This window comes from Oncorhynchus masou, chromosome 2, assembly GCF_036934945.1.
Source record: "Oncorhynchus masou masou isolate Uvic2021 chromosome 2, UVic_Omas_1.1, whole genome shotgun sequence".
Lineage (NCBI taxonomy): Eukaryota > Metazoa > Chordata > Actinopteri > Salmoniformes > Salmonidae > Oncorhynchus > Oncorhynchus masou.
The window spans coordinates 35745734-35884603 of NC_088213.1; the positions used below are offsets into that span (position 1 = coordinate 35745734).

Consider the following 138870-nt stretch of genomic DNA (forward strand, 5'->3'; position numbering starts at 1 on the left):
GTTGTTCAGTATACATCAAACAACATCCACTGCGCACACACCTGTTCGCTAAACTATGTGGAGATATGGGATCAGAGCATTACAGGGTTCTATTTCACACGAGGCTTGGTGGTTGAACTTTTTTCTTTGCATTGAGAGAGGAACAATTGTCATTCACAACAACAAAAAACAGACTTGGTTGACTTTATGTGTAATGAAAAGAAAATGTGTCTCCTTGCCTATGTAACAGACATATTTGGGAAACTGACCAAACTGAACGCAAGCATGCAGGGGAAATACAAAAACCTTCTACAGATGAGTGACCAAATCAGTGGATTCAGAGGAAAGAATTATTATTGGAGAGAGAGTCTTTCAAACACAAACCATGCCCCCTTCCCTTCGCTGTGCATGTGTCTAACAGAAAACAGCATCAGTAAGTGTCCCACATGAGTGATGACTGCTCACCTCCAATGCTTGGAAGAGCACTTTCTGACCTACTTCCTAATCCGTTTGACTGTGATTCTGGCTCAGTTGACATGCCGGTGTGAAATCTAACAGCTGATCGAGCTGTCGTGACCGAATGCATTCACGGTCACTGAGGAGGAGTTTTGGTTTCCGACTCAAAGGGAATAATACCCTGCCGTCTCCCTCTGAGCATTAATGCCGCGTTCAAAACAACTGGGAACTCGGAAATCTCTGACTTCCGACTTCAGTGCATTCAAGGCAACTGGGAATTCGGGGGAAAAAACCGAGCTCCAACTGGGAAAAATAATTTTGAACGGTCATCCAACTCAGAATTCGAACTCGGGAACTCGGGCCTCTTTCTTGAGGTCCGATTTTCCGACCTGAACATCACTGACGTGATGATTCGGCCTCGTATTTTTCAGAGTTCCCAGTTGTTTTGAAACCACCGTCAGTGCTCTCGTCTGCATTATAACCAAATATTGATCCAGGTTGGATGTGACAGCAGATATGAGGTGCGCACCGTCGACCACGCCCCCTGACTTTGAGAAGCTCCGACACAACATTCATTAAGCACACCCATCTCATTAGTGGTGGTGAGATAAGATACATTATGTCAGACTAATTTGCAATTGATTGTCATAGCCCCACATTATGTATGTGTCTTCTCAACTCACCATCAATCAGAACTACTGTTGAATGCTTTTCAAAGCCCCAAATAAAAAAGTAAACATTGGCTGTTAATAGCATAATTATTGTCACATGGTTGGGATTGCGAACATTTTCAGATATCAAAATGGGGTCGTGGGCTCAGAATGTTTGGGAACCCCTGATCTAGCATGAGTTATAATAGAGCCAAGGAAGAGGACACGTACCATGTAGTTTGAGCCATCCAGTTTACGCCATGTCCAGATGGGAAAGGGGTAGCCCACAGACTTACAGTACAACAGAGCACTCTGCCCCTCGTTCTTATTATCACTGCGCTTGTGGCCCGTGATCTCAGGTGCCGCTAAAACAAGGGGAAAAGGGAGTGAAATGCATTTGAATAAAAATTCTAACATTTTATGCAAGACGTTCTATGTTTGTGTCAAAGTCGTTCCTCATCGGCTTCTCTTAATAACAAGACATCAGATGATATAGTCAAGTCTGTCAGCACCCATTTTGATTATGGTAACTCACATTAAGATGTACATGAAAGTGATGGTAAATTAAGAAAGGATTTGGGGAATTGTCCCGTGATTTAGCTGTGAAGCACTGACTTCCCCGAAGAGGGACTTACACTGGAATCAATGCTTTATCACAACAGTGATCGAGGCAGGGACACATTTAGCTGCTTTATTCAATTTCCAAGTTTATTTAAAAGGTAGAGCTCATGGTTTGCTGTGGCTTACTTCCAAGTATGCCCTTTGAAGGTGTAGGCCTACATATCTTGCAGAGTTGCAGTTCATAGTCAACAAGTGACAGACTTTCTCAAAGGTGAGATTCGCCAACCCAGCGACACCCTGGGTTTTCAGACAGAATCCTCTGTTTAACTCAGCTCTGGAGCCGGGAGACAACTGCCACAGCCTTTTGCTAATCCTTGAAATTACGGTAATTCCTTCCATGCAATTAAGCAGGATCAGGGGAGAGGCTGGCCTGGTGCTGCAGCGTTTTCTGCAGCGCGGCAGCGGCCGTTGTCATGGAGGATGATTGAGCAGCAGTGGCTTGAGCTCAAAGTGACATCATCCTTCCTACTGTAACTATGGTGCACACGTGCTCGCTGGCTAGTGGGGGAGGGGCCACGTTTATCTCTGTCTTCGTTATCCCCAGCTCACTTCCACTGTGACTGACTGACAGCATGGAGACTGACTGCCCTCTGAGTGGTGCCAAAACAGGCAGAAATCTTCCATTTCACACCCCCAACAGCTTGTGTGATTACTGATCCACAGTGCTGCTGTGTGGATGTGACTGTCTGCCTGTGTGTCAGAAATATATAGAGAAAGAGACAACTTCTGGTGGTCTATCTGGAAGAGGCAATTAGGCAGTCCCATTTCTATTTACTGTTTTTGATACCTCCCATCTCTCCACTGAATTTAAAGAGCATTTGAGCTCAAATGTGATGATCGTGTGGAGTGGAACTAACAAAGTTGAATTATTTTACAGAGAAAGCATAGAGCCCCGAGTTGATTATCCCTTGCATACCATGGCTATAATTTAACACATTTACTGCTAGAAATGTGTTAATTTGCAGGTAGAAATGTGTTCAACATCCACTGGAGCAGCTTGCAAGTTTACTAACCAAATATTCAGTCCTTACTATTGTAAAAATTGAATGAAACGATGCCAATAATGTTTTCAATTCGACTTTTGCTTTCAAAAGCAGCTCAAACACTATAGCCATTGAATTCTACCGTGCAAATATACTGTACTTTATAGAGAAATAATGCATGCTCTAAAATGCCCTTCAAGCCAATCAGAAACAAGTATTCAACAATGTCATGGTATAAATAATTATATGACACATTATCCTGTGGGCCTGTACTGTGCGTTTGACAAAAAATAGGAATTTGAAAGAAATCTAGATCTGCAAAATTCATAATTGATTTGATTCAATCAACAGGGCATGTGGAATTATCTCTTTAAAAAATGCGTAGATAGCACACAACAAAATCGGATATATAAAAATACGAATGATAATTGGGATGCGCAAAATATGCATGCTCAGGACAGCAGCTTACTGTATCATCGTGGACAACAAAGTCCTGCCATTACAAATGGCTGGGAGCGGATTCTGAACCTTAATCCCACACCACCATCACACAAGCCTCCATCTGTTGCCTTGCTCTGAGCTGAGAGCTGGAGAGATGGGAGCGCCAAGGACACTGCAGCTGGGGGGAGCTCAGAGCTCGGCTGCCAGGAGCAGAGAGCACACAGGCTCGGCCCCTCTACCATGCTTAATGTATGGGACCTGGTGGTACGACCGAGTATGGGTTTAATGGTATGGGGCAAGACTAATTGGATGCAGTTGGTCACAACTATCATGTATTTCTACTTAGAATGATCATTCGCTGTAGCTTTTATTGAGTCTATTCCTCAATCGGTCCTTAACTGTAATAATTAACAGGAAAGCCTGCAAATGTATCTAAATCTATCTCAAAAATGATTGTCGTGCCAATGCTTCCTCCAAACCAAGATATTAGCATCCAAAATACGACTAACAGCGTCTGTCAACAATTCAGTTAATACTCCCAGACAGTAAACAATAATGTTAAGAGGCAGTGCTGCCATGGTGTTTGTATGTCCAGGAAACGGTGTGTTGTACAGGCTCTAACAGCCAGGGGCAGCAAGCCTCCCTGCCTGCCTGCCTACCTCCCTTCACACGGCCCTCGGGTCAGGACACTGAGGTTTGATTGGAGATGAGGGCTGTCATCTCAGGCTGGAGGAAGCTGCAGAGCTGCAGAGCATACACGGTCATCACACGCGTTACGCAACCAACCAACCACGCAGGCAGCTAGTGCTGAATACAGCCAGGCAGGCATAACAGTCAATGGCAAGCTCACTATGCACAACCATAGCAATGTCACAACAAATTGGCTTAACACTGTACGTGCAGGCAAGCTTCTCTAGAACAGGGTTTTGCAAGTCCTTTCTCACCCAGAGTAAAATACCTTATTCCACTTGAAGGGTGAGCTGTCAACTTCTATCTCGCTATGGTTTTATTTTTTCTATAAGCGTCTTCCACATCAGTGAATGATCCTAACAATTATGAATATGTGCTTTCAAATGTGAAACAATGTTATCCAACATATACGGTGCAGAATAAGCCACATTATTTGACACATTATCACTAATTATCGTCAGTTACCCTTAAAAATATAACAAATGCAACACAAATACGATACCCTTGGTCCTGTGCCAATTATATGGTGCAATATCTTAATAATAATCTGAGGAATAAGTCAAGTAAATCCCTGTTGACCAGTGTGTCTACAGAGGAGACAGTAGCCTGAAGGAAGTCTGTGTGAACCGAGTGTACAGAGAGAGCAGAGAAGACAAGACTCTGTCCCTCCCTTCAGCTGGCCTGTCCTGCCTTGTCCTCTCAATGAGTGGCAGCAGCCTCCAGAGACCAGCCTGTCAACACCAAAACACATCACCGGACCAACATCTCAACAACGTCTGTCACTGGAAGGGGATCTGTTCACAGGAAGTAGCTCTAGATTGTGTTATCCATCAGATCCCACATTGGAGAACTGTGTCTCTCTCTTAGGTATCGCAGAGGGTCAAATGAAAGTGACAGTATTGATGAATTATAAAAATCAACAGAGTATCTGTCATTTGTTTATAACGTGAGTGAGATCAGGTGGTCGGAGAGTCTTACCTTTTACCTCAATAGTGGCGTTGGCGTTGGGAGCCATTTCAAACGTGTAAACGCACATGTACTCCCCTGCGTCGTCTGACCTTGGTTTCTTGATTCTGCAACAAACCACAAAATATCAGTTACTCCATAACTTGAGCTCAGTCAAAAATAACATTTTCTCTAATTCTGTTGTCTATCACTGTGCATCACCCAATGATGCATGTTGCGTGGAAGTCCTTAGCGTACATTGTTAGCACCGTGCTGTGTTTTAGGCAGCCAGGAGAGAGGAGAGGTTAGGACGGGGCTGTCTGTTCTGGGGTCAGCCATTAATAGAGTACTGAAATGTAATGTGACAGGAAAGGAGCTGCCCAGTGATCTCCTCATGTAGCCGTCCGCGCCTGGCTGGGGAGAGTCTGGGAGATGTCTATGGGGGTGTTGTGCAGTACAGGGGCTGGTTGTCTGCTCTAAGCTCAGGGGCTGCTCTGATGGCTATGCCTTGAAAGGGATGGAGCTGCCCAACAACTGTTTTCACTAAAGGACTTGGCAACATGGCTCATATTTCCATCTCAGGGTGATTGGTCTTAGTGTTGATAGTCTGTGTGACAATTAGAAAGGCTTTGTTGAATGCTCTAGTAAGAGAACTACAGAATAAGTAAGGACTCACATGTACTCTGTGTTCTTCTGCTCGTTCCGTGTGTCTGCGATCTCCACTCCATTCTTCATCCAGAAGCTCTCTTGTTGGCCTTCGTGGGCGTTGGTCAGGCTACACTGCAGGGTGACAGGGGGCCCTTTGGTCTCCGAGGGTAGGATGATCTGATCGGACGCATTGATCTTGGGCTCTGAAACACGCAGAGAGACAGCAACCCCTTATCATTGAACTGGGGCTCAACACTATAGCAGAGCTGTAACTGTACTGACTGTTCCCCACACACAGACTGAGTGGGGGACATGCGTGGGTGTTGGGGCTGGAACAGAAGACAACAAAAACACAAATACATAAAGAAACACACATGGAGCGGCAGGAAAATACCTGCAACACTAAACCCTGTATCAGTCTTTGGTTCTGTTGTTACCGTACAATAGATGGGCTTAAATAAAACTCACTTAAAATATTCTCACAAAATGAAGTCTGTAAAATTAGAATGATGATTAGTCTCAGGCCTAGTACCTCTTGTTCCCGCGCCCATTTTGGGATGATAGATAATCATAATGACACTACATTTACATTTTAGCAGCCGCTTTTATCCAGAGCAATTTACAGGTGCAAATAAGGCACATTGACAGATTTCTCAACTCGTCGTTTTAGGGATTTGGGTTACTGGCCCAACACGCTTACCTGCTAGACTACCTGGAGTTGTGGAAGTAATGATCTTTAAGGTGATGACCAGCACCAAAGCATCTTTGGTTTGGAACCACTGCCACTTGATAACTTCCTGAACCTGACTGTATTATTATTATGCCTAATTCATACAGTAGCACTCAATTTGATATTGACAGCAACAAGGTTCTTTAAACAGTACAAATTGATTCAGGAAGGCACTTGGATACAAAAAGAGTGATGTAACCTTGAAATTATCATGAGATTATACAAATATGAGGTTGAATGTATAAAGGAAATTTGAACAACATACATTTTTAAATGTTCAATCACTGACTTCCAAATAACTGCTGTCCTGTCATTCAAACCAAAGCAAGGAAATGAATAAGGTTTAATCCTCAGCAAACGTATAGGGTGGAAGAAAAAAACAATAGCTAAACAGAAGAGGACAAAGTATATAATTGTGGCAAACAAAGATGAGCTGAACAACAGCTTGACTACTGCTGCACTACACTATAACAACCACTAGCTCTTTACTAGTATAATCATTTAGTGTATTTGTTAACAGAGCAGCCAACCCAAGGGTCCATTTCTCAAGGACATAGAGGGAGGCTCAAGCAGGATGTGTCATCAGAGAGCGCAGGCAGGCAGCCTTGGGTAGTGAGGGAGCTTCCTCACTACCTCCCTCCCCCACGCCGGGCCAGCTTTGGCAACCACGCAACCCTGGTCTAGAGGAGGGAGGAGAAGGGGGAGGAGCATAATAATCTTCCTATTGGCTGCTACTACAAACCTCCTAGTGGAGGAGGGTAGGGGAAGTCTCTGGGCTCTGGCTCGTGACTTATATTAGCATTCATGGCAGCACCTACTCCTGCAGTTCTGTATACCCAATAGCTATAGGGAAATCTCTCACTATTGCTCTCCTCTTTCTTTCCCCTCTCTCTATCTCTCACTCTATTGCTCTCCCCCCCCCCCTCTCTCTCTCTCTCTCTCTCTTTCTGTCACTCTATTGCTCTCTCTCCCCCTCCTGCCCTTTCCCTCTCTCTCACTCTATGGCTCTCTCCCTCTATTGCTCTGTCGCTCTCTCTCTCTGTCTCCCCTCCTCTCTCTCTGCTTCAGAACCCCTATACAGGCCTCTCAGCCCACATAGTGTGGCATCCTGGGAATATACACAGACTACACAGAAATAGTTATTTCAAGAAATTTGCATTAGGCAATAAAAGCACATTGTTTTCCATGGGAGGTTTCCTCAGCTCAGAAGAAGGTCATTTGTAGGACACCTGCTCAAAAAGAGAATGAATCAGTGATGTCATGCACAGCACACAGGCACTGACCACGTGGCCACCTCTGTGTCTAGGATTGTAAAAGCATCATTACATTGACACTGTTACCCACTCATAACAGTGTAGTACATTTTATTCCATTATGACCCGCATACAGTCCTAGAGGATTGTGCCAGTAATGTCTATTTCTTGCTGACAGAAGGAGGATGTTTGCCCACATGATTGGTATGTTGAGCCAACCCCCCCCCCCCCTGCAATAAACAGAGCAGCTATCAGCTAGAACACAACACAGGTTGGGAAGGGATCTAAACCAAATCACACTGAGGCCTGTATAGATGAGTTAATTTAGTGCAATTAAATACACTGTTGATTCAATTGTAACCTAAACTAAGGAGTTTATTACAAATGTAGTAACAATATTAAGTTAATTTTAAAAAACATCCTTGACTTTGTGCGTAGACCTTGAGATTCATTCCAATCACAAATTAAAGGGTTAAAACAAGACTAGCACATATTTGAAAACATGCCCGAAGAACTATACATTACCGTCTCCTTTGGTTCAGTGTGTATAGCCTGTTGTATACATGTTATATACACATATTATTACGAGTCTATAACAAGAACGTTGGCACTCAGTAATGACAGAATATATTGGATGACAAAAGGTCTGACTCAATTATTGGAACACGTACAGATCCTTTTGGAATGAATGTGTCTTTTTAAATAAGAAAACGTTGGATTGACCAATTTCATGTTAGCTTGATGACGGACACATTTCTACCACCAGTAAACTCAGATATCTACAGTCGGCCGACTGTACACGTCTCAAGCCAGCTGGCGGAGTGTAGTATAATGGGTGTGAGATTAGGAGTGTGCACATGCAACCCTTGCAGTCAGACAGTAGTCCAACAGCACGGTAAACACGGTGTACAACAGACAGTTCAGTAGCTAATGCTCAGGAGATGAAGGAGCTGACTCCTGTAGTAAAACTCTAAGAGTTTCTGGCTGCATGGCTGTGACTAACAACATTCCACATCTCTCTGTGCTCCAAAGGGCTGGGCACTCACTGCATCATGCGCTCATTTAAAGGGTCCAGTTGACAGTGTGTTTGAATGTTTGTATGCAATACAGCAGAGAGGGTAGAGGATATAATGTCATTACTGATTCATGCTCAAACACTTAATAATGGCTGAGTAGGTAGAAGGTCATACAGTACACAGGTGAGTGCAGAGAGTCTGTCTGCTGCAGCAATGAAACCAGCTCTCTCAAATCTAGAAAGGAAAAAAATACATTTCAGAAAATCACTGTGTCCTTTATTGGATTCGGGTGAGTCATGAGTTTAAAACAAGGTCACGCTTTACACCTGGACAGCTCCCTCCTTGTCTTCTTACGTCCCATCTACCCCTTCCCCACTAAAATAAGCGGCATAGCTTCAAAGCGCTGCGATGCCTAGGCTACATGGTGCAGACAGGGCAGAATTACACCGGGCTTTGAAGTGAATAAAACAACCCACGCAACGCAACAGAAAAACACACATCACAAAAGAAATACTGAAATAAATGGATGAAATTAGGATTTTTTTTGAGAATAGGGAAAGAAACGAGACAACTGTCAAAGGACACATGGGACAGAGGAGAGGGCCAGGACGGCCAGGATGGGCTGTATGTGGAGAAGGAGAGGTTGGTGTGGGAGGAAAGCGGGAGTAGGTGGACAGAGACTGGGGAGGTTTCTGGGTTTGTGGTGATCTACAACAAAACACTCAGGGCTTTGGGAGAGGCAGGAAATCTACAGAATTCTGAGAATTGTGTCAAGATAGAAGATGGAGCCGAAGAACATGGGTGACGTTTTACATTCTCCCAACCAATTGTGCTATTTTGTTCGTTTTTTTTGCATTTTGTGTAACTTATTTTTGAGCTTACTTTGTACATAATTTTGCTGCTACCGCCTCTTATGACCGAAAAATAACTTCTGGACATCAGAACAGCGATTACTCACCACGGACTGGAAGAAACCTTTTCCTTTAACGAGTTTCACAAGAAGAATATACTGCTTTCACTGGAACAGGCCCATATCCCTGTAATTTGCTTGAAGAAAAGACGCAGGAAAAGGGGCCGCAGATCGGGCTGCCTTCAGAGAATCCGCTGGCAAGAGAGTAAACTCCCACTGCCATCCGTTCTTCTTGCTATCATTGGAAAATGCAATTGATGACCTACGATTAAGATTATCCTACCAACGGGACATTAAAAACTGTAATATCTTATGTTTCACCGAGACGTGGCTGAACGATGATACAGATTATATAGACCTGGTAGGGTTTTCCATGCACCGGCATAACAGATAAGCTACGTCTGTTAAGACGAGGGGTAGGGGTGTGTGTCTATTTGTCAATAACAGCTGGTGTGCAATGTCAGCTGGTGCAGCTGTATTAAAAAACTCTTGAGGTATTGCTCGCCTGAGGTAGAGTACCTTATGATAAGCTGTAGACCACACTATCTACCAAGAGAGTTCTCATCTATATTATTCGTAGCCGTCTATTTACCACCACAGATCAAAGCTGGCACTAAGACCTCTATAAGTCCATAAGCAAACAAGAAAATGCTCACCCAGAAGCGGTGCTCCTAGTGTCCGGAGACTTTAATGCAGGCAAACTTAAATCAGTTTTACCAAATTTTTACCAGTATGTCACGTGTACAACCAGAGGGAAAAAAATCCTAGACCACCTGTACTCCACACACAGAGATGCATACAAAGCATTCCCCCGCCCTCCATTTGACCATATTTCTCCTCTTGATTCCTGCTTACAAGCAAAAACTAAAGCAGGAAGTACCAGTGACTCGCTCTATACGGAAGTGGTCAGATGACGCGGATGCTACACTACAGGACTGTTTTGCTAGCACAGACTGGAATATGTTTTGGGATTCATCCAATGGCATTGAGGAGTATACCACCTCAGTCATCGACTTCATCAATAAGTGCATCGACGACGTTGTCCCCACAGTGACCGTACGTACATATCCCAACCAGAAGCCATGGATTACAGGCAACATCTGCATTGAGCTAAAGGCTAGAGCTTCCACTTTCATGGAGGGAGAGACTAATCCGGACGCTTATAAGAAATCCCGCTATGCCCTCAGACAAACAGGAAAAGTGTCAATACAGGATTAAAATTGAATCCTACTACACCGACTCTGACGCTCGTCGGATGTAGCAGGGCTTGAAAACTATTACGGACTACAAAGGGAAACCCAGTCACGAGCTGCCCAGTGGCGCGAGCCTATCAGACGAGCTAAATGCCTTTTATGCTTGCTTCAAGGCAATCAACACTGAAGCATGCACGAGAGCACCATCTGTTCTAAATGACTGTGTGTTAACGAAGGAGGTCAGAGAACTGGCAGTGTGGTACCAGGACAACAACCTCTCCCTCAATGTGAGCTAGACAAAGGAGCTGATTGTGGACTACAGGAAAAGGCGGGCCGAACAGGCCCCCATTTAACATCGACGGGGCTGTAGTGGAGCGGGTCGAGAGTTTCAAGTTCCTTGGTGTCTACATCACCAATGAACTATCATGGTCCTGACACTGGTGAAGAGGGCACGGCAAAACCATTTCCTCTTCAGGAGACTGACAAAAATTGGCATGGGTCCCCAGATCCTCAAAAGGTTTTACAGCTGCACCGTCGAGAGCATCCTGACCAGTTGAGTCGCTGCATGGTATGGTAACTGCTCTAGATCTGACCGTAAGGCGCTACAGCGGGTAGTGCTTATGGCCCAGTACATCACTGGACCGCAAACTTCCTGCCATCCAGGACCTATATAATAGGCAGTGTCAGAGGAAAGCCCATAAAATTGTCAGAGACTCCAGTCACCCAAGTTATAGACTATTTTCTCTGCTACCGCATGGCAAGCGGTACCGGAGGGCCAAGTCTAGGACCAAGGGGCTCCTCAACAGCTTCTACCCCCAAACCATAAGAACAATTAATCAAATCGCCACCGGACTATTTACATTTGCCCCTTCCCCTCCCTTTTGTACACTGCTGCTATTCGTTGTTTATTATCTATGCAGTCACTTCACCCCTACCTACATGTACAAATTACCTCAACTAACCTGTACCCTCGCATACTGACTCGGTACCGGTATCCCCTGTATATAGCCTCGTTATTGTTATTTTTATTGTATTACTTTTTTTTTTTTTTTTTTACTTTAGTCTATTTGGTAAATATTTTCTTAACTCTTTTTGAACTGCACTGTTGGTTAAGGGCTTATAAGTAAGCATTTCACGGTAAGATCTACACTTGTTGTAATCGGCGCATGCGACAAATAAAGTTTGATTTGAATCCTCAAATTCTGCAGGGGGAGGAGGGAACAAATAGGAGCTATCAACATAATAGAACAAAAACACAAAAGGCAGTACTTCTCGGAGAATATAAAATACAATGTCTTCCAATTTCTAATACAGAAATAAAACAAAGACAAGTCTTTGAAATTAACAAATAACAAGGTGGTGGTTGGTGTTTTGTTTTATTTCTGTCTTTGCCAGGGACAGCTGTGGTGGAGATGTGAACTCAGTTTTTTTTAACGGAGTGGGGTGGTGGGACAGGCAGGGGATTGTTAGTTTGTTCACCAGCTAGGTACTACAGTACATAGACCACTCACTCTGCAGCACCGAAATGGTGGCCTGGGCTCGGATCCAGGTGATGGCGGGGTTTTGGCGCAGGTCGTTGCGCCGCGGGTCGTTGCTGGCCCGGCACTCGTAGGTCCCGGAGTCCTCCAGCGTGAGGCGCGTGATGCCCAGCACGCTCACCCCGTTGTTGCCGTAGGCCGTGTTGATGGACACGCGGCGCTTGCGGGCGCCGTCCCACAGCTGCTTGAAGGAGTCGACGCGGTTGATCTCGGCGTACCACCACTGGATCTCAGGGGTGGGGTTACCGACCACATCGCAGTACAGCTCAAAGGTGTCCAGCGTGAGCTTAGTCTCAGACATTGGCGACTTCACAAACCCAGCTGGAGAGGAAAAGTGTATTGGGGAGGAGGGGAGGGGGTGGAAGAAGGGTTAGAGTGGAAGTGGGAGGGGATGGAGAGACCAGGGGATGGAGGTAGGAGCAAATCAAACAGGGATCAGTTGGAAACAAAAGAAGAGGATGATTAAAGGCAAATCAAGAAAAAAGCAAGCTACAAAGCTTAAAGTGGGTGGTTGAGTATAAGAAAGACAGTTTATAAAATAGTAAGAGATTTGTGTGAATGAGAAACAGGTTAATGGCCCCTGAAACCCAATGTATACATTATCCAATGTTACTCTATTATCCCAGAACCAATCATGGCCACACGACCTTCAGCTGAGGTCACAGCCAACCAATCACAGTCTCTGTTATCAACCTCCTGTGGGATCTCACCAGGGTTTAGGATGATTTTCATTTCCTACAGTACTCAAATGGCTGAAAATAAATATCTGTGCTTTCCATTATGGTCAGAATAATCAAAATATTTATTTTTTGCAGTGGAATTCAGCAGAGTTATATATTTTCTGTGTAAACAAACAAATAAAATGGATTTACAGTGCAAAACATGTTGACTACTCACACCATTGTGAAATGTATAAAGATGTGAAACTACTAACGTAGAACGTAGCAAACTGACATGCAGTAGAACATATTATGGACAACTTAGTCAAAACATGTTTCTTCATCTAATCAATAAGTTCTGTTTTCTTCCTATCTGTCAACCTTTACATGGCATGCAGAGATTACAAACCACATAAATAGATTCAATATAATATCTGACAGTCACTGAAACACACAGAACTACACCCCTGTGAGTTTCTGAACAGATATTGCATAAAAGGAAGCCTTTGCTTTCTTGTACCTCTTTGATGTTAGATTGAAATGGCAACTGATTACAAAGCTCTCTGTTTACCAAGGTGTTTAGTTGGTTTGCCACATTAAGGAAACTCATGTTGCGTGATGTGACAGTTATGTCAAAGGGCACTGCTTGAGCCGATGGAAAGTCATGTGACTACTTGTACACTGGCTGAGTATAATTTCCGTCAATCCCTATGAAGCCACGATGAGAACCTTATGTACAGGCCATTTTGAGTGCTTTATTTTGGTCAAAGAACTGAAATAGGAAACTACTCTAACAGCCAATCTGGTTCGGAACATTACTGACTCAGTCAGAAATCATAAAGATGTTGAAACACATCGAAGCTGAAACAGCAGACGTTGCATGTGCTTTGAACCCCGTGCCTGATGGCTATTACTGTAGTTATTTATTCTTCTACAGCAAGACAAATATTCTGTCTGTTTTCAATCTGATTGTATATGTCAAAATGCTGGAGTTAGTAACCTTGACAGACAACCGGGGAACAGTGGGTTAACTGCCTTGTTCAGGGGCAGAATGACAGATTTTTAACTTGTCAGCTCAGGGATTTGATCCAGCAACCTTTCGGTTACTGGCCCAACACTCTAACCACTAGGCTACCTGCCACCCATCTTCAGGTTAGGGACAGGAGAGAAGCCCTCTTCATATTCCTCAGGCCCTTTAAAGCTTAAGAGGTCATCCATCCTGTGGTTCACTATCAGCTGGACTTAAAAGTCACAGAATCATCTTCACTGTGTGTGTGTGTGCGTACGCCATTCTCATTACATGAATCATACTACCGCTACACAGCAGTGGTCAGCCCCTACAACCATATGCCAGCATTCTAGCACAGACCTAATGCACTCATCAGCTGTGCCTTAGGGTTCCTGTTGCAAGGCCATTCTAGCACAGACCTAATGCACTCATCAGCTGTGCCTTAGGGTTCCTGTTGCAAGGCCATTCTAGCACAGACCTAATGCACTCATCAGCTGTGCCTTAGGGTTCCTGTTGCAAGGCCATTCTAGCACAGACCTAATGCACTCATCAGCTGTGCCTTAGGGTTCCTGTTGCAAGGCCATTCTAGCACAGAGCCAAGGCACTCATCAATCTAAAGCCAAATCACCTGGGCTGTGCCTTAGGGTTCCTGTTGCAAGGCCTAGGTTGACTGCCGGTTCTACGCCATGTGTCCTCAGATGAATCATAGAAAAGGACGCCACACCCTAACCCTAACTCTGACTATGCTGAAGACGAGAGAGCCTGGAAGAGATAGCAGAGCAGGTGGTCTCTCTGTGGTGCTAGAGTCGTGTGTCTTACTACAACAGATTACAGGCCCTCCAAGAAGAGCCCAACCTACCTGCTCAACAGTAATGTACTGTATCATCAGCACATGAGCAGATAAGCTGCCTAGTGTGGGGAGGTTACTAGCTGCCTAGTGGGGGGAGGTTACTAGCTGCCTAGTGGGGGGAGGTTACTAGCGGGGGAGGTTAATAGCTGCCTACTGGGGGAGTTTACTAGCTGCCTAGTAGGTGGAGGTTACTAGCTGCCTCGTGGGGGAGTTTACTAGTGGGGGAAGGATACTAGTGGGGGCGGTTACTAGCTGCCTTGTGGGGGAGATTACTAGTGGGGGAGGTTACTAGCTGCCTAGTGGGGGAGGTTACTAGTGGGGGAGGTTACCAGCTGCCTAGTGGGTGGAGGTTAATAGCTGCCTAGTTGGGGGGAGATTACTAGTGGGGGAGGTTACTAGCTGCCTAGTGGGGGAGATTACTAGTGGGGGAGTTTACTAGCTGCCTAGTGGGGGTAGGTTACTAGCTGCCTCGTGGGGGGAAGATACTAGTGGGGGGAGGTTACTAGCTGCCTAGTGGGGGAGGTTACTAGTGGGGGAGGTTACCAGCTGCCTAGTGGGTGGAGGTTAATAGCTGCCTAGTTGGGGGGAGATTACTAGTGGGGGGAGGTTACTAGCTGCCTAGTGGGGGGAGATTACTAGTGGGGGGAGGTTACTAGCTGCCTAGTGGGGGGGGGGGGTTACTAGTGGGGAGAGGTTACTAGCTGCCAAGTGGGCGGAGGTTACTTTCTGCCTAGTGGGTGGAGGTTACTAGCTGCCTAGTGGGGGGAGGTTACTAGTGTGGGGAGGTTACTACCTGTCTAGTGGGGGAGGTTACTAGTGTGGGGAGGTTACTAGCTGCCTAGTGGGGGAAGTTACTAGTGTGGGGAGGTTACTAGGCGCCTACGCATAGCTGTCAGTACTGGGTTAAAATGAGCTGTGCCTAACATTTCATTATTGCAATTTAACCTCGATACTTTGCATTTTGGTTTTGGGCAAATAATGTACTGTGCTGTATCAGTTTGTAACCAAGAGACTGAGTTTATATTGTAGGCTATAATTTTCCATTTTAGGTCAAACACCACTATGTTTCCACAGCTAGAGACAATATATTCTGTACACAACTGAAGCCAAATACTCTTTGGTCTGGTCCACCCAGAGCAAGATATTCCAGAGACGGAACAATACATGGATGGGGATCATACCGTACCATACCCTGGCAGCAACAGTTAGAAGTGAGTCACAGGCAGCTGTAAATAATAAGGCAATAGGAAAAGGGTAAATGATTTGGCTGTGGACATGATCCAGCCTGGCTTGATTTACACAGACCAGAGCCTAAACAGACCTTGTGCCATCTTGCCTGAAGCCCAGATACATGCAGAGTAATTAGTGATTGTGTCTTTCTCCTGAAACATCTGGGACCATCTAGCTTAAGCCTCCACCCCCCCATCATCACAGAGGGTAAAGCCCAGCCTGGACGCCCACTGACTCTGCTCAGGCTGCCTCTGAACTAAAGCATCCGCTGAGATCAAAGAACTGGACCGGCCTCTCATCCTCAACTCTTTTGGAGGGCAACAGAAAGTGAAGAGGACAAGGAGGTTTTCATAGAAGAGAGTAGCCTGTAATGTTGCTAAAGGGATACTACCACAATTACATAGGTGATCTGAATGAAATGATACCATAATAAGGAGGGATTCATATACAGCACAGTAAGTCACAAGCATCCATTAATCTCTGTTTATTCTGCGAGGCACTTCATTATAATGTTATATAGCATCATATAGAGTATACTGTGGTGAATAGATCCCCTCTGAGTCTGTGTGGTGGCCCATCACACATGTGCTTGGCCAACTGAGTGAGTTGGGGAGCTCTCTTCCCTGAGGACTGCAGAGCACACATCACCAGGCAGGCAGGCAGTGGCTCTGAGTCAACCGCCTGTAACCTGCCTCCCAGTCCCACAACACAGACAGACCACAGTTAGATAACCCCAAGGGCCACTGCACTGGCTACGTGCAGGGCATTTATTTATGTTTGGGAATGGAGATATGAGTGTCACCTCTGTGTACTGGTGTTTTTCCTATTTTGTTGGCTTACAACCTGGAATTAAAATTATTTTTGTGGGGTTTGTATCATTTGATTTACACAACATGCCTACCACTTTGAAGATGCAAAATATTTTTTAATGTAAAACAAACAAGAAATAAGACAAGAAAACTTGAGCGTGCATAACTATTCACCCCCCTAAGTCAATACTTTGTAGAGACACCTTTTGCAGCAATTACAGCTCCAAGTCTCTTGGGGTATGTCTCTATAAGCTTGGCACATCTAGCCACTGGGATTTTTGCCCATTCTTCAAGACAAACTGCTCCAGCTCCTTCAAGTTGGATGGGTTCCGCTGGTGTACAGCAATCTTTAAGTCACACCACAGATTCTCAGTTGGATTGAGGTCTGGGCTTTGACTAGGCCATTCCAAGACATTTAAATGTTTCCCCTTAAACCACTTGACTGTTGCTTTAGCAGTATGCTTAGGGTCATTGTCCTGCTGGAAGGTGAACCTCTGTCCCAGTCTCAAATCTCTGGAAGACTGAAACAGGTTTCCCTCAAGAATTTCCCTGTATTTAGCGCCATCCATCGTTCCTTCAATTCTGACCAGTTTCCCAGTCCCTGCCGATGAAAAACATCCCCACAGCATGATGCTGCCACCACCATGCTTCACTGTGGGGATGGTATTCTCGGGGTGATGAGAGGTGTTGGGTGTGCGCCAGACATAGCGTTTTCCTTGATGGCCAAAAAGCTAAATTTTAGTCTCATTTGACCAGAGTACCTTCTTCCATATGTTTGGGGAGTCTGCCTTTTGGCAAACACCAAACGTGTTTGCTTATTTTTTTCTTTAAGCTTTTTTCTGTCCACTCTTCCGTAAAGCCTAGCTCTGTGGATTGTACGGTTTAAAAAGTGGTCCTATGGACAGATACTCCAATCTACGCTGTGGCTCTTTGCAGCTCCTTCAGGGTTATTTTTGGTCTCTTTGTTCCGCTCTGATTAATGCCCTCCATGCCTGGTCCGTGAGTTTTGGTGGTCGGCCCTCGCTTGGCAGGTTTATTGTGGTGCCATATTCTTTCAATTTTATTTTATAATGGATTTAATGGTGCTCCGTGGGATGTTCAAAGTTTTGGATCTTTTTTTATAATCCAACCCTGACCTGTACTTCTCCACAACTTTGTCCCTGACCTGTTTGGAGAGCTCCTTGGTCTTCATGGTGCCGCTTGCTTGGTGGTGTTGCAGTTTCTGGGGCCTTTCAGAACAGGTGTGTGTATATATTCTGAGATAATGTGACAGATCATGTGACACTTAGATTGCACACAGGTTGACTTTATTTAACTAATTATGTGACGTTTGAAGGTAATTTGTTGCACCAGATTTCAGGGCTTCATAGCAAAGGGGGTGAATACATATGCACACACCACTTTTCCATTATTTTATTTTAGTTTTAGAAACAAGTTATTTTTATTCATTTCACTTCACCAATTTCAAATTCACAGGTTGTAATGCAACAAAATAGGACAAACGCAGAGGGGGATGAATACTTTTGCAAGGCACTGTAGCTGTAGTATCAGTGTGCTGTGGTGTGATGCTCCATTGTCTTAGCCCGTATATCTGACTTTTGTAGGTGTGCCAACTAAGCTGGCTTCCAGCATCTGGTTAAGAGGTGTTACACTTGGCCGATTGCCCAAGGTTTCACAAAGCCTCCTGCTCTGACAGTTGTAAATAAGTCACTGCTGTGGGTTGAAGGATGATGTATTTATTTCCGAGCTGCTCTTAACACATCGATGGGTGGGCGGGTATAGATTTCCTCATTTGTTTGAACAAATCAACAATAAACCTTGATGCTTGCATGGATTAGAGTGGTGTTGTGGATAAATGGCAGTTAGCAACAGCAGCTGAGATGAGAGGGAGGAGGTGACCTCTGCCATCTTACTGTAACTACTCAGGGACAGCCATTCAGGTCATAGAGGGGAGCCACAGCTTTCATGAGAGTTAAATCCCCCCACCCCCCATCCCCGGCTGAAATGGGCTTATCCCCATCAACCAGCAAACATTGCTCCCCAATTAACCCTTTCATAGGTCAAGATGACAGACAACCCAGGCCCTCTGTCACTGTGCAAAGCTAGCATGGTTAAGATACCACAGGACGAGCTGACACTCATCCATGTCACCATAACTGTTTGTGACAATGACTATCAAATGAGGTGTTTTCTTCGCTGGACACACTGTGACAACACATATTGTAACCACAAACAAATCTCCCAGAACGAATATTCCACACAACCACATATCAACATTAAGTCTCCATTTTGTTTAAAATCCCCTCTAGCATCTTCCATTTGGGTGTCATCATCAGTAGCTGCAGTATGTCTGGTGTGTACTGTGTTGGAGGCTGTGGGGTGCCTGATGTTGTTGCCATCGGTGCAGTATGTATCATGTTTCACAGTGGGCTAGTGTGACTCAGTGGAAGAACTGGCTTACGTCCCACAGCACATTTTCCGGTCTCACAGATGTGTCCTCTGCTACTCAGAACATGGACTTACAATTAATTACCTCACAATTACCAAGCTACTCTGTACCTTGCAGTTACATTGATTGAATCCCTTATTAATTGTAAGAGAGATGCCATTTTTGATTTACTTTTATAATGTTGCCTGGCCCTGATTCAGGGGATTTGATCATGAAACGTGTTTAGTGATAGAAACTTTGACTGTGTCGATAAACTGTCTGTCTGTTGCTTTGAGCCACACAAACCTACTAATACTGTGCTACATGAAGAAATAATGAGAGGTCGTAGCTCTATCTTATAGAAAAATAACAGATGCATTTAGAGCAGCATTGAGTTGATGCTTGACTTGGTTCATGATTCTATTGGTAACTCACATCAAAGGAATTCACATTGTGGTCTGTATTCTATGTCAACTCAAAAATAAGATATTCTACACACAAATGTCCTGACCTTGATTACGGCTGTTGTGGCTGTTCAATTGTTCATTAAGGGGAGATTATCCATGGTGCATTGCCATAAGCAGCATCTTCAGGTTAAGGACAGGAGAGAACCCCTCTTCATATTCGTCATGCATAAAAGAACGAGGCCCTTTAAGAGCTTAAATGGTTCACATGCATCTAGTGAGTCTTCAGAGAGCCAAGCAGCTGTGCACAGGGATGCTTCTATCCATTAAGAGTTAATGGACTCACTTTCGCAAAAGGATGTTAAAGCCACAGTTCTCTGTGCTCATGGTGCTGTGTCTCCCCTCTATAAATAGCGACTGGCAGCAGAATGGCCCAATGCTATTTTACAGTCCTCCAGGTATCGGTTGCTGAATCTCAGCCATCTATGGTTGGTCAGGCTCCCCAAGCATATAGAGGTATAATAGTCTCAGCTCAGCTCCCTCCTCTGCTTCACAGATACTGTACTGTGATTAAATGCCGTGCCCTTATAATTACACTTCTTTACACGCCATTGCCCCGAATCTGAAATATTGCAGAGGAAATCAAACGTGACATAGTGAAGCCTGCCACGTTACATCACTCACACTAAATCCAGACTGTGAAATATCAATTCATTTGTTTGGAGGATGTACCCATATTTGTGCGACCAAATAGCATCAGTATACCATCCATTAAAATATGATTACTGTGTTTATATAACAGCCTCATAAATGTGTTTTACAGTATCTACGTTCAGAACTGTATCTCACTCGTGTCTAAAATCCAATATCACTTTAATACCCTGTAATACAATACAGCAGTAGGCTAATAAAGAAAGGAGTTCTGCTTCTTCTTCTTCACCGGTTACAGTGAGGCTCAGAAAGACAGAGTGACAAGGTAGCACCAGTCGGTCTCCCACAGCCCCCGGGAGTCTCAGCAGAGCAGCAGAGCCCATGGTGGAGGGAGCCCTGTGTGTCGCTATGAGACCCAGGGAGTGGACACTAACACTGGGCAAAGACTGGAATGCCTTCACGTGGACTTTACCAAACAATAGAGGGCGTAGATCTGACTTTGTGGATGGGGACCATCAAAGCGTGTCCTCATACACACATAATTCATCCATCAGATCAATTAATGAATGTACACTGAGTGTACAAAACATTAGGAACTCCTGCTCTTTCCATGACAGACTGACCAGGTGAATCCAGGTGAAGCCTATGATCCCTTATTGATGTTACTTGTTATATACACTTCAATCAGTGTAGATGAAGGGGCGGAGACAGATTAAAGAAGGATTTTTAAGCTTTGAGACATTTGAGACATGGATTGTCTGTGTGCCATTCAGAGGGTGAATGGGCAAGACAAAATATTTAAGTGCCTTTGAACAGGGAATGGTATTAGGTTCCAGGTGCACCGGTTTGAGTGTCCAATAACTGCAACGCTACTGGGATTTTTACGCTCAATAATTTCCCGTGTGTCCACCACCCAAAGGACATCCAGCCAACTTGACACAACTGTGTGAAAAATTGGTGTCAACATGGGCCAGCATCCCTGTGGAAAAATGTCAAACCTTGTAGAGTCCATACCCCAACGAATTGAGGCTGTTCTGAGGGCAAAAGGGGGTGCAACTCAATATTATGAAGGCATTCCTAATGTTTGGTACACTCATTGTACACTAGTAGTAAGCAGGGTTGGTGTCAATTCCATTTCAACAAAGTAAATTCAAGATTGAAACTGAAATACAATTTTTTTTCTCATAGAGAAGCATAAAATAGAATTAAAATTAGATTTGGAATTTCAGTTTACTTCCTAAATTGACTGAATTTAAATGGAATTGACACCAACCCTGGTAGTGGATTTCTCTAGTCTGCTTTGAGTGACTATTTTATTAGGCAGGTCAGTTAAGAACAAATTCTTATTTTCAATGATGGCCTAGGAACAGTGGGTTAACTGCCTTGTTCTGGGGCAGAACGACAGATTTTTATCTTGTCAGCTTGGGGATTTGATCTTGCAACCTTCCGGTTACAAGTCCAACTATTGCTGTACAATTTCATATTACAATCTTTCTGTATTCACAGTGCTAACAGTTCTTTAGCAGACACTCTTATCCAGAGTGACTTACATTTGTGCATTCATCTTAAAATAATTAGGTGAAACAACAACATATCACAATCGTAGCAAGTAGACTTTCCCTCAACAAAGTAGTTATCACACAAATGCAGTGCTTGCAGGAATAGACTAGTGGATTTTTATTAGCATTCTATAGGCCTATAACACGATCCAAAATTGCAAGTTTCGTCATTGAAACAATTATTGTCATAAAATATACCAATAGCTAGTAGTAGCTCAGCTCTGAGAACATGTGTTTGTGTAGAGGCTGTGTCTGATTGGTGTGCCCCCTCTGGGTGGCAGAAGTGATTCACTGGGATTGGCCATCCATCAGGGGCATGTCAGGGAAGGCAACCCTTAGCACGCAATGATGAGGAGGCTCACACATCCTTCATGTCAAGCAAATGATGCCTCCCTCAATCCTGCCCCTTGTGACTGTGTGTTCATCAAAGACTGAAAGACATAAACTTGGATGGCCCATAGAGAGACAATTGAAATCAACAAAATATTGAAACAAATTGGTGATAATCATTTGAAAGGTTATCCATCATATTGCGGGACAAGATATTATAACCTTCAAACATGTAGGCTGCACACAGATAGTGTAAATGTGTTTTGTTGGAACTTGTGTATATGTGTTGAGGTTATCAACACTCTGCTTTGAGCCAACAGTGGGATTCAGAAGCCTCAATTATGTAATAGAATGTCAACTCCACTGACACACAGAGAGAAACCAATGGGTCTAAATATTTCCAGGAAACAAAAGATGCTGTTTTACAATAAGGCAGATTGTATTTTGAGGGCAGAACACGAGTAATGACCTTTCCAAATATCAACACTGTCACTAAAAATGATATCAATGACAATGGTTGCCTATTAATTCACATGAGATGTAGAAGTGACACACACACACACACACAGGCACACACACACACACACATACCAGTGGAACGTTGACCTCTTTAATATGAAAGCCCGATGATTTGTTTGTTGTGTTTTAGCCAGAGAGAGACTATGGGCTTAACAGTCGTGAATCGTGCAGACTGTTTGGCAGGTTCTTCAACAGTCCAGTCCATTACGCTAGGAATGCATTACGCTGCTCTTCTTCACAACATAACAATACTTACATCCCAAACACTAAATATGCTACGATCAAAGAGTGTCAACAATCTGTGCATTCAGCAACCTATTTATCAATGAAGACAAATCATTCAAACCCAGCTGACTTCGCGGAGACTAAATAATTCCAATGTATCCATCAAATAATAATAATACAATACTAACACCAAACAGAACGATATAGCTAATATAGCTTATATTAGGAAACACCAAGCAAACACAACGATGCTCTGGTTTGCAGTAACATATTTTGCTCTGGTTTTCAATAGCATATTTATCTCGTTTCAATCCATTTTCTTAATCTGTACAAGTGAGAATCGTGTGCGTAAGGAAATGGTCTAAAAAAATATGAGCCCCCTAAATACTGTGAACAGAGTTATGTAAACACATGTGTTCGAAATAAACACTTTATTGCGATGCGTAAATGCGCCCATGCCCCTCATATTCGACATTGTGTAAAATGACAGACGCCCCCTTCCTCAAATCGTATTAAAATACATGTTCTCGAGTCACAGTAGTCTCCTAATTGGAACAATTAGCAAAACACTGTGTCTGACTGCGATTGTGTACAGTCTCGTGCATGGTCACATCTTCATCCTTACCGTTTTGAGCCGAGACGTAATGCAGCACCAAGTTTCCAAAAAGGACCACAGCCAACATTACAGCATTGGGCTGCATTCTTGGGGTTCGATGAGAGGACGAGGCAGGGACGAGACAAGGCGATTGTGGGAGATGAGATATTGATCGCGGGAATTATAGATCTGGTCTAAAAGTGCATAGCAGAGGGGATGCGGAGTTCTTTAGAATGATCTACGAAGGCTATAAAGGTAAGGTCCTCCTGAAAATAACGAAATGAAGGCAGCAAGGAATGGTCCAGGACAGGCCGATAGCTCCGTCAGGGATGCCGATGTAGTAGGGCCATAAACGGAGCCTCCTTCGTCGGATTGCGGAGGAGGTCTTTCGATGTCAGTGCGAGCGTCCACCGTTGTAGTTCCGAAGGATCAGAGATGCGCAGACCGATGCGCATTGGCGATCATAGAAACGAGGAGCCCAAAATAAAAGTGTACATTTTAAAAACAGTCATTCTGAACATGCGCGAATTATTGCCTATATCAATTTGATTACCTTTGCACATTTATTGAGTCAATCGTTTTTATTGACAGACAGTCTATGGACATATGGAATTTTAGCATCGAAATGTGGCGCAGGAAAGCTTGATCGCAAGACGCACATCCACAAACGCGAGCGCGGAAACACACACGCGCACACAGAGAAAGAAAGTGGCCACTTTCGGTGGTTTATCTCTAAGTAGACCTCTTGACCAATTACAATTATAGAGACACGCATAATTGCTATAATTGCAAGGAATTCAGGTAAATCATGCCTGAGGGTAAATAATTATAGGCTGTGGTTTAATCTTCCCAAATACCATGCCCCATCATAATACTGTAAATACATAGGAAACAGGTCACTGGGTGGTAACAACCCTGCCATAAACCACACATAGCAGCTAATTTCACCAGAAGACATAACCCAGGACACAGTGAACCCTGGTTACTGTACTGGACTGGACTGGACTGTGAATCAATCAGACTGACCCTAACTAACATGGCCTCCCATTAATCCCTGTATTCCAGAGCTGTGCAGTGGTGTTACATGGGCGACATCTAGTGGTTCATTATAGAAGCCAGAATTCAACTGAATCATACTGGGTATATTGTGTTGTGTGAACATTAGCAGTGGGTAAATAAATATAATGAATGGGTATATATTAATGATTTATTTTGTAAACAAGTGGAAAACACACTATGATAAATGAAAGGCCAGACTATGGCAACCCATTCAGTCAGTGTGTATACCGTACACATGTAATATCTATTTGAGGGACACTTTTTTAAGTAGTACTGTCCACAATCTGATTCTGTGGCCAAATATATCTGAGAAATTGATTCCAACTGCTGCCGCACAACAGTATCCACCGGCCATTGCACTGTGAGTATTTGTGTGCTAGAAGAAGTATTGTAAATGGCTCGTCTTCTCACCCAATGGCAGAACAAACTGGACTTCCCTCCACTTTACTCTCCACCCTCTAGTTTATCTGTGGAAGAGTACGTTTAAAATGTAACCCCATCTGAAACCCCCCACTGGCCAATCAGCTAGGGAAAGGTCAGAGCCGATGACACACCCTCCTTTGTTCAAAACCAATGAGAGAGGAAGTGGGGCATTTTGCCCGAGGGAAAAACTTACCCCTAGAACTGTTAATCACGCATCACTTAACTGTTGCCAATGTGTTCACAACGGTACACCCTCTGTTGGGCTTTTTACCTCTACTACTCTCATTTCTTGGTATATTTAGTATGGATAGTAGACAACAATGGCTTACCAGACTGAAAAATGAACTTAGCAACAGTCCTCTGGTCTCAAATGTGGCTTTTGGATTTATCCTCATGGGACTAGAGAAGCTGGTGGAGCTGGAGTTTGAGTGTCCTTGCAATCCTAAATGGAACGGAGTGTTTTCATCTGCCTTCTTCATCATTCCTGCTGTCATGGCCTTCACGTTGATGCTGATCATTCAAGGATGCAGGTGCGATACGTGGTGCCAGAAGACTGTGTCTTTTTCCAGTTTTGTCCCTGCAATCGTCTGGCTGATCTTGTTGTTCCTCGATGGCCAGTACTTTGCTTGTGCAATGACAGACTGGAAGGGCAGATTTGTCATAGTTGATAAAGCAGCACCGCAGAAATGGTGTGAGCCAACTAGTGAGGGAGATGTCACACCGCAAGAACTAATGCTCCGCTCGCAGCAGCTATTTGTTGTGTCTCAGGTGAGTCTCATTTCATGCATATCACATGCATACTACATTGTTACATGCATATGTTTCATTATATGAGGTGGAATGAGGAGCTCGGGGCCATGTGTATCAAACGATTCAAAGAGGGAGAGCTGATCTAGAATCAGGTTCCCCCGTCCATGTAATCTTATTCATTAAGATCTAAAAGGCTAAACTGATCCTAAGTCAGCACTCCTACTTGGAAACACTTGATACATATGGCCCCTAGCTCCTTATGTTACTGCACAGCTCTCACCTGTTACAAATCACTCTACCTATGTGGAGTGACGGAGTTGTGGGTTATCAATGACAAAGATGTCTAGTCTATGCATTGCAGTCACATTTAGGATGTTATTCACCTTATTCAATCTTTATTTCTGCCCCCTGATGTATCAGGTTCTAGGTATATTTCTTCTCATAATCATCTGTGTGGGACTCATAGTGTATGTTATCAGAGAGAGCTGCCATCAGGAGTCTGAGATGCAGGATGCAGACGTAGCGGAGCTCACCGTGCTCAGGATGAGCTCTCTGAGAACCAGGACAACGTGAGAGGACAGGCTCCTCCACCCCACCCATCCTCTCACCTGGCTGGCCTGCCCGCTGAGGCAGCTCTCAGATGGTTCTGATGGCTCTGAGGCCCTTGCCATAGCCCATGCCTTGTGTAGAGACTTTGTAAATTACCTGAATTGACAGCTTTGTTTGAAAGTACTCTTTCTATTTGTAAATAAGGATTTATTTGGGGGGGGATTTCTTTTACCATTTTTGGGATTTACCTTTTGCATTTTCAATGACCCCATCATTCAGAGAGTGGGTGCATTTCATGAAACTAATGACAGAAATGCCCACAAACGGTTGCATGCGGCACCCATGGAATGTATATGAGAGCAACATACGTGTAAACCATGAACATAGGTGTAAACCATGAACATAGGTGTAAACCATGAACATAGGTGTAAACCATGAACATAGGTGTATACCATGAACATAGGTGTAAACCATGAACATAGGTGTAAACCATGAACATAGGTGTAAACCATGAACATAGGTGTATACCATGAACATAGGTGTAAACCATGAACATAGGTGTAAACCATGAACATAGGTGTATACCATGAACATAGGTGTAAACCATGAACATATAGGTGTAATACCATGAACATAGGTGTATACCATGAACATAGGTGTAAACCATGAACATAGGTGTAAACCATGAACATAGGTGTATACCATGAACATAGGTGTAAACCATGAACATAGGTGTAAACCATGAACATATACCATGATACATAGGTGTAAACCATGAACATAGGTGTAAACCATGAACATAGGTGTATACCATGAACATAGGTGTAAACCATGAACATAGGTGTAAACCATGAACATAGGTGTATACCATGAACATAGGTGTAAACCATGAACATAGGTGTAAACCATGAACATAGGTGTATACCATGAACATAGGTGTAAACCATGAACATAGGTGTAAACCATGAACATAAACCATGAACATAGGTGTATACCATGAACATAGGTGTAAACCATGAACATAGGTGTATACCATGAACATAGGTGTATACCATGAACATAGGTGTAAACCATGAACATAGGTGTAAACCATGAACATAGGTGTAAACCATGAACATAGGTGTATACCATGAACATAGGTGTATACCATGAACATAGGTGTAAACCATGAACATAGGTGTATACCATGAACATAGGTGTATACCATGAACATAGGTGTAAACCATGAACATAGGTGTAAACCATGAACATAGGTGTATACCATGAACATAGGTGTAAACATGAACATGTAAACATAGGTGTAAACCATGAACATAGGTGTAAACCATGAACATAGGTGTATACCATGAACATAGGTGTAAACCATGAACATAGGTGTATACCATGAACATAGGTAAACCATGAACATAAACCATGAACATAGGTGTATACCATGAACATAGGTGTATACCATGAACATAGGTGTAAACCATGAACATAGGTGTAAACCATGAACATAGGTGTATACCATGAACATAGGTGTATACCATGAACATAGGTGTAAACCATGAACATAGGTGTATACCATGAACATAGGTGTAAACCATGTGCAGGCTTTTCTTTCATTATCATCAACCGCATTTGGCCCAGCAACAGTGGGGATCCACTTACACACTGTCATGTCATGGACCTTCCTTCAATGAAATATACGTTTATACAGTCATACAGTCAATTTTATACTAACTGGTTGAGCCAGTTTTAATTTGTTGCTTCATGATGTCAGTACCTCATGTATATTTTCTACTTAAGACATTTTGACTAATTTCAGACCCAGTTCTAGGTCTAATAGAATGTACAGTACCAGTCAAAAGTTTGGACACACCTATTCATTCCATGGTTTTTCTTAATTTTTAATATTTTCTACATTGTAAAATAATAGTGAAGATTTCAAAAATATTTGACCAAGAAGGAGAGTAATGGAGTGCTACATCAGATGGCCTGGCCTCCACAATCACCCGACCTCAACCCAATTGAGATGGTTTGGGATAAGTTGGACCGCAGAGTGAAGCAAAAGCAGCTAACAAGTGCTTAGCATATGTGGGAACTCCTTCAAGACGGTTGGAAAAGCATTCGAGGTGAAGCTGATTGAGAGAATGACAAGAGTTTGCAAAGCTGTCATCAAGGCAAAGGGTGGCTACTTTGAAGAATCTAAAATATATTTTGATTTGTTTAACACTTTTTGGTTACTACATGATTTCATATCTGTTATTTCATAGTTTTGATGTATTTGCTGTTATTCTAAAATGTAGGAAATAGTTTTAAAAAATAAGAAAAACCCTTGACTGAGTAGGTGTATCCAAAATTGTGTCTGGTACTGTATCTGACGGCCATTTTGCAGCTGGCCTGGGCTACGCTGCACTTCACTTCCTATGGTTCCCATTCTGGCCATCTGCAGGTATATACTAAAGGACTGGTCTTTACCCTGGCTGGGAGGTGTACCTCTCTGGACTGGCTTTCTCATTCTGTTGTGAGGCCCATCCCATCACTCCCAGACCACTGACTTCCAGGCTCAAACCTAGGCCCAGCTAAACTACATACAGTAGTTGACATTATTCAGAGAAAGGGGATATCTCTCATACTAAGCAGAATATGTACATGTAGCACTGTTGAAAAGGAGTCGTGTTATGTGTCGTCTCATGTGTAACACTGGATATTAGGTTTAACCAGGGACAAATTAAAATGTAACAACTGGTCTGTCTGTACAATGCATTTGTTATAACATAAATTATTTATTTAATGAAAAAAGCTCAGGCTTTTGTACAGTTCTGTAACACATGCAGAATACAATATTGACTATTACTATCAAAACAGAAGTTATGCCATAATTTACATGATGAAATATAATACATGTGAAATGTTTTTGGCTGCAGATGTAATAAAACAACGCTATTATCCATCACTGTCAAGTAGGCAACTATCCATTATGCTAAGAAGTGGTATCAATCTCTCTTGCCAGTAAATAATGTATTTACATTTTTTCTTTCTCAATGAAATTTGTATTTTATTTTATTGTATTTCACCTTTATTTAACCAAGTAGGCTAGTTAAGAACAAGTTCTCATTTACAACTGCGACCTGCCCAAGATAAAGCAAAGCAATTCGACACATACAACAACACATGGAATTAACAAACATACAGTCAATAATACAGTGGGAAAAGTCTATATACAGCGTGTGCAAATGAGGTAGGATAAGGGAGGTAAGGCAATAAATAGGCCATGGTGGCGAAGTAATTACAATATAGCAATTAAACACTGGAATGGTAGATGTGCAGAAGATTAATGTGCAAGTAGAGATACTGGTGTGAAAAGGAGCAAGATAAATAAATACAGTATGGGGATGGGGTAGTTGGATGGGCTATTTACAGATGGGCTATGTACAGGTGCAGTGATCTGTGAGCTGCTCTGACAGCTGGTGCTTAAAGCTAGTGAGGGAGATATGAGTCTCCAGCTTCAGTGATTTTTGAAGTTCGTTCCAGTCATTGGAAGCAGAGAACTGGAAGGAAAGGCAGCCAAAGTAAGAATTGGCTTTGAGGGTGACCAGTGAGATATACAGTGCCTTGCGAAAGTATTCGGCCCCCTTGAACTTTGCGACCTTTGCCACATTTCAGGCTTCAAACATAAAGATATAAAACTGTATTTTTTGTGAAGAATCAACAACAATTGGGACACAATCATGAAGTGGAACGACATTTATTGGATATTTCAAACTTTTTTAACAAATCAAAAACTGAAAAATTGGGCGTGCAAAATTATTCAGCCCCTTTACTTTCAGTGCAGCAAACTCTCTCCAGAAGTTCAGTGAGGATCTCTGAATGATCCAATGTTGACCTAAATAACTAATGATGATAAATACAATCCACCTGTGTGTAATCAAGTCTCCATATAAATGCACCTGCACTGTGATAGTCTCAGAAGTCCGTTAAAAGCGCAGAGAGCATCATGAAGAACAAGGAACACACCAGGCAGGTCCGAGATACTGTTGTGAAGAAGTTTAAAGCCGGATTTGGATACAAAAAGATTTCCCAAGCTTTAAACATCCCAAGGAGCACTGTGCAAGCGATAATATTGAAATGGAAGGAGTATCAGGCCACTGCAAATCTACCAAGACCTGGCCGTCCCTCTAAACTTTCAGCTCATATAAGGAGAAGACTGATCAGAGATGCAGCCAAGAGGCCCATGATCACTCTGGATGAACTGCAGAGATCTACAACTGAGGTGGGAGACTGTCCATAGGACAACAATCAGTCGTATATTGCACAAATCTGGCCTTTATGGAAGTGGCAAGAAGAAAGCCATTTCTTAAAGATATCCATAAAAAGTGTTGTTTAAAGTTTGCCACAAGCCACCTGGGAGACACACCAAACATGTGGAAGAAGGTGCTCTGGTCAGATGAAACCAAAATTGAACCTTTTGGCAACAATGCAAAACGTTATGTTTGGCGTAAAAGCAACACAGCTCATCACCCTGAACACACCATACCCACTGTCAAACATGGTGGTGGCAGCATCATGGTTTGGGCCTGCTTTTCTTCAGCAGGGACAGGGAAGATGGTTAAAATTGATGGGAAGATGGATGGAGCCAAATACAGGACCATTCTGGAAGAAAACCTGATGGAGTCTGCAAAAGACCTGAGACTGGGACGGAGATTTGTCTTCCAACAAGACAATGATCCAAAACATAAAGCAAAATCTACAATGGAATGGTTAAAAAATAAACATATCCAGGTGTTAGAATGGCCAAGTCAAAGTCCAGACCTGAATCCAATCGAGAATCTGTGGAAAGAACTGAAAACTGCTGTTCACAAATGCTCTCCATCCAACCTCACTGAGCTCGAGCTGTTTTGCAAGGAGGAATGGGAAAAAATTCAGTCTCTCGATGTGCAAAACTGATAGAGACATACCCCAAGCGACTTACAGCTGTAATCGCAGCAAAAGGTGGCGCTACAAAGTATTAACTTAAGGGGGCTGAATAATTTTGCACGCCCAATTTTTCAGTTTTTGATTTGTTAAAAAAGTTTGAAATATCCAATAAATGTTGTTTCACTTCATGATTGTGTCCCACTTGTTGTTGATTCTTCACAAAAAATACAGTTTTAGATCTTTATGTTTGAAGCCTGAAATGTGGCAAAAGGTCGCAAAGTTCAAGGGGGCCGAATACTTTCGCAAGGCACTGTACCTGCTGGAGTGTGTGCTACGGCTGCGTGCTGCTATGGTGACCAGTGAGCTGAGATACGCCGGGGCTTTACCTAGCAGAGACTTGTACATGACCTGGAGTCAGTGGGTTTGGTGTTGAGTATGAAGCGAGGGCCAGCCAACGAGAGTACACAGGTCGCAGTGGTGGGTAGTATATGGGGCTATGGTGACAAAACGGATGGCACTGTGAGAGACTGCATCCAATTTGTTGCGTAGAGTGTTGGAGACTAGTTTGTAAATGACATCGCCGAAGTCAAGGATCGGTAGGCGTAGAGGTGTCGTCTGCGTAGAGGTGGATCAGAGAATCACCAGCAGTAAGAGCGACATCATTGATGTATACAGAGAAGAGAGTTGGCCAGAGAATTTAACCCTGTGGCACCCCCATAGAGACTGCCAGATGTCCGGACAACAGGCCCTCCGATTTGACACATTGAACTCTATCAGAGAAGTAGTTGGTGAACCAGGCGAGGTAATCATTTGAGAAACCAAGGCTGTTGAGTCTGCCGATAACAATGTGGAGATTGACATAGTCGAAAGCCTTGGCCAGGTCAAGGAATACAGCTGCACAGTAATGTCTCTTATCGATGGCGGTTATGATATCGTTTAGGACCTTGAGCGTGGCTGAGGTGCACCCATGACCAGCTCTGAAACCAGATTGCATAGCGGAGAAGGTACGGTGGGATTCGAAATGGTAGGTAATCTGTTTGTTAACTTGGCTTTCGAAGACCTTAGAAAGGCAGGGTAGGATAGATATAGGTCTGTAGCAGTTTGGTTCTAGAGTGTCTCCCCCTTTGAAGAGAGGGATGACTGCGGCAGCTTTCCAATCTTTGGGAATCTCAGACGATACGAAAGAAAGAGGTTGAACAGGTTAGTAATAGGGGTTGCAATAATTTCGGCAGGTGATTTTATAAAGAGAGGGTCCAGATTGTCTAGCCCGGCTAATTTGTAGGGGTCCAGATTTTGCAGCTCTTTCAGAACATCAGCTATCTGGACTTGGGTGAAGGAGAAATGGGGGAGGCTTGGGCGAGTTGCTGTGGGGGGTGCAGGGCTGTTGACCGGAGTAGGGGTAGCCAGGTGGAAAGCATGGCCAGCCATAAAAAAATGCTTATTGAAATTCTCAATTATGGTGGATTTATCAGTGGTGACAGTGTTTCCTAGCCTCGGTGCAGTGGGCAGCTGGGAGGAGGTGCTCTTATTCTCCATGGACTTTACAGTGTCCCAGAACTTTTTTGAGTTTGTGCTACAGGATGCAAATTTCTGCTTGAAAAAGCTAGCCTTAGCTTTCCTAACTGCCTGTGTATATTGGTTCCTAACTTCCCTGAAAAGTTGCATATCACGGGGGCTATTCGATGCTAATGCAGAATGCCACAGGGTGTTTTTTTGCTGGTCAAGGGAAGTCAGGTCTGGAGAGAACCAAGGGCTATCTATATCTGTTCCTGGTTCTAAATTTTTTAATGGGGCATGCTTATTTAAGATGGTGAGGAAGGCACTTTTAAAGAATAACCAGGAATCTTCTACTGACGGGATGAGGTCAATATACTTCCAGGAAACCCGGGCCAGGTCGATTAGAAAGGTCTGCTCACTGAAGTGTTTTAGGGAGCATTTGACAGTGATGAGGGGTGGTCGTTTGACTGCAGACCCATTACGGATGCAGGCAATGAGGCAGTGATTGCTGAGATTGGTTGAAAACAGCAGAGGTGTATTTGGGGTGCAAGTTGGTTAGGATGATATTTATGAGGGTGCCTGTGTTTACGGACTTGGGGTTGTACCTGGTGGGTTCATTGATCATTTGTGTGAGATTGAGGGCATCAAGCTTAGATTGTAGGATGACCGGGGTGTTAAGTATGTCCCAGTTTAGGTCACCTAGCAGCACAAACTCTGAAGATAGATGGGGGGCAATCAATTCACATATGGTGTCCAGGGCACAGCTGGGGGCAGAGGGTGGTCTATAGCAAGCGGCAACAGTGAGAGACTTGTTTCTGGAAAGGTGGATTTTTAAAAGTAGAAGCTCGAATTGTTTGGGTAGTAAGACAGAACTCTGCAGGCTATCTCTGCAGTAGATTGCAACACCGCCCCCTTTGGCAGTTCTATTTTGTTGGAAAATTTTATAGTTAGGGATGGAAATTTCAGGGTCTTTGGTGGTCTTCCTAAGCCAGGATTCAGACATGGCTAGGACCTCTGGGTTGGCAGAGTGTGTTAAAGCAGTGAATAAAACAGACTTAGGGAGGAGGCTTCTAATGTTAACGTGCATGAAACCAAGGCTTTTACGGTTACAGAAGTCAACAAATGAGAGCACCTGGGGAATCGGTGTGGAGCTAGGCACTGCAGGGCCTGTATTAACCTCTACATCACCAGAGGAACAGAGGAGGAGTAGGATAAGGGTACAGCTCAAGGCTATAAGAACTGGTCGTCTAGTACGTTTGGAACAGAGAGTAAAAGGAGCAGGTTTCTGGGCGCAATAGAATAGATTCAAGGCATAATGTACAGACAAAGGTATGGTAGGATGTGAGTACATTGGAGGTAAACCTAGGCATTGAGTAATGATGGGAGAGATATTGTCTCTAGAGACGTTTAAATCAGGTGATATCACCGCATATGTGGGAGGTAGAACTAAATGGTTGGTTAAGGCATATTCAGCAGGGCTAGAGGCTATACACTGAAATAAGACAATCACTAACCAGGACAGTAATGGACAAGGCATATTGATATTAGGGAGAGGCATGCATAGCTGAGTGATCATAGGGGTCCAGTGAGTGGTTGGGCTGGCTGGAGACACGACGATTCAGACAGCTAGCAGGCCGGGGCTAGCAAACTAGCAGAAGGGCCTTAGAGGGACATTGCGATGGAGGAAAGTCTGTTTTAGCCTCGTGCGGTGACGTTGATAGACCAGTCGTGATGGATTAGTAGGTTTCGCCCAAGTCGCAGAGGGGTCCAAGTTCAATTGGCAAAATAGGTATAGTGGCCCAAGAAATTGGCCAATGGATCTATTCAGCTAACAGTCCAATATGCTCAAGACAGCTAGCGGGCCACGGCTAGCAAGCCAGCAGATGGGCATTCAGTGGACCTGTTGGAAAATAAACCCTTGGGCAGATAGAACGTCGGTAGTCCAGTCGTGATGGATAAGCAGGACTTCGTTGAGTAAAAGGGCCCAGGCCAATTGGCAAAATAGGTATAGTGGCCCAAGAAATTGGCCAATAGGCCTATTAGCTAACAATCCGATATGCTGAAAGTTTCCCTCCCTCCATTTGTGTATTAGTCTTGACACAAATGAGCGAAACAATTCCTCATCAGCTCCACCTGGAATATCAATTGTGATTGAACTGTAGTGAGAGGATGTTTCTTTGATGTACCAGCTGTCTGATGGCCGTACTACTGACACACTTCAATAATGACCTTCATGTTGACCCAGTGGCTGCCGTCTTGAGGAAACACCAGGACTTTCCCACCATGGACAGCAGGAATAGAGAGGGTCAACAGGGTAACAATGAAGATACCAGGGAGACACATCTTCACTAGCTGCTTCACATAAAATAAGGTCAAATAAATCTCATGAAATTATGTTTTAACATGAGAAGAATTAACCTGTTGAAACTCTAGGGGCGCAATTTCATTTTTGGATGAAAAACGTTCCGGTTTTAAACAAGATATTTTGTCACAAAAAGATGCTCGACTATGCATATAATTGATAGCTTTCGAAAGAAAACACTCTGACGTGTCCAGAACTGCAAAGATATTTTCTGTGCGTGCCCTAGAACGTGAGCTTCAGGCAAAACCAAGATGAGACGGCATCCAGGAAATGAGCAGGATTTTTGAGGCTCTGTTTTCCATTGTCTCCTTATATGGCTGTGAATGCGAGAGGAGTAAGTCTGCCCTTTCTGTCATTTCCCCAAGGTGTCTGCAGCATTGTGACGTATTTGTAGTCATATCATTGGAAGATTGACCATAAGAGACCACATTTACCAGGTGTCCGCCCGGTGTCCTGCGCCGAAATTGGTGCGCAAAAGTCAGCTGCAAGTATTTTTCCACAGAATTCAGAGGAGAATGCAGGCTTCCACGAACGATATATCAATGAAGAGATATGTGAAAAAACACCTTGAGGATTGATTCCAAACAACGTTTGCCATGTTTCGGTCGATATTATGGAGTTAATTCGGAAAAAGTTTGACGTTGTAGGTGACTGAATTTTCGGTTCGTTTCGGTAGCCAAATGTGATGTACAAAACGGAACGATTTCTCCTACACACAGACACTTTCAGGAAAAACTGTGCATTTGGTATGTAACTGAGAGTCTCCTCATTGAAAACATCCAAAGCTCTTCAAAGATAAATGATTTTATTTATTTGGTTATCTGGTTTTTGTGAAAATGTTGCGTGCTAAATGCTACTCAAAATGCTAAGCTAGCTTAGCATACTCTTACACAAATTAGTCAATTGCTATGGTTCAAAAGCATATTTTGAAAATCTGAGATGACAGTGTTGTTAAGAAAAGGCTAAGCTTGAGAGCAGGCGCATTATTTTCATTTTATTTGCGATTTTCAGAAATCGTTAACGTTGCGTTATGCTAATGAGCCTGAGGCTTTAGTCACGATCCCGGATCCGGGATGGGGAGTTTCAAGAGGTTAAAACAGGCCTATTTTTTTTCTTCTTTAGGCTACAAATAAGTCTACACTATACAGAATATTGATTGGCCTACTTTAAAGTTTAGTCAAGTTATGTCAAAAGGTTGATTACGTAATACAGTATAATCTTTCACTCTGAGAGATGTTTTTTTTTAAGTCTAGACATCTGCGTTGCCCCATCCGCAATTTTCAAACGCTCCGGTTTTTCAAGAGAGGACACATGTCTGTATAGGGAATGGGCGCGTTCGAGCTGATCACTCTTGTCAAGTCGGTCACCGCCTTATTGCATTTTAGGGATAACAAGTTTTGACCGCAAATTTCTGCAGTTACTCTTCACCAACCTCATCCTACAGCCATCGCCTCCATTATCAACCACTCATTGGGGTGTTTTTGTTTGACCCACAGCAAACGTGACCAAAGACATGACAAAAACAGGCAACTTTGCCGCTATTCATGCCAAACAGTGGGTATATACAAAATAATTATATTTGAGGCTCTCTCAATTGATTGTAGGCCTACAATGTACATACATATGATTTCGATTTGTGATATGGGGGTTGGAGACATTCTATTTCAACATTATAAAGAAAAACGTTTATAATGGCAACTGCCATGCTGATCTGCGCCTTGCTATTGGAAAACTATTTTACTGTCCGACTTTTCAGTTGTTGCAGATGAACCTTCCCCGACTTCACTCCGCGTCTTTCGTCTACAGTCGGTTGCTTTAGCCTTATAGACGGTGGAACTCCCCTGCCTGCTTTCGGGACTTTAACCATCTCTGGACCCACACAGACCTGCGCTTTCGGCGGGGCTGGTCCCGGTCCAAAAGCGCGATCAAGACCACCTTCCTCAACGTTGGTCTCATTGTTGAAAGAGCCTACTCTGCTATCTTGACTATTTATTATTGCATTTCGCTCCAAAACTGCATTTTGGAGGGAAATTATATTTTAGGCTCTCACAATTAATGTGTGGATGTCATCGAATAAATAATAGACTTGACAAATAAATTAATAAAAAAATGTGAAGAAATTATGCAATCCAATTTTTTTACGTAATCGCACATTTTACTGAATATGTGTGCAACAAAAAAAATCTACATTCGTATTTTGCTACTTTCTGACAAGTCTACGCATACAATTTAGTGCATACATTCGATTTACACAGAACGCACTGCAACTGCCACTGCAACGCAATGCTGCTAGGCAAATGCAGCATTCCATTGGAAGTGAATGTACTTCTGGTGTATCGAAACGCAATGACACAGTCGGTGTGTTCGAAGCGTAATTCAAGAGCTTCAACTGTTTGGAGAGGTATTCCGAAGTTACTTTCGTCTGGATCGAAGCCAGTTCGATCACCTGCTCCAGATGGTTGGAGCCAGGACCACCCGGATGGATACCAACTACCGGGAATCCATCAGCCCAGCTGAACGCCTGGCGATTTGTCTCCGGTAAGCTACATTCTATTAAATATTTAAATCATTTGATACCATAATTGATTGATATTTGATACATTGTTTTTATGTGCAACCTAGCTAGCTAAAGGGCTCTCTAGTTAATAGTCCCTATTTGACATCAGATGTACTTTTACAGAATGTTCATTAGGATTATAACTTTTCCCAAAGTTGGTGTATAATCCTTTTTTAATTATGCAATGTTACCAAATGAAAAGAAAGGTGTCTTCTGCCCTGATGAAGGTAGGCTCGTCTTCTCCAGGACCCATTGTTGTTCAAGACAGTTACAGTCATTCATTACATTCTTATTGGACTCACATACACTCTTAGAGAGAAAGGTTCCAGAAGTTTCCTTCTGCTTGCCCCATAGGATAACCATTTCTGGTTCCAGGTATAATACTTAATACATGGAACCCAATAGGGTTCTACTTGGAACCAAAAGGGGTACTACCTGGAACCTAAAATGGATCTCCTATGGGGACAGCCAGAGAACCCTTTTAAGTAGATAGTACCTGTAGAAAAGGCCCATGGAGTTGGTGGAATAATCCTTTAATTCATTACCATTTACTCAGCTGGGCCAGGGGCGCTTTAATTAGGTCAGGTGGAAATGTCCGACAGATCTCAACTCCATAAAAGGAGGAAATTGCCATCGCCTGATCTCGCTGCTTTCTCTCTATCTGATCCAGAAGTTCTGTGCGTCCATGAATCCACGTAAGTCCACCGACTCTTACCTTTCATCTGAATTATCTGTGGCGATCGGGAGAGTGGGCCATTCAGTTACTGTTTATAGTTATCACCGCGGAGCGCGGCTTGGAGCGCACGCTTCAAACATATTGTGTAATGTGAATTGTCAATGATTACGTCCCTACGGATCCTCATAGGCCAATGCAATCAATATGGTTCATGTGTATTGAAATTAATCATATGGACACATGAAGACAATTGAAAGAGTGAAATGAGAAACATCATTGTTTGCTAACTTTGTTTGTTTCACCTTCAGGAAACAGGGACGTGGCCTATAACATCACCAATGCCTTCACGGCAGATGGCTTGAATCTCGCAGAGCACTCCTGCCCGGTGAGTGTTCTACAGAAACAATATCCTCATCTACGAGGATTACCACTTCCTAACCTGGCCAGAGTAGCGCCACTTATCCTGATTGGGTCAGACCACCCACATCTCGTCACCCCGACTGAGCCTATACGAGCTGGACCAGAAGGAGGGCCCATTGCTGTCCATACATCCTTGGGTTGGGCTGTGCAAGATCCATCCCATCTACTTCTCTCCACCCAAGCTGTACAGTCACAGCAAGTCCTCTTCACCAGAAGCAATCCAGATGCAGTCACTGACCTCCTTTGGAATGTTGAGATGCTCTGGAAGTTGGACACCTTCTCCAACCGGAAGCTACAGGAGGTCACTCGCTTGAAACATGACTCCTATGCATTAGACCTCCTGGAGAAGAGCACCACCACCACTGAAATGGATGGCATTCGCAGGTATGCAACCCCACTGCTACGGGTGCCCAACCATCCTCCTCTGGCAACCACGACACGGGCTGTACTCCCACTACTGCGTGGAACGGAGCGACGCCTGGTGAAGAATCCTGAGCTTGCAGAAGTTCATAACCGAGAGATTCATAACCTTGTGAAGGCAGGCTACGTCACTGAAGTGACAGCAGATGAAGAGGGAAACGCACTCCGTGAATCCTGGTATATCCCTCACCATGTTATCCAGCAACTTGGTGGGAAGTATAGACTTGTCTTCAACTGTTCATTCCAAGCTGCTGGTCAAAGCCTGAATGACTGTCTACTCCCCGGACCAACCTTAGGTCCTTCCTTGCTCGGTGTCCTTCTCCGGTTCCGGCAGCACTCTACAGCCATCAGTGGAGACATCAAAGCCATGTTTCATCAGATTTGTTTACTGCCTTCCGACACCACACTGCTCCGGTTCATATGGCGAGATATGGAACAAGATGCAGAGCCCACAATCTATGAATGGCAGGTACTCCCATTTGGCACCACCTGCAGTCCTTGCAGTGCCATATACGCTCTGCAGAGACACGCACGGGAGCATCCAGACAGTGACCCAGAAGTATTGAATTCAGTGGAAAATGCCTTCTATGTGGATAACTGCTTACAGAGCATCCCATCCACGGCTGAAGCGAAAGCACTCCTTGATAAAGTATGGAATCTCCTGTCCAAAGGGGGATTTGAGGTCCGACAGTGGGCTAGTAACAGAGCGGAGGTTATCCAGCACCTCCCGCCACAAGCTAGGTCCAGTAGCAGTGAACTATGGCTAACGCAGTCGGGTGCTAACCCAGAAGAGCCTACTCTAGGGCTGAGGTGGAGCTGCATACCGGATACCCTGGGGTATAAGCACCGCTCATCCCCGAGTACCGAAACCCCCACTCTGCGCACCATCTATCGGACCCTGGCCAGTCAATACGATCCCCTTGGGTATATCCTGCCATACACAACACGTGCCAAAGTCTTAGTCCAGGACCTGTGGCAGACCAAGAGGGACTGGGATGAACCAATCCACCCGGCTGAGCTAGTGGAACGATGGATCTGTTGGGAAACGGAGTTAACAGAGCTCTCTGATGTCCAAATGCAAAGATGTTATGTACCATCCTGTGCTGACCAACCGGGATCATGCCTGGAACTGCATGTGTTCTGTGACGCTTCGGAGCGAGCGTATGGGGCGGTTTCCTATCTTAGAGTGGAGGATAAGGCAGGCCACACCCATGTCTCCTTTGTCATGGCCAGGTCCAGGGTCGCACCCAAGAAGCAGTTGTCAATGCCTAGGCTGGAACTCAGTGCTGCCCTTTCCGGAGCCCAGTTGGCCTCTACCTTGCGAGCCGAGCTCACCTTGTCAATCCAAAGGGTCATCTACTGGAGTGATTCGACCACTGTATTGACCTGGCTCAAGTCTGAGTCCTGCAGGTATAAGGTGTTCGTCGGAACTCGCATTGCGGAAATCCAAGACCTAACAGAATTCCAGGACTGGAGGTATGTTAATAGCATAAACAATCCTGCTGATGACATTACTAGAGGTAAAACCCTTCAGGAACTGGCTCAACCCCATCGCTGGAGCTTGGGACCACCATTCTTGTCCCAACCAGAGAACGAGTGGCCAACAGCCCCCAGGCATACGGCCCCTCCGCAACCAACTGAAGCTCATGAGTTAAGGAAGTCCGCCCAATGCTACAGCATTTCTACGGAACCAACAACGGCTCTCCCTGACCTAACACAATGCCAAACACTGCCGGATCTGATCACCGCCACAAACCAGACCTCAGATGGGGCTTCTATACCCACCTCCCTCGCGGCAGAGATGCTACTCCTCCAGCAAGCACAAGCGGTTAGCTTCCCTGAGGAGTTAAAAGCTCTGAAAGCCGGTAGGGAAGTGGCTAAGGACAGCCGTCTTCTCTCTCTTGCCCCAGAATATGATCCAATCCTTGGAGTGATCAGAGTCGGAGGGAGGCTGCGCCAAGCAGAGGTTTTGGACCCAGATGCTATCCACCCAATTATCCTTGACTCCAGACACCCTCTTACCAGGCTCCTCATCAAGAGTTATGATGAGCGGCTTCTCCATCCAGGGACTGAGAGGGTCTATGGGGAGATGAGTCTGAAGTACTGGATAATTGGAGGACGGGGAGCCATTCGTAAGCACCAATACGCCTGCGTAGAATGTCAGAGATGGCGGGCCGGAGCTACGGTGCCCAAAATGGCAGATTTACCCCTGCTCGCTTGCGCCTCCTTAAACCACCCTTCTGGTCAACACGAGTAGATTGCTTTGGCCCCTTGATGATCAAGTTAGGTCGTCGTGTGGAAAAGCGCTGGGGCATTCTATTCAAGTGTTTGACAACCAGATGTGTCCACCTGGACCTACTGGAGAGTTTGGATACAGAAGACTTTCTCATGGCCCTACGGCGGTTTATCTCCCGACGGGGGAACCCTACAAGATCCTGGCTGACAGAGGTACGAACTTCAAGGCAGGAGAAGCCAGGTTGGAGGAAGCCTTCCAAGCCATGGAACCCAGCCTCCAGGGTCAGCTGATGGACCAACAAATCTCATTAAAATTTAACCCTCCAGGCGCTCCTCATTTTGGAGGAACATGGGAGCGAGAGATCAAATCTGTAAAGACGGCCTTACGCGTCGTACTAGGGGACCAAACTGTCACTGAAACTGTCTTGACGACCGTCCTGATAGAGGTGGAAGGGATTCTGAATTCCAAACCCTTGGGATATATCTCTGCAGACATCGCTGACCCCGATCCGGTCACACCGAATATGCTCTTGATGGGACTCCGAGATGCGTCACTTCCTCAAGCCATGTATGCTGATACCAACCTCGTAGGCAGACGCCGGTGGCGACACAGCCAAATCTTAGCTGACCATTTTTGGGATTACCTACCAAGTCTACAACACAGAGGGAAATGGCGGAGAGAAATGGCCAGCCTGGAAACTGGCCAAGTAGTAATGATGGTGGACCCTCAGCTGCCTCGAGCCTCCTGGCCGGTGGGCCGTATAACTAAGACCATTCCTGGGACCGATGGTTCAGTGGAGATCCAGGTGAAGAACCGGATATATATCCGGCCAGTTGCCTGACTAATTCCTCTCCCTGAGATGACAGAGGACAGGGAGCAATGAACCTTTTGAGGAGTGTGGAATTTAACAAATTTCCGGGGTGGCTGTAGAAAAGGCCCATGGAGTTGGTGGAATAATCCTTTAATTCATTGCCATTTACTCAGCTGGGCCAGGGGCGCTTTAATTAGGTCAGGTGGAAATGTCCGACAGATCTCAACTCCATAAAAGGAGGGAATTGCCATCGCCTGATCTCACTGCCTTCTCTTCCTTAACTCTATCTGATCCAGAAGTTCTGTGCGTCCATGAATCCACGTAAGTCCACCGACTCTTTCCTTTCATCTGAATTATCTGTGGCGATCGGGAGAGTGGGCCATTCAGTTACTGTTTATAGTTATCACCGCGGAGCACGGCTTGGAGCGCACGCTTCAAACATATTGTGTAATGTGAATTGTCAATGATTACGTCCCTACGGATCCTCATAGGCCAATTATGCAATCGATATGGTTCATGTGTATTGAAATGAATTACAGTGCCTTTGCGAAAGTATTCGGCCCCCTTGAACTATGCGACCTTTTGCCACATTTCAGGCTTCAAACATAAAGATATAAAACTGTATTTTTTTGTGAAGAATCAACAACAAGTGGGACACGATCATGAAGTGGAATGACATTTATTGGATATTTCTAACTTTTTTAACAAATCAAAAACTGAAAAATTGGCCGTGCAAAATTATTCAGATGAAAGCAATAATCATAATAATCATGAAAGCCATAATCATTCCTCTTTCATTTTCATTTTCAAACATGACCTGCAACATAAACATCTGATAATGCCAATGAAAGCCAGCAGAGTAAATAACACAACAGTCAGTAAAAAGACCATTACATCTACAGAGTGGTACGAGTACCAGGGCATTCTGTAGGACTCTGTACGCAGGTGAGCAGCACCTTTGTGTCTCATGACAAACTCAATCCAGAAGAGGGCAGTGTCCAGGGGCTCCATTGGCACGTCCTTGTGTAGCCTGGAGAGTCTCTGCATGTTCGTCCTGTAGGATGGCTCATCCAGAACTTCCTGTAAGGCCTGGGAGAATATGTTTCTATCTAGTGTTGCTAAATCCACAACCTTTGCTACACCCTTCACTTTCATTCTAGAAAGATTGTCAGTTTGGTCGAACACCAGAGAAAGGCCTACTATTGGAACACCGTGGTAGATAGCCTCGAAAATCCCATTTGTTCCTCCGTGAGCTACAAACAGCCTTGTCTTAGGGTGTCCTAAAAGATCATTCTGAGGCATCCAGTCAACTAGTAAGGTGTTGTTACCCAGAGTAGCTGGCCTGTCTCCTTTATACCTCCAGATGACCTTCTGAGGCAGTTGGGCAAAAGCAACAGCTATCTCATCAGCTATATAATGTGGAAGCTGCCCAATTAAAGTCCCCAAAGACATGATATTGACTCCATGCACCCCAGAACTCTGAACAAACTCCTCTAGTTCTTGGGGGAGAGGCTTGGCAGGTTTACATTGGAACCCTCCCATATATATATAACATTAGGCATGGTGGGACGAGGGAACTCAAACACAAAGTCAACTCTCATGAGCCATAAATCAGCAGCTTGAAACAATGAGAGGTAGTCGACCTCAGGACCAAAGTAACGACTACCTAAAGCAGAATAATGAGGTCTCATTGTCTGTCTGTACAGATACTGCCTGATGATATAAACAAGGAAGTTACGGACCCTCTGAAAAAAACTCATCTTGTCTGTTAACTCTGCAGCAGGAATTGGTACATAAGATAGCGGTGAGGGAGCAATAACAAAATGACCCTCACCACCTATAGTCCATCTAACATTGAAAACAAGTGGCACATTTAAATAGTGCGCCAGCACAACACCTCCCCCATTTAATGAGTCTGTCAGAACCAAGTCATACTTGGTTTCTCTAATAGACTGCATCAACTGTTTATTCTCTAACATTTTGATTATCATCTCACACACTTTGCGGTGAATTTCAAAAAACCCGTCCTTCAACTCCATGTCCAAACTAAAACGAGTCCAAGCAGAGTTTCCCTCTCTCTTAATCTGTATTAGTCTTGACACAAATGAGCGAAAGAATTCCTCATCAGCTCCACCTGGAATATCAATTGTGATTGAACTGTAGTGAGGGGAGGTTTCCTTGATGTACCAGCTGTCTGATGGCCGTACTACTGACACACTGTGACCTCTTGAATGCAGCGCTTCAATAATGACCTTCATGTTGACCCAGTGGCTGCCCTCTTGAGGAAACACCAGGACTTTCCCACCATGGACAGCGGGAATAGAGAGGGTCAACAGGGTAACAATGAAGATACCAGGGAGACACATCTTCACTAGCTGCTTCACATAAGCATGCATCAATTTTACCTGAAATATACAAAAATAAGGTCAAATAAATCTAATAAAATTATGTTTTGACATAAGAATAATTAAAACAGGCCTACCTTTCTTTTCTTTAGGCCACAAATAAGTTCCTACACTGTCCACAATATTGATTGGCCTACTTTAAAGTTTAGCCAAGTTAAGTCAAAAGGTTGATTTAAGTAATACAGTATAATATTTCAATCTGTCACAGAAATACTTATTTTACTTGAGAAATTTTTAAAACAGGCTTGATTGTGACCGCTTAATTATATTTTTTTCGCTACAAATATCCAGAATACGGATACTTTCAAGTTTAAACAACTATTCATATGAAAAGATTGATCACGTAATACAGTATAATCTTTAATTCTGAGAGATCAATTATTTTCTTTTCCGATATAAATGTCTCTTGAACGTTAGGAAATATTCAAATTCTGTAGATTTTGCCGAGGTGAAACCTATTTCACATCCTAATGTTAGGCTACACGTTTACATTGTTTATTCGGAGCTACTGCTAAATATAATACAATCTATTGTGAGTGTGAACAAACAACGTCACGACAGAATCAATTCATGCGGTCCTAATTTAATTGAAGGCTTACGTTCTGGTTTTCATCCAAATAACAAAGAATTTGAAATGAAGGCTATTTCAGAGCCCGTCTGTCTATAAATCAGTTCGAAGGTATTTGTAATAATCTCGGAAATCAGAGAGGAAGAGGCGAAATCAGTATAGTCTCTAGACATCCGCGTTGGCTCCCACAATTTTCAAATTCTTCTGCTATTTCTGTTTTTCAAAGCCGTAGACTTGTCAGCATATAGAATGGGTGGGTTCGAGCCGACCGCTTTTATCAAGTCGCTCACCACCTTTCAAAGCTTATTGCGTAATAAATGGCAGTGTCCGACCTGTACAAATCTGCCGCTCCCCCTTTTTTTTAAATCAGCTAATAGTTGGAGAAACAGAACATAACAGCAGCCTAATTAATAAGCCTATGCTACAAATTAAACACAGTTTTTAACCCATCTGGTTAGTAGGCTGTATAATCAGTCCAATGTCAATAACATAGCCTAATATTTTCAATTTGATTACATTGATAAAATCATCAATGTCCTAGACGTTCTGCCGCCCTAGGCGAGGCAAAAATAATTACAATTTAGACATTCTTATGAAACTAAGCATGGCACTTTCAAAAGTTACCTTTCCTACCCAGACAGAGGCTCTACTGATGCAGAAAACGGTAAGCTTCAACTGCTGGTTACGAGGCCATTGTACAGAGGCTTGCGAAAGTATTCACCCCCCTTGGAATTTTTCCTATTTTGTTGCCTTTACAACCTGGAATTCAAATATTTATTTATTTATTTATTTATTTTTTGAGGGGGGGGGTTGTGTCATTTGAAGATGCAAAATATTTTTCGTTTTTTGAAACAAACTTGAAATAAAACTTTGTAGAGCCATCTTTTGCAGCAATTACAGCTGCAAGTCTCTTGGGGATTCTCTCTATCAGCTTGGCACATCTAGCCACGGTGATATTTTTCCAATTCTTCAAGGCAAAACTGCTCCAACTCCTTCAAGTTGGATGGGTTCCGCTGGTGTACAGCAATCTTTAAGTCATACTACAGATTCTCAATCGAATTGAGGTCTGGGCAATGACTAGGCCATTTCAATACATTCAAATGTTTCCCCTTAAATCATTTGTGTGTTGCTTTAGCAGTATGCTTAGGCATTGTCAGGCTGGAAGGTGAACCTCTGTCAGTCCCAGTCTCAAATCTCTGGAAGACTGAAACAGGTTTCCCTCAAAAACTTCCCTGTATTTAGCGCCATCCATCATTCCTTCAATTCTGACCAGATTCCCAGTCCCTGACGATGAAAAACATCCCCACAGCATGATGCTGCCACCACCATGCTTCACTGTGGGAATGGAGTTCTTGGGGTGATGAGAGGTGTTGGGGTTGCGCCAGAAATAGTTTTTTCCTTGATGGCCAAAAAGCTAAATTTTAGTCTCATCTGACCAGAGTTCCTTCTTCCATATGTTTGGAGAGTCTCCCACATGCCTTTTGGCGAAAACCAAACGTGTTTGCTTATTTTTTCTGGCCACTCTTCCACAAAGCCCAGCTCTGTGGAGTGTATTGCTTAAAGTGGTCCTATGGACAGAAACTCAAATCTCTGCTGTGGATCTTTGCAGCTCCTTCAGGGTTATCTTTGGTCTCTTTGCTGCCTCTCTGATTAATGCCCTCCTTGCCTGGCCTGTGAGTTTTGGTGAGCAGACCTCTCTTGGCAGGTTTGTAGTGGTGCCATATTCTTCCATTTTTTATAATGGATTTAATGGTGCTCTGTGGGATGTTCAAAGTTTCTGATATATTTTTTTCACCCAACCCTGATCTGTACTTCTCCACAACATTGTTCCTGACCTGTTTGGAGAGCTCCTTGGTCTTCATGGTGCCACTTGCTTGGTGGTGTCCCTTGCAAAGTGGTGTTGCAGACTCTGAGGCCTTTCAGAACAGGCGTATATATATACTGAGATCATGTGACAGATCAGGTGACACTTAGATTGCACACAGGTTGACTTTATTTAACTAACTATGTGACTTCTGAAGGTGATTGGTTGCACCAGATCTTGTTTAGGGGCTTCATAGCAAAGGGGGTGAATACATATGCATGCACCACTTTTCAGTTTTTTATTTTTTAGAATTGTTTGAAACAAGTTATTTTTTCCATTTCACTTCACCAATTTAAACTATTTTGTGTATGTCCATTACATTAAATCCAAATAAAATACAATTTAAATTACAGGCTGTAATGCAACAAAATAGGACACCAAGGGGGATGAATACTTTTGCAAGGCACTGTATAACCCAACAACAGAAGTGCTTCCCTAAAAGCTGCCTGCGTTTAAACAAACATCTTCTCTTTTCAGAAAGAGAAAAGCTCAATTAGTAAAGACAGAATAGCGAAGTCTATTTTTTATCTCCTCGACTTTTGTAGGCTGCAGTTTAGCTTCAGATTGTCATAGAGAGGAATCAATATATCACCATATGCATCTGAGTCACAGATAAGGTGCATCGCAGGACAGTGGTGCAGGAGGCTACATCTACACTGATTGAAGTGAATTAAACAAATTACATCAATAGTGGATCATAGCTTTCACCTCGATTCACCTGGTCAGTCTTTGTCAAGGAATCACCAGGTGTTTCTAATGTTTTGTGCACTTAAGTGGGCTCCTGAGTGGTGCAGCGTTCTAAGGCACTGCATCTCAGTGCAAGAGGTTTCATTTTAGTCCCTGGTTCAAATCCAGGCTGTATCACATCTGGCTGGGATAAGGATTCCCATAGGCCGGTGCACAATTGTGCCAGGGTAGGCCGTCATTGTAAATGAGAGTTTTTTCTTAACTGACTTGCCTAGTTAAAAAAATAAGAAGTGTATATTCCTTAATGATATCCTATCCCAAGAGGAGAGCCAGTTAGACATGGTGCTTACTGACCCAGTGTAACAGCTTTCTTCTGCTGAAGGAGAGGAGGACCAAAATGCAGTGTGGTTAGAGTTCAACATGTTTAATAAAGACCATACATGAGAACACTACAAAATACAAAATAACAATTGTGAAACCAGTCCTATCTGGTGCAATGACACAAAGACAGAAGACAAACACCCACAAAGTACCCACAGAATATGGGTGCCTAAATATGGTTCCCAGTCAGAGACAACGATAGACAGCTACCTCTAATTGAGAACCAATCTAGGCAACCATAGACCTACAAACTACCTAGAAAAGACACAGCCCCATAAACATACAAAAACCCCTAGACCAGGTAAAACACGTAATTCCCCATGTCCCACCCTGACCTAACCAAAAGAATAAAGAAAACAAAGATAACTAAGGCCAGGGCGTGACACCCAGCATGGGGGACTGGTATTTTGGTGGCTCATTATCTTCAGCTACCTCTAGTCTAAAATGTATGGTAGATAACAAGTGGAGAGGGACATTTCACCCTTGCACCATCCCCCATGTCTTATATTCCAATGACTGGATCATTGCTCTCACACAAAATGACTTTCACAGGTAGAATAAAGATCGAGTAAAGAATATGCTTTTCTATTTTCATTGGGAAGCTCAGGGTAGATTTTTAATTCAGCCACATTACCAAGATGTTTGTAGTGGGTTTGTCCAACCAGGTGTGGACTTCAATGAGTTATTACAGGAGGCTGGTCTTTGACTCATGAGAGTTGACATTGTGTTTCAGTTCCCTCGTCCCACCATGCCTAGTTGTATCTATAGAGGGTTCAAATTTATGGGAGGGTTACAATTCTCCCTATCGTGTGGGGTAGAAAAAGCACGAAGTAGTTGTATACAGGCAATTCCGAGAGGGTTTCATTGACATGTTTGGATCAGAAGACCTTGTTGTATGACATTGTGAAATGTGTCTGCTATGTTAAACAATATTTTAATATCATACATCCATATTATATGATACATCCATCGTAATAACATACATCCATATTATAATCATGTTCACTCACTGAGTTTTGAGTAACCATCACTGTGACTTTAACAAATGGAAAGGTTCTCATAAAAGCATTACTTTGACCTTTACTTAACCCCTATAAACCAACAAGCCACAAAAAAGCCAAAGTGAGCTACACATTTGACATGTAAGTAACATTTCACTACATCTTAACACCAGAATGAATAAGCTAATAATAATTACGTTAAGTTAATGTTCATTGGCAAGGATGTAATGTAATGTGAGATATTGTTAACATACTGTATCAAATGTGAATCTAAATGAAGAATAACGTTTCATCTTCATTGTCTCAATCTCTCAAAACCCTATAGAGAGTTAATTACGCCCTATTGAGAACAGCTTTCATGGTCTTTCATGATTTGTATCACATCAAATTGTATTTATGGTTCACATGCGCATATTTAGCAGATATTATTGCGGGTGTAGCAAAATGCGTGTACGTAAATGAGAATATATAGTCAGCTAACTGACTATATGTAAATATCCGTTCAACGTGTCATACAAACTGATTATGATTTCCTAGCTCTGTTTGTTTTATATATCATATAAATGATAACATACATTGGAAACATGACTTTGTGCCTATTTATAATTCTGTTGATTACGTGTGGTTCAGTTTGCCATGGTGGGAAGTTGCTGGTCTTTCCCGGGGAGGGAAGTCAATGGGTTAACATGGACATTCTGATCAAGGCTCTTCACTCTCAGGGACACCAACAAAAAGTTGGTACATCAAACAAGAGTCATCTTACTACAGTTCTTTTGCAATACCTGTCACTGATGCTATGGATGAGGAATTTGTAAACAATACAATCTCTGTATTTAACGTTATACATTTGCAAATGGTGCATTCAATATGGTGCATTAAAACTAAAAGCAGATTTACCTGTGTACAAGTGTACTGTCAACCACTAAACAAAAGAACAAATATCATACTATACATCAGGGGTTCTCAAACAGTGGTCCGTGGACCCCTAGGGGTCCCTGGTGTAATTGCAAGGGGTTCGTGAAATAAAAAGTGTAATGAATGTATTCAGCACCACAAGGATTCCAGTAACTTTACATATAATATAGAGGGGGTGGAGGTCCCGAGGACCGCTCAAAACCTTGCCTCAAAATACGCAGGGGTTCCTGTACCCTAAAAAGGTTGAGAACCACTACTATACACACTACTGAACAAAATGACCAAACATATGTTTGTGGGTTTCAATGGATCCAACAAATTGCTGGCAGATATTTTCCCTCTTGACTGTCCAGCCTGTCTTTATGTACATTACAGACAACTACGCCGTTCAGTCTCTCTTGGCCCATGCTGGCCCGTAACCAAGTCTTTAAACTATGGAGTACACTTAAACTCCTCTCAGCATCACATGAAGACACTGGCACCACAAACCAAATTCTGATCAGCACCTCAACTTGGTCAACCAACCCCCGCACCTCCACTGGAAGCCTCCTGAGGACCTCTGCTGCCTCTCCACTGCTGCTACAGGGGTATTTGTTGCAAAAGAGAGGCAACTGCACTGAAAGAGAATCTATGTTCAACTTAGGGTACTGATCTAGAGACTCATCCAACTCCCCCGTAAGAAGCGCTCTTTCCAACTTTTGCAGGACGTTTAGATTGTCCTCGTCAAAATGGTCACCAAACTGAACCTGCACACCATGCAACACTTAAAAGAATTCTGCCCTATAGTGATCCACTGCTTTGCCAGCAAATCGTCTTGAGTGTGTCTCAATGGATTCATTGGAGTCAATCAATGCCGTTGCTTTCTCATACAGTGCAAGGTAGCTTTGGTTATTTCTGCTGTTTACCCCACGCACTGGATAACTGGACACTGATTAGATTTAGCTGGTGTGCTGTTACAGTTACAAAGTGGCGGTGAGTTTGGCAGTTTTGATGTGCTGTGAATTTTACAATGGCTTTTCTCCACTTCCTAAATCCTGCACTAATGAAGGCAGCATCCGCTCTTTGGCCAAAAGATGGCTGGCTTGAAAACCCTTGGCTACAGTGAAAACACATTTATAATGTAGCCAGAGGAAATCGCAAAACCATCTCTCTTGAAAGGTCAACACTCTGTTGGCAAGAGTTTGCGGTTCTATAAATTGTGGGTGTTGCTGATATGGTTTTGTGCCATCACTGAGGTAACTGGACAATGCTGTGCCACTGTCCCCTATACTGGTGCTGCTGGCAACAAGGTTGACACCTGGTCCTGCCGTGGCTGTGCCACTGTCCCCTATACTGGTGCAGCTGGCAACAAGGTTGACACCTGGTCCTGCCGTGGCTGTGCCACTGTCCCCTATACTGGTGCTGCTGGCAACAAGTTTGACACCTGGTCCTGCCGTGGCTGTGACACTGTCCCCTATACTGGTGCTGCTGGCAACAAGTTTGACACCTGGTCCTGCCGTGGCTGTGCCACTGTCCCCTATACTGATGCTGCTGGCAACAAGGTTGACACCTGGTCCTGCCGTGGCTGTGACACTGTCCCCTATACTGGTGCAGCTGGCAACAAGGTTGACACCTGGTCCTGCCGTGGCTGTGCCACTGTCCCCTATACTGGTGCTGCTGGCAACAAGGTTGACACCTGGTCCTGCCGTGGCTGTGACACTGTCCCCTATACTGGTGCTGCTGGCAACAAGGTTGACACCTGGTCCTGCTGTGGCTGTGACCCTGTCCTCTGAAGTCTCTCTCCCTAGCTCTTTCCCTTTCACCATCCTCACTGACTCACAGTCTGTCTCCTAGAAAAGAAATAAGGTGTTTGCCGTACTCCTACCTACCGGTACCAGAAGCTACGCAATTAATCACAACAGCAATAGCATTGGCTTAAACAAATATTAGTTCTGTAACCAGTTTAAGTTGAGAGTGGGGGTATCCACGGCATTGTCTTTTTAATTTTACCTTTATTTTACTAGGCAAGTCAGTTAAGACCAAAGTCTTATTTTCAATGACGGTAAACTGCCTGTTCAGGGGCAGAATGACAGATTTGTACCTTGTCATCTCAGGGATTTGAACTTGCAACCTTTCAGTTACTAGTCCAACGCTATAACCACTATGCTACCCTGCCGCCCCAGTCTCTGCCAGTCTGTCCCTGCCTATCAGTCTCTGCCAGTCTGTCCCTGCCCATCTGTCCCCAGCTCTGCTGTCTGTGTACCATCTGTTGCATGCTTTGCCTAATGACATCATTGTGAAACATTTCCATTTCACTTCTTTCTTATGAGCATTTTATCAACTTGTCTTTGACATATTAGGCTACTAGGGTTCTTACCTTTGGCGTTTTGGTGTACTGAAAAAATACTCTGTCTTTCTTTTTTCTGTCATTTTTCTACCTGGCTGGCTGGCTACACACACAGTGTGCAGGTTATTTACAGTAGGAGATGGGCATCTCATTTCTGTGGTGTTTGCTATGTAATCTTTGCTATCGTCAGTTTACTCCAAGATCCGCACACAGGTACTTCAAAGTCCCCGAGCGACAATTTTAGCTTTTGCAATGAGACCATTACAGATATTTAAGACAACGGTAGAAGATAGTGTAGTTCAGTTTGGAGTTCAGTTTATCGCTAACCTTATCACAGGGACTTTGAAGCACTACAGCTGCATGCTGATCTTGGAATAAACAGACAATAGCAAAGATTCCATCTTTGACGACACCACATAAAATGGAATAGGTACTATCTAGCTTGATAGTTAATGTTTCGCTCTGCAAATTCAGCTATTGTGTGTGTGTGAACCCTGCCAACACAAAACAACATCGCTGTGGTGCGATTGACTGGATTAACCTCACCTTAGTTACGCATCTTGTGCCACTGCTCAGTGCTGGGAGGCAGTGCATCAAACCGTTGTGAGACAAAGGGCAGGGGTCTCGTTCTTTTGAAACTTAAAAACGCGCTATTAAGTGTCTATAACCAGCACAAGTGATTTCATTGCGTATTATTCATATTATTGAAATTACAGTTATGTTTCCAGTGCTATTTTTTTGGGGGGGGGGGGGGGGACAGATCATATTTTTTCTCAGGATGAGGGAGGAAGGGGGATTTCCGCCAATGCTAAAATGTAATTATTCTTGTCGAGGCTCGGGCGGCAGAACATCCAGGGCATTGGTGATGTTATCAATGTAATCAGATTGAAAATATTAGGCAATGTTATTGACATTGAACTGATAATATAGCCCACTAACGAGATGTGTTAAAAATTGTTTAATTTGTAGCATAGGCTTATTATTTGGGCTGCTATTATGTTCTGTTCCTCCAACTTTTAGCTGATAAAAAAATAGGGGGGGGGGCAGATTTTTGTCTCGGCAAGGGCTGCAGAACGTTCAGGACCGGCCCTGTCATTACGCAATACGCTTTGAAAGGCGGTGAGCGACTTGATAAAAGCGGTCGGCTCGAACCCACCCATTCTATATGCTGACAAGTCTACGGCCTTGAAACAGACATAGCAGGAGAATATGAAAATTGTGGGAGCCAACGCGGATGTCGAGAGACTATACTGATTTCGCCTCTTCCTCTCTGATTTCCGAGATTATTTCAAATACCTTCGAACTGATTTATAGACAGACGGGCTCTGAAATAGCCTTCATTTCAAATTCTTTGTTCTTTGGATGAAAACCGGAACGTAAGCCTTCAATTAAATTAGGTTTGTTCACACTCACGATAGATTGTTGATTCGGAGCTACTGCTAAATATAATACAATGTTAACGTGTAGCCTAACATTAGGATGTGAAATAGGTTTCACCTCGGAAAAATCTACAGAATTGGACTATTTCCTAACGTTCAAGAGACATTTATATCGGAAAATAAAATAAGTGATCTCTCAGAATGAAAGATTATACTGTATTACGTGATCAATCTTTTCTTATGAAAAGTTGTTTAAACTTGAAAGTATCAGTATTGTGGATAGTGTAGGGACTTATTTGTAGCGAAGAAGGTCACAATCAAGCCTATTTTAAAAATGTCTCATGTAAAATAAGTGTTTCTGTATTATACTGTATTACTTAATCAACCTTTTTACTTAACTTGGCTAAACTTTAAAGTAGGCCAATCAATATTGTGGACAGTGTAGGAACTTATTTGTAGCCTAAAGAAAAGAAACGTAGGCCTGTTTTAATTATTCTTATGTCAAAACGTAATTTTATTAGATTTATTTGACCTTATTTTTGTATATTTCAGGTAAAATTGATGCATGCTTATGTGAAGCAGCTAGTGAAGATGTGTCTCCCTGGTATCTTCATTGTTACCCTGTTGACCCTCTCTATTCCTGCTGTCCATGGTGGGAAAGTCCTGGTGTTTCCTCATGACGGCAGCCACTGGGTCAACATGAAGGTCATTATTGAAGCACTGCATTCAAGAGGTCACAGTGTGTCAGTAGTAAGGCCATCAGACAGCTGGTACATCAAGGAAACCTCCCCTCACTACAGTTCAATCACAATTGATATTCCAGATGGAGCTGATGAGGAATTCTTTCGCTCATTTGTGTCAAGACTAATACAGATAAAGAGAGAGGGAAACTCTGCTTGGACTCGTTTTTGTTTGGACATGGAGTTGAAGGACGGGTTTTTTGAAATTCACCGCAAAGTGTGTGAGATGATAATCAAAATGTTAGAGAATAAACAGTTGATGCAGTCTATTAGAGAAACCAAGTATGACTTGGTTCTGACAGACCCATTAAATGGGGGAGGTGTTGTGCTGGCGCACTATTTAAATGTGCCACTTGTTTTCAATGTTAGATGGACTATAGGTGGTGAGGGTCATTTTGTTATTGCTCCCTCACCGCTATCTTATGTACCAATTCCTGCTGCAGAGTTAACAGACAAGATGAGTTTTTTTCAGAGGGTCCGTAACTTCCTTGTTTATATCATCAGGCAGTGTCTGTACAGACAGACAATGGGACCTCATTATTCTGCTTTAGTTAGTCGTTACTTTGGTCCTGAGGTCGACTACCTCTCATTGTTTCAAGCTGCTGATTTATGGCTCATGAGAGTTGACTTTGTGTTTGAGTTCCCTCGTCCCACCATGCCTAATGTTATATATATGGGAGGGTTCCAATGTAAACCTGCCAAGCCTCTTCCCCAAGAACTAGAGGAGTTTGTTCAGAGTTCTGGGGTGCATGGAGTCATTATCATGTCTTTGGGGACTTTAATTGGGCAGCTTCCACATGATATAGCTGATGAGATAGCTGTTGCTTTTGCCCAACTGCCTCAGAAGGTCATCTGGAGGTATAAAGGAGACAGGCCAGCTACTCTGGGTAACAACACCTTACTAGTTGACTGGATGCCTCAGAATGATCTTTTAGGACACCCTAAGACAAGGCTGTTTGTAGCTCACGGAGGAACAAATGGGATTTTCGAGGCTATCTACCACGGTGTTCCAATAGTAGGCCTTCCTCTGGTGTTCGACCAAACTGACAATCTTTCTAGAATGAAAGTGAAGGGTGTAGCAAAGGTTGTGGATTTAGCAACACTAGATAGAAACATATTCTCCCAGGCCTTACAGGAAGTTCGGGATGAGCCATCCTACAGGACGAACATGCAGAGACTCTCCAGGCTACACAAGGACGTGCCAATGGAGCCCCTGGACACTGCCCTCTTCTGGATTGAGTTTGTCATGAGACACAAAGGTGCTGCTCACCTGCGTACAGAGTCCTACAGAATGCCCTGGTACTCGTACCACTCTGTAGATGTAATGGTCTTTTTACTGACTGTTGTGTTATTTACTCTGCTGGCTTTCATTGGCATTATCAGATGTTTCTGTTGCAGGTCATGTTTGAAAATGAAAATGGAATGATTATGGCTTTCATCTGTACACAGTGTGGTACAACAATGTTTTTACTTGTCTCACTCATTATACTTTTTGTTCACATGACAAATATATGTGGCATTGATGTAGACATACAGTATTGTTGACAGATGTTTTATCTATTTGCTTTTGAAGATTTTGCTAAACCTACAACTGTACTTTAACTGTTCAGCCCATTTAATCAAAGGTTTGAATAGGAAAGTCCAAATGTGCACCTTAAAAATGAATGCTGTTATAGTTGTGTGTGGCTGCTTTCTTTGTGTCACAGTTAAACTGATGTAAATGTTGATTCTCCAGAAGACCGTTAAGGAGCTCTGTTTTTTAATAAAGATATCATGCAGCTTAGATGTTTTCCAAAAACACTTTGTCCCTCATTGGTTTGTTCTTTTTTTCTTCCACATGTATTGTGGAGGTCATTTCAAAAGAACAAAGACCTTTCAGTTTGTCGTTATACAGACTTTAACGACAACATCATTCTTCATTCATTCTGGAAGGGTTGATAATTCAGAGGTAATATAATGCTATGAGATCCGAGGAGGAATGTGAAGCGATTTTCATACTGATGCTTATACAATGACAGCATTGATCTGCAATAAATAAGCCAATCAAGGTGGTCTGCATAGAGCAGAAGAAGTGTTTCTATTGTCTGACTTTTCTCTAAAGGACTCTGCTTGGAAGCCTCACTTAGATTTAGTTCACTTAGAAATACAGAGAGTACATTTCCCTCCTTTTGCCCTCAGAACAGCCTAAAATCATTGGTAAATGTAACAAATGGAAAGGTTCTCATAAAAGCAGTACTTTGACATTTACTTAACGCTTATAAACCAACACAAAAGCCAAAGTGAGCTACACATTTTACATGTAAAATTTCACTACATCTTACCTCCAGACTGAATAAGCTAATAATAATTACGTTAAGTTAATGTTCATAGGAAAGGATGTAATGTATTGTGAGATATTGTTTACATACTGTATCAAATGTGAATCTAAATGAAGAATAAAGTTTAATCTTCATTGTCTCAATCTCTCAAAACCCTATACTATATGTAAAAATCCGTTCAACGTGTCTTACAAACTGATTATGATTTCCTAGCTCTGTTTGTTTTATATATCATATAAATTATAACATATTGGAAACATGACTTGTGCATATTTATAATTATGTTGATTATGTGTGGTTCAGTTTGCCATGATGGGAAGTTGCTGGTCTTTCCCGGGGAGGGAAGTCAATGGGTTAACATGGACATTCTGATCAAGGCTCTTCACTCTCAGGGACACACCATCAGAGTGGTACCGAACGACAAAAAGTTGGTATATCAAACAGTCGTCCAACTACAGTTCTATTACAATACCTATCACTGATGCTATGGATGAGGAATTTGTAAAACCAATCATAAAGAAAGTAATTGATATAGAGGGAGGAACCATCTTTGTATTAAACGTCATACATTTGCAAATGGTGCATTCAATATGGTGCATTAAAACTTAAAGCAGATTTAGCTAGCTTTGGAGACCCTAGGAACCTCAACAGTTAACCAATCCTGTGAACGGGTTTGGCAACTCAGATGTGTATACTTCAACAGCAAAGTTAGATAAGACGGAAGTTTATGAAGTAGGGCTTTGTAAATATAAAGGGAGTAATGTAGAGATCTACAGGTCTTTAGCAACGTTCAGCGAACCTTGTGATACAGGATAGAGTGATGAGTATCAAAACTGTCACCTGTAACAAAACGCAGTGCACTATGGGATATGGCATCCGAAGGTTTAAGAGTAGTAGCAGCTGCAATTTGATAAATCATATCACCATAATCAAGAACAGATAAAAGGTTGACTGAATAACCTGCTTCCTACTGCTTAGAGAAAGGCACCATCTGTTTCTGTAGAAAAAGCCAACTTTAAAACTTCTTATCCAGCTCATCTACCTGTGCCTTTTATGTCAAATCCATACATATCCAGGAACACATTAGATTGGAGAATGAGGGAACATGTAATTCATCTGTACCATTCTTATGAGAGTTTAAAAACAACATGAAGGTGAAAGTCCACAAACACAGGAACATTGATTCACTCAGATGAACTCTCACTCTGATTGTGGGATTTTCTGTCTATAGTTACAAGGTCTGTCAAATAATTGAGTAGGATAGGTCCATTTATGTGTTTAAACAAAAACAAGGTCAATGTTAACAAGGCCACTTTAAAGTTTTGTCTGTAAGGCATCCTGTCCCTACAGGAGAGCCAGTATGACCTGGTGCTTACTGACCCAGCATGGGGGACTGGTTTTTTAGTGGCTCACTATCTTCAGCTACCTCTAGTCTACAATGTATGGTGGATAACCAGTGGAGAGGGACATTTAACTTTTGCGCCATCACCAATGTCGTACATTTCAATAACTTTGAGGGCACTCAGACAAAATGACTTTCACAGAGAGAGAGAGTAAATTATATGCTTTTCTATTTGCTATTTACTGTCTACAACAGGTTGACGCTCCAGCCACATTACCAGGCTGTTTGTGATGAGTTTTTCCTACCAGGTTTGGACTTCTATGAGTTATTACAGGGGGCTGATCTATGTCTCATGAGAGATGACTTTGTGTTTAAGCTCCCTACCCACCATGCCTTATGTTATCTATATGACAAGGTTCCAATTGATCCAATTCTCCCTATCATGTGGGCAGACAAAAGCACTTGAATTTGGGGCGGCATTTTGACAATTGGCTGCGGTCCTCCTGCGCCCCTGATCGGTTACTACACCGCCTGCGGCACCCTAGCCACAAGCTCATAGCCACCCCACACCATTCCACCCCACCCCAGCCACCCCACCCCAGCCACCCCACCCCTCCCTAAGTTCACTCCCACTAGCTTGGTAGCTAGGGTTATGTGTGTGTTTATATGGGATGATCCAATTGTGAAACATTAATACAAATTAATCTGCCAATTAAATGATTGCATTTTTTTTCATGTTTTTGTGTGAAGAAGACGATTAATGTTAGCTAGCTACTACTAGTGGATATAATTTTGTTAAAAGTAATCTATAGAGATTTGAAACAATTTGCTACCATGTCTAAGAGACACAAACTATCAGGAAGCTATTTTTTAAACAATGAGAAGAGAGGCACAATCTCTAAACCAAAAAAATTTGCCGGTGAAATTTATCCGCGTGCAGCAATGTCCATCAGCCGGTGAGGAAAATGACAAGCCTAGGAGGATAGGCCTTTCATTTACCGAGAAGAACTGATTCTGGCAAACCGGAGGAGTCCGAGCCATGCACTTCCACCGATGATGAAAGCTCTCAAACAATGATTCTATCTTGGACCCAGACTCAGATTCGTTGCTCCCCGTCTCGGATGACAGTGGTGGTGCTGCTGCTAAATCCGACTCCCAGACAACAACAAAAAACATAAAGCGCTGAGTGGCCAAAAATAGGAATGGATCTTTAGATATGTTAGTGCAGGCTGGGCCACATCAGGTAAGGAGGGGAGAGATGAGGGGCAACGAAAGGTTTCGTGGCCCACTACAATAGGAGAATGGCGAACGGGGAGAGAGTGGAGAGACCAAGGCGTATCAATTCCAAGCAAAACGATGCAGCCTTCTGTTTTTGCTGCAAACTTTAATCACACATATATGACTGCAATGCAGCACCACAGCAGTGGAAAAATGCCACTCTTGCTGGAGATAAATAAATACATGTTTGAAACTGATAAATAAATACATGTTTGAAACTGATGTTGGACAATCAAATTCAACATGTAACTAAACGAAATTCGTTACGGCTGGGTCATTGACATGAAGCTTATTTTACACTGCTCCAGCGAAACGAGGCCCGCCATGCATTTATGACAGCAGTTGTTTCCAAAGCTCAAATGATCTTACTCTGTTTTACAGTTCTACGGAAATATTAAAATATATGTCAAACACGTTATTTAAAAGTTTTATTTTTATTGTAATTGTATCAATTATGGGGTCATACCATGTGTGATAACAGGTGGGATATTAATAAGAAACTTGTTTTTCTACTATAGGTAGTAGGTTGCATAGTGATAGCAACATTGTAACTCTCCGATGCAGGGGTTAAATATAATTGGAGCTTATTTGTTCATCTTCCAATAAATAAGTGGTAAGTCTACCTGTTTGACAGACACACTTATCAAATCCATAGATGTCGGTATTGCCAAAAACTAAAATACTGTCGCATGCACTGATTAAATACCTCCGTGTCTGGGAAGGGCTTGGTGTGTTTGACTAAAACTTGGGCTCGAATTGAGTGAGGGTATCACATACCCTTTGTTAATGAAAATGATATCTATTGTTTGCTTTATATTTTGAAATAAATACATAAAACGTATCCAGATTATATCAAGCGTTCTATAACAATTCTTAACTCGTTGATTGATACCTTAAACGGAACCCAAACCGGCTGCGCGCCTGCGCCATCGTGCATGAATTTATTTTGTCCCCCCCACACCAAACACGATCACAACACGCAGGTTAAAATATCAAAACAAACTCTGAACCAATTATGTTAATTTGGGGAAAGGTCGAAAAGCATTAAAGATTTTGGGCAATTTAGCTAGCTTGCACTTGCTAGCTAATTTGTCCTATTTAGCTAACTTGATGTTGCCAGCTAATTTGTCCTGGGATATAAGCATTGAGTTGTTATTTTACCTGAAATGCACAAGGCCCTCTACTTCGCCAATTAATCCATACATAATACGGTCAACCGAATCGTTTCTAGTTTTTCTTCTCTTGACTTTATATTGCGATTGGCAACTTGCATCAATTAGGTGCATTACCGCCACTGACCTCGGTCGTCTTTCAGTCACCCACGTGGGTATTTTATTTATATTTTACCTTTATTTAACTAGGCAAGTCAGTTAAGAACAAATTCTTATTTTCAATGATGGCCTAGGAACAGTGGATTAACTGCCTGTTCAGGGGCAGAACGACAGATCTGCAAAATAATTGTAGAAATCCTTATTGTTAAATTATTGCACCCACACTGCTCTCTCGCGTCAACGAGCGTATGTGTTGCCAAGAGCTAGAATAGAAGTCATTCCTGCCATCTCCTCATTGGTTATACCCGGAACTGACAAAGTACAGATCTGTCGTTCTGCACTGTTCCTAGTGGATGCATTTTTTACTGCAAGTTTCTGCAGTGGCCCTTCACCAACTTCATCCTGCAGCCATCGCCTCCATTGTGGGAGGCTCTATTGTCAACCAATCATTGATTGTATGCCTACAACGTACACGTGTGATTTCAGTTTGTGAGTGTGTGGTTTGCGGGTTGGGGACATTTTATTTCGACATTATAAAGGAAAACGATTAAACTGGCAACTCTGCCATGTTGATCTGAGCCTTCTACACTATGCCTTGATTACACCTTTCATGCGCCAAATGGTACGCAGCATCATCTGTATTTGTGTGCAACAAAAGTTCAACATAACTAATGCACCACACAGAACACACTGAAACTGCCTCTCCAACGCAATGCTTCAAGGCAAACGTAGCGTTCCATTGGAAAGGATGTACTTTGCAATAACTCTGTCTGTGCGATCGAGGAGTTACCACACAAAATATTGCGTTGTGCGCGATACCAGTTATCATACATGTGTGCATCTGTCATGTCTTAGCATTTTTTATTTAACTAGGCAAGTCAGTTAAGAACAAATTCTTATTTACAATGACGGCCTACCAGACGGCAAAAGTCCTCCTGCGTGGACGAGGGCTGGGATAAAACAAATATATTTTAAAAAAGGAGGATAATACAGTAAGGCACTAAAGTAATACTGCAAAAAAAACACAGCAAAGGAATACACTTTTTGGCCTAAATGCATTGCATAATGTTTGGGGAAAACCCAACACAACACAGTAACTGCCTCCTTATTTTCAAACATGGTGGTGGCTGTATCATAGTATAGGTATACTAGACATCGGCAAATATGGAGTATTTCAGTATAAAAAGAAAAAGGAAAACCTGCTTCAGTCTGCTTTACACCAGCAACTGGGCGAGGAAGTCACCTTTCAGCAGGACAATAACCTAAAACACAAGGTCAAATCTACACTGGTGTTGCTTTCCAAGAAGACAGTGAATGTTCCTGAATGGCCAAGTTACAGTTTTGGCTTAAATCTGCTTGAAAATCTATGGCAAGTTTGAAAATGCCCAACATCTTGTAAGAGTTTGAATAATTTTGAAAATAATAGTGGGCAAATATTGCACAATCCAGGTGTGCAAAGGTCTTAGAGACTTCCCCAAGAAGCCTCAGAGCTGTAGTCGATGCCAAAGGTGTTTCTAACATGTATAAACCCAGGCGCTGAATACTTATTCAAAGACTATATTTTAGTTATTACATTTTATTAATCTTGAAAAAGTTTAAGAATTTTTCTTCCACTGTGATATTACAGAGTATTTTGTGTAGATTGTTGACAAAAAATAGCAATAAATTCATTTAAATCCCACTTTGTAACACAATAAAATGAGAAGAAAACCTAGGGGTATGAATACTTTTGCAAGGCGCTGTATACCGTGACTTCGGAAAGTATTCACACCCCTTGACTTTTTCCAAATTTTGTTACTTTACGGCAGGGGTGGGAAACTCCAGTCCTCGAGGGCCTGATTGGTGTCACAGTTTTGCCCCAGCTCCAGCCAACACACCTGACTCTAATAATCACCTAATCATGATGTTCAGTTCAGCATGCAATTTCATTAATCAGCTGTGTTTGCCAGGGATGGAGAAGAAGTGTGACACCAATCAGGCCCTCAAGGCCTGGAGTTGCCCACCCCTGCTTTACATTCTTAATCTAAAATGGATTAAATAAAATAAATCCTCAGCAAGCTACACAAAATACCCCATAACAACAAAGTGAAAACAGGTTTTTAGAAATGTTTGCTAACTTATTAACAATAAAAAACAGAAATACCTTATTCACATAGGTATTCATAACCTTTGCTGTGAGACTCAAAATTGAGCTCAGGTGCATCTTATTTCCATGAATCATCCTTGAGATGTTTTTACAACTTTGAGTCCACCTGTGGTAAATTCAATTGATTGGACATGATTTGGAAGGCACACACCTGTCTGTATAAAGTCCCACAGTTGACAGTGCACGTCAGAGCAACAACCAAGTCATGAGGTCGAAGAAATTATCTGTAAATCTCCGAGACAAGATTGTGTCACAGCACAGATCTGGGGAAGGGTACCAAACATTTTTTTGCAGCATTGAAGGTCCCCAAGAACACGGTGACCTCCATCATTCTGAAATGGAAGAAGTTTAGAACAACTAAGACACTTCCTAGAGCTGGCCACCCGGCCAAACTGAGCAATCAGGGAGGTGACCAAGAACCCGATGGTTGCTCTGACAGAGCTCTAGAGTTCCTCTGTGGAGATGGGAGATACAACAAATTGGAATTCATAACATATCATACATAAATTCGTAACATATCATCCAAATTGTAATTCGTAACATATCATACGAAATGGGTGATGGACATCCACAAATGAATGCATGCCATACAAAACGTAACATATCATACTAAATGGACTGTCTTGGATTTATGTACAGAATAATACAACATGCTCTGAGACCAGGTTGCAGCCTGGGAAATCCCAGAACTGGTGCAACATCATTGGAACATTGTTAATGTGGAAATCAACACATCTGCCTAGGATGACTAAAATGATCCTGAATTAATCGTGAATAATGATGAGTAAGAAAGTTACACAGGGTCAAAGATCATACCCTCAAGACATGCTAACCAATAACAGTGGAGGTCAGCATGTCTTAAGTATGTTACGTTGAACTGGGTGAATAGAATGTGAATAAGTCATCCAATATGCTGTAATAGAAATAAAGCCATGCACGTCAACAAAAAAATGTAGCTCCCTAATCTTAAACTGCATCAATGATTGCCAAAATATAACTAACTCGTGTTTAATTCTACCCCACATGATAGGGAGAAATGGATAAATTGGAATCTTGCCATATAGATAACATAATGCATGGTGGGAGGGAGCTTACACACAAAGTCATCTCTCATGAGCCATAGATCAGCCCCCTGTAATAAAAACCTGGTTGGAAAAACTCATCACAAACAGCCTGGTAATGTGGCTGGTGAGTCAACCTGTCGTAAACAGTAAATAGCAAATAGAAAAGCATATTCTTACTCTCTCTCTGTGAAAGTCATTTTGTCTGAGTGCCCTGATAAAGTTATTGAAATGTACGACATTGGTGATGGCGCAAAAGTTAAATGTCCCTCTCCACTGGTTATCCACCATACATTGTCGACTCAATTATTTGACAGACCTTGTAACCATGAACAGAAAATCTCTCAATGAGAGAGAGTTCAAAAACACATCTGAGTGAATCCATGTTCCTGTGTTTGTGGTCTTTCACCTTCATGTTGTTTTTAAACTCTCATGAGAATGTTACATATGAACTACATGTTCACTCATTCTGCAATCGAATGTGTTCCTGGATATGTATGGATTTGACATAAAAAAAATAAGTAGATGAGCTGGTTAAGAAGTTTTAAAGTTGGCTTTTTCTACAGAAACAGATGTTGTCTTTCTCGAAGCAGAGGGAAGCAGGTTATTCAGTCAACCTTTTAGTGAATCAATGGCCTGTGTTTGTGGACTTTCACCTTAATGTTGTTTTTAGACACTCATAAGAATGCTACATATGAACTACATGTTCACTCATTCTCCAATCTAATGTGTTCCTGGATATGTATGGATTTGACATAAAAAAAATAGGTAGATGAGCTGGTTAAGAAGTTTTAAAGTTGGCTTTAAACAGATGTTGTCTTTCTCGAAGCAGTAGGAAGCAGGTTATCCAGTCAACCTTTTATATGTTCTTGATTATGGTGATATTATTTATTAAAGTGCAGCTGCTACTACTCTTAAACCTTCGGATGCCATATCCCATAGTGGGCTTTGTTTTGTTACAGGTGACAGTTTTGATACTCATCACTCTATCCTGTATCACAAGGTTCGCTGAACGTTGCTAACGACCTGTAGATCTCTACATTACTCCCTTTATATTTAAAAAGCCCTACTTCATAAACTTCCGTCTTATCTAACTTCGCTGTTGAAGAATAGACACCTGAGTTGCCTAACCCGTTCACAGGATTGGTTAACTGTTGAGGTTCCAAGGGTTGAGGTTCCTGAAACACACATAATCAACATAATTATAAATAGGCACAAGTCATGTTTCCAATATATGTTATCAATTATCTGAAATATAAAACAAACAGCTAGGAAATCATAATCAGTTTGTATGACACGTTGAACGGATATTTACATATAGTCAGTTAGCTGACTATATATTCTCATTTATGTACACGCATTTTGCTACACCCGCAATAATATCTGCTAAATATGCATATGCGACCATTGATGTGATGCAAATCATGAAAGACCATGAAAGCTGTTCTCAATAGGGAGTAATTAATTCTCTATAGGGTTTTGAGAGATTGAGACAATGAAGATTACACTTTATTCTTTTCTAACCACTAGGCTGGTAACTTAGTGGTTCGAGCATTGGACGAGAATCTGGAAGGTTGCAAGATCAAATCCCTGAGCTGATAACGTAAACATCTGTTGTTCCGCCCCTGAACAAGGCAGTTAATCCTAGGCCGTCATTGTTAAGACTTGCCTAGTTAAATAAAGGTCAAACTTTTAGATTCACGTTTGATACAGTATGTAAACACAATACATTACATCCTTGCCTATTAACTTAATGTAATTATTAGTACTTTAGTCAGTCTGGAGGTAAGATGTAGTGAAATGTTACTTACATGTAAAATGTGTAGCTCACTTTGGCTTTTGTGTGGCTTGTTGGTTTATAGGGGTTAAGTAAAGGTCAAAGTACTGCTTTTATGAGAACCTTTCCATTTGTTAAAGTCACAGTGATGGTTACTCAAAACTCAGTGAGTGAACATGATTATAATATGGATGTATGTTATTACGATGGATGTATCATATAATATGGATGTATGATATTAAAATATTGTTTAACATAGCAGACACATTTCACAATGTCATACAACAAGATCTTCTGGTCCAAACATGTCAATAAAACCCTCTCGGAATTGCCTGTATACAACTACCTTGTGCTTTTTCTACCCCACACGATAGGGAGAATTGTAACCCTCCCATAAATTGGAACCCTCTATAGATACAACTAGGCATGGTGGGACGAGGGAACTCAAACACAATGTCAACTCTCATGAGTCAAAGACCAGCCCCCTGTAATAACTCATTGAAGTCCACACCTGGTTGGACAAACCCATTACAAACATCTTGGTAATGTGGCTGAATTAAAAATCTACCCTGAGCTTCCCAATGAAAATAGAATAAAGATTGAGTGAAGAATATGATTTTCTATCTGTGAAAGTCATTTTGTGTGAGAGCCATGATCCAGTCATTGGAATATAAGACATGGGGAATGGTGCAAGGGTGAAATGTCCCTCTCCACTTGTTATCTATCATACATTTTAGACTAGAGGTAGCTGAAGATAATGAGCCACCAAAATACCAGTCCCCCATGCTGGGTCAGTAAGCACCAGGTCTAACAGGCTCTCCTCCAGGTATAGAATATCATTAAAGAATATACACTTTTATTTTTTATTTATTTTTTAAACTAGGCAAGTCAGTTAAGAACAAATTCTTATTTATAATGACGGCCTACCCTGGAAACGCTGGGACAATTTTGCACCGCCCTATGGGACTCCCATTCACAGCCGGATGTGATACAGCCTGGATTTGTAGACACCTCTTGCACTGAGATGCAGTGCCTTAGACCGCTGCACCGCTCAGGAGCCCACTGAAGCGTACAAAACATTAGAAACAGCTGTTTTTTCCTTGACATCGACTGACTAGGTGAATCGAGGTGAAAGCTAGGATCCCTTTTTGATGTAATTTGTTAAATCCACTTCAATCAGTGTAGATGAAGGGGAAGAGACAGGTCAAATAAGGACATTGAAGCCTTGAGAGAATTGAGACATGGATTGTGTATGTGTGCCATTCATACGGTGAATGGGCAAGACAAAAGATTTAAGTGCCTTTGAATGGGGTATGGTAGTAGGATTCGAGTGCCCTGGTTTGAGTGTCATCTATAACTTTACATATCTGAATTGTGAATTTTGTCGGGTCGCCCAAAAAGTGACATATTGCAGCTGGGATTTTCATGCTCAACAGTTTGTTTCAGGAATGGTCCCCCATCCAAAGGACATCCAGCCAACTTGACACAACTGTGGGAAGCACTGGAGTCAACATGGACGAGCATCCCTGTGGAATGCCTTTGACACCTTGTAGAGTCCATCCCCTGGCAAATTGAGGCTATTCTGAGGGCAAAATGGCAACTCAATATTAGGAAGGTGCTCCTAATGTCTTGTACATTTACATTGTTTCTGTTTAAACACATAAACAGACCTACCCATATCAATTATTTGACAGATGCGATCATTAACATAGAATCCCTTGATGAGAGGGAGAGTTCAATGAGCTAATCTGAGTGAACACAATGTTTTTGTGTCTGTGGACTTTCACCAATTTGTACATGTTTGCCATATACAATATGTTTTTGTGAGAGCTGGGGCCACCAATATATATGAAAAATGTATGCACGCATGACTGTAAGTGACTGGATAAAATAATCTGCTTAATGGCATACATTGTTATTATTTAGCTGTACAAATGCGAAATCACCAGTGTACATTGAACTCGGAGATTGTACATTGTACTATATCATAATGTATATATGAGTACAACTTAACTGGTGTTAAAATAAGTTTTGAAAGTTTTTACTCTCACTGTTTATTATATTTAAACACTGTAGGGTGTAAAGCCTTATTTGTATATTTACCAGTGTGCCTTTTGAGGGAATGATCGAGTTACCACCTATGATTGTGTTTGTTAGTGACAGAGGTTGTTGCATTCGTTCATTCACTTCCAGGCCTGTCGCCTTTACGAAGTGAGTGCCTAAGTGTTATCATTTAATTAAGATTAAACCCTTTATGACAATACATTACATATATGTTATGGCCTTTCTTTGATGGCCTAGTTTCTCCCTAACACAGCGGTCTGAAATTGTTGGCTTTCAAGCCACATCAGGCCTGCAAATCACATTATGCTGGTTGGCAAAGTATGTATCTTTCTGTAGCAAGAAATCAATAATTCAATCAATGTACATGCAAAAACACAGATATTGAAACAAATAATTCTAAACATCAACCTGCAATAGAGCATGATGTGAAATCTGATAATGATGGGCAGGGTTTTATTTATATTTTTCTACACTACACAGAGTAAAAAAAAAACATTAACACTGTGAATTTAACACTTACAGTAAATGTTTGCAGTGTGGCATTGAATCACAAAATGCACAAACAACTGGAAATACTTGACAAATAAATATATTCCACACTAAATTACACATTAACATTCTATTATGTTGGCATCAATTCAACATTATACATTTTCATGATTCAAAGATGCACTATGCAGAAATCGCTCTGTCATTTCCTGGATGATAAAATTGTAATAGTACGCCTAATTTCAGTTTATGTGACAAAACAAACACGTTTAGTGTAAATAATCATTGTACCATCTAAAGATTGTGAAATATATATTTCCTTAACGAATAATATTGCATTTTCAGCTGTTTGAAGCTGGTGTACAAAACCTAGCTGGTGTACAAAACCTAAAGCAAAATACGCAAAAACTAAACTTAAACACGGGAATCATAGAAATAGCGCCATAGAATATATCTACGGTATCTTAGACTTGCTTTCAATGAGAATGACAGATCTATAACACACATATCTATGTGAATTTTGTTGGTTCACCCTAAAAGCTACATATTACAGCTTTGATTCATACTTATCCTATTATTTTTGTGTACCAGAATGTGGAGAATTGGATCTGTTCATTCACTTTTAATCTTTCTTTTCAAGCAACTTCTAACGCTTAAATATCTGACTATTGCAACAAGAAGAAGAATAAGCACTACTACAACAGCCAACAATATCAGGACAACATCTACAGAGTGGTAGGAGTACCAAGGCATTCTGTAGGACTCTGTACGCAGGTGAGCAGCACCTTTGTGTCTCATGACAAACTCAATCCAGAAGAGGGCAGTGTCCAGGGGCTCCATTGGCACGTCCCTGTGTAGCCTGGAGAGTCTCTGCATGTTCGTCCTGTAGGATGGCTCATCCAGAACTTCCTGCAAGGCCTCCAGGAAGTTATAGTTCTTGTCTACTGTTGCCATGGATAAAAGCTTCGCTCCTCCTCTTTTTTTCAGACGAAGGAGGTTGTCATATTGATCAAAAAACAGAGGTAGACCCACAACAGGAATTCCATGGTAAATAGCCTCTTGAACCCCATTTGTTCCTCCATGAGCTACAAACAGCCTCGTCATTGGATGTCCTAACAGATCATTTTGCGGCATCCAGTCAACTAGTAAGGTATTGTTGCCCAGAGTAGCTGGCCTGTCTCCTTTGTGTCTCCAGATTACCTTCTGAGGTAGTTGGGCAAAAGCAGCAGCTATCACATCAGCTATATCATGTGGAAACTCAGACACAAAAGTCCCCAAAGACATGATAATGACTCCATAATTCCCAGAACTCTGAACAAACTCCTCTAGTTCTTGGGGAAGAGGCTTTGCAGGTTTACATTGGAACCCTGCCATATAGATAACATTAGGCATGGTGGGACGAGGGAACTCAAACACAAAGTCAACTCTCATGAGCCATAGATCAGCCCCCTGTAATAACTCATAGAAGTCCACACCTGGTTGGAAAAACACATCACAAACAGCCTGGTAATGTGGCTGGATTACAAGTCTGTACTGAACTTCCCAAAGCAAATAGAAAATCATATTCTTTACTCTCTCTGTGAAGGTCATTTTGTGTGAGAGCCCTGATCCAGTCATTGGAATATAAGACATGGGGGATGGCGCAATGGCTAAATGTCCCTCTCCACTGGTTATCCACCGTACATTGTAGACTAGAGGTAGCTGAAGATAATGAGCCACCAAAATACCGGTCCCCCATGCTGGGTCAGTAAGCACCAGGTCATACTGGTTCTCCTCCAGGGTCTTCATTAAATCCTTGTCTTCCAATACAGCAGTTGCCATGTCACATTCCAGTCCATGAACCTTAGACATTGCAGAGAACATCTCGATTTGCAAATGTATAAAGTTTAATACAGAGCTTGTTCCTCTCTCTATATCAATTACTTTCTTTACGATTGGCTTTACAAATTCCTCAAATTCCACACCATCAATGACAGGTATTGTAATAGAACTGTAATGTAGAGACTCTTCTTTAATATACCAACTTTGAGTTGTCCGTACTACGGTGATGGTGTGTCCCTGAGAGTGAAGAGCCTTGATCAGAATGTCCATGTTCACCCAGTGACTACCTTCTAAGGGAAATACCAGAATTTTCCCACCATCGTAGATTCTCCAAGAAGCAACCAGTAAAGATATGAGAAAGTATGAGCTTATGCTTCCATTGTAGCTTGCCATCTTTCATCTGAATGATAGGAGAAATCAGACGGCAGGTTGAACAGAATGCAAAACAACAACTCTTGTTGTTGTATCAGGTGGACTCTGACCGACTTAAAAAGGATTGGACCCTTTTTTTCTATTTTCACCTAAAATGACATACCCAAATCTAACTGCCTGTATGCATTTTTTGGTACCATTTGAAAGGAAACACTTTGAAGTTTGTGGAAATGTGAAAGGAATGTAGGAGAATATGACACTTTATAACACATCTGGTAAAAGATAATACAAAGAAAAAAACAACAACCGTTTTTGTCTTTTTTTTGTATCATCTTTGAAATGCAAGAGAAAGGCCATAATGTAAGTCCAGCCGAGGTGCAAATTATATGTTGGCCACTAGATGGCAGCAGTTATGTGCAACGTTTCAGATTGATCCAATGAACCTTTGCATTTCTGTTCAAAGTCTTGTATCAAGACTGCCCAAATGTACCTAATTTGTTTATTAATAACGTTTTATGTTCAAAACTGTGCACTCTCCTCAAACAATAGCATGGTATTATTTCACTGTAATAGCTACTGTCAATTGGACAATGCAGTTAGAGTAACAAAAATGTAAGCTTTCTGCCAATATCAGATATGTCTATGTCCTGGGAAATGTTCTTGTTCCTTACAACCTCATGCTAATCGCATGAGCCTACGTTAGCTCAACCGTCCCGCAGGGGACCCACCAATCCTGAAGAAGTTTTAAGTCCCCAACTAAGTCTCCCAGTGTCTAACAGACTCACAGACTTAAAAGATAATCTCAAGACACCTTTCTAATACAAAGAGATGGTCTTAGAAGCTGGAAAGTAGGACAATTAATTCACTGTAACAATGATTTGTCTCCTAAATTAACTGTGTCCCACAAGCCAAACAGTTGTAGCTTTTGATCATACAAGAGCATTCACAGCTGAATTCTTCAGTGAAGCTTATTCAAAGAGGATTATAATTAAATTCTTGCTTGATCTTGTTATGTAATATTGTTTTTCTGAGAATGTAGCCACTGTCAAAAAACTGGCAATTTATTTTGTATTTTACCAACCTAGGGCCCAGTTAATTACTACGGTTTGGCCATTATTTTAATAAATTATAAAAGAGTAATGTAAGGGTAATATACTGTAAAAGGGTAGTGTATATAAAAAGGTAATATATTTAAAAATGTAATATAAAAGGGTAATGTGTATAAAAGAGGAATGTCGACTTAAATATAAAATATAATTAAATATAAATATATTAAATATAAAAGGTAAAGGGGTCATATACATATACGTATTTACTGTACACTTATTTATAAAGGGGGGGATTAAAAGTTATTTATTCACCACTGTTAATTATTAGCTAGTCTCATGTGGCCAGCCTTCCATAATCCTGTCTCGTTAACCGTGAGAAGCCTGTTTTTCAGAGGCAAGAAAATGCTTCCCAGCATTACACACTCCTGCCACCATCATTACACACACCTGCCTTCCCTCATCAGAGCTTCAGCAATTATTGGACTCACCTGGACTCAATCACCTGTGTTATTACCTGCCCTATATCTGTTTGTTACCAAGCTCTGTTCCCTGCTTCAGGATTAATGTTTGTTTGTCTTTGCATACCCAGTTCTGACACTGTCTCCGTTTGATGTTTGTTCCATATTAAATGTTCGACTCCCTGTACCTGCTTCTCTTCTCCAGCGTCGGTCCTTACTTAACCTGGATAATTGTATTCATTGTTATACCTTGTGAGATATTTCTATAGGGAGGTATCCTCCTTCCAGAATATAGAGGGATTATTTCATATAAAACAATTGTATGTTAATTTAATCTAGAAACAGATACAGCAACATAGAGACAATAATCCCTCATTCATATCAAAAATTATGATGGAACTAGAATCCATTGCTCTCCCACACCCACATGTGAGTAAGTGTCTCCATCTCTGCACTGACTGTAGTGTCTCTGAATTTGTTGTGCTCAGTGCACTTAGTCTCAGTTTAGTCTTATCCACTGCCGCCTGCATGGTTGGGGACGATGATCTTTGCCCATTTGTAGATGACAGGGATGAAGAGCAGAGCAGAGCCCAGTACTGAGACCAGGAGGAAGGTCCACAGGAACACACGATCCAGAACCTGAGCCACAAACTTCCAATCCTGCACCACCTGGAGAGAGAGAGAGACCAAACATGCCCTTCAGACTCCAACACATGACCTCGTTGACACAGGCTGGGAGGGCTTTGCAGTCAGAGGTGCAGTTGCATGTGACAATCAGAGGATGGAGACAAATACACAATATGGAGAAGATTAATATAGACAGAGAATTACAGTAAGACTTCAAAAACCTAAATTCAGTACTGTATGATTGATTTTGTATCATAACAAACACAATATTCTCTCATGCCAACCGTGTCATTGATACTGCAGGGGCAGACTGATTCTCTGTAACTCTATGGGATCATACCTCTCTGACCTCGTTCTCCTTGACCACATGCATGGTGATGTAACGGATAGAGTCCAAAGCAGCCTGCAGGTTATTCGTGGGGGAGAGATGAGGCGTGGACTTCATAATGCCCCCTACTGTCCCCTCTCTCCCTGCCAGTCCTGCCCCCTCTCTCCCTGCCAGTCCTGCCCCCTCTCTCCCTGCAAGTCCTGCTCTGGCCCCACCGGGGGTAGCATAGCGGTCCACGTGGCTGCGCATACACAGCAGCTTAGGCAGCCTGTGCAGGAAGATACGACGCACCCAGGGCGCCATGCCTTGGTGCATGGACGTGGAGCGGTGGTGGATGTTGATGGTAAAGACGGTGATGACAATGGAGAGCGTGACAAAGATCATGGTGAACACCAGGTACTCCCCAATCAGAGGGATGACCTTGGAGGAGGACGGAATTATCTCCTCGATCACGAGAAGGAAGACTGTGAGGGACACCAGCACAGAGGTGCACAGGGAGATCTTCTCCCCGCCGTTGGAAGGCAGGTAGAAGACCAGGATGGTGAGGAAAGAAAGGCCGATACAAGGGATAATAAGGAAGAGGGTGTAGAAGAGCGGCAGTCTGCGGATGATGAAGGAGTAGGTGATGAAGGGGAAGTGGCAGGATCCGTCCATCCTCAGACCACGGCTGCCTGTTGCTTTCACTATATCCCATTCGCCACTGTCAAAGTAGTCCCTCTTATCCACATGAAAGTCCTCCAGGAGGATGTCAACCTGTTGAATGAATACAAGGTTAGAAAAGATGAAACATCAACAGATGTATCTTCCCTTCAACTCCCCAAAGTATAAACAATAGATTAACACATTTCTGACATCAATTAATGACTGTATAGTCATTAATATACTGTAGAATGTTTCACAATGCTGTGTAGGCTACAACCTGTGAGCCATCATAGGTCCAGGAGCCAAACTTCATGGAGCAGTTCTGCAGATCAAAGGGGAAGAAGGTGACATCGATGATGCAGGCTGACTTGTAGTTAGCGGGCTGTGTCCAGGTGATGGTGCCATCATACTTGACAACAGCCTTGGTGACAGAGCCCTCAAAACGTCCATCGGCACTGTGAGAGGAAAGGGTTAACATCTGTTCATCTTCTACGGGGTTGAATCGGGCTTTTCTTGATGTGTTGGATTCATTGAATTTTGTGCTGTTTAAAATATAGTCTATGCTGTGTAGGGCTGCAAAGCTAATGGTAATTTCCCAAAGTTACTGGAATCTTCAGTCATTTTGGTAAATCACAGAAAATCTATGGCAACCTATCGTCATTTTCGTAATTTATACTTGAAAAATGTATATATATATATTTTTTAAAGGAATACATATGTATAATTAACACAACCCAACCAAGCTACACTGCCTACTTAACCCGAAAGCCAGCCACACCAATGTGTCGGAGGAAACAACGTACACCTGGTGACCGTGTTAGCATGCACTGCGCCCGACCCGCCACAGGAGTCTCTAGTGCGCGATGGGGCAGAATCATCCCTGCCGGCCAAACCCTCCTCTAACCCAGACGACGTTGTGCCAATTGTGCACCGCCCCATGGGTCTCCCGGTCGCGAACCCAGAATCTCTAGTGGCACAGCTAGCACTGCGATGTAGTACCTTAGACCACTGCACCACTCGGGAGGCTATTAATTGATCAGCCACACAGGGCCAGAGATTGTTACAGACACCTGTGATAATCTGAAGTACCCAAAAGAGCCACGAATCTTGTAATAGATTACATAAAATCCCTGAAAATCCTTAGAAAGTTTCCAGTATTATACAGTGCTTGACTTGGAATGGAAGTAGAGCAGGAGCTGTATTTTTCAAGTCGGTCCATTAGAGATTATGCTATAGACTTCTGATTATTCGCTGTTAATGGTTTAAACATGCCACTTTGTTTACATACCCTACATTACTCACCTCTTATGTATATACTGTACTCTATACCATCTACTGCATCTTGCCTATGCCGTTCGGCCATCACTCATCCATATATTTATGTACATAGTCTTATTCATTCCTTTACACTTGTGTGTATAAAGTAGTTGTTGTGAAATTGTTAGATTACTTGTTAGATATTAATGCATGGTCGGAACTAGAAGCACAAGCATTTCGCTACACTCACATTAACATCTGCTAACCATGTGTATGTGACAAATAAAATTTTATTTTGATTTGATTTGAACTCAGACTTCTCCATGACCTTTAATCTTACATGGGGAACGCAGGATGCTGACTGTTTACATTTTTTTTTTACTAATTTAAATTTGACCCAGCTGATTACAAAGCCCACTCGTCCAAACTTAAATGACTCTACGAAATCGACTTTGATTGACCTCATATTTACAAATACTCCAGAGAAATATGCTGGGAGTGGGGATTTGCTTTAGATATTAGTGAACATTGGCCCATTGTATGTGTCAGGGATATACAGATGCCACGATCCAAACCTTGTTTTATCAACAAGAGGAATTTAAAAAAATTCAAAGAACAGGCTTTTTTTGTGACCTTTATTTTGGGACTTTGATTGCATTGCATCTATACCTGACCCAGAGTTGGCTCTGAACCACTTCACAAATGTTTTCAATAAACATGATAAACATGCTCCCTTTTAAAAAACTGAGAATTCAAAATCAGTCTTACCCTTGGTTCAGTCCAGAGCTATCTGAATAAATATACAACAGAGATGCTGCCTGGGCCAATGCTAGATTCACAGACTCGGGTCCAGACTGGCAGTCTTTTAGGCAATTGAGAAATCTGTGTGTAAAACTAGTTAAAAAAGCAAAATCTGATTATTTTGTTTATATGTACACTATTCTGTGTGTACACTACCCTATATGTACACTATTCTGTGTGTACACTACCCTATATGTACACTATTCTGGAAAGCTGTTAAATCGCTGAAGGGTTGTGTCTCCTCTTCTCTCCCATCAAATTCATTAAGATTCAGGCACTTTTACTGACAAAATTGATCATCATTAATGCATTTAATCACCATTTTATCTCTGCAGGCTTTATATTTGAAAGTATTTCAAAGCCAGCTCTTGAAAAGAGTAGTTCGTATTTAGATGGTGAAAATCTATTGAATGATACTGGAAATGCTGGTCAGGAGTTTCCTTTTTGGAAATTCACTGATAAAGAAGTCCTGGATGCTTTGTTAACATTAGACAAAAAAAAATCTACAGGGGCTGATCATTTGGAGCCTGGTCTGCTTATGTGTGCAGACGTATTGCTGACTCAGTAGCCCACATTGGTAATTTAACATTGTTATCAGGAAGTATTCAAGAAGCATGGAAATCCACATATGTGCTGCCACTCCATTACGGTGGGGATACAAATGATCTTGACAACCATCGCCCCATTTCAAGACTACCTTGTTTAGCAAAGATTCTTGAATCCTTGGTTAACGCATAACTTTGTTCCTTTTCATCTGATAATTGTATTCTTAATATAAACCAATCAGGGTTTATGCCTGGGCATAGTACTACCACAGCAACCACGCTAGTTATTAATGATCTTGTCAATGCCTTGGATGCCAAAAAGAACTGTGCTGCCTTGTTTATTGATCTGTCAAAGGCGTTGGACACTGTTGATCATTCTGTTTTACTGAAGAAATGATCAAGGGTAGTCCTGGGATATACAGCCTGTTTATGGTTTCAGAATGATCTTAGCAACATAACTCAGGCCATCTTCATAGATGTGGTTTCTTGAGATTCATAAAGATGTTCCTCAGGGTTCGATTTTGGGTCCATTATTGTTCACTTTGTATAATAATGGCATAGGAAACACTGTTAATAGTTGTAACATTCATCTCTATATGCAGATGACACAGTTCTGTATTCCTGTGCCACCTCAGTGCAGCAGGCCATTTGTGAACTTCAGCATGACTTTGATTCAATTTAGAAATCACTTAGTGTTAAATACAAGGTAAACCAAGCTCACTGTCACGGTTGTCATAATGAGGAGACCAAGGCGCAGCGTGGTAAGCGTACATACTTATTTAATGAAAGAACGAACACTGAACAAACTATACAAAAACAACAAAACGAACCGTGAAGCTAATATGGGTAGTGCAGACAGGCAACTAAACATAGAATAACAACCCAAAAAACACACAAGGAATATGGCTACCTAAATATGGTCCCCAATCAGAGACAACGATAAAACAGTTGCCTCTGATTGAGAACCAATCTAGGCAACCATAGACATATAAACCCCTAGACATACAAAAAAACCTAGACAATACAAAAACTAAACAAACCACCCTCGTCACACTCTGACCTAAACAAAATAATAAAGAAAACAAAGATAACTAAGGTGACAGTACCCTCCCCCAAAGGTGCGGACTCCCGGCCGCAAACCTAAACCTATATGGGAGGGTCTGGGTGGGCATCTAACCTCAGTGGCGGCTCTGGTTCTGGACACCACCCCCCTTCTTTACACTGAGTCCGCTCTTGTAGCACTGACCCGTGAATCATCGCCGGAGGCTCTGGACTGCGGACCCTCTCTGCGTGGATCATCGCCGGAGGTTCTGGACTGGGGACCGTCGCTGGAGACCCCGGACTGGGAACCGTCGCTGGAGACCCCTGGCTAGGGACCATCGCTGGAGACCCCGGGCTGGGGACCGTCGCTGGAGACACCGGGCTGGGGACCGTCGCTGGAGACCCCGGGCTGGGGACCCTCACTGGAGACCCCTGGCTAGGGACCATCGCTGGAGACCCCGGGCTGGGGACCGTCGCTGGAGACACCGGGCTGGGGACCGTCGCTGGAGACCCCTGGCTAGGGACCGTCGCTGGAGACCCCGGGCTGGGGACCGTCGCTGGAGACACCGGGCTGGGGACCGTCGCTGGAGACCCCAGGCTGGGGACCGTCGCTGGAGACACCGGGCTGGGGACCGTCGCTGGAGACCCCGGGCTGGGGACCGTCGCTGGAGACGCCGGGCTGGGGACCGTCGCTGGAGACCCCGGGCTGGGGACCGTCGCTGGAGACCCCGGGCTGGGGACCGTCGCTGGAGGTTCTGGACTGTGGCCCGTCGTTGGAGGTTCTGGACTGTGGACTGTCGTTGGAGGTTCTGGTCTGTGGCCCGTCGTTGGAGGTTCTGGACTGTGGCCCGTTGTTGGAGGTTCCGGTCTGTGAACTGTCGCCGGACACTCTGGACTGGGTACTGTTGCCGGAAGCTCTGGACTGCCGAGGCGCACTGTAGGCCTAGTGTGCGTGATGCCGGCAATGGTGATACCGGGATAGGGACACGCACCTCAGGGCGAGTGCGAGGAGCAGGAACAGGGTGTACTGGACCCTGGAGGCGCACTGGAGTCCTGGTGCGTGGTGCCGGCACTAGTGATACTAGACTGGTGACACGCACCTCAGGGTTAGTGCGGGGAGGAGGAACAGGACGTACTGAACTGTGGAGGCGTACTGGTGGTCTGGAGTGTAGAGCTGACACAACCAGCTGGCACTGGCACAGGACCCACTGGGCTGTGCAGAGTCACCGGAGACACAGTACGCAGAGCCGGCGCAGGATATCCTGGTCCAAGAAGGTATACTGAAACCAGGAATGCTGAGCCGGCACCCTCCTTCCTGGCTGGATGCCCATTCATCGGCCAATGTGAGGAGCTGGAATAGAGAGCCCCGGGCTAGAATTGCCCACTGGAGACACCATGCATTCCACCGCATAACACGGTGCCTGACCAGTAACACTGGTAAGCACGACGAGTTGTTTAGAACACTAAACAAACTATACAAAAACAACAAAACGAACCGTGAAGCTAATATGGCTAGTGCAGACAGGCAACTAAACATAGAATAACAACCCACAAAACACACAATGAATATGGCTACCTAAATATGGTCCCCTATCAGAGACAACGATAAACAGCTGCCTCTGATTGAGAACCAATCTCGGCAACCATAGACATATAAACCCCTAGGCATACAAAACCCTTAGACATACAAAAGCCCCTAGACAATACAAAAACTAAACAAACCACTCTCGTCACACCCTGACCTAACCAAAATAATAAAGAACCTGCATATTTGCGCTATAAATGGAGCCCAATTTGAGCTTGTTTTTTCAATATAAGTACCTGGGTGTCTGGATTGATTACACGTTGTCCTTTGTAACGCATATAAAAAATCTGACTAAGAATCTAAAACCCAAGATAGGTATTATTTCTATATAAAAAACTGTCTTAGTATTAAAAATAGGAGAAAGATTGTTCAAACAATGATAAAATAATTCCACTCAGAAACCTTATAATTGTATGAAATTGATTAGAATCATAAAAATGCGACTTGCTTGCTAGTTGAGATTTCTGCTCTTCCTACATTTCACTGATCTTAGAAGCAGAAAGCATTTTTGTCTGCAGTTTTTTGATTTGGCTATTTGTTTCAAGTGTATGTCGCGGTTTGAACCCCGCCTTCAGCACCCGCCCCCGCCCGCACCAGGGGGCGCCCCATGCCGCCCCAGGGCTGCCCATGTCGCTGTATTTGTCATCTCTCATGTCTTATTCGACTAGTATTTTTGAAAGTGTAAGGATAATAATTGAGTTGTTCTGAAATGTTTATTTCTTGCCAACATTTTACTCCCTCTATGTTTACTATAACACACATACATGAATTATTATTTTCAGTTGCCTATCCTGACGTGAAGTTTGTCCTATAGAAGTTGTTCTATAGAAACTATTTGACTCTGATGTGTGCCACAGAAAGTATTTGACTCTAGCCACAAAATTAAGGAAATTAGAAGGGGGGAGGTTTGGCACAACACCAGACAGCTATTCCCCAAGTCAACCACAGGTAATATATCCTCCCTTTGCAACCCTTGTGTGGAAGTCATAGGCATGGTACTTACTTGTCATAGAGCACAATGTCTGGGATCCAGATGGAGTCCGATGGGACTCTGATGGTAGTGATGCCCAGGTAGTCATCAGTGTTCCAGCGTAGCTTCATGTCCAACCATTCCTAAACAGGAGCGAGAGAGAGATGGATGGGTCACCTTTGTAATATTTGTGTTGTGGAGAAATAACCAGGCAGGAGACACAGTTAGTTTCGTTTAGTCAAAACCTCTCGTGCTCTACCGCCCCCGGCACTATAGTGCGCATGTGCATTTCCTATTAGGTGTAGTAACATAACATTGCCATAATACATTACTGCTTAGTAACAGCATAGTAACTAATATGAACAGCTGTAGATCACAGATTCTACACTCCTCCTCCATAGTGTTTAACTCCCAGAGAACAAGGTAAATATGTTAGGGAACTACTAATGCAATATCTGAACAATGCATTCTTAAACATTTTTCAACTACTGGGTTGAAGCAGACTTTTCAAAGCCCAGCACAAATCCAGGGGATTATTCTGCCCGGAAGATGGAATTTGTGTCCTAATAACTAACCCAGGTAATGTCCTTTTATCTTTCCTTTAATCTAGGACATATTAAAGAGTTTGTTTGTTTTACTGTCTGTTACATCCTGAAACAGTTCAACTCACAGGTCAAGCTTTTGAGGTGCCCTTCGCTGTCAAATAGGATATCTCCGCTCCTCCTAGGCTTCCGGTGGTGGGCCAGGTTCGGGTGGAAGGTCAGGCTCTGTCTCTCTCGTATGTCCACCGTCAGGAGAATAGTCCTGGGGGTCTCTGCTGGGGCATTGGACCATAGCAGATGATCCACATGAACGTTGCCATGGCGATGACCAATTTGGACTTAAGTCAAAGGTCCTCTGCGTTGCAAGATCACACCCGAGTTCCACAGGCGCTTGGGGTGTCTGAAATCATGTACCATCACCCTCTCCCCCTCTTTGAATTCTCAGACATATTTAGTGTCTGACATGAGCTTTCTTCTGCTGTAGCTGGTGCTTTGCCACAGTGCTTGACAAGTCTGGTTTCAACAATGTCAGGCGGGTATGTGGTTGGTGTTTCAGAAACAGTTCAGCTGGTGTACATTCCGTTACTGTGTGTGGTGTGTTACGGTAAGTAAACAGGAACCGAGGAAGCCTATGGTGGATGGGCACAGACTGAAGCTTGAGTCTAGTCCAGGCCTTCTTAAAGTTTTGCACAGCTCTCTCCGCTGCTCCGTTTGATGCCGGATGGTAAGGTGGTGACAGGATGTGCCTTACTCCTGCATAGGAAACTGGACGTGGTTTGTGAAAGATTGGCTTGGTTCCTTCTTGCACTCTGACTTTTGCTGTGAAGTCTTGTATTTCGCCGTAGCCATCTTTGAAAAGTCATTTGCCGTAATACATTACTACTTAGTAACTGCATAGTAACTCATATAAACAGATGTAGATCACAGATGATACAACCTTAACATCATTCATGAATGGCCATCTCTTTTTACAAGCGGATTCTTTTGACCAGACTGCTACTGGAAATCACCATAAATTACTTTTCTCCCCCTGAGAGAAAATTGATTCCACTACAGTATACACTGAGTGTACAAACATGATGAGCACCTGCTCATTCCATGACATGGGACTGACCAGGTGAAAGCTGTGATCCCTTGTTGATGTCTCTTGTTAAATCCACTTCAATCAGTGTAGATGAAGGGGAGGAGACAGGATGAAGAAGGATTTTTAAGCCTTGAGACAATTGAGACATGGATTGTGCATGTGTGCCATTCAGAGGGTAAATGGGCAAGACAGAATATTTAAGTGCCTTTGAACGGGGTATGATAGTAGGTGCCAGGCGCATCGGTTTGTGTCAACTGTAACGCAGCTGGGTTTTTCACACTCAACAGTTCTGTTCTTAATATTTTGTACACTCGGTGTATGTGTAACAATGCAACTGCATATCTGTGATAAGCAGATGTAATATCTCAGAGTGTTTGCATTGTCACATGGTGGATATCAAAATGTATGGCCAAATAAAGTAGATAGTGGGAGAGAAGCACTGATGTGGACAGAGACATATTTTCAATCTTATCTCCTCATTCACCGCTGATGAATAGATGTGGCCATCACGTTAGCTATTGCCCTCTGTTCTCTGATTTGCATGGAGTTGTTTGTCATTGTGGCATACTGGTGAGAGGCTGACCTGCAGACCCTGGTCTGGAGTGATGATTCCCTGGCTGCAGAGAGCAGATGCAGTCAGAGGATATGAATTAAGCTGCCAAGAGGGCTGGGTGGCAAGGCAGGCTGCCGGGGGGCGGGAGTTGCAAACTGGGTTGCTCGTGAGAAATGAAGATGTGAGCTCATCGTGAAATGCCACCAGAACAAGGGGACATGCAGTAGGGAGATTGATTGTTACTCTAAATTCCATAACGCCTTTGTTTGTAAAGCTGACGCTGCTGTAGAGCAGTGGTCCCCAACCTTTTTTGTTTACTTTCCTCCCAATTGAATTTTGCTCTGCCTTCAGTACGCCTGAAGATTCCGCTTACGTGCATGTAACCCTATAGACTTATGAGTCTTTTTAATTACCCCCTCTGGATAGGCCAAGTACCCCCGGGGGTCCTAATACCCCTGGTTGGGAACCACGCTGTAGAGTGTTATGAATTAAACAATGGGTGGGTCTAATCCTGGACGCTGATTGGTTAAAACCGTATTCTAGCTGTTGTCTATTCCACAAGTTACCACCATCTAAAGCTTTGATGTTGAAATGCCTATTTGCACTGTTCAATCTCAATGCACAATCCACTGTCTGATCAGCCCAACCAGGAAACTTATAAACTTGACCTTGAATGTAAAAAGCATCTAGACATTATCTCCCATTTCTTTTAGACAAGCAATTGGTTTTCAATAGTGGAGATTTGTATAAACCTTGCTGTCTGTCTCTCTGACATTTGTAACATTGTTTATTTAGAAACTTGATCTCCAGCTGTCCCATAGTAATGAATGTGTAGGGGTTGGGAGTCGGGACAAGACAGATAGGCAGGCAGCTTTTCTCAGCCAGTCAACATTTTTATGGATATATACAAAGAAATGTCAATAGAAAACAGGTCAAATGAGATGAAGTGCATCTAGTTTGCAGTCTGTCCAGCTTCAGTTGGAAGTGATTGTGTTGGCTGTGTTGTGGGCTAGCTCCTCTGAACAACAGTCTCCTGACGAGAGAGCACATTTTCTATGCCAGGTGAAATTGCGCGTCATTGTCATTGTTATGGATGTATCCAAATAAATGTCGCTAGAAAACAGCTTAAACAAATGCATATTCAGTTACTTTTTTGTTATTCTGTCTGCACTGTTTGATGTGACTATAAGTTAGCCATAGTTGGCTAACTAGCAAGCAAGAACGTTGCCAGCCAGTATAGCAATAGAACATTTAGAACGAACGACTGGGTCTCTTCCATAAATACAGAACAAAAATACTTAACAACTGGGTCACGTCTCTGGGAACCGAACCGATAGAACGAACGACCAGCTGGCTTGTAGCAACACCTAGATTTGTGTCGGGACTATATCTTGTGGAACGATGAAATAATACATTCCTCAAAATAACTTTTTAATGAAAATATGCAAATCATTATTGAAATATGTTGGTAACCCGTTGTATAAAAGTGATAATGCCCTCGATGCCAGTGACAGGAGGACATATTGGCACGGTTTGCCGAACAACACCCATGCCAATATATCCTCCTAACACTGGCTTCTCGGGAATGATCACTTAAATATACTATTCCCCTCCAAAATATGTTTAAGATCTTGCCTGTTTCATCCACACATTGGTTGTCATCAACTGGTTCTTCTCGTCCTGTAATGGAGAGACCAGACTGTAAAGGTTTTTTCTGTATCTTTGTGTTGTTATACTGTCCGTATGTGTGTAAATGTGGTAAAAAAAATCAACAATGTAAATTAGCCTAAATATATTTATAGTGATATATTCTTTCCAGTGATGTAATGTACTTAAGTAAAAAATACCAACTACTCAAGTAGTCTTTTGGGTATCTGTACTTTACTGTTTCTATTTTTGATTACTTTAACTTTTACTTCACTACATTCCAAAAGAAAATAAATGTACTTTTTACTCCATACTGCCTGACACCCAATATTAATCATTACATTTTGAATGCTTAGCAGGACAGGCAAATGGTCCAATTCACACACTTAGAGAACATCGCTGGTCATCCCCTGCCTCTGATCTGGCGGCCTCACTAAACACACATTGTTCATTTGTAAAGGGTGTCTGAGTGTTGGAGTGTGCCCCTGGCTACCCATAAATAAATATCAAGAAAATGGTGCCGTCTGGTTTGCTTAATATAAGGAATTTGAAATAGTTTATACTTTCACTTTTGATACTTAGGTATATTTTAAACCAAATACTTTTAGACTTTTACTCAAGCAATATTTTACTGGGTTACTTTCACTTTTACTTGAGTCCTTTTCTATTAAGGTATCTTTACTTTTACTCAAATATGACAATTGGGTACTTTTTCCACCACTGAGTCTTTGCCTTGAAAGTCCAGCTTGCATTGACAAACATCAAAATAATCATCAGGAAGACACAAACCACAATATCCCATAATAATCATATTTTTCTCACCACGTCCACTAGCTGGGAGATGGCCAGTCCAAATCTGACCCGTACTGTGCCGTTGAGGTATTCCACAGGCCTCACCCATTTCTGGTAGTTTCTGAAGAGGTTCTTGAACAGTTTGTCCTCTGTCTTGGCATAGGAGGACAGTTTAGGGATTCCTATATAGGCAGGGAAACACCACATTAGCCTTCCTTAAGCTGCATCATGTCAGCGATGTGTTAACAGGGGGCATTATCCTGGCAACAGCTCATGGCCCATGTTCAGCCCAGCTAAAGCACATTGACAATGATTCATAGTCCCTGACACGTTGTCAATAACCCCATCAATCTCCAGTTTAACATGCAGGAAATCACCCCAGCACTCTCAGCATCACGGCGATCACATCTCTGGTCTCTGTTATCCCCAGATCAGAACCAGACATTCACTTTCTAGAGAGGAAGAAATCTAACTGTCACTTTGTCATGGCAACATAGTCAATACCTTTTATTCATGATTTGGTGTTTTCCACTCCTCATGGAAGGAGACAAAGGTCAAATGTGTCCTTCCTGTTAGAATTCTCTGCAAACTAGTACATTTGATCAAATATGTTGGTGAATATTTACAGAGGTGTAATTTTATTTACAAGGAGGATTTTTGAATAATATATTTTATTGTATTTTCCCTCAAATGAATCCTCTTCTTCCATGGACGAGACTCCTCTGCTACCAACACAGTGGTGCTTCATTTCCAGCTCTTCGCCATGGAAGTAGGCCTATAAACAATCTAACAGTGATTAAAGGTAAGAGTCACTTGGCTGGGGTTCGGGCAACAAAAGGCTGTCCAAACCTTTAAAAGCTGATGAAGGTTTGGCACAGTATAAACAAAAGATAGCAGCCAGGGTAGCATTTGTGCACCTATTTCCTCCGTAATTGATGACTCACTGTTAGCGGGCTGCATAGACATGGAGAGATTAAATATGACTCCATTGTTCCATGTGTGTGATGCCACCACCAGTGTCAAGTGGGAAGGGTTCAATAGTGTGGGCTGCCAGTCTAGTCAGCCTCCTTCCATCATCCAAAACAAATGTGTTTCTTCCTATCAACTCTGTTTTATGTGGTGTCTCTCTCTCTGTAAATCCTCAGTCAGTTATCCCCCGCTCTTCAAATTTAATTTGTCTCAGTGTGTTTTCTATCTGGATCTGTCACGCCCTGGTCTATATTTATTATGTTTATCTTCATTTATTGGGTCAGGCCAGGGTGTGACATGGTTTTATTTGTGGTGTGTTTCGTCTTGGGGTTGTGTGGGGTGTATAGCATAGTCTATGTCTGCCTGAGGCGGTTCTCAATCAGAGTCAGGTGATTATCGTTGTCTCTGATTGGGAACCATATTTAGGTAGCCATATTCTTTGTGTGTTTTGTGGGTGATTGTCCTTAGTGTCCTTGTTCCTGTCGCTGTGTTAGTTTACATAAGTATAGGCTGTTTCGGTTTTCGTTACGTTCATTACGTTCTTGTTTTTTGTAGTATTTTGTATTGATTCGTGTTTACGTTTTTTGATTAAACATGGATCTCAATCTACACGCTGCATTTTGGTCCGACTCTCCTTCGCCTACAGAAAACCGTTACAGAATCACCCACCACAAACGGACCAAGCAGCGTGTCAACAGGCAGGTGCAGCAAAGAGAGGAATGGACATGGGAGGAGGAATTATTCGGAGAAGGACCTTGGGATCAGCCTGGAGAATATCGCCGCCCCAAAGAAGAACTGGAGGCGGTGAGAGCTGAGAGGCGCTGGTATGAGGAGGCAGCGCGGCGATGCGGATGGAAGCCCGAGAGTCAGCCCCAAAACTTTCTTGGGGGGGGGGGACTCAGGGAGAGTGTGGCAGAGTCAGGAGTCAGACCTGAGCCCACTCTCCCTGTTTATCGTGAGGAGCCAAGGAGGAGACCAGAACCGGTGTTGGAGGTGAGCGAAGCAGAGACTGTGAAGGAGTTAATGGGGAAATTGGAGGAGAGAGAAATGAGGGAGTTGCTGTGTTGGTGCTTTTTGCATGGAATTCGCCCGACGGAACGTGTCAGGGATTTGATGGCACCTGGGTCAGCGCTCCATACTCGTCCTGAGGTGCGTGTTAGTCGGCTGGTGAAGTTGGTGCCAGCCTCACGCACCAGGCCTCCTGTGCACATCCCTAGCCTTGCACGTCCTGTGCCAACACTGCTCTCAAGATCTCCAGTACGCTTTCAAGGTCTAGCCCATGCTGTGACACCTCCACACACCAGCCCTCCGGTGGCAGCTCCCCGCACCAGGCTTCCTGTGCGTGTCCTCGGCCCAGTACCACCAGTGTCAGCACCACGCATCAGGCCTACAGTGCGCCTCGCCTCTCCAGCGCTACCGGAGCCTTTCTCCTCTCCTGCACTGCCGGAGTCTCCCGTCTGTTTAGCGCAGCCAGAGCCTTCCTCCTCTCCTGCGCTGCCGGAGCCTCCCGCCTGTTCAGCGCTGTCGGAGCCTTTCTCCTCTCCTGCGCTACTGGAGTCTCCCGCCTGTTTAGCGCAGCCAGAGCCTTCCTCCTCTCCTGCGCTGCTGGAGTCTCCCGCCTGTTTAGCTCAGCCAGAGCCTTCCTCCTCTACAGCGCTGCTGGAGGCTCCCGCCTGTTTAGCGCAGCCTGAGCTGTCAGTCTGCATGGAGCAGCCAGAGCTGTCAGTCTACATGGAGCAGCCAGAGCTGTCAGTCTGCATGGAGCAGCCAGAGCTGTCAGTCTACATGGAGCAGCCAGAGCTGTCAGTCTACATGGAGCAGCCAGAGCTGTCAGTCTACATGGAGCAGCCAGAGCTGTCAGTCTACATGGAGCAGCCAGAGCTGTCAGTCTACATGGAGCAGCCAGAGCTGTCAGTCTACATGGAGCAGCCAGAGCTGCCAGTCTGCATGGAGCTGTCAGTCTGCAAGGAGCTGTCAGTCTGCAAGGAGCTGTCAGTCTGCATGGAGCTGCCAGTCTGCATGGAGCAGCCAGAGCTGTCAGTCTGCAAGAAGCCGCCAGAGCTGTCAGTCTACATGGAGCAGCCAGATCCGTCAGTCAGCCAGACTCTTCCAGATCTGCCAGTCAGCCAGACTCTTCCAGATCCGCCAGTCAGCCAGACTCTACCAGATCTGCCAGTCAGCCAGACTCTTCCAGATCTGCCAGTCAGCCAGACTCTTCCAGATCTGCCAGTAAGCCAGACTCTTCCGGATCTGCCAGTCAGCCAGACTCTTCCGGATCTGCCAGTCAGCCAGACTCTTCCGGATCTGCCAGTCAGCCAGACTCTTCCGGATCTGCCAGTCAGCCAGACTCTTCCAGATCTGCCAGTCAACCAGATTCTTCCAGATCTGCCAGTCAACCAGATTCTTCCAGATCTGCCAGTCAACCAGACTCTTCCAGATCTGCCAGTCAGCCAGGATCTGCCAGAACTGTCAACCAGCCAGGATCTGCCGGATCCAAATACCTGGCTGAGCTTCCTCTCAGTGCTGGGCTTCCTCTCAGTGCTGGGCTTCCTCTCAGTGCTGGGCTTCCTCTCAGTGCTGGGCTTCCTCTCAGTGCCGGGCTTCCTCTCAGTCCCGAGCTTCCCCTCAGTCCCGAGCTGTCTCTGTCCCGAGCTGCCCCTCTGTCCCGAGCTGCCCCTCTGTCCCGAGCTGCCCCTCAGTCCCGAGCTGCCCCTCAGTTCCGAGCTGCCCCTCAGTTCAGTGGGATTCTGGGTGAGGACTACTAGGCCATGGTCGGCGGAGAAGGTGGACTATCCTAGGACGTGAGGAGGGGGGACAAAGACATTTATAGAGTGGGTTCCACGTCCCGCGCCGGAGCCGGAGCCGCCACCATGGACAGATGCCCACCCGGACCCTCCCTATTGTTTTGATGTGCGTCCGGGAGTCCGCACCTTAGGGGGGGGGGGGTTCTGTCACGCCCTGGTCTATATTTATTATGTTTATCTTCATTTATTGGGTCAGGCCAGGGTGTGACATGGGTTTATTTGTGGTGTGTTTCATCTTGGGGTTGTGTGGGGTTTATAGCATAGTCTATGGCTGCCTGAGGCGGTTCTCAATCAGAGTCAGGTGATTATCGTTGTCTCTGATTGGGAACCATATTTAGGTAGCCATATTCTTTGTGTGTTTCGTGGGTGATTGTCCTTAGTGTCCTTGTTCCTGTCGCTGTGTTAGTTTACATAAGTATAGGCTGTTTCGGTTTTTGTTACGTTCATTACGTTCTTGTTTTTTGTAGTATTTTGTATTGATTCGTGTTTACGTTTTTTGATTAAACATGGATCGCAATCTACACGCTGCATTTTGGTCCGACTCTCCTTCGCCTACAGAAAACCGTTACAGGATCATGAGGAAGGAAGCTCCAATGAGTTTTACTCTCCATAACTTCATTACAGATGGGTCTGATCGTGTGACTGTGGTTGATGGATATCTCATTGTATTAGTGCATCAGCTGGCCTTGGTGACGTGCTGGTATCCATGATAGCCTGGTGGTGTAGGCCCTAGGGGGGTTGATGATGTAGAGAAGGTCTGGAGGATGGATCTATAGATAGAGGAGACTTTTTACGTGTGAAGGACACAGTGAGGTCTTTGTGCCCCCTAAGGGCTCGCTGGGTTTTAGACAGAGAGAGAACGGAGGTGCACCTTTCATATTAATGATGTCAGCCGTCACTCTTGTCCACATACAACTGCAGACTGGGAGGAAAATCTAGAGTTAGCCTCTGTAAATGCAGAATTAAGCACAAGCAATTCTCAGGATTAATTTATTATATTCAGCACTTTAGTTCAAACGAAGGATGTAGAGTTGATGTATTACTACTGCTGGAAACAACTCTCCAGCGCAAGGAGAAAATGAAGAAGTATTGATTCAATTCTTAACGGACACAATGCTCTTAAATCATTCCCCACATGTTTATGAGCTTATTTTATGTGCGTTCAATTTGGCCGCAAATTTACCTGAGGATGACAGGCCCATGACGGGGCTGACGACAGTTAATTACACCCCTGTGTCATCCTCAGGCTCAGGATCAATAGCAGCATTCTTAGACCTCAGTCAATATCACTGGGATGAGCAGATTCATCATCCTTAGACTTTGTCACTGTCGCTCTCAGCACAGCTTCCTGCAGAAAATCCTGCTTCATGCCTGGCTTCTCTGGGAGATTCTGAACACTACCCTTTGTGAAAACCACTATAAATATGATCCAACAATGTGTCATATAACACCTATAGTACAACCATCATCTATTGTATGTCATTACAAGTAGTAACTTAGGAATGAGATACCTTTAAGTAATACTTTTTAAATAAGGTATATATGAAATAAAAATAATTTAAGTGAGTAAAGACAACTTGTGCCAAATCTCTACTGCAGCTAGCTCTGACGTCCTTCATTAGACTAACACCAGCAAGTACGCTGAGAACCACGGGACACTATTCATTTAAACTGAGCAAAAACATCTATTCCAAAGCAGAGGGGAAGAGTCTGCACAACTGGAAAATCCTCACAGAGCAAGGGTATTGCATACATGGACTACACTATAGGTGCTTCCTTTGATTTTTGTAATGGAGCAACAATTCAGCATGACTTATCATGATTGAATGATAAACACAATCTAAAGACCACTTCCCAACCCTTTACAATATCTCCAATCCAGTGTATAGATTGTGTTATAAATGCTCAGTCATATCTTCATTATGTTCAATCACTGGTTGTATCTACAATTAGCGTAACCTGAGTGTGTGGCCAGTGAGGCATTAGGCCAGTCTATCTCTCCAGAGGATCCCTGGCTGTGTACTGTACTGATGAAATATGTTCATATTTTATGAGTAACCTCGAAGATGTGGGGTTTACAAAAACGCCCTAAGAGATGGCAGATTAAAATCTGTGACCGTACACATCTCCTAACCCTCTCCTGCTGTCCACACAGCCCATGTTATTAAACCCAGCCCGCTAACGAAGGACAGAATTCCAGAAGACGTGCTCCATCACATTTTTCCATTTTAGTTATTCAGCGGACGCTCACGCTCTTATCCAAAACAAATTACAATCAGCGTCTCACAGTCAGTGCGAGAATCAATCTTGTTTCTGCACAGGCTGGCTGGCATGGAGGAGGCAGCCGTGTGGAGCTATCTGGGCTGGCCAGCTTATATTTCTGATATTGACTGGACAGAGTTATTTGAACTCTGAGGTTCTTTCCCCAAGTCGTTAATAGAGATATTTCTTCCCTTATTCAGCTCATCACCTCTCCCAGCTGAACAGAAGGTCACCAACCACAGGAAATTACTGCACTAAACCAGACAGTGCTGCGTATCATATATACTGAATTAACTGAGAGCGGGATACCAAACCACTGACCTTCATAATACATGTTGGCAAAGTCTCTGAGACCATACACCTTGATTAGAAATCTACTTAAAAGGGACATTAGGTCTGGATATACTGAGTGGTCATATTGACATTACTCAGCCCATCTGTTAATCAGTTCCTCTTTTAATTTAGTATTAGTCTCAGCTGGCGTTGCCTCTTCACTATCTCCCATCCCCAGACTTTCCATCTGCCCTGCCGCTCATCTCCTTATCATCCTGTTCCCAGTAGTTGATCCTAGTTGTGCAGAGTCGGTATCTCTCAGTCTGATAACATCTCTGATGGCCCATCACTCTGAGAGTGTCTTCCATGTCCTCCATGGTGGTACTGTGAGGAGAACTTACCCAGAGAGTGACACAGGTGGCAGCAGCAGTATGACAGCAGCAGGAGTAGAGTGGTGGCCGCTGGCCCAACTCTCAGCATGATATCAGAGGGGGCTCCAGATCAACACAGCCAGGGAGCAGTCCCTCAGGCAGCCATGACTACAACACAGCTGGAGCCTAGGAAAACACAGCATTAAAATCACGACACAGTTCACAAACATAAGAAGTTATGGGACATGTATACATCCGTACAGATACCGAACATGTACACACAAACATGAATACAGACACATACTGCATTCACACAGAAACACATTTTTACATTTGCATACACACACGTTTCATCTTACACATTTCACATACACACACATGCACAACAGTGTACATGCGAACACATTACACTCACCTGCTTGGATGTAGTGAACACACACAAACCAATACACATATGATCAAAAACAGACATACTGTGCATATCAGACCTGCATCCTCTATTCCTATCATCCACTCAACACACAATCTATCCGGGATGCAACGTGAGAGTCCAGGCAGTATCGACAGACAGACAGGCAGAGCTGCTCTCTAGTATTCCCCCATTCAATGCAGCCCTGCCTCAGCTCAGACAGGCGATGCTTATGTCCCTTTCTGCTGCCTCTAAATGAACAGTAGTGCACTCTCTCCTCTCTCTCCTCCTTTTCCTCCTCCTCAACCTCCTCCAGGAAAAACCAGCCCCCCTCTCTCCCCCAGAAGAGTCTGATCACTAATCACTACCAGTTATCTTCCCCAGCAGCACACTCCCTGCAGCCTGTAGCCCATCCACAGCCAAATGTCTACACTGCAAGCCCTGCCCCAGCAGCTCTACCTACATAGATCCAGCACACTGCTGTCGTTCTCTCTCGTTCTCTCCCCACAGACAGTGGCTAGCAGCGAGGCTGCCTCAGCCATACGTCTAACTAAGGTAGCTTTAGGTTTAATGTCAGGGTTAATAGGGGTGGAGGAGTGTGCATCTGTATCTGTGTATTGAGAGCTTGTCTAATATACAGAATCCATTCATCTGATACTACAGTAGCTGGAGTACCTGTGGGATGAGAAGATTTCGATTTTGTGATGTTATTTTTTGTGTATGTGTGTTTGTTTGTGTTTTTGTGTTCGTGTGTGTGTCTGTGTGTGTATGCATGTCTGTGAGCCACATAACTCCATCATGTCTATTATGCATTGTCTCACGTCAGATAGCGGGACGGCCGTCTGCACTGTTGAGTTGAGGGATGAGTGTCACGTAGGAGTGAAACCATCTGGTGTGTGACATGGGTCTATGATGACGATGCCTTGTGAGAGTGACAGCAAATGGAAAATGCTGGGAGGAAAAAAATCAATCTCTTCTGCCTAGCCCCTGGGTCATGGTGTGTGTGGAGAAATGGTATTATGTTGCAGACAGCCTCCCACTCTTTCCCTCCTCTCCACTTCTCCTCTCCACTTCTCCTCCCCACTTCCCCTCTGCTGGGAGGGATGATGATAGTGGCTTGTCTATTACTAAGCTCTGTCTCCCTCTCCCATTAGACTGAGCTTTCTATAGAAACACTGTAACCACATTAGCCTGCCACATATTCTCCTTTGTCCACATCTCTTTCTCTATGCATGTCTCGGTCTTGTCTTATCATTCATTTGTGTGTCTTAATTCATACTTCCATGTTGGCATAACAAGCATGTGGAAAACATTGTCTAACACTTTGTTTGAATTTATATCGCTTTCATTTCAAGCTTGGTTTGTTTTTATTGAATAAAAGGTGGAATAATGTCATCTACATCTTTGCTTGGCTCAAAGATAGCACCCAGACTGCAGACTGCATCAAAGAGTAATATGTTCAAAACCAAAGCAGTATTTTAAAAAACACATCTTAGCATACACCTAGGTGTACAGTAGTAATATCCCCATACTTCTATGACCAAAAGGGCAGATAAACCACATGTTCTGTCATGTCATTTCGCATGTCATATACTACTGTATAGCACTACTGTATAGCACTACTGTATAGCACTACTGTATAGCACTACTGTATAGCACTACTGTATAGCACTACTGTATTTGTAATGACAGACTGTAAACAGGGTCCTGTTTTTCTTTCTCCTTCTTTGTTTTCACTTTGGCATAGATGGCAGTTTCACCCTGCTCTTCTGGTCTTTTCACTGAGGGGAGAGGTTGCTAGATTTAGTCAAACATGCTGGACACTGTATGTAGAGAAAGTTAACTGAGTGTTCTGAGAATTAAGTGTCTGTGGAAAACCAAATCGCTACAGTTAAGTGTATCTTTATATAAATATAGCTGCGTCAGTGCACTGTGGTTTGAGTGATGAGGGACTTGAGTTGTGTTATGAGTCTTTGCTCACATTGCCTTCCTCTGTCTACAGGCCTGTTGGTCTCTGTGTGTGTGTGGCTAAACATTCATCAACCTGTGTAGTATCTGGTTACGTGGGATGCTCAGGGCTGCCTCTACGTCAGTATAACAGACAACAGATAAAAATAGGTATGATGTGAACCTACCTTTGTAACCCATCAGACAGTACATATACGTATACTATACATGTACGTATACTATTCTACTGGTTTCTTTTTTAGTACCTACCTCTAGTTATTACACTGTACAGAGCCTCATCTCCTGTAGGATCAGTTGGAGAGCTACAGAAACAGAAAATGAACGAACTCAGACATGTAAATATGTAATTAGAGAAATATCAACAATACGGCTCGTTAATGTCCCTGATACTGAAGGAAATGTAAGAGCAGGATTCAGACTTACTGATGAGCCAGCGATCCCATTCCTCCTGGGAATAAAACTGACATCAGTTCTATGTACTGTAAAGTCTAAGAGACTCCAGAATGAGAGGAACAACTATGAGATTGCATACATACCTGACACACCTTGCGAACCCAAGGGCTCAGGATTCTTTCTGTGTAAGGGAAATATTACATATATCATTGATCATTTATGCATCTCGAGTGTGGGAAATGCACTTTACAAATGAAATATTATTAGTATTATTTGTGTCATATCTTTAGAAATAATGTGGTAGTTACTAAAATGTCTTACCGTAGTCTCCCTGACGATTCCAGCCCTGTATTAGAATTTCTTTCTTAATAGTCAGATACAGTATATCATAAACAAAGGGTTTTCTCGGATAGGGTATTATTAATAATGTAATGATTAGACAAACTGTACCTCTCCAGTCACCTATCATAGAATAGTGTCCTTCATCACCATCAAAGCGGTCCTCACTACAGACAAGACATTGACACCATTGTAAACAACTTACAGAAGCCATGGAAAAGGGATATCATCTTAGACTATGAAAGTGGTTATTGTATGAAAAGTACTCTTAGAAAATGCATACTAAACCTATATGGTAACTTCATTGTTTTGTCAAAGATACTGCATATCATATATTTTCTTTACCAAAATAGGGAAACTAACCCAGGCTTATGACACTTTTATGAAAACGGTGTCATCTCAACAGTATGGTGAAATAACCCCTCATTTAAATAACAAATGGTGCTGAAGAGAAACTTACATTACACCAGTTGCGACTAAACATCCAGGATATGAAAATCAAAGACAGAAAACATACATTATAACTTAGTTCTTAAAGAACTTAAGGAAAGGAACAATATGTGATGAAAATATGCAATGTAAAAATATGAACTGATATACAATACCTGGTACAACTGAGATTAGACTGTATGTTTGATCCGTATCCTGATTCTCACTAAAGGAAGAATACAACATATTTTTTGCCCTGTCTCAACAATGTGGACATTGATAAATCAAGTAGTATTTTGTTTTAATTTTGTAGGTTTTCTATACCTTGGTTGATGGTCAATGCTTATCACTGTAACAGAAAGCAACAGTAATGTCACGAATCCCGCTTCCTGAGTCTGTGTTTGACTGTGTTTCTGTCCTGGAGTGTGTTTCCGGTGTCCTGGAACGCACCCTGTCTGGTTGCCGGGCGAATTAGCTTGTTGGGAGATCAATGTTCACCCGCACCTGTATCCCATCAGTAATCTGCACACCTGTCCTGATCATCACCTCTCCCCTTCAAAGGCTCTGACCTGACATCCACTCCCTGCCGGATCGTTAGCCATGAACAGTATGTTGTGCCCACGAACCAGCCTCCAGTTTATATAGTTTGTTTTATTGTTTTGTACGTCTTGCTTGCCTTTAATTTACCGCCGTTTGTTTTTGTCTACAGCCATTCACCCGGAACCCATACCCCACCCCTGTCTGCTCGTCGCCAGTGTGTTGTTATCCATTGGATCTGCCTATCCACTCCCATCAACCCACCTCCGCTGGCCGCGAAATTCCACATTGCTTGGTTGACATTTAAAGGGGATTTCCGATTGAGGCGTCAATCTGCAGCATTTTATGAATGCGATCTCCGCAAACGGCGGTGAAAGTGCCTTTTAAAGCAGAATTTTCGGCTGTCCAGCGCACTGTGTTAAGAATTGATTCCTGGCCTAAACTGAACAGACTGTCAACTTCACTTACTTTGTTTCAGGATTCCCCAGTACCTCCACACTAACAGCAGTACAGACAGCGTCAGAAACAGGACCAAAGCTGCTGCCAGTCTTGCTCTCCCTTGTCCTCCCTCTGTGAAGAACATTGATATAATAGATTCTGGTGTACAGTACACGCTGGTGTTAAACTTGCTGCCGAGGCAGAGTATGTAGCCTTTCATTGCAAAGCAATATATTGGCTGTAAATGTGACTGAATTACAAATATTCAAACTGCACTGCAACAAATTGACAAATATACTGTATGGATAGCAATCTAATCATTACAAACATAATATTGACAATCTTACCTTTCTGTTCTCCATCAACCTGAAAGACAACCAAATTCTCCCCTGTTGACTCCAAGTGACTGGGTACAAGTTTATCTCTGGTGTACACACAGCTGTAGTTGCCCGAGTCTTCTCTTGTGACATTCTTCATGTCGAAAATAGCGTCATCTTTATCTTTCTCCGGCAGTGCAATTCTTATCCCAACTCCATTCTTGCAAAGGTAAAAATGTAACTTGTCCTCATGTCCTCTGATGCCAGTAGTGCTGCATTTAAAATGGATGTTTACCCCTTCAGTCACGCTAGATGGTCCAAATATCTTTGCTGGGTAGATCTCTGCATAAAAACAAATACCAATAAGGGGTGAACCCTTCATTTTCTTTTTGAAAGTGTGACTTAAGTGGAAGTTAGGATTTCTCTTAAGTGTGTGTATTATTATGAATGTAATCTGTTTGAAAAAGATATACTGTATTGTATACACTGATGTATTAAATATTTCCAAAACATGAACCACTACAAAACAATAAACAGAAATACTTTACTTTTGTGTTCAGATGTTGCATCTTCACAGTTGACAAGGATGGATGCTATGGCTGCATTGGACAAATGAATACACTTAGGGAAAGTATTTTGTTCAGGAAATGAACATAAATATTTATTTGAAAATGTTTGTATTGCTTGAAAAGTAGAAAATACTCACAGCTCAGAAGCCATAGGAGTCCTAATGCTGCCATGCTGCTGAGACTTCAGTGGTGGTTTCAGTGAAATGCATTGTTTACGTACCTTACCTATTCAGACTAATGATGGCAACCACACATTGTATGAATCAAAACCCGGAACATAGGTCTGTTCGGTGCGTTTTCTCAAATACTTTAGACGTATTTAGGCATACTTTCGTAACAAAGCCATGTCATTACAGTGTCACACCCTTATGTTGCAAAGGAAAAGTGGCCTGGTACATAAGCTATCATTGAAATCAGCAACACGTAGAACTTTATATCAGATGTGTTTATTTATTAAATATCACATTTTTAGTAACATTGACAGGCTTTCCTTACAGATCTGCTAGTGGACTAATCTACAGTTACAATATATAAACAAATATCTTGCTAAACTTGACTGTTTACAGATTGGTTTATAATCATTCCAAATTCTACATTCCAAACAGTATACCAATTTGGCAAATTAAGGGGTTCAATACAGTTGATATGATTCAATTCTCAGTTTATATACTTTATTGAACATCCCATGAAAAACAGCCCCAGACTATTATTATTTATCCACCAAACTTTACAATTGGCACTATGCATTCGGGCATCCGCCAAACCCAGATTCATCCGCTGGACTTTTTGTAAATATTTTTTATTTATTTCACCTTTATTTAACCAGGTAGGCTAGTTGAGAACAAGTTCTCATTTGCAACTGCGACCTGGCCAAGATAGAGCGGAGTTCGACACATACATTCGACACATACAACAACACATAGTTAGACATGGAATAAACAAAACATACAGTCAATAATACAGTAGAACAAAAGAAAACAAAAAGTCTATATACAGTGAGTGCAAATAAGGTAAGTTAAGGAAATAAATAGGCCATGGTGGCGAAGTAATTACAATATAGTAATTAAACACTGGCATGGTAGATTGGCAGAAGATGAATGTGCAGGTAGAGATACTGGGGTGCAAAGGAGCAAAATAAATAAATAAATAAATACCAGTATGGGGATGAGGTAGGTAGATATTTGGGCTGTTGACAGATGGCTATGTACAGGTGTAGTGATCTGTAAGCTGCTCTGACAGCTGGTGCTTAAAGCTAATGAGGGAGATGTGAGTCTCCAGCTTGAGAGATTTTTGCAATTTGTTCCAGTCATGGGCAGCAGAGAACTGGAAGGAAAGACAACCAAAGGAGGAATTGGCTTTGGGGGTGACCAGTGAGATATATCTGCTGGAGCGCGTGCTACGAGTGGGTGCTGCTATGGTGACCAGTGAGCTGAGATAAGGCGGGGCTTTACCTAGCAGAGACTTGTAGATAACCTGAAGCCAGTGGATTCTGCGATGAGTATGAAGCTAGGGCCAACCAACGAGAGCGTACAGGTCGCAATGGTGGGTAGTGTATGGGGCTTTGGTGACAAAACAGATGGCACTGTGATAGACTGCATCCAGTTTGTTGAGTAGAGTGTTGGAGGCTATTTTATAGATGACATCACCGAAGTCGAGGATCGGTAGGATGGTCAGTTTTACATTTGTTTATATTTGTTCCTAACTTCCCTGAAAAGTTTGGGGTTGAACCTGGTAGGTTCATTGATAATTTGTGTGAGATTGAGGGCATCAAGCTTAGTTTGTAGGATGGCCAGGGTGTTAAGCATCTCCCAGTTTAGGTCACCTAGTAGCACGAGCTCAGAAGATAGATGGGGGGCAATCAATTCACATATGGTATTGAGGGCACAGCTGGGGGCAGAGGGAGGTCTATAGCAAGCGGCAACAGTAAGAGACTTGTTTCTGGAAAGGCAAATTTTTAGAAGTGGAAGCTCAAATTGTTTGGGTACAGACTTAGATAGTAATACAGAACTCTGCAGGCTATCTCTGCAGTAGATTGCAACACCACCCCCTTTGGCAGTTCTATCTTGGCGGAAAACGTTATAGTTAGGAATGGAAATTTCAAGGTTTTTGTTGGTTTTCCTAAGCCAGGATTCAGACATGGCTAAGACATCTGGGTTGGCAGAGTGTGCTAAAGCAGTGAGTAAAACAAACTTAGGGAGTAGGCTTCTAATGTGAACATGCATGAAACCAAGGCTTTTACGTTTACATGGTTGGTTAAGGCATATTGTGCAGGGCTAGAGGCTCTACAATGAAATAAGACAGTAATCACTAACCAGGACAGTAATGAACAAGGCATATTGATATTAGAGAGAGGCATGCGCAGCCAAGTGAACATATGGGTCCAGTGATTGGTTGGGCTGGCTGGGGACACCACGATTCAGACAGTTAGCAGGCCGATGCTAACAAGCTAACAGTTAGTAGACCGGGGCTAAACAAGCTAGCAGCTAGTAGACCGGGGCAAGCTAGCAGTTAGCAAGCAAGCAGTTAACATGGGCTAGCAGTTGCAGACCGGGCAGGTAAGCTAGCAGTTAAGAACTCAAATCCTTCTGTTCACCTGATTTAGAATTCCTCACAATCAAATGTAGACCGCATTATCTACCAAGATAATTCTCTTCGATTATAATCACAGCCGTATATATATCCCCCCCAAGCAGACACATCGATGGCTCTGATCGAACTTTATTTAACTCTTTGCAAACTGGAAACCATTTATCCGGAGGCAGCATTCATTGTAGCTGGGGATTTTAACAAGGCTAATCTGAAAACAAGACTCCCTAAATGTTATCAGCATATCGATTGCGCAACCAGGGGTGGAAAAACCTTGGATCATTGTTACTCTAACTTCCGCGACGCATATAAGGCCCTGTCCCACCCCTCTTTCGGAAAAGCTGACCACGAATCCAATTTGCTGATCCCTGCCTACAGACAGAAACTAAAACTAGAGGTTCCCACGCTGAGGTCTGTCCAACGCTGGTCACACCAAGCTGACTCCACACTCCAAGACTGCTTCCTGCTGATTCGGTGTGCGAGTTCATTAGAACGTGCGTTGAAGATGTTGTTCCCATAGCAACGATTAAAACATTCCCTAACCAGAAACCGTGGATTGATGGCAGCATTCGCGTGAAACTGAAAGCGCGAACCACTGCTTTTAATCAGGGCAAGGTGTCTGGTAACATGACCGAATACAAACAGTGCAGCTATTCCCTCCGCAAGGCTATCAAACAAGCTAAGCGTCAGTACAGAGACAAAGTAGAATCTCAATTCAATGGCTCAGATACAAGAGGCATGTGGCAGGGTCTACAGTCAATTACGGACTACAGGAAGAAATCCAGCCCAGTCACGGACCAGGATGTCTTGCTCCCAGGCAGACAAAATAACTTTTTTGCCCGCTTTGAGGACAATACAGTGCCACTGACACGGCCTGCAACGGAAACATGCGGTCTCTCCTTCACTGCAGCCGAGGTGAGTAAAACATTTAAACGTGTTAACCCTCGCAAGGCTGCAGGCCCAGACGGCATCCCCAGCCGCGCCCTCAGAGCATGCGCAGACCAGCTCGCTGGTGTGTTTACGGACATATTCAATCAATCCCTATACCAGTCTGCTGTTCCCACATGCTTCAAGAGGGCCACCATTGTTCCTGTTCCCAAGAAAGCTAAGGTAACTGAGCTAAACGACTACCGCCCCGTAGCACTCACTTCCGTCATCATGAAGTGCTTTGAGAGACTAGTCAAGGACCATATCACCTCCACCCTACCTGACACCCTAGACCCACTCCAATTTGCTTACCGCCCAAATAGGTCCACAGACGATGCAATCTCAACCACACTGCACACTGCCCTAACCCATCTGGACAAGAGGAATACCTATGTGAGAATGCTGTTTATCGACTACAGCTCGGCATTCAACACCATAGTACCCTCCAAGCTCGTCATCAAGCTCGAGACCCTGGGTCTCGACCCCGCCATGTGCAACTGGGTACTGGACTTCCTGACGGGCCGCCCCAGGTGGTGAGGGTAGGTAACAACATCTCCTCCCCTCTGATCCTCAACACTGGGGCCCCACAAGGGTGCGTTCTGAACAGCCACCACTAACATTGAGTGGCTGCTGCCAACACACTGACACTGACTCAACTCCAGCCACTTTAATAATGGGAATTGATGGGAAATGATGTAAATATATCACTAGCCACTTTAAACAATGCTACCTTATATAATGTTACTTACCCTACATTATTCATCTCATATGCATATGCATATACTGTACTCTATATCATCGACTGCATCCTTATGTAATACATGTATCACTAGCCACTTTAACTATGCCACTTTGTTTACATACTCATCTCATATGTATATACTGTACTTGATACCATCTACTGTATCTTGCCTATGCTGCTCTGTACCATCACTCATTCATATATCCTTATGTACATATTCTTTATCCCCTTACACTGTGTATAAGACAGTAGTTTAGGAATTGTTAGTTAGATTACTTGTTGGTTATTACTGCATTGTCGGAACTAGAAGCACAAGCATTTCGCTACACTTGCATTAACATCTGCTAACCATGTGTATGTGACAAATAAATTTGATTTGATTTGATTTGAGCCCTCTCCTGTACTCCCTGTTCACTCACGACTGCGTGGCCACGCACGCCTCCAACTCAATCATCAAGTTTGCGGATGACACAACAGTGGTAGGCTTGATTTTCAACAACGATGAGACGGCCTACAGGGAGGAGGTGAGGGCCCTCGGAGTGTGGTGTCAGGAAAATAACCTCACACTCAACGTCAACAAAACTAAGGAGATGATTGTGGACTTCAGGAAACAGCAGAGGGAACACCCCCCTATCAACATTGATGGAACAGTAGTGGAGAGGGTAGTAATTTTCAAGTTCCTCGGCATACACATCACAGACAAACTGAATTGGTCCACTCACACAGACAGCATCGTGAAGAAGGCGCAGCAGCGCCTCTTCAACCTCAGGAGGCTGAAGAAATTTGGCTTGTCACCAAAAGCACTCACAAACTTCTACAGATGCACAATCGAGAGCATCCTGGCGGGCTGTATCACCGCCTGGTACGGCAACTGCTCCGCCCTCAACCGTAAGGCTCTCCAGAGGGTAATGAGGTCTGCACAACGCATCACCGGGGGCAAACTACCTGCCCTCCAGGACACCTACACCACCCAATGTTACAGGACGGCCATAAAGATCATCAAGGACATCAACCACCTGAGCCACTGCCTGTTCACCCCGCTATCATCCAGAAGGCGAGGTCAATACAGGTGCATCAAAGCTGGGACCGAGAGACTGAAAACCAGCTTCTATCTCAAGGCCATCAGACTGTTAAACAGCCACCACTAACATTGAGTGGCTGCTGCCAACACACTGACACTGACTCAACTCCAGCCACTTTAATAATGGGAATTGATTGGAAATGATGTAAATATATCACTAGCCACTTTAAACAATGCTACCTTATATAATGTTACTTACCCTACATTATTCATCTCATATGCATACGTATATACTGTACTCTATATCATCGACTGCATCCTTATGTAATACATGTATCACTAGCCACTTTAACTATGCCACTTTGTTTACATACTCATCTCATATGTATATACTGTACTCGATACCATCTACTGTATCTTGCCTATGCTGCTCTGTACCATCACTCATTCATATATCCTTATGTACATATTCTTTATCCCCTTACACTGTGTATAAGACAGTAGTTTAGGAATTGTTAGTTAAATTACTTGTTGGTTATTACTGCATTGTCGGAACTAGAAGCACAAGCATTTCGCTACACTCGCATTAACATCTGCTAACCATGTGTATGTGACAAATAAAAATTTGATTTGATTTAACAGGCCGGGGCCGGAAACTAGCAGTTAGTAGACCGGGGCAAGCTAGCAGTTAGCAGGCCGGGTTAGCAAGCAGTTAGCAGGTGCTAGCAGTTAGCAGACCGGGCAGGCAAGCTAGCAGTTACCGACCGGGTTAGGAAGCAAGCAGATAGCAGGGGCCAGAAAGTTAGCCTTTGGGGGATGTCGCGATGGGGGTAAGTCTGACAGATGGTGAAGCTTGATTCATCACTCCAGAGAACACGTTTCCACTGCTCCAGAGTCCAATGGCGGCTAGTTTTACACCACTCCAGCCAACCCTTGGCATTGCGCATGGTGATCTTAGGCTTGTGTGCGGCTGGTTGGCCATGGAAACCCATTCCATGAAGCTCCCGACTAACAGTTATTGTGCTGACATTGCCTCCAGAGGCAGTTTGGAACTCGTAATGAGTGTTGCATTTAGATGAGTTTTACACACTACACGCTTCAGCACTCGGAGGTCCCGTTTTGTGAATTTGTGTGGCCTACCACTTCTTGCACTTAAAGCACTTACAGTTTACCGGGGAAGCTCTAGCAGGGCAGGACTTTGATGAACTGACTTGTTGGAAAGGTGGCATCCTATGACGGTGCCATGTTGAAAGTCACTAAGCTCTTCAGTAAGGCCATTCTACTGCCAATGTATGTCCATGGAGATTACATGGCTGTGTACTCGATTTTATACACATTTCAGCAACGAGTGTGGCTGAAATAGCTGAATTCACTGATTTGAATGTGTGTCCACATACTTTTGTATATATAGTGTAGTTCTCAATAATTAAGTTTTATCTGTCAGTGCATTACTACTGTTTGTCTTCCAGAAAGAGAAAGAGACATCATGATTAGCCTACTTTTCAGTAACTAACAGTCACTACAGTCAGTAGAAGTATGACCACAATAACTGAACATATCAATCAGATTTAAGGTTGCAAAGGAAGGGTAGATTACTGAAAAGTTTCAAATTTGACCATTAAACTACCAGAATGTTGGTATCCTTTAAGGATTTTATGTCATCTATCACAAGACATCAAGTGGCCCTTTTGGGTACTCACAGATGTCTGTAATAATCTCTGGACCTCCGTGTTGCCTTATCATTTGAAAATATATATATATATATATGTTAAGAAATTCATGACAAAGCTGTAAGACACAATCTTAAATCTAAACCATCAATTTACTGAATACCATAGTTTTTTTTCATTAATTAAGCTATTTTCTCTTCAAACGTATGGTCTATCTATTAGAAACTCATGGACAATATGAACACAGATATAATACATTTATATTATAAATTATTTTATGATAGATTATGATAGATTGCCATAGATTTTCTGTTAATGACGGAAGTTACTGAAGATTCCTGTAACCTTGGTAAATTACCAGTAGTTTTGCAACCCTAAATTGCACACGTGGCTCCCTCCAGTAACCACGAGCACAACTGTTCCTTGATTTTAACTGGCGGATTTATTCTGTTGTTTCAGTCAGAATTATCACCTTCCGTGAGAACTATAAAGCAAATGATAATTCAGTTAACCACACTCGTACAACCTTCTTGTTTTACGAGTGACATATTAGCTTGATATAACTCTGAAGTGCTTATATGCATAAACAGTTTAGCCGGAGCTATAACAGTATCAGATTAAACACATGAATGAAGGAAAAATACCTAATTGGCTGCTTATTACAGACGGGAGGAAATCAAATCTTCACACTTATTATTCCTGGCATGAATTCACACTTCATCCTTAATTATTATAGCGTTACCATCCTAACATACACACTTCAACCTTTACGAACTACACCCAATGACGTGAAAATGTAGCTAACACAGTGCGGGATTGCCTTCGATAATAATCCCTAATAGTTCCGCTTGTTTTATCATTTCCCCCGCATAGCAAACACGTAAACAATTGAATCAAAAAAACAACGACATAGACATACAGGTTAATTGTTAGTCACAGCACATCCAACTTCAACCTTGTCCGATCTTCTTGTGATGCCAGTAGTGCTACATTTCAAATCTACATTCCTCCTTTCAGTCACATTAGATGGTCCCTAGAGCTTTGTGGGGTAGATTTCTGCATAAAACAAAAGGGGCCCTAAATTTGACTGAGGGAAACATTTTACTTCCACTTAAGTGTAAGTTGATTTTAGCGTCTGAAGAACAAATACTCAACCACAAAACAAACGTACAAATACTGAATGTGCACAGCAATCCACTCACCATTCATTCTAATTCTCTTAAACATACACAAACATTAACAAAAGCTTACTTTCAATAATGAGAGAAAATTGATAGGGGTACACACAGTGCTTGGAGGGGAAACATTCAATGTGCCAGTGGATGAGCTGGCACATGAGACGTGGCTTCAGTTCTTGTCAGGAGAAAGTTGACAATGGTAGTGGAGTGGTCATCACCTCTTAATCAGGGAACAGGAGGGGACTTAGCTGTAAATACAAATAGCAGATACATTCCATTACAGCTGCGCATTCGTAGGTTTGGACAACGATGGGGCAATTTTTACTCCCCTAGGGATTTTCCTTACAAGTTAAATTAACTAGGAAAACTCTGGAACTTATAGGGTATGACAGTGATTTATCAGTTGTAAAAAGGTTTCATATAGGGTATGATGGGACCAGTTTATCCAAAACAGGTCATATGGTTTTAAAAAACTCCTGAAAGAAACTCCTGGCCCTGGGGGGAAGGAAACCCTGTCAAACTGCAGCTACCTTATATTTCTTCAAATAAATTATATTTAGACTAGATTAGGAGGGTGAGATCCTCTACTCAGACACATAGACAACAACGGTCAGAGTCGTGTGTATATGTGGCAGGGAAGTCAGGGTTCAAGTCCAGGCTCTGTCGCAGCCAACCCCAACCAGAGTCAGGCGCAGGAGAATCAAACTTAGTGGAATGGAGTTGCCCGAACAAGGAGAGACATTGACTTCGACAGAAGTTGTGACAACAACTGAAAGATATGCATGTTAGCATCATGCAGGCCTATGCAACTGTTGGCCTTACAAAAAATGTACTGCCATCACTATTATGTGGATTCATTAATTCCAGTTAGTAATGTAGGATTAAAAACGTATAGGCAGCCAAGCCAGCCCAATTTTGAAAATAAAATACATTTGATCACATTCACATTTTCTCCTGACACACAAATGGACTAAAAATACATAAAGTTACCAATTAGTTTACCCTGACCAGATGGACAGGGCATATAGGCTGTATAAAGCTGCTCTTATTAGTAACATACAGTTGATCAGACTGAATTTCTTTTTTAGTTCATCCCATACAGCATGTCAGAATTTGAATTATTTAAACAAATATTTTACCCCCTTTTCTCCCCAATTTCGTGGTATCCAATTCGTAGTTACAGTGTTGTCTCATCGCTGCAACTCCAGTACGGACTCAGGAGAGGGGAAGGTTGAGAGCTTAACATCCCCCGAAACACAACCCATCCAAACCGCACTGCTTCTTGACACGATGCCCACTTAACCCGGAAGCCAGCCGCACCAATATGTCAGAGGAAACACAATACACCTGGCGACCGTGTCAGCGTGCACTGTGCCCGGCCCGCCACAGGAGTCACTAGTGCGCGAAGGAACAAGGACATCCCTGCCGGTCAAACCCTCCCCTAACCTGGATGAAGCTGGGCCAATTGTGCGCCACCCCATGGGTCTCCCAGTTGCGGTTGGCTGCGACAGAGCCTGGACTTGAACCCAGAATCTCTGGTGCCTTAGACCACTGCACATGCCAGATTTCTAATGTTTAGGTGTAGCCTATGCTGCTGCAACCTTTATATCATAAGTTTTTGCTTGTGTCTGTCTGGAATTAATGTGTTATCATCATTTTAATTAAATACCAGAGAAAAGTGGAAAACCATCTTGAGTGCACATTAAAAAATGCGCTGCGTAAACCTCTTTCTTGAATCTTTAAATGGATGATGCAATGGAAGATATCAAATCATTCAGAATTGTTTTCGACATCCCAGAATAGACAGTCGAAACTTTGGTATGTTCAGCAAGTAAAGCATTGTGGCGTGTAATGACCTCTCCAAGCTCCTTGTTGTTGCCCTTGTCAGCAGAACTTTCCCTCTCGTCGTGTCCTCTAAAAGCTCATTCTTTCATGCACAGAAATGCAGTAGAGTTGTTTAGCCGCTTGAGAACATCCCTGTTTCTTCTGACTTTCTCGTTGTGATCCACAGTATGAATACGTAGACTTTCATCCTAATCGATGCAGCTTTATCCCAGAAGCTTGAATCTGATGTGAGCGTTTATATACTCTGTGCTTTTTTTTGTCGTTTAGCTGAACGATCGATGTTCTTCGGGTCACTGTAACCACCTTTCGACCAAGGCTCAAAGCAGGCAAGGCCAGCAATATAGGCGTCTTGATGAAAAGCTCCCTGTTAACCAGCTGTAGAAGCATTAGAGTTAATATGGGCCAGCATCCCTGTGGAACGCTTTCGACACCTTGTAGAGTCCATTCCCCAATGGATTGAGGTTTTTCTGAAGGCAAAGGGGGGTACAACTCAATATTAAGAAGGTGTTCCTAATGTTCTGTACACTCAGTGTACTTTTGACCAGGGCCCATAGGGCTATATAGGGGATTGGGTGTCATCTGGGACAGAGTTCCAGTCATCTTTAAAGTCTACTCTTGTAGTGGAGTCATCCCAGTCCTCTCTCTCTCCCTCTCTCTTCTACATATCCTCATTCTTGCTTTCAGTGTATTTTTACATGAGAATAGAAAATAAATAAAAACAGAAAGGGGAGGAAAAGCGGGAAGAAGAGGAGGGAGAGGGAGCCATAACAACAGAGTGGAAGGTGAGGGGAAGCAGAGAGGACTGGGTGAAGAGGGTAAAGGACAGAACCAGGGACAGCCGGTTAGGGGGGTGTGCCAATTTGCTGGCCACCAGGAAGGGGTCTCTCTATTAAACTTAGTCCACTCTATTCGTAACAGATTCTTGCTTTGGGAACAGAAAACTGTATTGAGATCAAATGTTTCATTGATAAGTACATTTGCATAATATTGGCCAATATCCGTCTTGCTCTATCTTCCCCTAATGTCGGCCACTGGGCTTTTTAGCGAGCATTTGGCCTCCCTTGATAAAAAATTTTTTTTCAATAAAAGCAAATCAGCATTGAGTTAAACTGAGTGAGCTCAGCTGTGAATGGTCCTGCCACATCAATAAAGACAGTTTGGATTTGGCTTCAGACCAATTACATCAGAAGCCAAACGTTGTTGACAAAAAAATGTAACTTGAATTGTTGCATCTCTTTGTGTCGTTGTCCTCTGGTGGCTTGCTAGCTAACTAAAATCAGCCCTTTCCTAAATTAAACATGGATGTGATAGGGATTTGGACTTGTGTAGACTGGACAACACAAACACTTCTCTTGCTACATGTGGAAATGAAAAAGAAGGGTTACTGTTCAAAATTATTTATTTTAAAAAGTAATACAATTTAGACATGTGTGAGATGAAGGGCGCATTGGCCCCCAGAGCTCTTGTGCCCCCCCCCCCCCCGCCTTACGGGGGCTGCCAAGGTTTCCACTATGCCAGTGGTCACACCCTTATGTTGAAGGGGAGTGCCATTAATAAAGACAGTCTGGTACATACAGGCCCATAAAGTTATCAAATGAAATCAGAAATATGCAGAACATTACATCAAATGTGTTTATTTAATAAACATTATATTTACTGTAGAATGTACAGGTTCTCCTTGCAGAACTGCTGGTGGACTAATCTACAATTACAACATGTAAACAAATATCTTATGTTACTAAGGTGTTCATTTTATGCCAAAGAACAATTATTATATGTTGATTAACTTCACTGTTAACAGATTTGTTAATTAAAATTCCATATTCCACATTCCAAACAGTAAACCAATTTGGCAAATGACAAGTTCAATACAGTTGATATGATTAAAATCTCAGTTTATTGAACATTTCACCCATCCTACCAGTTAGAGATTCAACTGACTGTGTGTGCAACCATCTGGTACTTTATGTATCCCACTGTAGAAGTAACAGTTTTAAATACATAACCAATTATAGGTTCAATTACAATTGTTCCATATGTGGTAAGTACAGTAAAACATGTATTTTATATGGTACAACCATATATTACTCAATATGGTTCCCAATCAGAGACAACGATAAACACCTGCCTCTGATTGAGAACAACTCGTGACAGTACCCCCCCCCCCCCCCCCCACAGAAAGGTGCGGACTCCCGGCCGCACACCTAAACCCATAGGGGAGGGTCTGGGTGGGCGTCTGTCCACGGTGGCGGCTCTGGCGCGGGACGTGGACGCTACTCCAACACAGTCTTAGTCCGCTTACTTAGCGTCCCTTGAGTGGCGACCCTCGCCGCCGACCTTGGCCTAGTAACCTTACCAAAGGGCCCCACTGGACTGAGGGGCAGCTCCGGACTGAGGGGCAGCTCCGGACTGAGGGACAGCTCGGGACTGAGGTAGCTCGGGACTGAGGGGTAGCTCAAGACTGAGAGGTAGCTGAGGACTGAGAGGTAGCCCAAGACTAAGAGATAGCTCAGGCAGGTTGACGGCTCTGGCAGATCCTGGCTGAATGGCGGCTCTGGCGGATCCTGGCTGAATGGCGGCTCTGGCGGATCCTGGCTGATCCTGACTGACTGGCGGCTCTGGCGGATTCTGGCTGACTGGCGGCTCTGGCAGATCCTAGCGGCTCTGGCAGATCCTGGCTGACTCTAGCGGCTCTGGCAGATCCTGGCTGACTGGCGGCTCTGGCGGATCCTGGCTGACTGGCGGCTCTGGCAGATCCTAGCGGCTCTGGCAGATCCTGGCTGACTCTAGCGGCTCTGGCAGATCCTGGCTGACTGGCGGCTCTGGCAGATCCTGGCTGACTGACGGCTCTGGCAGATCCTGGCTGACTGGCGGCTCTGGCAGATCCTGGCTGACTGGCGGCTCTGGCAGATCCTGGTGGCTCTGGTAGATCCTGTCAGCTCTGGCAGATCCTGGCGGCTCTGGCAGATCCTGGCTGACTGGCGGCTCTGGAAGATCCTGGCTGACTGGCGGCTCTGGAAGATCCTGGCTGACTGGCGGCTCTGGAAGCTCCTGACAGACGGGAGACTCCGGCGGCTCATGACAGAGGGGAGACTCCGGCGGCTCTGGACAGAGGGGAGACTCCGGCGGCTCTGGACAGAGGGGAGACTCCGGCGGCTCTGGACAGAGGGGAGACTCCGGTGGCTCTGGACAGACGGGAGACTCCGGCGGCTCTGGACAGACGGGAGACTCCGGTGGCTCTGGACAGACGGGAGACTCCAAGGGCTCTGGACAGACGGGAGACTCCGGCGGCTCTGGACAGACGGGAGACTCCGGCGGCTCTGGACAGACGGGAGACTCCGGCGGCTCTGGACAGACGGGAGACTCCGGCGGCTCTGGACAGACGGGAGACTCCGGCGGCTCTGGACAGACGGGAGACTCCGGTGGCTCTGGACAGACGGGAGACTCCAAGGGCTCTGGACAGACGGGAGACTCCGGCGGCTCTGGACAGACGGGAGACTCCGGCGGCTCTGGACAGACGGGAGACTCCGGCGGCTCTGGACAGACGGGAGACTCCGGCGGCTCTGGACAGACGGGAGACTCCGGCGGCTCTGGACAGACGGGAGACTCCGGCGGCTCTGGACAGACGGGAGACTCCGGCGGCTCTGGACTGACGGGAGACTCCAGCAGCTCAGGACAGACGGCAGACTCTAGCAGCTCTGGACAGGCGGGAGACTCTAGTAGCTCTGGACAGACGGGAGACTCTAGCAGCTGTGGACAGACGGAAGGCTCAGGCGGCACTGGGCAGACGGGCAGCTCAGGCGGCACTGGGCAGACGGGCAGCTCAGGTGGCGCTGGGCAGACGGGCAGCTCAGGCGGCGCCGGACAGGCGGGAAACTCCGGCTGCGCTGGAGAGGAGGAAGGTTCTGGCAGCGCTGGACAGGCGAGGCGCACTGTAGGCCTGGTGCTTGGTGCCGGCACTGGTGGTACTGGGCCGAGGACACGCACCTCAGGGTGAGTGCGGGGAGCTGCCACCGGAGGGCTGATGCGTGGAGGTGGTACTGGATAGACCGGACCGTGCAGGCGCACAAGAGCTCTTGAGCACTGAGCCTGCCCAACCTTACCTGGTTGAAAGCTCCCGGTCACCCTGCCAGTGCGGCAAGGTGGAATAGCCCGCACTGGGCTGTGCAGGCGAACCGGGGACACCATGCGCAAGGCTGGTGCCATGTACGCTGGCCCAAGGAGACGCACTGGAGACCAGATGCGTAGAGCCGGCTTCATGGCCCTTGGCTCGGTGCCTGCCCGGTCTCTCTCGCCCCCCGGTAAGCACAGGAAGTTGGCGCAGGTCTCCTACCTGGCTTCGCCATACTCCCTGTGTTCCCCCGCCAAGAAATTTTTGGGTCTGACTCTCGGGCTTCCATCCACAGCGCTGTGCTGCCTCCTCATACCAGTGCTTTCGCTGCCTCCAGCTCTTCTTTGGGGCGGCGATATTCTCCTGGCTGTGCCCAGGGTCCTTTACCATCCTCCCATGTCCATTCCTCTTTGCGCTGCTCCTGCTGCCTCTTCTCCTGCTGCACCTTGGGGCGGCTACACTCCACTGGTTTAGCCCAGGGTCCTCTCCCGTCGAGGATTTCCTCCCATGTCCAAGAGTCCTGTGTCTTTGGCCACTGTTGCTGCTGGCCGTTACCACGCCGCTTGGTCCTGTTGTGGTGGGTGATTCTGTAACGGTTTTCTTCCTGGGAAGGAGAGGGGGACCAAAATGCAGCGTGGTTATTTATAAACATCTTTAATGAAAGATGAAAACATGAACACTATAAAAAAATAAGAAAATGTGGAAAAACCGAAACAGTCTTAACTGGTGCAAAACACAGAGACAGGAACAATCACCCACAAGATACCTAAAGAATATAGCTGCCTAAATATGGTTCCCAATCAGAGACAACAATAAACACCTGCCTCTGATTTAGAACCACTCTAGGCAGCCATAGACTTACCTAGACCACTACACTGAACACAACCCCATAAATCTAATAAACCCTTATGACAAGACGAGACACATAAATCACCCATGTCACACCCTGGCCTAACCAACATAATAAAGAAAACACAGAATCCTTAGACCAGGGCGTGACAGATGTGATGTGGAACTCAAATTCAAATATTGCGCATCCACCATTCAAATAATGAAAACATAGTTTATTATTATTATTTCATTACAAAAGTTGTGACAGTGATTTAATAGTTTGTCATTGTGATCAGGGCTGGCTCGGGACAGACGGCTACTCAATGACTCACGGCAGAACAGCTGCTTCTGGAAAACATTTTAGAATCAGCACTACTACAGTAGCTTGCTAGTTAGATAGCTTTTGTTGAAAGCATTCAACACTGTGTGCAGCACTAAGCAGGTAGCTGGTTGGTTTGCAGCATCATTTCACTGACTGGCTCAGCTAGCACGAGCACGCTGCTAATGTTGGACACCTTATTATTTATTTATTTTTTACCCTTATTTTACCATGTAAGTTGACTGAGAACACATTCTCATTTACAGCAACAATCTGGGGAATAGTTACAGAGGAGAGGAGGGGGGATGAATGAGCCAATTGTAAGCTGGGGATGATTAGGTGGCCATGATGGTAGGAAGGCCAGATTGGGAATTTTGACAGGATACAAGGGTTAAATGGGTGTCCTGACTCTCTGTAGTCACTAAAGATCCCATGGAACTTTAATCTTCAGGATTGGTGGGTCTCTAGGCGGGAAGGTTGAGGTAATGTAGGCTAATGCGATTAGCACAGGGTTGTAAGTAACAAGAACATTTCCCAGGAAATAGACATATCTGATATTGGTAGAAAGCTTAAATTCTTGTTAACGTCCCATCCGAAAGACAGCCCCCTACACAGGGCATTGTCCCCATTCACTGGCCTGTGGAATTGTTTGTTCGTTTTTTACCTTGGAAATGGTATTTCTTACTAGCCCTCCAACACCACTGTCAGCATCATCTGGTCTCCCATCCAGAGGTTGACCAGGACCAACTCTGCTTAGCTTCAGAAGTAAACCAGCAGTGGGATGAGTTGTGGTATGCTGCTGGCCTGTTTAGGTTAAGCTTTATTGTCAAACTTGAGAAATACTGCTTTTTGAAGCACACATTCTTAGCTAGATGGAAAATGGGGCGACTAAGACTTCCTCACCCAAAAAAACCTCAAAATGATGGAATTATTGTTTTATCTTTAAGAGGCAGAATGGGATTCAGCAGACGATGTCACCTAGATAATATTTTTGAATTTTAGACAGCACATTGCAGCTGAACTCCAGTACTTTTGATCAATCCATGACTCTTAGTGACATACAAGACAGATCAGTGCAGGCAGAATTGACGCTCTGTCTAATGTAAAACAATGGTATCAGAGTACATGTAGCCTTTTTTTACAAAGCAATATATTTGCAGAAATAAAATCTGAATTTACAAATATAATAGTATAGCAATCTATGCATTTAATCAACACAAACATACACTACCGTTCAAAAGTTTGGGGTCGCTTAGAAATGTCCTTGTTTTTGAAAGAAATGCAAATTTTTGTCCATTAAAATACACCAAATTGATCAGAAATAGAGTGTAGACATTGTTAATGTTGTAAATGACTATTGTAGTTGGAAATGGCAATTTTTTTATTGGAATATCTACATAGGCGTACAGAGGCCCATTATCAGCAACCATCACTCCTGTGTTCCCGTAGCACGTTGTGTTAGCTAATCCAAGTTTATCGTTTTAAAAGGCTAATTGATCATGAGAAAACTATTTTGCAATTATGTTACCAAAGCTGAAAACTGTTGTCTTGATTAAAGAAGCAATGAAACTACACTTCTTTAGACTAGTTGAGTATCTGGAGCAACAACATTTGTGCGTTTGATTACAGCCTAAAATGGCTAGAAACAAAGAACTTTCTTCTGAAACTCATCAGTCTATTCTTGTTCTGAGAAATGAAGGTTATTCCATGCGAGAAATTGCCAAGAACCTGAAGATCTCATACAATGCTGTGTACTACTCCCTTCACAGAACAATGCAAACTGGCCCTAACCAGAATAGAAAGAGGAGTGGGAGGCCTGAGCAAGAGGACAAGTACATTAGAGTGCCTAGTTTGAGAAACAGACGCCTCACAAGTCTTCAACTGGCAGCTTCATTAAATAGTACACCAGTCTCAACGTCAACAGTTGCAAAGAAGAAGCCTTGTCTCAGACTGGACAAAAAAAATCAAATATTAAGAAAAAGAACACAGAGGAACTCTGCCTCGAAGGCCTGCATCACGGAATCGCCTTTACACTGTATTTCTGATCAGTTTGATGTTATTGTAAAGGACAAAAAATGTGCTTTTCTTTCAAAAACAAGGACATTTCTAAGTGACCCCAAACTTTTGAACGGTAGTGTACATTATACAATATACACAAACATTGTCAGAATCTTACCTTCCACATCTGCATAGACCTGAAAGACACGATAATTCTCCCCGGTTGAGTTCACCTGACTGGGTATGAGTTTATTTCTCGTGTACACACAGTTGTGGTTGCCTGAGTCTTCTCTTGTAACATCAATATGGGTGAAAATAGCATCATTCTTCCTTTCTCCAGCGCCGCAATTCTTATCCCAACTCCATTCTTGCAAAGGTAAACATGAACCTTGTCCTCAGGTCCTCTGACGCCAGTAGTGCTACATTCAAAATCTACAGTCCCCCCTTCAGTCACATTAGATGGTCCATAGAGATTTGTGGGGTAGATCTCTGCATGAAACAAAATACTAAATAAGGGGTGAACCGTAACTTATTTATATATATGTGCCCTTTGTTCACCATAGTGGTGTTGATTATTGTTACTATGTCCGTTGGTCGTGTGAGTACCTGTGCTGTGTGTTCTGGGCTTTTCTGTTTGTGTTTCAACCATGCGTTTTGTTACGTGTTTGGTCTTGTCCCCTTTAAACTGCACGCCGTAATTTGGACTGAATAAAACCCCTATTACTCATTCCTGTGCCTGTCTCACGAATCATTCATGCCAACATGACAAGTGCAAGTAAAAATTTGCCCATAAGTGTAAATTGATTTAGTATCAAGAATGTAAACATGTATGTAACGTGTATGTCATTTGTGGTTTAACAGTATATGCTGTATTTTTGTGTCTGAAGAAATAATACCAGACATCTAATTGATAAATTCCGAATATGCACAGCAATCCACTCACCATTATTTCTAATCATTACAAACATACGCACACATTAACAAAAGCTTACTTTCTTCCCCATAGACCTGGATGACTAGTAAATTCTCGCCTGTTGACTTCACTTGATCTGGTGGAAGGTTATCTCTGGTGAACACACAGCTGTAGATGTCGGAGGCTTCTTTTGTAACATCCTTCATGGTGAAACTGGTGTCATCTTCAGCTTCTTACAGAACAGTCATTCTTATCCCATCTTCATTCTTACAAAGGTAAACCTGAACCTCGACCCACTGTTGTTCCAGGCCGACAGTGCTACATTTAAAATCTATGTTACCCCCTTTTCTCACCATGAATGTTGGGACAAAGTGCCTCGCAGGGTAGGTATCTGCATAGATCAGAATACTCAATAAGTGGATAACTTCCAAGAATAAGTGGATGATAAACAACTTTTTGTTTGATGTTGTTTTTTGTTTTCTGAGTACTGTATATCATGTAGATACTATATTTTTAAACATATATACTTTACCTGTGTATTCAGATTTGGCAAGTTTGGATGCTGTGACTACTTGGAACTAGAATACTTGATTAAGTCCTGTTTCTCTATGATGCAGATGAGCTTTGTAAGATACTATAAACATAGATCATTAAAAGAAATGTTGCTCTTGATCATTTCTATCACTCGAAAAGTAGAACATATTCACAGGTCACAAGCCATGTGAGTCCTAATGCTGCCATGATGTATTGGCTGTCACGCCTTGATCTTTGTTTTCTTTATTATTTGGTTAGGTCAGGGTGCGACAAGGGTGGTTTGTGTAGTTTTGTATTGTCTAGGGGTTTTGTATGTTTATGGGGTTTCCTTGTCTAGGTGTTTGTGTAACGGTTTTCTATATGCGAAGGAGAGTCGGACCAAAATGCGGCGTGGCTATTGTGATTCATGTATCATGAAACAAAGTAAACACGAATCAAATACAAAAACAACAAACGTAATGTGAAAACCGAAAACAGCCTATACTGGTGCAAAGTAACACTGAACAAGGACAAGGACAATCACCCACGAAACACTCAAAGAATATGGCTGCCTAAATATGGTTCCCAATCAGAGACAACGATAAACACCTGCCTCCGATTGAGAACCACTTAAGACAGCCATAGACTAACCTAGAAAACCCCACTAAGCTACAATCCCAATACCTGTGAAAAAACCGCAAGACAAAACACACCACATACAAAAACCCATGTCACACCCTGGCCTGACTAAATAGGTAAAGAAAACACAAAATACTAAGACCAGGGCGTGACAGAACCCCCTCCCCCCCAAGGTGCGGACTCCCGGCCGCACACCAAAACCCATAGGGGAGCGTCCGGGTGGGCGTCTGTCCATGGTGTCGGCTCCGGCGCAGGACGTGGACCCCACTCTAACAAAGTCTTTGTCCATATTCCTCGCATCCTTAGATAGGTGACCCTCGCCGCCGACCTTGGCCTAGTAGTCCTCACCAAGGACCCCACTGGACTGAGGGGCAGCTCGGGACTGAGGGGTAGCTCGGGACTGAGGGGTAGCTCGGGACTGAGGGGTAGCTCGGCACTGAGGGGTAGCTCGGCATTGAGAGGAAGCTCAGGCAGGTAATTGGCTCTGGCAGATCCTGGCTGGCTGGCGGTTCTGGCAGATCCTGGCTGACTGGCGGATCTGGAAGATCCTGGCTGACTGGCAGATCTGGAAGATCCTGGCTGACTGGCGGATCTGGAAGAGTCTGGCTGACTGGCGGATCCTGGCTGACTGGGGGGTCTGGAAGATCCTGGCTGACTGGCGGATCCTGGCAGACTGACGGCTCTGGCTGCTCCATGCTGACTGGCAGCTCTGGCTGCTCCATGCTGACTGGCGCCTCTGGCTGCTCCATGCTGACTGACGGCTCTGGCTGCTCCATGCTGACTGAGGGCTCTGGCTGCTTCTTGCAGACTGGACAGCTCTGGAGGCTTCTTGCAGACTGGCAGCTCTGGCGGCTTCTTGCAGACTGGCAGCTCTGGCTGCTCCATGCAGACTGGCAGCTCTGGCTGCTCCATGCAGACTGGCAGCTCCTTGCAGACTGGCAGCTCTGGCTGCTCCTTGCAGACTAGCAGCTCTGGCTGCTCCTTGCAGACTGGCAGCGCTAAACAGGCTGGAGACTCCGACAGCGCTGGAGAGGTGGAAGGCTCTGACTGCGCTGAACAGGCGGGAGACTCCGGCAGCACTGGAGAGGAGGAAAGCTCTGACGGCGCTGGAGAGGCGAGGCGCACTGTAGGCCTGATGCGTGGTGCTGGCACTGGTGGTACTGGGCCGAGGAGACGTACAGGAAGCCTGGTGCGGTAGGCTGCCACCGGAGGACTGGTGCGTGGAGGTGGTACTGGGTAGACCGGACCGTGCAGGCGCACTGGAGCTCTTGAGCGCCGAGCCTGCCCAACCTTACCTGGTTGAATACTCCCGGTCGCTCTGCCAGTGCGGCGAGGTGGAATAGCCCGCACTGGGCTATGCAGGCGAACCTGGGACACCGTGCGCAAGGCTGGTGCCATGTAAGCCGGCCCAAGGAGACGCACTGGGGACCAGATGCGTAGAGCCGGCTTCATGGCATTTGGCTCGACGCTCACTCTAGCCCGGCTGATACGCGGAGCTGGAATGTACCGCACCGGGCTATGCACCCGCACTGGGGACACCGTGCGCACCACAGCATAACACGGTGCCTGCCCGGTCTCTCTAGCCCCCCGGTAAGCACAGGAAGTTGGCGTAGGTCTCCTACCTAGCGTCGCCATACTCCCTGTGAGCCACCCCCCAAGAAATTTTTGGGGCTGACTCTCGGGCTTCCATCTGCGTCGCCGTGCTGCCTCCTCATACCAGCGCCTCTCCGCTTTCGCCAACTCCAGTTCTTCCTTGGGGCGGCGATATTCTCCAGGCTGTGCCCAGGGTCCTTCTCCGTCAAGGATCTCCTCCCAAGTCCATTTATCCAAATAGTGCAGCCTCTCCCACTGCTGCTGCTGCTGCTGCTACCTCTGTTGCTTCTCCTGCTGCTCTTCACCACGCCGCTTGGTCCTGTTGTGGTGGGTGATTCTGTAACGGTTTTCTATATACGAAGGAGAGTCGGACCAAAATGCGGAGTGGCTATTGTGATTCATGTTTAATGAAACAAAGTAAACACGAATCAAATACAAAAACAACAAACGTAATGTGAAAACCGAAAACAGCCTATACTGGTGCAAAGTAACACAGGACAAGGACAATCACCCGCGAAACACTCAAAGAATATGGCTGCCTAAATATGATTCCCAATCAGAGACAACGATAAACACCTGCCTCTGATTGAGAACCACTTCAGACAGCCATAGACTAACCTAGAAAACCCCACTAAGCTACAATCCCAATACCTGTGAAAAAACTCCAAGACAAAACACACCACATACAAAAACCCATGTCACACCCTGGCCTGACCAAATAGATAAAGAAAACACAAAATACTAAGACCAGGGCGTGACAGTTTGTATGTCTATGGTTGCCTAGATTAGTTCTCAATCAGATGCAGCTGTTTATCGTTGTCTCTGATTGGGGACCATATTTAGGTAGCCATATTCCTTGGATAGTTTATGGGTTGTTATTCTATGTTTAGTTGCCTGTTTACACTAGTCACATAGCTTCATGGTTCATTTTATTGTTTTGTTCAGTGTTCGTTCCTCTCATTAAAAGAGTTATGTACTCTTATCACGCTGCGCCTTGGTCTCCTCATTATGACGACCGTGACATTGGCTGAGACAAATCAAATCAAATCAAATTTTATTTGTCACATACACATGGTTAGCAGATGTTAATGCGAGTGTAGCGAAATGCTTGTGCATCTAGTTCCGACAATGCAGTAATAACCAACAAGTAATCTAACTAACAATTCCAAAACAAATTTCTTATACACAGTGTAAGGGGATAAAGAATATGTACATAAAGATATATGAATGAGTGATGGTACAGAGCAGCATAGGCAAGATACAGTAGATGGTATCGAGTACAGTATATACATATGAGATGAGTATGTAAACAAAGTGGCATAGTTAAAGTGGCTAGTGATACATGTATTACATAAGGATGCAGTCGATGATGTAGAGTACAGTATATACGTATACATATGAGATTAATAATGTAGGGTATGTAAACATTATATTAGGTAGCATTGTTTAAAGTGGCTAGTGATATATTTACATCATTTCCCATCAATTTCCATTATTAAAGTGGCTGGAGTTGAGTCAGTGTGTTGGCAGCAGCCACTCAATGTTAGTGGTTGCTGTTTAACAGTCTGATGGCCTTGAGATAGAAGCGGTTTTTCAGTCTCTCGGTCCCAGCTTTGATGCACCTGTATTGACCTCGCCTTCTGGATGATAGCGGGGTGAACAGGCAGTGGCTCGGGTGGGTGTTGTCCTTGATGATCTTTATGGCCTTCCTGTAACATCGGGTGGTGCAGACCTCACTACCCTCTGGAGAGCCTTACGGTTGTGGGCGGAGCAGTTGCCGTACCAGGCGGTGATACAGCCCGCCAGGATGCTCTCGATTGTGCATCTGTAGAAGTTTGTGAGTGCTTTTGGTGACAAGCCGAATTTCTTCAGCCTCCTGAGGTTGAAGAGACGCTGCTGCGCCTTCTTCACGATGCTGTCTGTGTGAGTGGACCAATTCAGTTTGTCTGTGATGTGTATGCCGAGAAACTTAAAACTTACTACCCTCTCCACTAATGTTCCATCGATGTGGATAGGGGGGTGTTCCCTCTGCTGTTTCCTGAAGTCCACAATCATCTCCTTAGTTTTGTTGACGTTGAGTGTGAGGTTATTTTCCTGACACCACACTCGGAGGGCCCTCACCTCCTCCCTGTAGGCCGTCTCGTCGTTGTTGGTAATCAAGCCTACCACTGTTGTGTCGTCCGCAAACTTGATGATTGAGTTGGAGGCGTGCGTGGCCGCGCAGTCGTGGGTGAACAGGGAGTACAGGAGAGGGCTCAGAACGCACCCTTGTGGGGTCCCAGTGTTGAGGATCAGCGGGGTGGAGATGTTGTTGCCTACCCTCACCACCTGGGTGCGGCCCGTCAGGAAGTCCAGTACCCAGTTGCACAGGGCGGGGTCGAGACCCAGGTTCTCGAGCTTGATGACGAGCTTGGAGGGTACTATGGTGTTAAATGCCGAGCTGTAGTCGATGAACAGCATTCTCACATAGGTATTTCTCTTGTCCAGATGGGTTAGGGCTGTGTGCAGTGTGGTTGAGATTGCATCGTCTGTGGACCTATTTTGGTGGTAAGCAAATTGGAGTGGGTCGAGGGTGTCAGGTAGGGTGGAGGTTATATGGTCTTTGACTAGTCTCTCAAAGCACTTCATGATGACGGAAGTGAGTGCTACGGGGCGGTAGTCGTTTAGCTCAGTTACCTTAGCTTTCTTGGGAACAGGAACAATGGTGGCCCTCGTGAAGCATGTGGGAACAGCAGACTGGTATAGGATTGATTGAATATGTCCGTAAACACACCAGCCAGCTGGTATGCGCATGCTCTGAGGGCGCGGCTGGGGATGCCGTCTGGGCCTGCAGCCTTGCGAGGGTTAACATGTTTAAATGTTTTACACACCTCGGCTGCAGTGAAGGAGAGACTGCATGTTTCCGTTGCAGGCTGTGTCAGTGGCACTGTATTGTCCTCAAAGCGGGCAAAAAAGTTATTTAGTCTGCCTGGGAGCAAGACATCCTGGTCCGTGACTGGGCTGGTTTTCTTCTTGTAGTCCGTGATTGACTGTAGACCCTGCCACATACCTCTTATGTCTGAGCCGTTGAATTGAGATTCTACTTTGTCTCTATACTGACACTTAGCTTGTTTGATAGCTTTGCGGAGGGAATAGCTGCACTGTTTGTATTCGGTCATGTTACCAGTCACCTTGCCCTGATTAACAGCAGTGGTTCGCGCTTTCAGTTTTACGCGAATGCTGCCATCAATCCACGGTTTCTGGTTAGGGAATGTTTTAATCGTTGCTGTGGGAACGTCATCTTCAACTCACGTTCTAATGAACTCGCACACCGAATCAGCGTATTCGTCAATGTTGTTGTCTGACGCAATACGAAACATGTCCCAGTCCACGTGATGGAAGCAGTCTTGGAGTGTGGAATCACCTTGGTCGGACCAGCGTTGGACAGACCTCAGCGTGGGAGCTTCTTGTTTTAGTTTCTGTCTGTAGGCAGGGATCAGCAAAATCGAGTCGTGGTCAGCTTTTCCAAAAGGAGGGCGGGGCAGGGCCTTATATGTGTCACGGAAGTTAGAATAACAATGATCCAAGGTTTTGCCAGCCCTGGTTGCGCAATCGATATGCTGATACAATTTAGGGAGTCTTGTTGTCAGATTAGCCTTGTTAAAATCCCCAGCTACAATGAATGCAGCCTCAGGATGTATGGATTCCAGTTTGCAAAGAGTCAAATAAAGTTAGTTCAGAGCCATCGATGTGTCTGCTTGGGGGGGAATATATACGGCTGTGATTATAATCGAAGAGAATTCTCTTGGTAGATAATGCGGTCTGCATTTGATTGTGAGGAATTCTAAATCAGGTGAACAGAAGGATTTGAGTTCCTGTATGTTTCTGTGATCACACCACGTCTCGTTAGCCATAAGGCATCTCAGAGAAATCCAATGTTGATGTGCCTCACAATGTAGACTCACAATAGTAACCTCACATTGTATGAATAAAAAAAGCGGACTTTAGCTGATAACGTTCCTCATATACTGAGAATGGATTCAGCCATACTTTTGTAACAAAGTGTTCAATCCCTTATTATACGTTCAGTTTCAAGAGTAGGCATGTCATTAGAGAAATGGACAGGTTCTGTAATAGTCATTGTGCTATATGGCTAACTGATACAGTTTCACATGTAGCTATACTGAAAATGAAAAAAGACAAATAAGAAGAACTGTGCATGTATCTTTGCATAGACAAAAACTGTGTGAAATAAATTGCTAATGAAGCTATTGGACTTGTTAATGTGTGGAGGTTAAATATTTTTAAGAATATTGTGCTAATTTGCATAGCCATGTGGCTACATATTGTATGTTTCCCTAGTGGTGGTTTAACATAAATATGTGCTATGTTTTCGCTGTAAAACATTTTAAAATTCTGACATGCTGGGTAGATGAACAAGGTGTTTATCTTTCATTTAAGCTATTGGACTTGTTAATGTGTGGAGGTTAAATATTTTTAAGAAAATTTTCGCTTTCCATGCGTAACCGTGGGGGGCTGGAGGGGGGGTGTTCCTAGTTGGGAACCCGTATCCCCTTCTGGGTAATTAAAGAAAAACTCCACTCAAAAACCCTATTCATTAGTCCATTGTTGATAGAGTCCAAAAAGTTTTTTTTTGTCAGCAATGACGTTTTAAAGATATGTCACTTTCAAAATACAGAAATCTGGCCTGTATGATGCATTTTGTATCAGATGCTGCATTTGGCATTATACGATATATGGCCCTTATCTTCAAAACTTTTGGGACAACATTTTGAGACAATATCAACAATGGACTAATTAAACAAATAACAAAATATAGGTTTTGGGTAGAGTTTTCCTTCGATATACAAAAAAACGCATTATACTCTTGACTCTTAAGCTGCATTATAAACTGGGTGGTTCCAGCCCTGAATGCTCATTGGCTGAGAGGACGTGATTTATATCAGACCTGTACAACGGGTATGACAAAACATTTATTTTTACTGCTCTAATTACATTGGTAACCAGTTTATAATAGAAATAAGGCACCTCTGGGGTTTGTATATGTATATGGTATCCATAACAACAGCCGTTAGCCATGGTCTATTGGACATAAACCACACCTCCTCATGCCCTATTTCTTAATTATACCAATAAACAATCTATACATTCTTAAGCATTCTGTCAATATATTCTGAATTAATTCCTTCATAGTGAATGTCACTACCCCATAGAATCAGATAATGTTACAACACTCTTATAGCAAAGAATGCTAAAAAACAGTACTATAAATAACCATTGAGCAAAGTAACATTGGTTATTGATTGTAGGTTGCTCATTCATTTCCCACATTTTGTTGACAAAAGGCTGGCCCTGTAAAGCTAACTTGCCCCCTGCGTTCACCGTCATATTGTTCCATGGGACCAGGTTGGCAGATTACAGTACATACTGCTGTAGTCCTTTTTAGCTTCAGTGCCTGTGAAAATGAAACAAAGTCCATTGTTTCAATATCTCTTGTTGTGTAACACTAGTATGGAGATGATAATAGACTATTATTAGGCTTACCTCAAGTATCTTCCTTGGGCACTCGCTGCTTGGCTCTTTTCTCTACAATATATTAACACATATCTTAGCATGTTAATGTAGCATGTTAAAAGACAAATAAAAGCCTATTGATCATTTATATCCCACTAAAATGTAACAGCATAATCCCTTGTTGTCGGTTCAATTACAATTATGCCATGTGTGAGGAGTACAGTAAAACTAGTATTTAATGCTTCATGAATGTAGTTATATCTAAGATCAGTTATTAGCTCCTGCAATTATAATGTGTTATGCATGTCTCATAAGGCGTTATACAGTGAGTATACCTAACATTATGAACACCTTCTTAATATTGAGTTGCACCCCCTTTACCCTCAGAACAGCCTCTATTCGTCGGGGCATGCACTCTACAAGGTGTCGAAAGCTTTCCACAGGGATGCTGGCCCATGTTGACTCAAGTGCTTCCCACAGTTATCAGGTTGGCTGGGTGTCCTTCAGGTGGTGGACCATTGATACACACAGCAAACTGTTGAATGTGGAAAACCACAGCAGTTTTGCAGCTCTTGACACAAACCAGAGTACCTGGCACCTACTACCATACTGCATTCAAAGGCTCTTAAATCTGTTGTCTTGCCCATTAACCCTCTGAATGGCATATATACACAATCCATGTCTCAAGGCTTTAAAAAAAACTTTTTTAACCAATCTCCTTCCCTTCATTTAACTAGGCAGGCCAGTTAAGAACAAATTCTTATTTACAATGACAGCCTAACCTAGCTGAAATTTGGCCAATTGTGCGCCTCCCTATGGGACTCCCAATGACAGCTGGATTAGAACGAGGTATTGCAGTAACACCTCTTGCATTGAGATGCAGTGTTTTAGACCACTGCGCCACTCAGGAGCCCCATCTACACTGATTGAAGTGGATTTAACAAGTGACATCAATAAGGGATCATAGCTTTCACCTGGTCAGTCAATGCCATGGAAAGGTGTTCTTGATGTTTTGTGCACTCAGTGTACTTGTTTGCAATGCATTATGAAGAGTGTATTAACAGGAAGGGTTACCAACAGTGGTTATCTGTCAGTAGATCACTACTGTATGTCATCCAGAAAGACATGTTAATCATCATAATTACCTCTTTTTGAACAACAGAAACTAACAGCCTCCACAGTCAATAGAAGAATGACCACAACTGTTGAACCTATCAGTCGTATTACATTGACCAGTATCACACCATGTGCAGCCTCTGAGATAGAGACCAAATGTAGACAGATGCACCATCATTTAGACAGATCTTATTCTATCTAAGAGTATCCCTGTGGTCAATGACATGGAATAAACCCCCCTCAATCTTTCACACCCTAAAACTTCCCCTATAACATCAATAAGGACAAATCTTACTTCAATGGAAGTATAAAGTATATAAGCGGCCAGAGAAAAGGTCAATGTTAACCAGAGGAGGCTGGTGGGAGGAGCTATAGGAGTACAGGCTCGTTGTAATGGTTGGAATGGCATAGACGGAAGAGTCAAACCTGTTTTCCATATGTTTGATGTGTTTGATGTGTTTGATACCGTTCCATTCATTCCATTCCCGCCTTTACAATGAGCCCATCCTCCTATAGCTCCTCCCACCAGCTGCTGTTACTGTGACTGTGTAGAAATAATGGGAGATTTACGGAGCAGGCAGTAATAAAAATAGATAAACATACAACTATTAGTAATAGATTGACTACATACTGAGTACGTACTGTATGTATGGATCATTTTGAGACCACTTGCTTACTCTAATCTGCATTTGTAAAGATACTCATATATCATAAGAAAGATGTACAGTTTTGAAGTGTGAATATCTGGGAAACAATAGGGGCCTATTAGAAGCGTCTTCGCCCTGCTTATATTAAAGACACACATAGTCAAATGTCTTAGTTCATTTCATCTAGTAGTTACATAATAATTACCTAGTTGTTACTTCTTTTTGATTCACCATAACAAGGTCCAGTACTTAGGTATTACCTTTCAGTTCTCTCCCAACTATCACACACCTTTCTGATTAACACCAGGTAATACATTGAGTGAGATGGCTGGAAGCTGCACGACTGCTTTTTATAACCTATGTGATTGTTTACACACACATAATCAGTAGAAAAGAGATCATGAAAATAATATATTACAATGGCTGTCCATCTTTAAGAGAGAACCTGTGTGAATGCATATATTGTGATGAATTTAACTACAGCTAAATGTATGGTAAATGCTCACTAATGCAGCAGCATTTAAGAAGCAGTGACTTGGACAATTTCTATGATATGATGTTCTGATTACAATGCAACCCAAACAGGTAATGTATTTGTTCAATCAGTTACTATGGGTTACTACTTTATCATCTTCTTTGACTTTCTAGTACTCCGTCACCTCGATACCTGTATCATGACAGTTAGAGACTCGAGGCTGTGGGATTCATATGTAGTGACTAATAGTGTAGGTTGGTATTTACTGATGTGGTTTTTATTTTTTTCAACAACATTAGATCTTTGAGTCTGTTTTAGCTAGGGCTTTGTAAGTGATGGGGAGTCACTGTCAGGAACGATGCTGGAGATGAGAAGCAGGTACAGGGGAGTGAACATTTAATTAACCACGGACATGGAATAGGACAGGACAACGTCTGAACAGGAACACACAACGACATTAATGCTGACACAGGGATCTAACCAAAGAAACAGACAGATATAGGAGGGGAAATCAACAAGGTAATGGAGTCCAGGTGAGTCCAATGATGCGCAGCTGCGCGTAATGATGGTGACAGGTGTAAGTAATGAAGGCAGTCTGGCGCCGCAGGCGTGACAGTGTTACATTAGACCTTTTTGCAATGTGTAACACACAGTCTTCTTATTAATTTTCAAATGCTGGGTTCCAAACTCCACAGGCCTATGATACTGAGCTTATAAAAAGCTCACACCAACACATTTATAATGAATAGAAACATTTTCAACAATAGTGTCCAACAATGATACTGTAGTATGTAGTACTCTAGAAAATGTTTTCATCCCTTTCAAAACTCTCATCCTGGCTTCACAAAATGTTGTCCACAAAAATAGGCAATCATATCAACTAGTCTTTATTTATGTTGTATGTCTTATGATTATACGAATGGAGGTTGGGCCTTTGATATCCTTTGAACTTTACTGAAACCATTGCAGGGATCCATACATTGTTATTCACTAGTTCAGTAGCTCAACTAGTGCACGAGTGAAACATGAAATGGAATGCTGAGTGTATCAGTTATCAACATAATGAAAATGTGGACTTGACAATAACGTGGACTTAACAATAATGTTCACTATATTCAACTACAGCATGCAAGGAGTGAGTAGACAAGACAGATATTGTACACAGTGCAAGATAAACAGTCCACGTGTATGGCTTGACAAAAGATTGCAGTTTGCTGTTATTAAATGTACTGATAATATCCTGTCTATGTTTGTGGTCGGGTACACGGCTTCTGCTGAAGGCCCTTCAGTTGCTGCATCTGAGAACAAAACCCACAGAGAATGTCAGGTCCACATCCTTCATTGTGACTTGACATGTAGATGGAAGCTATGTGTGGAGAGACCCCAAGTCCTATTTATATTCCTGTGTTCACCATTATACATTTTCACTTCAGTGCTTCTCTGTAAACAGCAAAGCGTGTGCAATACTGTGAGACAGAGGTCATGGCTAAAAATAGGAATGTGACTGAATAGGTCTACATCAGGACAGGATTTCTATGAAAAAGGCCTCTTGCACCTCTCATGATCAGAATAACACCCCCAACAGAGAAACGTAAAACTTACTACCTGACTTTTGTGAAAATCCCCAAACTATACCAAAGTTTCCCATGTCCCATATTTCAAGACATTGAACTCACTATGTCTGGACAGTAGTAACTAACAGCCACTACAGTCAGTGAAGTACGGCCACAACAGTTGAATTTATCCATCAGATTCCATTGACAAGTCTCACAACATGTGCAGCCTCTGAAATACAGAGTAGATGGATGAATTCCCCTTTTTTTATCCATTTTTTGGTCTCTTGAACTCTTCCTTTCATATAGTGACTATGAATAAAAAGTGTTTTGCAAAGTTTTAAGGTATACATTCTCACCATTAACCTGAAGAAAGGCTGAATTATTTCCATGTAATTTCCTGACTGCATTTTCCAGGGGTTTTGATTGCAGATCAAGCACACAACTGTAGTTGCCTGTGTCAATGTTAATAACACTAGTAATCGTAAAAGTTGCCCCCATCCGATTAACATCAAACTCCTCCATCTGAACAGCAGAGCCATTCTTGCAGAGGTAAGAATGACTGGTCATTTTAATTCTCTATAGTTTGTCAACAAATTTCTTGTTAATAACAAACTATAGTTTTGGCAAGTCGGTTAGGACATCTACTTTGTGCATGACACAAGTAATTTCTCCAACAATTGTTTACAGACAGATTATTTCACTTATAATTCACTGTAATCACAATTCCAGTGGGTCACAAGTTTACATACACTAAATTGACTGTGCCTTTAAACAGCTTGGAAAATTCCAGAAAATGATGTCATGGCTTTAGAAGCTTCGGACTTCCAAACACCTGAAGGTACCACATTCATCTGTACAAACAAAAGTACGCAAGTATAAAGACCATGGGACCACGCAGCCGTCAACCTGCTCACGAAGGAGACGCGTTCTGTCTCCTAGAGATGAACGTACTTTGGTGTGAAAAGGGCAAACCAATCCCAGAACAACAGCAAAGGACCTTGTGAAGATGCTGGAGGAAACAGGTACAAAAGTATCTATATCCACAGTAAAACGAGTCCTATATCTACATAACCTGAAAGGCCGCTCAGCAAGGAAGAAGCCACTGCTTCATGGGGACAAAGATTGTACTTTTTGGAGAAATGTCCACTGGTCTGATGAAACAAAAATAGAATAGTTTGGCCATAATGACCATCATTGTGCATGGAGGAAAAAGGGGGATGCTTGCAAGCCGAAGAACACCATCCCAACCGTGAAACACGGGGGTGGCAGCATCATGTTGTGGGGGTGCTTTGCTGCAGGAGGGGCTGGTGCACTTCACAAAATAGATGGCATCATGAAGGAGGGAAATTCTGTGGATATATTGAAGCAACATCTCAAGACATCCGTCAGGAAGTTAAGGCTTGGTCTTAGCAAATGGGTCTTCCAAATGAACAATGACCCCAAGCATACTTCCAAAGTTGTGGCAAAATGGCTTAAGGACAACAAAGTCAAGGTATTGGAGTGGCCACCTCAATCCTATAGAAAATGCATGGGCAGAACTGAAAGAGCGTGTGCCAGCAAGGAGGCCTACAAACCTGACTCATTTACACCAGCTCTGTCAGGAGGAATGGGCCAAACTTTACCCAACTTATTGTGGGAAGCTTGTGGAAGGCTACCCAAAATGTTTGACCCAAGTGAAACAATTTAAAGGTAATGCTACCAAATACTATTTGAGTGTATGTAAACTACTGACCCACTGGGAATGTGATGAAAGAAATAAAAGCTGAAATAAAAAATTATCTCTACTATTATTCTGACATTTCACTTTCTTAAAATAAAGTGGTGAACCTAACTGACCTAAGACAGGGAATTGTTACTTGGATGAAATGTCAGGAATTGTGAAAATGAGTTTAAATGTAGTTGGCGAAGGTGTCACGATTTACCAAGGTGGGTGGAATCAGGCGCAGAGAGCAGGTTTCAGTGATTAGACAGTTTATTCTCCGGCGCACAAAAACGACGGTCAACCCAACACACAGGGTGAATAATCCAACGCAGGACCAAAATAGTCCAGAGAATAATACACATGAACCCCACCAAATAACAGGAATACAAAAACAATCCCGCACAAAACAAAGGCGGGACAACCTACTAAATATAAGGACGCTAATTAAACGGTCCTCCCCTCCCGCTCCGTGGCTCGACGACTCACTGCGAGCTCACAGAACAGTGCTCCGGGCAGCCGAGCAGAAATGGAGGAAAACTCGCCTCCCTGCGGACCTGGCATCCTTTCACTCCCTCCTCTCTACATTTTCCTCCTCTGTCTCTGCTGCTAAAGCCACTTTCTTCCACTCTAAATTCCAAGCATCTGCCTCTAACCCTAGGAAGCTCTTTGCCACCTTCTCCTCCCTCCTGAATCCTCCTCTCCCTCCCCCCTCCTCCCTCTCTGCAGATGACTTCGTCAACCATTTTGAAAAGAAGGTCGACGACATCCGATCCTCGTTTGCTAAGTCAAACGACACCGCTGGTTCTGCTCACACTGCCCTACCCTGTGCTCTGACCTCTTTCTCCCTCTCTCTCCAGATGAAATCTCGCTTCTTGTGACGGCCGGCCGCCCAACAACCTGCCCGCTTGACCCTTTCCCCTCCTCTCTTCTCCAGACCATTTCCGGAGACCTTCTCCCTTACCTCACCTCGCTCATCAACTCATCCCTGACCGCTGGCTACGTCCCTTCCATCTTCAAGAGAGCGAGAGTTGCACCCCTTCTGAAAAAACCTACACTCGATCCCTCCGATGTCAACAACTACAGACCAGTATCCCTTCTTTCTTTTCTCTCCAAAACTCTTGAACGTGCCGTCCTTGGCCAGCTCTCCCGCTATCTCTCTCAGAATGACCTTCTTGATCCAAATCAGTCAGGTTTCAAGACTAGTCATTCAACTGAGACTGCTCTTCTCTGTATCACGGAGGCGCTCCGCACTGCTAAAGCTAACTCTCTCTCCTCTGCTCTCATCCTTCTAGACCTATCGGCTGCCTTCGACACTGTGAACCATCAGATCCTCCTCTCCACCCTCTCCGAGTTGGGCATCTCCGGTGCGGCCCACGCTTGGATTGCGTCCTACCTGACAGGTCGCTCTTACCAGGTGGCGTGGCGAGAATCTGTCTCCTCGCCACGCGCTCTCACCACTGGTGTCCCCCAGGGCTCTGTTCTAGGCCCTCTCCTATTCTCGCTATACACCAAGTCACTTGGCTCTGTCATAACCTCACATGGTCTCTCCTATCATTGCTATGCAGACGACACACAATTAATCTTCTCCTTTCCCCTTCTGATGACCAGGTGGCGAATCGCATCTCTGCATGTCTGGCAGACATATCAGTGTGAATGACGGATCACCACCTCAAGCTGAACCTCGGCAAGACGGAGCTGCTCTTCCTCCCGGGGAAGGACTGCCCGTTCCATGATCTCGCCATCACGGTTGACAACTCCATTGTTTCCTCCTCCCAGAGCGCTAAGAACCTTGGCGTGATCCTGGACAACACCCTGTCGTTCTCAACTAACATCAAGGCGGTGGCCCGTTCCTGTAGGTTCATGCTCTACAACATCCGCAGAGTACGCCCCTGCCTCACACAGGAAGCGGCGCAGGTCCTAATCCAGGCACTTGTCATCTCCCGTCTGGATTACTGCAACTCGCTGTTGGCTGGGCTCCCTGCCTGTGCCATTAAACCCCTACAACTCATCCAGAACGCCGCAGCCCGTCTGGTGTTCAACCTTCCCAAGTTCTCTCACGTCACCCCGCTCCTCCGCTCTCTCCACTGGCTTCCAGTTGAAGCTCGCATCCGCTACAAGACCATGGTGCTTGCCTACGGAGCTGTGAGGGGAACGGCACCGCAGTACCTCCAGGCTCTGATCAGGCCCTACACCCAAACAAGGGCACTGCGTTCATCCACCTCTGGCCTGCTCGCCTCCCTACCACTGAGGAAGTACAGTTCCCGCTCAGCCCAGTCAAAACTGTTCGCTGCTCTGGCCCCCCAATGGTGGAACAAACTCCCTCACGACGCCAGGACAGCGGAGTCAATCACCACCTTCCGGAGACACCTGAAACCCCACCTCTTCAAGGAATACCTAGGATAGGATAAAGCAATCCTTCTCACCCCCCTTAAATGATTTAGATGCACTATTGTAAAGTGGCTGTTCCACTGATGTCAGAAGGTGAATTCACCAATTTGTAAGTCGCTCTGGATAAGTGCGTCTGCTAAATGACTTAAATGTAAATGTAAATGTAAACAAAAATACACACAGGTGAAACTAATAAGACAAAACCAACAGACAAACGAAAAAGGGATCGGTAGTGGCTCGTAGGACGGTGACGACGACCGCCGAGCACCGCCCGAACAGGCAGGAGAGCCAACTTCGGCGGTGACAGAAGGTGTATGTAAACCTCCGACTTTAACTGTATTGTATCCATATGTTCACTCTTTCTAACAACGATAACATATCCAGAGAGTAAAAAGATACTTACCCATCACTTGGATGGAAAGTGAATTATCTCCTTTTCCTTGCTCTTCAGAGAGTGGATATTGGGTTTTAGAGAACACACAACTGTAATTGCCCCTCTGTTGGCTAGTCCACATATACTGCAACCCCATCCAAACACAAGTACACATGTACCACTTCTGACTCATCCTTGCGCCCAATTTTACTACTCAGTCACTGTCCTCCATTATTATTGTTTCTGTCCCATAGATCTTTGCTGGAAAAATGTCCTTAACTAATATTTGAAAAAGGAAAAGTAGTTGGCATATAGAACATGCATATACAGTATTTTTGTGTTCCATATTATATTGAAAATATCATTCAAAAATCCCAGTGGCTAGATGTGTCAAGCTTATAGAGACATAACCCCAAGATACTTGGAGCTGTAATTGCTGCAAAAGGTGGCTCTATAAAGTATTGGGGGGTGAAAATAGTCTGGGTAGCCATTTGATTAGCTGTTCAGGAGTCTTAGGGGTAGAAGCTGTTTAGAAGCCTCTTGGACCTAGACTTGGCGCTCCGGTACCGCTTGACATGTGGTAGCAGAGAGAACAGTCTATGACTTGGGTGGATGGAGTCTTTGACAATAAATAGGGCATTCCACTGACACCGCCTGGTATAAAGTTCCTGGATGACAGGAAGCTTGCTCCCGGTGATGTACTGGGCCTTACAGACGGAAGAACAAAATCAATAGGTGAATATCACAGCCAATCACAACACTAGTGGGTAAGAAATACTGTGAAACACTATCATTCCACTATTACTACAGATATATTATGAATATTTTCTGAAATTAAAATACAAAAACTCAACAACTACAAAAAACATGTGTAGCACCTTTGAATTAGAATTCAATCTTCAAAATTATCAAAAACATACTAGAACGTTTTTGGTTAACGATAACAACGTAAATGAAACAACATTGACATATATTTTGCTTGGGCTATGGCCTCTTGACAAGGAATAAATTGCAAAACGTGAAACACATTTAAAGTTAATATTGTTCCAAAAATATGATAAAATACGTTCTTTTATTTGATAAATACTCACACAGGATAAAGACGAACATGATCATGGTGTTAAAATTTTAATCTTAAATTGTGTGACTTTCTGGTCTGCATAACTCAAAACACAGACAGCAGGAAGATTTATAATTAAATATACAATATTTATGACTTGCTTGCCACCATACATTCATTTAACAAAATAAATAAAATTATGTACAATTTATTGAACATTTTACCCACCACCCCAACCATAAAACCAAAGTCCTGATTAATATCGACAACAACCTAGTCTGGTAGGTTCAATGAACATTCTTTAAAATTCAATTATAATTGTGTCATGAGGGAGGAGCACAGGGAGATGTAGGCCTACTGTAGATTACATGTAAGAATTACCAAGAAAATAGTATTGTTATTCTGTCAGTGCATCATCCAGGAACCATATCATTATATGTTTGGACAGTAGTAACTAGCATACATTACAGTCAAAAGAAGTATGACCACAACAGCTGAACTTATCAGTCGGATTACATTGACCATTCTCACATCACGTGCAGCCTCTTCATGGACCTCTTGATGAACCTCTTCTGAAGTGCAGAACAGATATACATGTACATATTTACACAGAGCTTGCCATATAGTCAATATTAACATTTGAATATCCATCCACATACAATACAAAGTAGGTCCTACCTTCTCCATCCCTGTAGACCTGAATGATGACTAGATTGACACCTGTTGCGTTCACTTGACAGAGTTTTAGTTTTTCTATGGTGTACACACAGCTGTAGATGCCTGAGTCCTCTCGTTCAACATCCTTGATGGTGAAAATCGTGTCATCTTCACCTTTCTCCAGCTCTCTTACTCTCATTCCAATTCCATTCTTGCAAAGGTAAACATAGACCTTGCTCAATGGTTTTCTGCTGCCTGTAGTGCTGCACTTCACATCAACAGTCTTTCCTTCTCTCATGTGGGTACTAGCTCCAAAGAGCTTTGCTGGGTAGATATTAGCTTCATCATTAAAGAGTGAAAAATACAATTTATGAACAAAAATGTAAGTCTCACAAGTTCCAATGTTTACAATGAATCTTCTCAGACATTAGCTAATAAAATTACAGATTTGACTATTTGTCTTTTAGAATTAAATTATGTAAAGTGTACCTGTCTCTGCCAAGTTAACCAGTAAAGCTGAATTTGGAAACAAATAGAGATAACAGTTGGTATAACCAGGTTGAATATTGAAAATAAAATGAGATGTATGCTTTACTTTGATCAATACTGTGAAAATACTCACATATTATGAATAAGATAGGACTCATGGTGTGATCTTCAGCCTGTTGTGATGTTTTCACACATAACATACTGTGTCTATAACCATGTAGCTATGTGAATTATGGGAAACTGTATAGGACCAAATTAGAAGCGTCTAACCTTCATGCAAAGTTTCTTCACAGAGCTTTGGCTTGGTCCTAGGCAGCTCATTTTGAAGAAACACATCCGTCCTCTGACCTCATCTTCATTGTTTATGGTGTTCACATCAGCAACACTGAAACGTGTCTGATACAGTGTAATTAGTGATGCGCCTTGCAGTGCCAGTCTAATTTCCTAATGTAATTGTCCGTAGGTTGTGGTTGGACTATGTCTATGTGGTACATCAGTGGATATAAAAATTGTAAATCCATACGTTAATATATGTATTATCTATCACTGGGCTTTCTAGTTGCATAAAAGTAAAAAACAAAAAACTGTCTGTAAGATTCACATATTTAAGAAGGGCTTATTTTAAACTACAATGTATCCTTGCATGTTTTAGAGGGGGACTGTAGAATGGGACAGCCTTACATTATTGGTTAGACCAAGTGAGCCCACAGTCTTGTTATCAAGGGTGATATTCTAAACTGCTGTGCCAACTGAAACTCTGCCTATAAGACGAACACACAGCTGTCATCTAATGTGATACCACATTCCCGGGTTGAGAACATTGAAAGATATTTTTATCATGAGGGAGAATGCAATAGTATATCCAGCAATAATACTTCATGTGGTACTTCAAAATGATTCAACAAAAATGTTTATTACTCCCACTGAAGATGTAATACAATGCACCGCAAATGTCAGGTCACAAAACAATTTTGCATCATCGTCAACTTGAACATGCAGGGAGTCGTCCAACACATTGAATACACAATACATAAAATACAGAATTATAGATACTGTAAACCATGAAGTACACATGCACTACTGCTTTGAAATAATGCCGATCTAATGAAGATTAAGGCATGTATTGATGACGTCTTTTCTTCTTGCATGACTTGGCATACACAACGTCTGTATATGGGCCTTGATTTGCTGCATCTGTGGATGAAAAGTCCTCCACATATTATATCTGGTCCAACAAATCCTTTGTCATGTTAGATGAAAGCTGTGTGTTCAGTCTTATAGCAGAAATGTTTCAGTTTTCAGGATATTGTAGGATCCAAGATGTGGTAGGACAATGACATTAAGACAATGATTAAATAGGTTTGTCACAGACGCAATGCTAAATTGAAGAGTATACACCACATGATACACTGCAGCTCTGAAGAGAAGGTCTCAAGTCTGTATTCTCTGCACAGAGGATATATACCCAGATCATGATGTAAACCATTCTTATATTGGGTTGCTTTATGTGAAGTACAAAGAATAGCAAGAATGTGACTGAATGCATCTGTGGTTTCCTATGCTACCTACTTACGTGTCTAACTATCAGAAATTCCACCATTGACATAGAAAGTGAGACAAGATATTTTGCATGGTCCGCTAGATACTGTGAAACAATACCTGACTCGTTCTGCCTGATGTATGGAAATCCCCATAAATACACCTAACTTACTATTATTACTATTTCAAACTATTGAACTCACCTCGAATACGTGCTATAACGTGTTTAATTTTCCATGTTTCAACCTGAAATATAAAATTACAATAGGCGCGGAAAGTACAAGAGGAAGAAATTGAGTCTAGACCTGTAAGCCTATATAACTAAGAGTCAACATAATCATTAGTTATCATTAGTCAAAGCTCATTTGGAACTCACAACTCACCAGAATTTCTTGGTACGTGGCATCCACTGTTTCAGAGATAAGAAGATGGAAGTTAAATATATATATATAATTAAAACATGTTATTTAGCACACAAAAAAATGCCCAAGGCCCTGAAGTCTGTTAGATCACCATTTACCCAGTACTGTAAATGTCACAATATAATCATTGCATTTCTATGGAGCTTCATAATATCTAAGCATTTCTCACCCATGTCATGGTTTGTATCAATCTCATCACCTGATTAGAAGATGTTAAGATGTTAATTATTTTCACTCAAGATGTGGCATATTATTTCAGTCATGACCATTTACCCAGTATCAGAAAAACATACCTATTCAAAATTTTAATAATCATTATTATCATCATTTTTTAAAACTTCATTATCTAGCATTTCTCACCCAAATGTTGGTATGTTGTATCACATGTGTAGGAGATCAGAAGATGAAATATCTTATTTTCTTATTAAAGCAATGTATTTAAATAGCCTTTCTTTAAATTCAAGATGCTAAAAATATCTATATATTTTTATATTTACACTTACCCAGTATTGCAAATGTAAGAATGAAAAAACATACCTATTTTTAATTTACATGATAATTAATAAATGTTTGTGCAGCATCATATTATCTAAACATTTCTCACCAACATCCTGGGACTCCTCCCCACCTGTTTGGGGGGATAAGAAGACTACAATTATATTTTAAAATAAGAAATATAGACTCCTGTTTTAACACAAGGCACTGAATCTAATTTCATGACCACTTACTTACTATCAGCATGGTTAGTATTTTAAAACACACTTACATTTAATTTAAAGCATAGTTAATGCAGCTAACCATTATCCAAACGAAATAAATAATATCTTACCGGCCACACTGTCAAAGGCAAATTCATCACTGACAAATAAACAAGATACAGTATATTATACATTGGTTATGGTTAATAGATAGTCATATTCCGTTAAATATGAATCTTATTCATATACAGTGCCTTGCGAAAGTATTTGGCCCCCTTGAACTTTGCGACCTTTTGCCACATTTCAGGCTTCAAACATAAAGATATAAAACTGTATTTTTTTGTGAAGAATCAACAACAAGTGGGACACAATCATGAAGTGGAACGACATTTATTGGATATTTCAAACCTTTTTAACAAATCAAAAACGGGAAAATTGGGCGTGCAAAATTATTCAGCCCCTTTACTTTCAGTGCAGCAAACCCTCTCCAGAAGTTCAGTGAGGATCTCTGAATGATCCAATGTCGGCCTAAATGACTAATGATGATAAATACAATCCACCTGTGTGTAATCAAGTCTCTGTATAAATGCACCTGCACTGTGATTGTCTCAGAGGTCCGTTAAAAGCGCAGAGAGCATCATGAAGAACAAGGAACACACCAGGCAGGTCCGAGATACTGTTGTGAAGAAGTTTAAAGCCGGATTTGGATACAAAAAGATTTCCCAAGCTTTAAACATCCCAAGGAGCACTGTGCAAGCGATAATATTGAAATGGAAGGAGTATCACACCACTGCAAATCTACCAAGACCTGGCCGTCCCTCTAAACTTTCAGCTCATACAAGCAGAAGACTGATCAGAGATGCAGCCAAGAGGCCCATGATCACTCTGGATGAACTGCAGAGATCTACAGCTGAGGTAGGAGACTCTGTCCATAGGACAACAATCAGTCATATATTGCACAAATCTGGCCGTTATGGAAGAGTGGCAAGAAGAAAGCCATTTCTTAAAGATATCCATAAAAAGTGTTGTTTAAAGTTTGCCACAAGCCACCTGGGAGACACACCAAACATGTGGAAGAAGGTGCTCTGGTCAGATGAAACCAAAAAATTGAACGTTATGTTTTGGCAATCAACCACAACACACCAAAACATGGTGGTGGCAGCATCATGCTTTTCTTCAGCAGAGACAGGGAAGATGGTTAAAATTGATGGGAAGATGGATGGAGCCAAAAAGACCATTCTGGAAGAAAACCTGATGGACAAAAGACTGAGACTGGGACGGAGATTTGTCTTCCAACAAGACAATGATCCAAAACATAAAGCAAAATCTACAATGGAATGGTTCAAAAATAAACATATCCAGGTGTTAGAATGGCCAAGTCAAAGTCCAGACCTGAATCCAATCGAGAATCTATGGAAAGAACTGAAAACTGCTGTTCACAAATGCTCTCCATCCAACCTCACTGAGCTCGAGCTGTTTTGCAAGGAGGAATGGGAAAAAAATTCAGTCTCTCGATGTGCAAAACTGATAGAGACATACCCCAAGTGACTTACAGCTGTAATCGCAGCAAAAGGTGGTGCTACAAAGTATTAACTTAAGGGGGCTGAATAATTTTGCACGCCCAATTTTTCAGTTTTTGATTTGTTAAAAAGGTTTGAAATATCCAATAAATGTCGTTCCACTTCATGATTGTGTCCCACTTGTTGTTGATTCTTCACAAAAAAAACAGTTTTATATTTTATGTTTGAAGCCTGAAATGTGGCAAAATGTCGCAAAGTTCAAGTGGGCCGAATACTTTCGCAAGGCACTGTACATTATTGCTTGCTTGTTGTTTTTCGTTGTTTCTCCATTGCTTCATTACAGTATAACTACAGAATGTAGTCTGTGACATTTCAATTCAAAGAAAATAATATAAATAGACACAAAAAAATCATTTTTATTTCATAAAATAAAATGTCAAATATACATGATTTTTCTACCTGGATTCTTCCTCCACATTTGACGTTCTGTCTAAGACAAAGAAATATCCCAGAATGGGGAAAAAAAATGTTCATTAATAGAGCAATAGTTTTATCGGCAAGAGCTTAAACAACACATTTTACCATCACCCTCCCCGGTCATTGGCGCAAAAAGAAATGTAACATTATTGGTTAAACTCAATTTAACTATCATAACAATGACATTAGAAAAGCTCCAGATAGTTCATTCAATCCAGATATGAAATGTATTAGTTTGATAAATATGATTCTATATGAATCAGAGCCGTATATCCAGAGTAGTGTCCATGATAAATGGCCTGACCTTGTTTAATGAACAACCACCATATGCCCACTATCAGTGATAAGACCAGAAGAAAACACACGCAGAACACGAGTGGAATTAAGTGACTCCAGGACACTGGAAAGCAAAACAGGCATGTAACTTGTTGTTATAAATCTCATTTCTATAGTAACAACGTACTGCAACCATGAACCATCAACAATGATTTTCTAATAACAAAACTAGATATGTATGTAGTGATTATATTATTTAAATATGTAAGTATTTAGAGAAACGCCATACATTCTTACCATCAACCTGTAGAAATACTGCATTATTTCCATATAATCTTCTGTCTTTATCTGTGAGGGGTTTTGATTGCAGGTCAAGCACACAACTGTAGTTGCCTGTGTCATTCTTTAAAAAAACGTTTCATTGTAAACGCCATGCTCTTTACGTCAAACACCTGGATCTGAACAACAGAGCCATACTTGCAGAGGTAAGAGTGAACTAAGTCACTGGTATTTTTTGTTTGAAAACTGGGGTCTGAAATAGTACACTTAAACTCCACACCTTCTCCCTTTCTCACAGTTCTTGAGCCTGCAAGTGATATGTCTGCAGGGAGTATACGGTCTGTATGAGCAGGAAGAGACAGGAATCATGTAAGGTGTAAAATGTGTTTGCAGCCACCTTGAAATATACTTGTATCAAAAACATTGAAAAAGATAGTATATCCATATACACTGAGCGTACAAAACATTAAGGACACCTGCTCTTTCCATGATAGACTGACCAGGTGAATCCAGGTGAAAGCTATGATCCCTCATTGATGTCACTTGTTAAATCCACTTCAATCAGTGTAGATGAAAGGGAGGAGACAGGTTAAAGAAGGATTTTAAGCCTTG

General features: G+C 43.1%; 6 protein-coding genes, 1 long non-coding RNA gene and 1 pseudogene across 11 annotated transcripts in view; 1 reads left to right on the forward strand and 7 right to left on the reverse strand.

Moving 5' to 3' along the window:
- Positions 1-23980, reverse strand: part of LOC135504059 (neuroplastin-like) — a 36219-nt gene extending 12239 nt beyond the window's left edge. For 3 of the 4 annotated variants that reach the window (XR_010450061.1, XR_010450062.1, XM_064922330.1), the window contains exons 1-5: positions 23352-23980; positions 12027-12374; positions 5442-5616; positions 4799-4893; positions 1317-1450 (exon numbers count right to left, since the gene is read on the reverse strand). Coding sequence is in view for 2 of the 4 variants with exons in the window: in XM_064922330.1 (XP_064778402.1) it covers positions 1317-1450; positions 4799-4893; positions 5442-5616; positions 12027-12374; positions 23352-23427 (828 nt within the window). In the remaining 2 variants the exon portion in view is untranslated. The remainder of the gene's footprint in view (positions 1-1316; positions 1451-4798; positions 4894-5441; positions 5617-12026; positions 12375-23351) is intronic. The other variant, XM_064922348.1, reaches the window with a different exon arrangement.
- An 18783-nt stretch (positions 23981-42763) lies between these two features.
- On the reverse strand, positions 42764-44385 carry LOC135554086 (UDP-glucuronosyltransferase 2C1-like; annotated as a pseudogene).
- Positions 44386-53313: 8928 nt separating this feature from the next.
- LOC135504086 (UDP-glucuronosyltransferase 2C1-like) lies at positions 53314-56029 on the forward strand. Of its 2 annotated transcripts, none has more exons than XM_064922368.1 (2): positions 53314-53524; positions 54059-56029. In XM_064922368.1, exon 2 carries the CDS (start codon positions 54068-54070, stop codon positions 55670-55672), a length of 1605 nt encoding a protein of 534 aa, XP_064778440.1. In that variant the 5' UTR covers positions 53314-53524; positions 54059-54067; the 3' UTR covers positions 55673-56029. The 2 variants fall into 2 exon arrangements, with proteins under 2 accessions (XP_064778440.1, XP_064778450.1); XM_064922378.1 differs by having other exon boundaries at positions 53314-53503.
- A 5986-nt stretch (positions 56030-62015) lies between these two features.
- LOC135504095 (uncharacterized) lies at positions 62016-65516 on the reverse strand. The gene is made up of 2 exons (XR_010450072.1): positions 65474-65516; positions 62016-64840 (listed from the first exon to the last, which is right to left on the reverse strand). It is a non-coding gene; the product is annotated as an uncharacterized LOC135504095 (long non-coding RNA).
- Positions 65517-68369: 2853 nt separating this feature from the next.
- On the reverse strand, positions 68370-70271 carry LOC135504103 (UDP-glucuronosyltransferase 2A1-like). The gene has a single exon (XM_064922397.1). It carries the CDS (start codon positions 70204-70206, stop codon positions 68605-68607), a length of 1602 nt encoding a protein of 533 aa, XP_064778469.1. The 5' UTR covers positions 70207-70271; the 3' UTR covers positions 68370-68604.
- Positions 70272-72036: 1765 nt separating this feature from the next.
- LOC135504118 (neuronal acetylcholine receptor subunit alpha-5-like) lies at positions 72037-91019 on the reverse strand. Its single transcript, XM_064922420.1, has 7 exons — positions 90816-91019; positions 84137-84288; positions 83303-83347; positions 79522-79631; positions 73567-73744; positions 72660-73400; positions 72037-72361 (listed from the first exon to the last, which is right to left on the reverse strand). The coding sequence occupies exons 1-7, from the start codon at positions 90892-90894 to the stop codon at positions 72203-72205; spliced, it is 1464 nt and encodes a 487-aa protein (XP_064778492.1). The 5' UTR covers positions 90895-91019; the 3' UTR covers positions 72037-72202.
- Positions 91020-92336: 1317 nt separating this feature from the next.
- On the reverse strand, positions 92337-96365 carry LOC135504112 (uncharacterized). Its single transcript, XM_064922409.1, has 13 exons — positions 96322-96365; positions 96164-96214; positions 95646-95957; positions 95329-95430; positions 94648-94672; positions 94500-94549; positions 94355-94370; positions 94006-94061; positions 93877-93901; positions 93699-93736; positions 93586-93610; positions 93412-93464; positions 92337-92975 (listed from the first exon to the last, which is right to left on the reverse strand). Exons 1-13 carry the CDS (start codon positions 96353-96355, stop codon positions 92866-92868), a joined length of 897 nt encoding a protein of 298 aa, XP_064778481.1. The 5' UTR covers positions 96356-96365; the 3' UTR covers positions 92337-92865.
- Positions 96366-108341: 11976 nt separating this feature from the next.
- Positions 108342-113847, reverse strand: LOC135554090 (putative protein FAM47C). The gene is made up of 2 exons (XM_064986147.1): positions 113591-113847; positions 108342-110868 (listed from the first exon to the last, which is right to left on the reverse strand). Exon 2 carries the CDS (start codon positions 110411-110413, stop codon positions 108911-108913), a length of 1503 nt encoding a protein of 500 aa, XP_064842219.1. The 5' UTR covers positions 110414-110868; positions 113591-113847; the 3' UTR covers positions 108342-108910.
- Between the last annotated feature and the right edge of the window lie 25023 nt (positions 113848-138870).

What these genes read in the sequence shown, in the direction of transcription:
- LOC135504086 (XM_064922368.1), top strand. Translation starts at nt 54,068, where the DNA reads ATGCATGCTTATGTGAAGCAGCTAGTGAAGATGTGTCTCCCTGGTATC.
- LOC135504112 (XM_064922409.1), bottom strand. Translation starts at nt 96,355, where the DNA reads ATGGCAGCATTAGGACTCCTATGGCTTCTGAGCT. An exon ending in TGCAACATCTGAACACAAAA is followed by an intron (nt 95,958 to 96,163) that starts GTAAAGTATTTC and finishes GTTTTTATGCAG; the next exon opens with AGATCTACCCAGCAAAGATA. An exon ending in ATGGGATCGCTGGCTCATCA is followed by an intron (nt 93,465 to 93,585) that starts GTAAGTCTGAAT and finishes CTGTTTCTGTAG; the next exon opens with CTCTCCAACTGATCCTACAG.
- LOC135504103 (XM_064922397.1), bottom strand. Translation starts at nt 70,206, where the DNA reads ATGGCAAGCTACAATGGAAGCATAAGCTCATACTTTCTCATATCTTTA.
- LOC135504118 (XM_064922420.1), bottom strand. Translation starts at nt 90,894, where the DNA reads ATGCTGAGAGTTGGGCCAGCGGCCACCACTCTACTCCTGCTGCTGTCA. An exon ending in TCTCCCAGCTAGTGGACGTG is followed by an intron (nt 83,348 to 84,136) that starts GTGAGAAAAATA and finishes TCTCCATTACAG; the next exon opens with GACGAGAAGAACCAGTTGAT. An exon ending in AGGAGAACGAGGTCAGAGAG is followed by an intron (nt 72,362 to 72,659) that starts GTATGATCCCAT and finishes CTCTCTCTCCAG; the next exon opens with GTGGTGCAGGATTGGAAGTT.
- LOC135554090 (XM_064986147.1), bottom strand. Translation starts at nt 110,413, where the DNA reads ATGAAGCCGGCTCTACGCATCTGGTCTCCAGTGCGTCTCCTTGGGCCA.